This window comes from Amblyomma americanum, chromosome 6, assembly GCF_052857255.1.
Source record: "Amblyomma americanum isolate KBUSLIRL-KWMA chromosome 6, ASM5285725v1, whole genome shotgun sequence".
In the NCBI taxonomy this organism is placed as follows: domain Eukaryota; kingdom Metazoa; phylum Arthropoda; class Arachnida; order Ixodida; family Ixodidae; genus Amblyomma; species Amblyomma americanum.
The window spans coordinates 150,319,521-150,463,699 of record NC_135502.1 but is presented as its reverse complement, the minus strand read 5'-3'; positions in this window follow the sequence as shown (position 1 = coordinate 150,463,699).

Genomic DNA, 144,179 nt, shown 5'->3' with positions numbered 1-144,179 from the left:
TAATGTGTTATGCTTCTCAGGGGGATAATAATACTTAGATTAATAAATCGCCTAACGAAAATTACTTATAAAGCAGCAGAAAAAACAACCATGCCGCCGGTGGGATCCGAACCCATGACCTCCGAATATCGCGTCCGGTGTTCTTACCAACTGAGCTACGGAAACGGCTGTCCAATCTGCTGCTCTCTTGGGTATTTATGTTTACTGGGTGTAAGCGAGCCTTGAGAGTGTTCACCAGCGCCACCCTCGACCAAAGCGGCGGACGTAGCACGTCCTGTAATACCGCGAGCGTGACGTAGAACGTCATCTAACGGCGAGGGCGGAAACTGTGCGAGAGCCCTCTTATGCTACCTATGGCATCAAGACTGCCAGAACCTAGACCCTCGTTAAGCTATTAGCAGACAAGTTAAAGGAAATGAGGGGCCCGTTTGACAAATTTATGAAGGGAGCCAACAGTCACCAAAACCAAGGTGCATAGGGGAACGTTAATTTTTTTTTAATGTGTTATGCTTCTCAGGGGGATAATAATACTTAGATTAATAAATCGCTTAACGAAAATTACTTATAAAGCAGCAGAAAAAACAACCAAGCCGCCGGTGGGATCCGAACCCACGACCTCCGAATATCGCGTCCGGTGCTCTTACCAACTGAGCTACGGCGACGGCTGTCCAATCTGCTGCTCTCTTGGGTATTTATGTTTACTGGGTGTAAGCGAGCCTTGAGAGTGTTCACCAGCGCCACCCTCGACCATAGCGGCGGACGTAGCACGTCCTGTAATACCGCGAGCGTGACGTAGAACGTCATCTAACGGCGAGGGCGGAAACTGTGCGAGAGCCCTCCTATGCTACCTATGGCATCAAGACTGCCAGAACCTAGACCCTCGTTAAGCTATTAGCAGAGAAGTTAAAGGAAATGAGGAGCCCGTTTGACAAATTTATGAAGGGAGCCAACAGTCACCGAAACCAAGGTGCATAGGGGAACGTTAATTTTTTTTAATGTGTTATGCTTCTCAGGGGGATAATATTACTTAGATTAATAAATCGCTTAAAGACAATTACTTATAAAGCAGCAGAAAAAACAACCATGCCGCCGGTGGGATCCGAACCCATGACCTCCGAATATCGCGTCCGGTGCTCTTACCAACTGAGCTACGGAAACGGCTGTCCAATCTGCTGCTCTCTTGGGTATTTATGTTTACTGGGTGTAAGCGAGCCTTGAGAGTATTCACCAGCGCCACCCTCGACCATAGCGGCGGACGTAGCACGTCCTTAATACCACGAGCGTGACGTAGAACGTAATCTAACGGCGAGGGCGGAAACTGTGCGAGAGCCCTCTTATGCTGCCTATGGCATCAAGACTGCCAGAACCTAGACCCTCGTTAAGCTATTAGCAGACAAGTTAAAGGAATTGAGGGGCCCGTTTGACAAATTTATGAAGGGAGCCAACAGTCACCGAAACCAAGGTGCATAGGGGAACGTTAATTTTTTTTTAATGTGTTATGCTTCTCAGGGGGATAATAATACTTAGATTAATAAATCGCTTAAAGAAAGTTACTTATAAAGCAGCAGAAAAAACAACCATGCCGCCGGTGGGATCCGAACCCACGACCTCCGAATATCGCGTCCGGTGCTCTTACCAACTGAGCTACGGCGACGGCTGTCCAATCTGCTGCTCTCTTGGGTATTTATGTTTACTGGGTGTAAGCGAGCCTTGAGAGTGTTCACCAGCGCCACCCTCGACCAAAGCGGCGGACGTAGCACGTCCTGTAATACCGCGAGCGTGACGTAGAACGTCATCTAACCGCGAGGGCGGAAACTGTGCGAGAGCCCTCTTATGCTACCTATGGCATCAAGACTGCCAGAACCTAGACCCTCGTTAAGCTATTAGCAGACAAGTTAAAGGAAATGAGGGGCCCGTTTGACAAATTTATGAAGGGAGCCAACAGTCACCGAAACCAAGGTGCATAGGGGAACGTTAATTTTTTTTCAATGCGTTATGCTTCTCAGGGGGATAATAATACTTAGATTAATAAATCGCTTAAAGAAAATTACTTATAATGCTCAGAAAAAACAACCATGCCGCCGGTGGGATCCGAAACCACGACCTCCGAATATCGCGTCCGGTGCTCTTACCAACTGAGCTACGGCGACGGCTGTCCAATCTGCTGCTCTCTTGGGTATTTATGTTTACTGGGTGTAAGCGAGCCTTGAGAGTGTTCACCAGCGCCACCCTCGACCATAGCGGCGGACGTAGCACGTCCTGTAATACTGCGAGCGTGACGTAGAACGTCATCTAACGGCGAGGGCGGAAACTGTGCGAGAGCCCTCTTATGCTACCTATGGCATCAAGACTGCCAGAACCTAGACCCTCGTTAAGCTATTAGCAGACAAGTTAAAGGAAATGAGGGGCCCGTTTGACAAATTTATGAAGGGAGCCAACAGTCACCGAAACCAAGGTGCATAGGGGAACGTTAATTTTTTTTTAATGTGTTATGCTTCTCAGGGGGATAATAATACTTGGATTAATAAATCGCTTAAAGAAAGTTTCTTATAAAGCAGCAGAAAAAACAACCATGCCGCCGATGGGATCCGAACCCACGACCTCCGAATATCGCGTCCGGTGCTCTTACCAACTGAGCTACGGCGACGGCTGTCCAATCTGCTGCTCTCTTGGGTATTTAGGTTTACTGGGTGTAAGCGAGCCTTGAGAGTGTTCACCAGCGCCACCATCGACCATAGCGGCGGACGTAGCACGTCCTGTAATACCGCGAGCGTGACGTAGAACGTCATCTAACGGCAAGGGCGGAAACTGTGCGAGAGCCCTCTTGTGCTACCTATGCATCAAGACTGCCAGAACCTAGACCCTCGTTAAACTATTAGCAGAGAAGTTAAAGGAAATGAGGGGCCCGTTTGACAAATTTATGAAGGGAGCCAACAGTCACCGAAACCAAGGTGCATAGGGGAACGTTAATTTTTTTTTAATGTGTTATGCTTCTCAGGGGGATAATAATACTTAGATTAATAAATCGCTTAAAGAAAATTGCTTATAAAGCAGCAGAAAAAACAACCATGCCGCCAGTGGGATCCGAACCCACGACCTCCGAATATCGCGTCCGGTGCTCTTACCAACTGAGCTACGGCGACGGCTGTCCAATATGCTGCTCTCTTGGGTATTTGTGTTTACTGGGTGTAAGCGAGCCTTGAGAGTGTTCACCAGCGCCACCCTCGACCATAGCGGCGGACGTAGCACGTCCTGTAATACCGCGAGCGTGACGTAGAACGTCATCTAACGGCGAGGGCGGAAACTTTGCGAGAGCCCTCTTATGCTACCTATGGCATCAAGACTGCCAGAACCTAGACCCTCGTTAGGCTATTAGCAGACAAGTTAAAGAAAATGAGGGGCCCGTTTGACAAATTTATGAAGGGAGCCAACAGTCACCGAAACCAAGGTGCATAGGGGAACGTTAATTTTTTTTTAATGCGTTATGCTTCTCAGGGGGATAATATTACTTAGATTAATAAATCGCTTAAAGAAAATTACTTATAATGCAGCAGAAAAAACAACCATGCCGCCGGTGGGATCCGAAACCACGACCTCCGAATATCGCGTCCGGTGCTCTTACCAACTGAGCTACGGCGACGGCTGTCCAATCTGCTGCTCTCTTGGGTATTTATGTTTACTGGGTGTAAGCGAGCCTTGAGAGTGTTCACCAGCGCCACCCTCGACCATAGCGGCGGACGTAGCACGTCCTGTAATACCGCGAGCGTGACGTAGAACGTCATCTAACGGCGAGGGCGGAAACTGTGCGAGAGCCCTCTTATGCTACCTATGGCATCAAGACTGCCAGAACCTAGACCCTCGTTAAGCTATTAGCAGACAAGTTAAAGGAAATGAGGGGCCCGTTTGACAAATTTATGAAGGGAGCCAACAGTCACCGAAACCAAGGTGCATAGGGGAACGTTAATTTTTTTTTAATGTGTTATGCTTCTCAGGGGGAAAATAATACTTAGATTAATAAATCGCTTAACGAAAATTACTTATAAAGCAGCAGAAAAAACTACCATGCCGCCGGTGGGATCCGAACCCACGACCTCCGAATATCGCATCCGGTGCTCTTACCAACTGAGCTACTGCGACGGCTGTCCAATCTGCTGCTCTCTTGTGTATTTATGTTTACTGGGTGTAAGCGAGACTTGAGAGTTCACCAGCGCCACCCTCGACCATAGCGGCGGACGTAGCACGTCCTGTAATACCGCCAGCGTGACGGAGAACGTCATCTAACGGCGAGGGCGGAAACTGTGCGAGAGCCCTCTTATGCTACCTATGGCATCAAGACTGCCAGAACCTAGACCCTCGTTAAGCTATTAGCAGACAAGTTAAAGGAAATGAGCTGCCCGTTTGACAAATTTATGAAGGGAGCCAACAGTCACCGAAACCAAGGTGCATAGGGGAACGTTAATTTTTTTTAATGTGTTATGCTTCTCAGGGGGATAATAATACTTAGATTAATAAATCGCTTAACGAAAATTACTTATAAAGCAGCAGAAAAAACAACCATGCCGCCGGTGGGATCCGAACCCACGACCTCCGAATATCGCGTCCGGTGCTCTTACCAACTGAGCTACGGCGACGGCTGTCCAATCTGCTGCTCTCTTGGGTATTTATGTTTACTGGGTGTAAGCGAGCCTTGAGAGTGTTCACCAGCGCCACCCTCGACCATAGCGGCGGACGTAGCACGTCCTGTAATACCGCGAGCGTGACGAAGAACGTCATCTAACGGCGAGGGCGGAAACTGTGCGAGAGCCCTCTTATGCTACCTATGGCATCAAGACTGCCAGAACCTAGACCCTCGTTAAGCTATTAGCAGACAAGTTAAAGGAAATGAGGGGCCCGTTTGACAAATTTATGAAGGGAGCCAACAGTCACCGAAACCAAGGTGCATAGGGGAACGTTAATTTTTTTTAATGTGTTATGCTTCTCAGGGGGATAATAATACTTAGATTAATAAATCGCTTAAAGAAAGGTACTTATAAAGCAGCTGAAAAAACAACCATACCGCCGATGGGATCCGAACCCACGACCTCCGAATATCGCGTCAGGTGCTCTTACCAACTGAGCTACGGCGACGGCTGTCCAATCTGCTGCTCTCTTGGGTATTTATGTTTACTGGGTGTAAGCGAGCCTTGAGAGTGTTCACCAGCGCCACCCTCGACCATAGCGGCGGACGTAGCACGTCCTGTAATTCCGCGAGCATGACGTAGAACGTCATCTCACGGCGAGGGCGGAAACTGTGCGAGCGCCCTCTTATGCTACCTATGGCATCAAGACTGCCAGAACCTAGACCGTCGTTAAGCCATTAGCAGACAAGTTAAAGGAAATGAGGGGCCCGTTTGACAAATTTATGAAGGGAGCCGACAGTCACCGAAACCAAGGTGCATAGGGGAACGTTAATTTTTTTTTAATGTGTTATGCTTCTCAGGGGGATAATAATACTTAGGTTAATAAATCGCTTAAAGAAAATTACTTATAAAGCAGCAGAAAAAACAACCATGCCGCCGGTGGTATCCGAACCCACGACCTCCGAATTTCGCGTCCGGTGCTCTTACCAACTCAGCTACGGCGACGGCTGTCCAATCTGCTGCTCTCTTGGGTATTTATGTTTACTGGGTGTAAGCGAGCCTTGAGAGTGTTCACCAGCGCCACCCTCGACCATAGCGGCGGACGTAGCACGTCCTGTATTACCGCGAGCGTGACGTAGAACGTCATCTAACGGCGAGGGCGGAAACTGTGCGAGAGCCCTCTTATGCTACCTATGGCGTCAAGACTGCCAGAACCTAGACCCTCGTTAAGCTATTAGCAGACAAGTTAAAGGAAATGAGGGGCCCGTTTGACAAATTTATGAAGGGAGCCAACAGTCACCGAAACCAAGGTGCATAGGGGAACGTTAATTTTTTTTTAATGTGTTATGCTTCTCAGGGGGAAAATAATACTTAGATTAATAAATCGCTTAACTAAAATTACTTATAAAGCAGCAGAAAAAACTACCATGCCGCCGGTGGGATCCGAACCCACGACTTCCGAATATCGCGTCCGGTGCTCTTACCAACTGAGCTACTGCGACGGCTGTCCAATCTGCTGCTCTCTTGGGTATTTATGTTTACTGGGTGTAAGCGAGCCTTGAGAGTGTTCACCAGCGCCACCCTCGACCATAGCGGCGGACGTAGCACGTCCTGTAATACCGCGAGCGTGACGTAGAACGTCATCTAACGGCGAGGGCGGAAACTGTGCGAGAGCCCTCTTATGCTACCTATGGCATCAAGACTGCCAGAACCTAGACCCTCGTTAAGCTATTAGCAGACAAGTTAAAGGAAATGAGGGGCCCGTTTGACAAATTTATGAAGGGAGCCAACAGTCACCGAAACCAAGGTGCATAGGGGAACGTTAATTTTTTTTTAATGTGTTATGCTTCTCAGGGGGAAAATAATACTTAGATTAATAAATCGCTTAACGAAAATTACTTATAAAGCAGCAGAAAAAACTACCATGCCGCCGGTGGGATCCGAACCCACGACCTCCGAATATCGCATCCGGTGCTCTTACCAACTGAGCTACTGCGACGGCTGTCCAATCTGCTGCTCTCTTGTGTATTTATGTTTACTGGGTGTAAGCGAGACTTGAGAGTTCACCAGCGCCACCCTCGACCATAGCGGCGGACGTAGCACGTCCTGTAATACCGCCAGCGTGACGTAGAACGTCATCTAACGGCGAGGGCGGTAACTGTGCGAGAGCCCTCTTATGCTACCTATGGCATCAAGACTGCCAGAACCTAGACCCTCGTTAAGCTATTAGCAGACAAGTTAAAGGAAATGAGGGGCCCGTTTGACAAATTTATGAAGGGAGCCAACAGTCACCGAAACCAAGGTGCATAGGGGAACGTTAATTTTTTTTAATGTGTTATGCTTCTCAGGGGGATAATAATACTTAGATTAATAAATCGCTTAACGAAAATTACTTATAAAGCAGCAGAAAAAACAACCATGCCGCCGGTGGGATCCGAACCCACGACATCCGAATATCGCGTCCGGTGCTCTTACCAACTGAGCTACGGCGACGGCTGTCCAATCTGCTGCTCTCTTGGGTATTTATGTTTACTGGGTGTAAGCGAGCCTTGAGAGTGTTCACCAGCGCCACCCTCGACCATAGCGGCGGACGTAGCACGTCCTGTAATACCGCGAGCGTGACGAAGAACGTCATCTAACGGCGAGGGCGGAAACTGTGCGAGAGCCCTCTTATGCTACCTATGGCATCAAGACTGCCAGAACCTAGACCCTCGTTAAGCTATTAGCAGGCAACTTAAAGGAAATGAGGGGCCCGTTTGACAAATTTATGAAGGGAGCCAACAGTCACCGAAACCAAGGTGCATAGGGGAACGTTAATTTTTTTTTTAATGTGTTATGCTTCTCAGGGGGATAATAATACTTAGATTAATAAATCGCTTAAAGAAAATTACTTATAAAGCAGCAGAAAAAACAACCATGCCGCCGGTGGTATCCGAACCCACGACCTCCGAATATCGCGTCCAGTGCTCTTACCAACTGAGCTACGGCGACGGCTGTCCAATCTGCTGCTCTCTTGGGTATTTATGTTTACTGGGTGTAAGCGAGCCTTGAGAGTGTTCACCAGCGCCACCCTCGATCATAGCGGCGGACGTAGCACGTCCTGTAATACCGCGAGCGTGACGTAGAACGTCATATAACGGCGAGGGCGGAAACTGTGCGACAGCCCTGTTATGCTACCTATGGCATCAAGACTGCCAGAACCTAGACCCTCGTTAAGCTATTAGCAGACAAGTTAAAGGAAATGAGGGGCCCGTTTGACAAATTTATGAAGGGAGCCAACAGTCACCGAAACCAAGGTGCATAGGGGAACGTTAATTTTTTTTTAATGTGTTATGCTTCTCAGGGGGATAATAATACTTAGATTAATAAATCGCTTAACGAAAATTACTTATAAAGCAGCAGAAAAAACTACCATGCCGCCGGTGGGATCCGAACCCACGACCTCCGAATATCGCGTCCGGTGCTCTTACCAACTGAGCTACTGCGACGGCTGTCCAATCTGCTGCTCTCTTGTGTATTTATGTTTACTGGGTGTAAGCGAGACTTGAGAGTTCACCAGCGCCACCCTCGACCATAGCGGCGGACGTAGCACGTCCTGTAATACCGCCAGCGTGACGTAGAACGTCATCTAACGGCGAGGGCGGAAACTGTGCGAGAGCCCTCTTATGCTACCTATGGCATCAAGACTGCCAGAACCTAGACACTCGTTAAGCTATTAGCAGACAAGTTAAAGGAAATGAGGGGCCCGTTTGACAAATTTATGAAGGGAGCCAACAGTCACCGAAACCAAGGTGCATAGGGGAACGTTAATTTTTTTTAATGTGTTATGCTTCTCAGGGGGATAATAATACTTAGATTAATAAATCGCTTAACGAAAATTACTTATAAAGCAGCAGAAAAAACAACCATGCCGCCGGTGGGATCCGAACCCACGACCTCCGAATATCGCGTCCGGTGCTCTTACCAACTGAACTATGGCGACGGCTGTCCAATCTGCTGCTCTCTTGGGTATTTATGTTTACTGGGTGTAAGCGAGCCTTGAGAGTGTTCACCAGCGCCACCCTCGACCATAGCGGCGGACGTAGCACGTCCTGTAATACCGCGAGCGTGACGAAGAACGTCATCTAACGGCGAGGGCGGAAACTGTGCGAGAGCCCTCTTATGCTACCTATGGCATCAAGACTGCCAGAACCTAGACCCTCGTTAAGCTATTAGCAGACAACTTAAAGGAAATGAGGGGCCCGTTTGACAAATTTATGAAGGGAGCCAACAGTCACCGAAACCAAGGTGCATAGGGGAACGTTAATTTTTTTTTAATGTGTTATGCTTCTCAGGGGGATAATAATACTTAGATTAATAAATCGCTTAAAGAAAGTTACTTATAAAGCAGCAGAAAAAACAACCATGCCGCCGATGGGATCCGAACCCACGACCTCCGAATATCGCGTCCGGTGCTCTTACCAACTGAGCTACGGCGACGGCTGTTCAATCTGCTGCTCTCTTGGGTATTTATGTTTACTGGGTGTAAGTGAGCCTTGAGAGTGTTCACCAGCGCCACCCTCGACCATAGCGGCGGACGTAGCACGTCCTGTAATTCCGCGAGCATGACGTAGAACGTCATCTAACGGCGAGGGCGGAAACTGTGCGAGAGCCCTCTTATGCTACCTATGGCATCAAGACTGCCAGAACCTAGACCGTCGTTAAGCTATTAGCAGACAAGTTAAAGGAAATGAGGGGCCCGTTTGACAAATTTATGAAGGGAGCCAACAGTCACCGAAACCAAGGTGCATAGGGGAACGTTAATTTTTTTTTATTGTGTTATGCTTCTCAGGGGGATAATAATACTTAGGTTAATAAATCGCTTAAAGAAAATTACTTATAAAGCAGCAGAAAAAACAACCATGCCGCCGGTGGTATCCGAACCCACGACCTCCGAATATCGCGTCCGGTGCTCTTACCAACTGAGCTACGGCGACGGCTGTCCAATCTGCTGCTCTCTTGGGTATTTATGTTTACTGGGTGTAAGCGAGCCTTGAGAGTGTTCACCAGCGCCACCCTCGACCAAAGCGGCGGACGTAGCACGTCCTGTAATACCGCGAGCGTGACGTAGAACGTCATCTAACGGCGAGGGCGGAAACTGTGCGAGAGCCATCTTATGCTACCTATGGCATCACGACTGCCAGAACCTAGACCCTCGTTAAGCGATTAGCAGACAAGTTAAAGGAAATGAGGGGCCCGTTTGACAAATTTATGAAGGGAGCCAACAGTCACCGAAACCAAGGTGCATAGGGGAACGTTAATTTTTTTTAATGTGTTATGCTTCTCAGGGGGATAATAATACTTAGATTAATAAATCGCTTAACGAAAATTACTTATAAAGCAGCAGAAAAAACAACCATGCCGCCGGTGGGATCCGAACCCACGACCTCCGAATATCGCGTCCGGTGCTCTTACCAACTGAGCTACGGCGACGGCTGTCCAATCTGCTGCTCTCTTGGGTATTTATGTTTACTGGGTGTAAGCGAGCCTTGAGAGTGTTCACCAGCGCCACCCTCGACCATAGCGGCGGACGTAGCACGTCCTGTAATACCGCGAGCGTGACGAAGAACGTCATCTAACGGCGAGGGCGGAAACTGTGCGAGAGCCCTCTTATGCTACCTATGGCATCAAGACTGCCAGAACCTAGACCCTCGTTAAGCTATTAGCAGGCAACTTAAAGGAAATGAGGGGCCCGTTTGACAAATTTATGAAGGGAGCCAACAGTCACCGAAACCAAGGTGCATAGGGGAACGTTAATTTTTTTTTTAATGTGTTATGCTTCTCAGGGGGATAATAATACTTAGATTAATAAATCGCTTAAAGAAAATTACTTATAAAGCAGCAGAAAAAACAACCATGCCGCCGGTGGTATCCGAACCCACGACCTCCGAATATCGCGTCCAGTGCTCTTACCAACTGAGCTACGGCGACGGCTGTCCAATCTGCTGCTCTCTTGGGTATTTATGTTTACTGGGTGTAAGCGAGCCTTGAGAGTGTTCACCAGCGCCACCCTCGATCATAGCGGCGGACGTAGCACGTCCTGTAATACCGCGAGCGTGACGTAGAACGTCATATAACGGCGAGGGCGGAAACTGTGCGACAGCCCTGTTATGCTACCTATGGCATCAAGACTGCCAGAACCTAGACCCTCGTTAAGCTATTAGCAGACAAGTTAAAGGAAATGAGGGGCCCGTTTGACAAATTTATGAAGGGAGCCAACAGTCACCGAAACCAAGGTGCATAGGGGAACGTTAATTTTTTTTTAATGTGTTATGCTTCTCAGGGGGATAATAATACTTAGATTAATAAATCGCTTAACGAAAATTACTTATAAAGCAGCAGAAAAAACTACCATGCCGCCGGTGGGATCCGAACCCACGACCTCCGAATATCGCGTCCGGTGCTCTTACCAACTGAGCTACTGCGACGGCTGTCCAATCTGCTGCTCTCTTGTGTATTTATGTTTACTGGGTGTAAGCGAGACTTGAGAGTTCACCAGCGCCACCCTCGACCATAGCGGCGGACGTAGCACGTCCTGTAATACCGCCAGCGTGACGTAGAACGTCATCTAACGGCGAGGGCGGAAACTGTGCGAGAGCCCTCTTATGCTACCTATGGCATCAAGACTGCCAGAACCTAGACACTCGTTAAGCTATTAGCAGACAAGTTAAAGGAAATGAGGGGCCCGTTTGACAAATTTATGAAGGGAGCCAACAGTCACCGAAACCAAGGTGCATAGGGGAACGTTAATTTTTTTTAATGTGTTATGCTTCTCAGGGGGATAATAATACTTAGATTAATAAATCGCTTAACGAAAATTACTTATAAAGCAGCAGAAAAAACAACCATGCCGCCGGTGGGATCCGAACCCACGACCTCCGAATATCGCGTCCGGTGCTCTTACCAACTGAACTATGGCGACGGCTGTCCAATCTGCTGCTCTCTTGGGTATTTATGTTTACTGGGTGTAAGCGAGCCTTGAGAGTGTTCACCAGCGCCACCCTCGACCATAGCGGCGGACGTAGCACGTCCTGTAATACCGCGAGCGTGACGAAGAACGTCATCTAACGGCGAGGGCGGAAACTGTGCGAGAGCCCTCTTATGCTACCTATGGCATCAAGACTGCCAGAACCTAGACCCTCGTTAAGCTATTAGCAGACAACTTAAAGGAAATGAGGGGCCCGTTTGACAAATTTATGAAGGGAGCCAACAGTCACCGAAACCAAGGTGCATAGGGGAACGTTAATTTTTTTTTAATGTGTTATGCTTCTCAGGGGGATAATAATACTTAGATTAATAAATCGCTTAAAGAAAGTTACTTATAAAGCAGCAGAAAAAACAACCATGCCGCCGATGGGATCCGAACCCACGACCTCCGAATATCGCGTCCGGTGCTCTTACCAACTGAGCTACGGCGACGGCTGTTCAATCTGCTGCTCTCTTGGGTATTTATGTTTACTGGGTGTAAGTGAGCCTTGAGAGTGTTCACCAGCGCCACCCTCGACCATAGCGGCGGACGTAGCACGTCCTGTAATTCCGCGAGCATGACGTAGAACGTCATCTAACGGCGAGGGCGGAAACTGTGCGAGAGCCCTCTTATGCTACCTATGGCATCAAGACTGCCAGAACCTAGACCGTCGTTAAGCTATTAGCAGACAAGTTAAAGGAAATGAGGGGCCCGTTTGACAAATTTATGAAGGGAGCCAACAGTCACCGAAACCAAGGTGCATAGGGGAACGTTAATTTTTTTTTATTGTGTTATGCTTCTCAGGGGGATAATAATACTTAGGTTAATAAATCGCTTAAAGAAAATTACTTATAAAGCAGCAGAAAAAACAACCATGCCGCCGGTGGTATCCGAACCCACGACCTCCGAATATCGCGTCCGGTGCTCTTACCAACTGAGCTACGGCGACGGCTGTCCAATCTGCTGCTCTCTTGGGTATTTATGTTTACTGGGTGTAAGCGAGCCTTGAGAGTGTTCACCAGCGCCACCCTCGACCAAAGCGGCGGACGTAGCACGTCCTGTAATACCGCGAGCGTGACGTAGAACGTCATCTAACGGCGAGGGCGGAAACTGTGCGAGAGCCATCTTATGCTACCTATGGCATCAAGACTGCCAGAACCTAGACCCTCGTTAAGCGATTAGCAGACAAGTTAAAGGAAATGAGGGGCCCGTTTGACAAATTTATGAAGGGAGCCAACAGTCACCGAAACCAAGGTGCATAGGGGAACGTTAATTTTTTTTTAATGTGTTATGCTTCTCAGGGGGATAATAATACTTAGAATAATAAATCGCTTAACGAAAATTACCTATAAAGCAGCAGAAAAAACAACAATGCCGCCGGTGGGATCCGAACCCACGACCTCCGAATATCGCGTCCGGTGCTCTTACCAACTGAGCTACTGCGACGGCTGTCCAATCTGCTGCTCTCTTGGGTATTTATGTTTACTGGGTGTAAGCGAGCCTTGAGAGTTCACCAGCGCCACCCTCGACCATAGCGGCGGACGTAGCACGTCCTGTAATACCGCGAGCGTGACGTAGAACGTCATCTAACGGCGAGGGCGGAAACTGTGCGAGAGCCCTCTTATGCTACCTATGGCATCAAGACTGCCAGAACCTAGACCCTCGTTAAGCTATTAGCAGACAAGTTAAAGGAATTGAGGGGCCCGTTTGACAAATTTATGTAGGGAGCCAACAGTCACCGAAACCAAGGTGCATAGGGGAACGTTAATTTTTTTTTAATGTGTTATGCTTCTCAGGGGGATAATAATACTTAGATTAATAAATCGCTTAAAGAAAGTTACTTATAAAGCAGCAGAAAAAACAACCATGCCGCCGATGGGATCTGAACCCACTACCTCCGAATATCGCGTCCGGTGCTCTTACCAACTGAGCTACGGCGACGGCTGTCCAATCTGCTGCTCTCTTGGGTATTTATGTTTACTGGGTGTAAGCGAGCCTTGAGAGTGTTCACCAGCGCCACCCTCGACCATAGCGGCGGACGTAGCACGTCCTGTAATTCCGCGAGCATGACGTAAAACGTCATCTCACGGCGAGGGCGGAAACTGTGCGAGAGCCCTCTTATGCTACCTATGGCATCAAGACTGCCAGAACCTAGACCGTCGTTAAGCTATTAGCAGACAAGTTAAAGGAAATGAGGGGCCCGTTTGACAAATTTATGAAGGGAGCCAACAGTCACCGAAACCAAGGTGCATAGGGGAACGTTAATTTTTTTTTAATGTGTTATGCTTCTCAGGGGGATAATAATACTTAGAATAATAAATCGCTTAACGAAAATTACCTATAAAGCAGCAGAAAAAACAACAATGCCGCCGGTGGGATCCGAACCCACGACCTCCGAATATCGCGTCCGGTGCTCTTACCAACTGAGCTACTGCGACGGCTGTCCAATCTGCTGCTCTCTTGGGTATTTATGTTTACTGGGTGTAAGCGAGCCTTGAGAGTTCACCAGCGCCACCCTCGACCATAGCGGCGGACGTAGCACGTCCTGTAATACCGCGAGCGTGACGTAGAACGTCATCTAACGGCGAGGGCGGAAACTGTGCGAGAGCCCTCTTATGCTACCTATGGCATCAAGACTGCCAGAACCTAGACCCTCGTTAAGCTATTAGCAGACAAGTTAAAGGAATTGAGGGGCCCGTTTGACAAATTTATGTAGGGAGCCAACAGTCACCGAAACCAAGGTGCATAGGGGAACGTTATTTTTTTTTAATGTGTTATGCTTCTCAGGGGGATAATAATACTTAGATTAATAAATCGCTTAAAGAAAGTTACTTATAAAGCAGCAGAAAAAACAACCATGCCGCCGATGGGATCTGAACCCACGACCTCCGAATATCGCGTCCGGTGCTCTTACCAACTGAGCTACGGCGACGGCTGTCCAATCTGCTGCTCTCTTGGGTATTTATGTTTACTGGGTGTAAGCGAGCCTTGAGAGTGTTCACCAGCGCCACCCTCGACCATAGCGGCGGACGTAGCACGTCCTGTAATACCGCGAGCGTGACGAAGAACGTCATCTAACGGCGAGGGCGGAAACTGTGCGAGAGCCCTCTTATGCTACCTATGGCATCAAGAATGCCAGAACCTAGACCCTCGTTAAGCTATTAGCAGACAAGTTAAAGGAAATGAGGGGGCCCGTTTGACAAATTTATGAAGGGAGCCAACAGTCACCGAAACCAAGGTGCATAGGGGAACGTTAATTTTTTTTTAATGTGTTATGCTTCTCAGGGGGATAATAATACTTAGATTAATAAATCGCTTAAAGAAAGTTACTTATAAAGCAGCAGAAAAAACAACCATGCCGCCGGTGGGATCCGAACCCACGACCTCCGAATATCGCGTCCGGTGCTCTTACCAACTGAACTATGGCGACGGCTGTCCAATCTGCTGCTCTCTTGGGTATTTATGTTTACTGGGTGTAAGCGAGCCTTGAGAGTGTTCACCAGCGCCACCCTCGACCATAGCGGCGGACGTAGCACGTCCTGTAAACCGCGAGCGTGACGAAGAACGTCATCTAACGGCGAGGGCGGAAACTGTGCGAGAGCCCTCTTATGCTACCTATGGCATCAAGACTGCCAGAACCTAGACCCTCGTTAAGCTATTAGCAGACAACTTAAAGGAAATGAGGGGCCCGTTTGACAAATTTATGAAGGGAGCCAACAGTCACCGAAACCAAGGTGCATAGGGGAACGTTAATTTTTTTTTAATGTGTTATGCTTCTCAGGGGGATAATAATACTTAGATTAATAAATCGCTTAAAGAAAGTTACTTATAAAGCAGCAGAAAAAACAACCATGCCGCCGATGGGATCCGAACCCACGACCTCCGAATATCGCGTCCGGTGCTCTTACCAACTGAGCTACGGCGACGGCTGTTCAATCTGCTGCTCTCTTGGGTATTTATGTTTACTGGGTGTAAGTGAGCCTTGAGAGTGTTCACCAGCGCCACCCTCGACCATAGCGGCGGACGTAGCACGTCCTGTAATTCCGCGAGCATGACGTAGAACGTCATCTAACGGCGAGGGCGGAAACTGTGCGAGAGCCCTCTTATGCTACCTATGGCATCAAGACTGCCAGAACCTAGACCGTCGTTAAGCTATTAGCAGACAAGTTAAAGGAAATGAGGGGCCCGTTTGACAAATTTATGAAGGGAGCCAACAGTCACCGAAACCAAGGTGCATAGGGGAACGTTAATTTTTTTTTATTGTGTTATGCTTCTCAGGGGGATAATAATACTTAGGTTAATAAATCGCTTAAAGAAAATTACTTATAAAGCAGCAGAAAAAACAACCATGCCGCCGGTGGTATCCGAACCCACGACCTCCGAATATCGCGTCCGGTGCTCTTACCAACTGAGCTACGGCGACGGCTGTCCAATCTGCTGCTCTCTTGGGTATTTATGTTTACTGGGTGTAAGCGAGCCTTGAGAGTGTTCACCAGCGCCACCCTCGACCAAAGCGGCGGACGTAGCACGTCCTGTAATACCGCGAGCGTGACGTAGAACGTCATCTAACGGCGAGGGCGGAAACTGTGCGAGAGCCATCTTATGCTACCTATGGCATCAAGACTGCCAGAACCTAGACCCTCGTTAAGCGATTAGCAGACAAGTTAAAGGAAATGAGGGGCCCGTTTGACAAATTTATGAAGGGAGCCAACAGTCACCGAAACCAAGGTGCATAGGGGAACGTTAATTTTTTTTTAATGTGTTATGCTTCTCAGGGGGATAATAATACTTAGAATAATAAATCGCTTAACGAAAATTACCTATAAAGCAGCAGAAAAAACAACAATGCCGCCGGTGGGATGCGAACCCACGACCTCCGAATATCGCGTCCGGTGCTCTTACCAACTGAGCTACTGCGACGGCTGTCCAATCTGCTGCTCTCTTGGGTATTTATGTTTACTGGGTGTAAGCGAGCCTTGAGAGTTCACCAGCGCCACCCTCGACCATAGCGGCGGACGTAGCACGTCCTGTAATACCGCGAGCGTGACGTAGAACGTCATCTAACGGCGAGGGCGGAAACTGTGCGAGAGCCCTCTTATGCTACCTATGGCATCAAGACTGCCAGAACCTAGACCCTCGTTAAGCTATTAGCAGACAAGTTAAAGGAATTGAGGGGCCCGTTTGACAAATTTATGTAGGGAGCCAACAGTCACCGAAACCAAGGTGCATAGGGGAACGTTAATTTTTTTTTAATGTGTTATGCTTCTCAGGGGGATAATAATACTTAGATTAATAAATCGCTTAAAGAAAGTTACTTATAAAGCAGCAGAAAAAACAACCATGCCGCCGATGGGATCTGAACCCACTACCTCCGAATATCGCGTCCGGTGCTCTTACCAACTGAGCTACGGCGACGGCTGTCCAATCTGCTGCTCTCTTGGGTATTTATGTTTACTGGGTGTAAGCGAGCCTTGAGAGTGTTCACCAGCGCCACCCTCGACCATAGCGGCGGACGTAGCACGTCCTGTAATTCCGCGAGCATGACGTAAAACGTCATCTCACGGCGAGGGCGGAAACTGTGCGAGAGCCCTCTTATGCTACCTATGGCATCAAGACTGCCAGAACCTAGACCGTCGTTAAGCTATTAGCAGACAAGTTAAAGGAAATGAGGGGCCCGTTTGACAAATTTATGAAGGGAGCCAACAGTCACCGAAACCAAGGTGCATAGGGGAACGTTAATTTTTTTTTAATGTGTTATGCTTCTCAGGGGGATAATAATACTTAGAATAATAAATCGCTTAACGAAAATTACCTATAAAGCAGCAGAAAAAACAACAATGCCGCCGGTGGGATCCGAACCCACGACCTCCGAATATCGCGTCCGGTGCTCTTACCAACTGAGCTACTGCGACGGCTGTCCAATCTGCTGCTCTCTTGGGTATTTATGTTTACTGGGTGTAAGCGAGCCTTGAGAGTTCACCAGCGCCACCCTCGACCATAGCGGCGGACGTAGCACGTCCTGTAATACCGCGAGCGTGACGTAGAACGTCATCTAACGGCGAGGGCGGAAACTGTGCGAGAGCCCTCTTATGCTACCTATGGCATCAAGACTGCCAGAACCTAGACCCTCGTTAAGCTATTAGCAGACAAGTTAAAGGAATTGAGGGGCCCGTTTGACAAATTTATGTAGGGAGCCAACAGTCACCGAAACCAAGGTGCATAGGGGAACGTTATTTTTTTTTAATGTGTTATGCTTCTCAGGGGGATAATAATACTTAGATTAATAAATCGCTTAAAGAAAGTTACTTATAAAGCAGCAGAAAAAACAACCATGCCGCCGATGGGATCTGAACCCACGACCTCCGAATATCGCGTCCGGTGCTCTTACCAACTGAGCTACGGCGACGGCTGTCCAATCTGCTGCTCTCTTGGGTATTTATGTTTACTGGGTGTAAGCGAGCCTTGAGAGTGTTCACCAGCGCCACCCTCGACCATAGCGGCGGACGTAGCACGTCCTGTAATACCGCGAGCGTGACGAAGAACGTCATCTAACGGCGAGGGCGGAAACTGTGCGAGAGCCCTCTTATGCTACCTATGGCATCAAGAATGCCAGAACCTAGACCCTCGTTAAGCTATTAGCAGACAAGTTAAAGGAAATGAGGGGCCCGTTTGACAAATTTATGAAGGGAGCCAACAGTCACCGAAACCAAGGTGCATAGGGGAACGTTAATTTTTTTTTAATGTGTTATGCTTCTCAGGGGGATAATAATACTTAGATTAATAAATCGCTTAAAGAAAGTTACTTATAAAGCAGCAGAAAAAACAACCATGCCGCCGATGGGATCCGAACCCACGACCTCCGAATATCGCGTCCGGTGCTCTTACCAACTGAGCTACGGCGACGGCTGTCGAATCTGCTGCTCTCTTGGGTATTTATGTTTACTGGGTGTAAGCGAGCCTTGAGAGTGTTCACCAGCGCCACCCTCGACCATAGCGGCGGACGTAGCACGTCCTGTAATTCCGCGAGCATGACGTAGAACGTCATCTAACGGCGAGGGCGGAAACTGTGCGAGAGCCCTCTTATGCTACCTGTGGCATCAAGACTGCCAGAATCTAGACCCTCGTTAAGCTATTAGCAGACAAGTTAAAGGAAATGAGGGGCCCGTTTGACAAATTTATGAAGGGAGCCAACAGTCACCGAAACCAAGGTGCATAGGGGAACGTTAATTTTTTTTAATGTGTTATGCTTCTCAGGGGGATAATAATACTTAGATTAATAAATCGCTTAACAAAAATTACTTATAAAGCAGCTGAAAAAACAACCATGCCGCCGGTGCGATCCGAACCCACGACGTCTGAATATCGCGTCCGGTGCTCTTACCAACTGAGCTACGGCGACGGCTGTCCAATCTGCTGCTCTCTTGGGTATTTATGTTTACTGGGTGTAAGCGAGCCTTGAGAGTTCACCAGCGCCACCCTCGACCATAGCGGCGGACGTAGCACGTCCTGTAATACCACGAGCGTGACGTAGAACGTCATCTAACGGCGAGGGCGGAAACTGTGCGAGAGCCCTCTTATGCTACCTATGGCATCAAGACTGCCAGAACCTAGACCCTCGTTAAGCTATTAGCAGACAAGTTAAAGGAAATGAGCTGCCCGTTTGACAAATTTATGAAGGGAGCCAACAGTCACCGAAACCAAGGTGCATAGGGGAACGTTAATTTTTTTTTAATGTGTTATGCTTCTCAGGGGGATAATAATACTTAGATTAATAAATCGCTTAACGAAAATTACTTATAAAGCAGCAGAAAAAACAACCATGCCGCCGGTGGGATCCGAACCCACGACCTACGAATATCGCGTCCGGTGCTCTTACCAACTGAGCTACGGCGACGGCTGTCCAATCTGCTGCTCTCTTGGGTATTTATGTTTACTGGGTGTAAGCGAGCCTTGAGAGTGTTCATCAGCGCCACCCTCGACCATAGCGGCGGACGTAGCACGTCCTGTAATACCGCGAGCGTGACGTAGAACGTCATCTAACGGCGAGGGCGGAAACTGTGCGAGAGCCCTCCTATGCTACCTATGGCATCAAGACTGCTAGAACCTAGACCCCCGTTAAGCTATTAGCAGACAAGTTAAAGGAAATCAGGAGCCCGTTTGACAAATTTATGAAGGGAGCCAGCAGTCACCGAAACCAAGGTGCATAGGGGAACGTGAATTTTTTTTAATGTGTTATGCTTCTCAGGGGGATAATATTACTTAGATTATTAAATCGCTTAAAGACAATTAATTATAAAGCAGCAGAAAAAACAACCATGCCGCCGGTGGGATCCGAACCCACGACCTCCGAATATCGCGTCCGGTGCTCTTACCAACTGAGCTACGGCGACGGCTGTCCAATCTGCTGCTCTCTTGGGTACTTATGTTTACTGGGTGTAAGCGAGCCTTGAGAGTGTTCACCAGCGCCTCCCTCGACCATAGCGGCGGACGTAGCACGTCCTGTAATACCACGAGCGTGACGTAGAACGACATCTAACGGCGAGGGCGGAAACTGTGCGAGAGCCCTCTTATGCTACCTATGGCATCAAGACTGCCAGAACCTAGACCCTCGTTAAGCTATTAGCAGACAAGTTTAAGGAATTGAGGGGCCCGTATGACAAATTTATGAAGGGAGCCAACAGTCACCGAAGCCAAGGTGCATAGGGGAACGTTAATTTTTTTTATTGTGTTATGCTTCTCAGGGGGATAATAATACTTAGATTAATAAATCGCTTAAAGAAAGTTACTTATAAAGCAGCAGAAAAAACAACCATGCCGCCGATGGGATCCGAACCCACGACCTCTGAATATCGCGTCCGGTGCGCTTACCAACTGAGCTACGGCGACGGCTGTCCAATCTGCTGCTCTCTTGGGTATTTATGTTTACTGGGTGTAAGCGAGCCTTGAGAGTGTTCACCAGCGCCACCCTCGACCATAGCGGCGGACGTAGCACGTCCTGTAATACCGCGAGCGTGACGTAGAACGTCATCTAACGGCGAGGGCGGAAACTGTGCGAGAGCCCTCTTGTGCTACCTATGCATCAAGACTGCCAGAACCTAGACCCTCGTTAAGCTATTAGCAGACAAGTTAAAGGAAATGAGGGGCCCGTTTGACAAATTTATGAAGGGAGCCAACAGTCACCGAAACCAAGGTGCATAGGGGAACGTTAATTTTTTTTAATGTGTTATGCTTCTCAGGGGGATAATAATACTTAGATTAATAAATCGCTTAACGAAAATTACTTATAAAGCAGCAGAAAAAACAACCATGCCGCCGGTGGGATCCGAACCCACGACCTACGATTATCGCGTCCGGTGCTCTTACCAACTGAGCTACGGCGACGGCTGTCCAATCTGCTGCTCTCTTGGGTATTTATATTTACTGGGTGTAAGCGAGCCGTGAGAGTGTTCACCAGCGCCACCCTCGACCATAGCGGCGGACGTAGCACGTCCTGTAGTACCGCGAGCGTGACGTAGAACGTCATCTAACGGCGAGGGCGGAAACTGTGCGAGTGCCCTCTTATGCTACCTATGGCATCAAGACTGCCAGAACCTAGACCCTCGTTAAGCTATTAGCAGACAAGTTAAAGGAAATGAGGGGCCCGTTTGACAAATTCATGAAGGGAGCCAACAGTCACCGAAACCAAGGTGCATAGGGGAACGTTAATTTTTTTAATGTGTTATGCTTCTCAGGGGGATAATAATACTTAGATTAATAAATCGCTTAAAGAAAATTATAAAGCAGCAGAAAAAACAACCATGCCGCCGGTGGGATCTGAACCCACGACTTCCGAATATCGCGTCCGGTGCTCTTACCAACTGAGCTATGGCGACGGCTGTCCAATCTGCTGCTCTCTTGGGTATTTATGTTTACTGGGTGTAAGCTAGCCTTGAGAGTGTTCACCAGCGCCACCCTCGACCATAGCGGCGGACGTAGCACGTCCTGTAATACCGCAAGCGTGACGTAGAACGTCATCTAACGGCGAGGGCGGAAACTGTGCGAGAGCCCTCCTATGCTACCTATGGCATCAAGACCGCTAGAACCTAGACCCTCGTTAAGCTATTAGCAGACAAGTTAAAGGAAATCAGGAGCCCGTTTGACAAATTTATGAAGGGAGCCAGCAGTCACCGAAACCAAGGTGCATAGGGGAACGTTAATTTTTTTAATGTGTTATGCTTCTCAGGGGGATAATAATACTTAGATTAATAAATCGCTTAAAGAAAGTTACTTATAAAGCAGCAGAAAAAACAACCATGCCGCCGATGGGATCTGAACCCACGACCTCCGAATATCGCGTCCGGTGCTCTTACCAACTGAGCTACGGCGACGGCTGTCCAATCTGCTGCTCTCTTGGGTATTTATGTTTACTGGGTGTAAGCGAGCCTTGAGAGTGTTCACCAGCGCCACCCTCGACCATAGCGGCGGACGTAGCACGTCCTGTAATACCGCGAGCGTGACGAAGAACGTCATCTAACGGCGAGGGCGGAAACTGTGCGAGAGCCCTCTTATGCTACCTATGGCATCAAGAATGCCAGAACCTAGACCCTCGTTAAGCTATTAGCAGACAAGTTAAAGGAAATGAGGGGCCCGTTTGACAAATTTATGAAGGGAGCCAACAGTCACCGAAACCAAGGTGCATAGGGGAACGTTAATTTTTTTTTAATGTGTTATGCTTCTCAGGGGGATAATAATACTTAGATTAATAAATCGCTTAAAGAAAGTTACTTATAAAGCAGCAGAAAAAACAACCATGCCGCCGATGGGATCCGAACCCACGACCTCCGAATATCGCGTCCGGTGCTCTGACCAACTGAGCTACGGCGACGGCTGTCCAATCTGCTGCTCTCTTGGGTATTTATGTTTACTGGGTGTAAGCGAGCCTTGAGAGTGTTCACCAGCGCCACCCTCGACCATAGCGGGGGACGTAGCACGTCCTGTAATACCGCGAGCGTGACGTAGAACGTCATCTAACGGCGAGGGCGGAAACTGTGCGAGAGCCCTCTTGTGCTACCTATGCATCAAGACTGCCAGAACCTAGACCCTCGTTAAGCTATTAGCAGACAAGTTAAAGGAAATGAGGGGCCCGTTTGACAAATTTATGAAGGGAGCCAACAGTCACCGAAACCAAGGTGCATAGGGGAACGTTAATTTTTTTTAATGTGTTATGCTTCTCAGGGGGATAATAATACTTACATTAATAAATCGCTTAACGTAAATTACTTATAAAGCAGCAGAAAAAACAACCATGCCGCCGGTGGGATCCGAACCCACGACCTACGATTATCGCGTCCGGTGCTCTTACCAACTGAGCTACGGCGACGGCTGTCCAATCTGCTGCTCTCTTGGGTATTTATGTTTACTGGGTGTAAGCGAGCCTTGAGAGTGTTCACCAGCGCCACCCTCGACCATAGCGGCGGACGTAGCACGTCCTGTAATACCGCGAGCGTGACGTAGAACGTCATCTAACGGCGAGGGCGGAAACTGTGCGAGAGCCCTCTTATGCTACCTATGGCATCAAGACTGCCAGAACCTAGACCCTCGTTAAGCTATTAGCAGACAAGTTAAAGGAAATGAGGGGCCCGTTTGACAAATTCATGAAGGGAGCCAACAGTCACCGAAACCAAGGTGCATAGGGGAACGTTAATTTTTTTTAATGTGTTATGCTTCTCAGGGGGATAATAATACTTAGATTAATAAATCGCTTAACGAAAATTACTTATAAAGCAGCAGAAAAACAACCATGCCGCCGGTGGGATCCGAACCCACGACCTACGATTATCGCGTCCGGTGCTCTTACCAACTGAGCTACGGCGACGGCTGTCCAATCTGCTGCTCTCTTGGGTACTTATGTTTACTGGGTGTAAGCGAGCCTTGAGAGTGTTCACCAGCGCCACCCTCGACCATAGCGGCGGACGTAGCACGTCCTGTAATACCACGAGCGTGACGTAGAACGTCATCTAACGGCGAGGGCGGAAACTGTGCGAGAGCCCTCTTATGCTACCTATGGCATCAAGACTGCCAGAACCTAGACCCTCGTTAAGCTATTAGCAGACAAGTTTAAGGAATTGAGGGGCCCGTATGACAAATTTATGAAGGGAGCCAACAGTCACCGAAGCCAAGGTGCATAGGGGAACGTTAATTTTTTTTATTGTGTTATGCTTCTCAGGGGGATAATAATACTTAGATTAATAAATCGCTTAAAGAAAGTTACTTATAAAGCAGCAGAAAAAACAACCATGCCGCCGATGGGATCCGAACCCGCGACCTCCGAATATCGCGTCCGGTGCGCTTACCAACTGAGCTACGGCGACGGCTGTCCAATCTGCTGCTCTCTTGGGTATTTATGTTTACTGGGTGTAAGCGAGCCTTGAGAGTGTTCACCAGCGCCACCCTCGACCATAGCGGCGGACGTAGCACGTCCTGTAATACCGCGAGCGTGACGTAGAACGTCATCTAACGGCGAGGGCGGAAACTGTGCGAGAGCCCTCTTGTGCTACCTATGCATCAAGACTGCCAGAACCTAGACCCTCGTTAAGCTATTAGCAGACAAGTTAAAGGAAATGAGGGGCCCGTTTGACAAATTTATGAAGGGAGCCAACAGTCACCGAAACCAAGGTGCATAGGGGAACGTTAATTTTTTTTTAATGTGTTATGCTTCTCAGGGGGATAATAATACTTAGATTAATAAATCGCTTAACGAAAATTACTTATAAAGCAGCAGAAAAAACAACCATGCCGCCGGTGGGATCCGAACCCACGACCTACGATTATCGCGTCCGGTGCTCTTACCAACTGAGCTACGGCGACGGCTGTCCAATCTGCTGCTCTCTTGGGTATTTATATTTACTGGGTGTAAGCGAGCCGTGAGAGTGTTCACCAGCGCCACCCTCGACCATAGCGGCGGACGTAGCACGTCCTGTAGTACCGCGAGCGTGACGTAGAACGTCATCTAACGGCGAGGGCGGAAACTGTGCGAGAGCCCTCTTATGCTACCTATGGCATCAAGACTGCCAGAACCTAGACCCTCGTTAAGCTATTAGCAGACAAGTTAAAGGAAATGAGGGGCCCGTTTGACAAATTTATCAAGGGAGCCAACAGTCACCGAAACCAAGGTGCATAGGGGAACGTTAATTTTTTGTAATGTGTTATGCTTCTCAGGGGGATAATAATACTTAGATTAATAAATCGCTTAAAGAAAATTACTTATAAAGCAGCAGAAAAAACAACCATGCCGCCAGTGGGATCCGAACCCACGACCTCCGAATATCGCGTCCGGTGCTCTTACCAACTGAGCTACGGCGACGGCTGTCCAATCTGCTGCTCTCTTGGGTATTTATGTTTACTGGGTGTAAGCGAGCCTTGAGAGTGTTCACCAGCGCCACCCTCGACCATAGCGGCGGACGTAGCACGTCCTGTAATACCACGAGCGTGACGTAGAACGTCATCTAACGGCGAGGGCGGAAACTGTGCGAGAGCCCTCTTATGCTACCTATGGCATCAAGACTGCCAGAACCTAGACCCTCGTTAAGTTATTAGCAGACAAGTTAAAGGAATTGAGGGGCCCGTTTGACAAATTTATGAAGGGAGCCAACAGTCACCGAAACCATGGTGCATAGGGGAACGTTAATATTTTTTTAATGTGTTATGCTTCTCAGGGGGATAATAGTGATTAGAATAATATATCGCTTAAAGAAAGTTACTTATAAAGCAGCAGTTAAAACAACCATGCCGCCGATGGGATCCGAACCCACGACCTCCGAATATCGCGTCCGGTGCTCTGACCAACTGAGCTACGGCGACGGCTGTCCAATCTGCTGCTCTCTTGGGTATTTATGTTTACTGGGTGTAAGCGAGCCATGAGAGTGTTCACCAGCGCCACCCTCGACCATAGCGGCGGACGTAGCACGTCCTGTAATACCGCGAGCGTGACGTAGAACGTCATCTAACGGCGAGGGCGGAAACTGTGCGAGAGCCCTCTTGTGCTACCTATGCATCAAGACTGCCAGAACCTAGACCCTCGTTAAGCTATTAGCAGACAAGTTAAAGGAAATGAGGGGCCCGTTTGACAAATTTATGAAGGGAGCCAACAGTCACCGAAACCAAGGTGCATAGGGGAACGTTAATTTTTTTTTAATGTGTTATGCTTCTCAGGGGGATAATAATACTTAGATTAATAAATCGCTTAACGAAAATTACTTATAAAGCAGCAGAAAAAACTACCATGCCGCCGGTGGGATCCGAACCCACGACCTCCGAATATCGCGTCCGGTGCTCTTACCAACTGAGCTACTGCGACGGCTGTCCAATCTGCTGCTCTCTTGTGTATTTATGTTTACTGGGTGTAAGCGAGACTTGAGAGTTCACCAGCGCCACCCTCGACCATAGCGGCGGACGTAGCACGTCCTGTAATACCGCCAGCGTGACGTAGAACGTCATCTAACGGCGAGGGCGGAAACTGTGCGAGAGCCCTCTTATGCTACCTATGGCATCAAGACTGCCAGAACCTAGACACTCGTTAAGCTATTAGCAGACAAGTTAAAGGAAATGAGGGGCCCGTTTGACAAATTTATGAAGGGAGCCAACAGTCACCGAAACCAAGGTGCATAGGGGAACGTTAATTTTTTTTAATGTGTTATGCTTCTCAGGGGGATAATAATACTTAGATTAATAAATCGCTTAACGAAAATTACTTATAAAGCAGCAGAAAAAACAACCATGCCGCCGGTGGGATCCGAACCCACGACCTCCGAATATCGCGTCCGGTGCTCTTACCAACTGAACTATGGCGACGGCTGTCCAATCTGCTGCTCTCTTGGGTATTTATGTTTACTGGGTGTAAGCGAGCCTTGAGAGTGTTCACCAGCGCCACCCTCGACCATAGCGGCAGACGTAGCACGTCCTGTAATACCGCGAGCGTGACGAAGAACGTCATCTAACGGCGAGGGCGGAAACTGTGCGAGAGCCCTCTTATGCTACCTATGGCATCAAGACTGCCAGAACCTAGACCCTCGTTAAGCTATTAGCAGACAACTTAAAGGAAATGAGGGGCCCGTTTGACAAATTTATGAAGGGAGCCAACAGTCACCGAAACCAAGGTGCATAGGGGAACGTTAATTTTTTTTTAATGTGTTATGCTTCTCAGGGGGATAATAATACTTAGATTAATAAATCGCTTAAAGAAAGTTACTTATAAAGCAGCAGAAAAAACAACCATGCCGCCGATGGGATCCGAACCCACGACCTCCGAATATCGCGTCCGGTGCTCTTACCAACTGAGCTACGGCGACGGCTGTTCAATCTGCTGCTCTCTTGGGTATTTATGTTTACTGGGTGTAAGTGAGCCTTGAGAGTGTTCACCAGCGCCACCCTCGACCATAGCGGCGGACGTAGCACGTCCTGTAATTCCGCGAGCATGACGTAGAACGTCATCTAACGGCGAGGGCGGAAACTGTGCGACAGCCCTCTTATGCTACCTATGGCATCAAGACTGCCAGAACCTAGACCGTCGTTAAGCTATTAGCAGACAAGTTAAAGGAAATGAGGGGCCCGTTTGACAAATTTATGAAGGGAGCCAACAGTCACCGAAACCACGGTGCATAGGGGAACGTTAATTTTTTTTTAATGTGTTATGCTTCTCAGGGGGATAATAATACTTAGAATAATAAATCGCTTAACGAAAATTACCTATAAAGCAGCAGAAAAAACAACAATGCCGCCGGTGGGATCCGAACCCACGACCTCCGAATATCGCGTCCGGTGCTCTTACCAACTGAGCTACTGCGACGGCTGTCCAATCTGCTGCTCTCTTGGGTATTTATGTTTACTGGGTGTAAGCGAGCCTTGAGAGTTCACCAGCGCCACCCTCGACCATAGCGGCGGACGTAGCACGTCCTGTAATACCGCGAGCGTGACGTAGAACGTCATCTAACGGCGAGGGCGGAAACTGTGCGAGAGCCCTCTTATGCTACCTATGGCATCAAGACTGCCAGAACCTAGACCCTCGTTAAGCTATTAGCAGACAAGTTAAAGGAATTGAGGGGCCCGTTTGACAAATTTTTGTAGGGAGCCAACAGTCACCGAAATCAAGGTGCATAGGGGAACGTTAATTTTTTTTTAATGTGTTATGCTTCTCAGGGGGATAATAATACTTAGATTAATAAATCGCTTAAAGAAAGTTACTTATAAAGCAGCAGAAAAAACAACCATGCCGCCGATGGGATCTGAACCCACTACCTCCGAATATCGCGTCCGGTGCTCTTACCAACTGAGCTACGGCGACGGCTGTCCAATCTGCTGCTCTCTTGGGTATTTATGTTTACTGGGTGTAAGCGAGCCTTGAGAGTGTTCACCAGCGCCACCCTCGACCATAGCGGCGGACGTAGCACGTCCTGTAATTCCGCGAGCATGACGTAGAACGTCATCTCACGGCGAGGGCGGAAACTGTGCGAGAGCCCTCTTATGCTACCTATGGCATCAAGACTGCCAGAACCTAGACCGTCGTTAAGCTATTAGCAGACAAGTTAAAGGAAATGAGGGGCCCGTTTGACAAATTTATGAAGGGAGCCAACAGTCACCGAAACCAAGGTGCATAGGGGAACGTTAATTTTTTTTTAATGTGTTATGCTTCTCAGGGGGATAATAATACTTAGAATAATAAATCGCTTAACGAAAATTACCTATAAAGCAGCAAAAAAAACAACAATGCCGCCGGTGGGATCCGAACCCACGACCTCCGAATATCGCGTCCGGTGCTCTTACCAACTGAGCTACTGCGACGGCTGTCCAATCTGCTGCTCTCTTGGGTATTTATGTTTACTGGGTGTAAGCGAGCCTTGAGAGTTCACCAGCGCCACCCTCGACCATAGCGGCGGACGTAGCACGTCCTGTAATACCGCGAGCGTGACGTAGAACGTCATCTAACGGCGAGGGCGGAAACTGTGCGAGAGCCCTCTTATGCTACCTATGGCATCAAGACTGCCAGAACCTAGACCCTCGTTAAGCTATTAGCAGACAAGTTAAAGGAATTGAGGGGCCCGTTTGACAAATTTATGTAGGGAGCCAACAGTCACCGAAACCAAGGTGCATAGGGGAACGTTAATTTTTTTTTAATGTGTTATGCTTCTCAGGGGGATAATAATACTTAGATTAATAAATCGCTTAAAGAAAGTTACTTATAAAGCAGCAGAAAAAACAACCATGCCGCCGATGGGATCTGAACCCACGACCTCCGAATATCGCGTCCGGTGCTCTTACCAACTGAGCTACGGCGACGGCTGTCCAATCTGCTGCTCTCTTGGGTATTTATGTTTACTGGGTGTAAGCGAGCCTTGAGAGTGTTCACCAGCGCCACCCTCGACCATAGCGGCGGACGTAGCACGTCCTGTAATTCCGCGAGCATGACGTAGAACGTCATCTCACGGCGAGGGCGGAAACTGTGCGAGAGCCCTCTTATGCTACCTATGGCATCAAGACTGCCAGAACCTAGACCGTCGTTAAGCTATTAGCAGACAAGTTAAAGGAAATGAGGGGCCCGTTTGACAAATTTATGAAGGGAGCCAACAGTCACCGAAACCAAGGTGCATAGGGGAACGTTAATTTTTTTTTAATGTGTTATGCTTCTCAGGGGGATAATAATACTTAGGTTAATAAATCGCTTAACGAAAATTACTTATAAAGCAGCAGAAAAAACAACCATGCCGCCGGTGGTATCCGAACCCACGACCTCCGAATATCGCGTCCGGTGCTCTTACCAACTGAGCTACGGCGACGGCTGTCCAATCTGCTGCTCTCTTGGGTATTTATGTTTACTGGGTGTAAGCGAGCCTTGAGAGTGTTCACCAGCGCCACCCTCGACCATAGCGGCGGACGTAGCACGTCCTGTAATACCGCGAGCGTGACGTAGAACGTCATCTAACGGCGAGGGCGGAAACTGTGCGAGAGCCCTCTTATGCTACCTATGGCATCAAGACTGCCAGAACCTAGACCCTCGTTAAGCTATTAGCAGACAAGTTAAAGGAAATGAGGGGCCCGTTTGACAAATTTATGAAGGGAGCCAACAGTCACCGAAACCAAGGTGCATAGGGGAACGTTAATTTTTTTTTAATGTGTTATGCTTCTCAGGGGGATAATAATACTTAGATTAATAAATCGCTTAACGAAAATTACTTATAAAGCAGCAGAAAAAACAACCATGCCGCCGGTGGGATCCGAACCCACGACCTCCGAATATCGCGTCCGGTGCTCTTACCAACTGAGCTACTGCGACGGCTGTCCAATCTGCTGCTCTCTTGTGTATTTATGTTTACTGGGTGTAAGCGAGACTTGAGAGTTCACCAGCGCCACCCTCGACCATAGCGGCGGACGTAGCACGTCCTGTAATACCGCGAGCGTGACGTAGAACGTCATCTAACGGCGAGGGCGGAAACTGTGCGAGAGCCCTCTTATGCTACCTATGGCATCAAGACTGCCAGAACCTAGACCCTCGTTAAGCTATTAGCAGACAAGTTAAAGGAAATGAGGGGCCCGTTTGACAAATTTATGAAGGGAGCCAACAGTCACCGAAACCAAGGTGCATAGGGGAACGTTAATTTTTTTTTAATGTGTTATGCTTCTCAGGGGGAGAATAATACTTAGAATAATAAATCGCTTAACGAAAATTACTTATAAAGCAGCAGAAAAAACAACCATGCCGCCGGTGGGATCCGAACCCACGACCTCCGAATATCGCGCCCGGTGCTCTTACCAACTGAGCTACGGCGACGGCTGTCCAATCTGCTGCTCTCTTGGGTATTTATGTTTACTGGGTGTAAACGAGCCATGAGAGTGTTCACCAGCGCCACCCTCGACCATAGCGGCGGACGTAGCACGTCCTGTAATACCGCGAGCGTGACGAAGAACGTCATCTAACGGCGAGGGCGGAAACTGTGCGAGAGCCCTCTTATGCTACCTATGGCATCAAGAATGCCAGAACCTAGACCCTCGTTAAGCTATTAGCAGACAAGTTAAAGGAAATGAGGGGCCCGTTTGACAAATTTATGAAGGGAGCCAACAGTCACCGAAACCAAGGTGCATAGGGGAACGTTAATTTTTTTTTAATGTGTTATGCTTCTCAGGGGGATAATAATACTTAGATTAATAAATCGCTTAAAGAAAGTTACTTATAAAGCAGCAGAAAAAACAACCATGCCGCCGATGGGATCCGAACCCACGACCTCCGAATATCGCGTCCGGTGCTCTTACCAACTGAGCTACGGCGACGGCTGTCGAATCTGCTGCTCTCTTGGGTATTTATGTTTACTGGGTGTAAGCGAGCCTTGAGAGTGTTCACCAGCGCCACCCTCGACCATAGCGGCGGACGTACACGTCCTGTAATTCCGCGAGCATGACGTAGAACGTCATCTAACGGCGAGGGCGGAAACTGTGCGAGAGCCCTCTTATGCTACCTGTGGCATCAAGACTGCCAGAATCTAGACCCTCGTTAAGCTATTAGCAGACAAGTTAAAGGAAATGAGGGGCCCGTTTGACAAATTTATGAAGGGAGCCAACAGTCACCGAAACCAAGGTGCATAGGGGAACGTTAATTTTTTTTATAGTGTTATGCTTCTCAGGGGGATAATAATACTTAGATTAATAAATCGCTTAACAAAAATTACTTATAAAGCAGCTGAAAAAACAACCATGCCGCCGGTGCGATCCGAACCCACGACGTCTGAATATCGCGTCCGGTGCTCTTACCAACTGAGCTACGGCGACGGCTGTCCAATCTGCTGCTCTCTTGGGTATTTATGTTTACTGGGTGTAAGCGAGCCTTGAGAGTTCACCAGCGCCACCCTCGACCATAGCGGCGGACGTAGCACGTCCTGTAATACCACGAGCGTGACGTAGAACGTCATCTAACGGCGAGGGCGGAAACTGTGCGAGAGCCCTCTTATGCTACCTATGGCATCAAGACTGCCAGAACCTAGACCCTCGTTAAGCTATTAGCAGACAAGTTAAAGGAAATGAGCTGCCCGTTTGACAAATTTATGAAGGGAGCCAACAGTCACCGAAACCAAGGTGCATAGGGGAACGTTAATTTTTTTTTTAATGTGTTATGCTTCTCAGGGGGATAATAATACTTAGATTAATAAATCGCTTAACGAAAATTACTTATAAAGCAGCAGAAAAAACAACCATGCCGCCGGTGGGATCCGAACCCACGACCTACGATTATCGCGTCCGGTGCTCTTACCAACTGAGCTACGGCGACGGCTGTCCAATCTGCTGCTCTCTTGGGTATTTATGTTTACTGGGTGTAAGCGAGCCTTGAGAGTGTTCACCAGCGCCACCCTCGACCATAGCGGCGGACGTAGCACGTCCTGTAATACCGCGAGCGTGACGTAGAACGTCATCTAACGGCGAGGGCGGAAACTGTGCGAGAGCCCTCCTATGCTACCTATGGCATCAAGACTGCTAGAACCTAGACCCCCGTTAAGCTATTAGCAGACAAGTTAAAGGAAATCAGGAGCCCGTTTGACAAATTTATGAAGGGAGCCAGCAGTCACCGAAACCAAGGTGCATAGGGGAACGTGAATTTTTTTTAATGTGTTATGCTTCTCAGGGGGATAATATTACTTAGATTATTAAATCGCTTAAAGACAATTAATTATAAAGCAGCAGAAAAAACAACCATGCCGCCGGTGGGATCCGAACCCACGACCTCCGAATATCGCGTCCGGTGCTCTTACCAACTGAGCTACGGCGACGGCTGTCCAATCTGCTGCTCTCTTGGGTACTTATGTTTACTGGGTGTAAGCGAGCCTTGAGAGTGTTCACCAGCGCCACCCTCGACCATAGCGGCGGACGTAGCACGTCCTGTAATACCACGAGCGTGACGTAGAACGTCATCTAACGGCGAGGGCGGAAACTGTGCGAGAGCCCTCTTATGCTACCTATGGCATCAAGACTGCCAGAACCTAGACCCTCGTTAAGCTATTAGCAGACAAGTTTAAGGAATTGAGGGGCCCGTATGACAAATTTATGAAGGGAGCCAACAGTCACCGAAGCCAAGGTGCATAGGGGAACGTTAATTTTTTTTATTGTGTTATGCTTCTCAGGGGGATAATAATACTTAGATTAATAAATCGCTTAAAGAAAGTTACTTATAAAGCAGCAGAAAAAACAACCATGCCGCCGATGGGATCCGAACCCACGACCTCTGAATATCGCGTCCGGTGCGCTTACCAACTGAGCTACGGCGACGGCTGTCCAATCTGCTGCTCTCTTGGGTATTTATGTTTACTGGGTGTAAGCGAGCCTTGAGAGTGTTCACCAGCGCCACCCTCGACCATAGCGGCGGACGTAGCACGTCCTGTAATACCGCGAGCGTGACGTAGAACGTCATCTAACGGCGAGGGCGGAAACTGTGCGAGAGCCCTCTTGTGCTACCTATGCATCAAGACTGCCAGAACCTAGACCCTCGTTAAGCTATTAGCAGACAAGTTAAAGGAAATGAGGGGCCCGTTTGACAAATTTATGAAGGGAGCCAACAGTCACCGAAACCAAGGTGCATAGGGGAACGTTAATATTTTTTTAATGTGTTATGCTTCTCAGGGGGATAATAGTGCTTAGAATAATAAATCGCTTAAAGAAAGTTACTTATAAAGCAGCAGTTAAAACAACCATGCCGCCGATGGGATCCGAACCCACGACCTCCGAATATCGCGTCCGGTGCTCTGACCAACTGAGCTACGGCGACGGCTGTCCAATCTGCTGCTCTCTTGGGTATTTATGTTTACTGGGTGTAAGCGAGCCTTGAGAGTGTTCACCAGCGCCACCCTCGACCATAGCGGCGGACGTAGCACGTCCTGTAATACCGCGAGCGTGACGTAGAACGTCATCTAACGGCGAGGGCGGAAACTGTGCGAGAGCCCTCTTGTGCTACCTATGCATCAAGACTGCCAGAACCTAGACCCTCGTTAAGCTATTAGCAGACAAGTTAAAGGAAATGAGGGGCCCGTTTGACAAATTTATGAAGGGAGCCAACAGTCACCGAAACCAAGGTGCATAGGGGAACGTTAATTTTTTTTAATGTGTTATGCTTCTCAGGGGGATAATAATACTTACATTAATAAATCGCTTAACGTAAATTACTTATAAAGCAGCAGAAAAAACAACCATGCCGCCGGTGGGATCCGAACCCACGACCTACGATTATCGCGTCCGGTGCTCTTACCAACTGAGCTACGGCGACGGCTGTCCAATCTGCTGCTCTCTTGGGTATTTACGTTTACTGGGTGTAAGCGAGCCTTGAGATTGTTCACCAGCGCCACCCTCGACCATAGCGGCGGACGTAGCACGTCCTGTAATACCGCGAGCGTGACGTAGAACGTCATCTAACGGCGAGGGCGGAAACTGTGCGAGAGCCCTCTTATGCTACCTATGGCATCAAGACTGCCAGAACCTAGACCCTCGTTAAGCTATTAGCAGACAAGTTAAAGGAAATGAGGGGCCCGTTTGACAAATTCATGAAGGGAGCCAACAGTCACCGAAACCAAGGTGCATAGGGGAACGTTAATTTTTTTTAATGTGTTATGCTTCTCAGGGGGATAATAATACTTAGATTAATAAATCGCTTAACGAAAATTACTTATAAAGCAGCAGAAAAACAACCATGCCGCCGGTGGGATCCGAACCCACGACCTACGATTATCGCGTCCGGTGCTCTTACCAACTGAGCTACGGCGACGGCTGTCCAATCTGCTGCTCTCTTGGGTACTTATGTTTACTGGGTGTAAGCGAGCCTTGAGAGTGTTCACCAGCGCCACCCTCGACCATAGCGGCGGACGTAGCACGTCCTGTAATACCACGAGCGTGACGTAGAACGTCATCTAACGGCGAGGGCGGAAACTGTGCGAGAGCCCTCTTATGCTACCTATGGCATCAAGACTGCCAGAACCTAGACCCTCGTTAAGCTATTAGCAGACAAGTTTAAGGAATTGAGGGGCCCGTATGACAAATTTATGAAGGGAGCCAACAGTCACCGAAGCCAAGGTGCATAGGGGAACGTTAATTTTTTTTATTGTGTTATGCTTCTCAGGGGGATAATAATACTTAGATTAATAAATCGCTTAAAGAAAGTTACTTATAAAGCAGCAGAAAAAACAACCATGCCGCCGATGGGATCCGAACCCACGACCTCCGAATATCGCGTCCGGTGCGCTTACCAACTGAGCTACGGCGACGGCTGTCCAATCTGCTGCTCTCTTGGGTATTTATGTTTACTGGGTGTAAGCGAGCCTTGAGAGTGTTCACCAGCGCCACCCTCGACCATAGCGGCGGACGTAGCACGTCCTGTAATACCGCGAGCGTGACGTAGAACGTCATCTAACGGCGAGGGCGGAAACTGTGCGAGAGCCCTCTTGTGCTACCTATGCATCAAGACTGCCAGAACCTAGACCCTCGTTAAGCTATTAGCAGACAAGTTAAAGGAAATGAGGGGCCCGTTTGACAAATTTATGAAGGGAGCCAACAGTCACCGAAACCAAGGTGCATAGGGGAACGTTAATTTTTTTTTAATGTGTTATGCTTCTCAGGGGGATAATAATACTTAGATTAATAAATCGCTTAACGAAAATTACTTATAAAGCAGCAGAAAAAACAACCATGCCGCCGGTGGGATCCGAACCCACGACCTACGATTATCGCGTCCGGTGCTCTTACCAACTGAGCTACGGCGACGGCTGTCCAATCTGCTGCTCTCTTGGGTATTTATATTTACTGGGTGTAAGCGAGCCGTGAGAGTGTTCACCAGCGCCACCCTCGACCATAGCGGCGGACGTAGCACGTCCTGTAGTACCGCGAGCGTGACGTAGAACGTCATCTAACGGCGAGGGCGGAAACTGTGCGAGAGCCCTCTTATGCTACCTATGGCATCAAGACTGCCAGAACCTAGACCCTCGTTAAGCTATTAGCAGACAAGTTAAAGGAAATGAGGGGCCCGTTTGACAAATTTATGAAGGGAGCCAACAGTCACCGAAACCAAGGGGCATAGGGGAACGTTAATTTTTTTTAATGTGTTATGCTTCTCAGGGGGATAATAATACTTAGATTAATAAATCGCTTAAAGAAAATTACTTATAAAGCAGCAGAAAAAACAACCATGCCGCCAGTGGGATCCGAACCCACGACCTCCGAATATCGCGTCCGGTGCTCTTACCAACTGAGCTACGGCGACGGCTGTCCAATCTGCTGCTCTCTTGGGTATTTATGTTTACTGGGTGTAAGCGAGCCTTGAGAGTGTTCACCAGCGCCACCCTCGACCATAGCGGCGGACGTAGCACGTCCTGTAGTACCGCGAGCGTGACGTAGAACGTCATCTAACGGCGAGGGCGGAAACTGTGCGAGAGCCCTCTTATGCTACCTATGGCATCAAGACTGCCAGAACCTAGACCCTCGTTAAGTTATTAGCAGACAAGTTAAAGGAATTGAGGGGCCCGTTTGACAAATTTATGAAGGGAGCCAACAGTCACCGAAACCATGGTGCATAGGGGAACGTTAATATTTTTTTAATGTGTTATGCTTCTCAGGGGGATAATAGTGATTAGAATAATAAATCGCTTAAAGAAAGTTGCTTATAAAGCAGCAGTTAAAACAACCATGCCGCCGATGGGATCCGAACCCACGACCTCCGAATATCGCGTCCGGTGCTCTGACCAACTGAGCTACGGCGACGGCTGTCCAATCTGCTGCTCTCTTGGGTATTTATGTTTACTGGGTGTAAGCGAGCCTTGAGAGTGTTCACCAGCGCCACCCTCGACCATAGCGGCGGACGTAGCACGTCCTGTAATACCGCGAGCGTGACGTAGAACGTCATCTAACGGCGAGGGCGGAAACTGTGCGAGAGCCCTCTTGTGCTACCTATGCATCAAGACTGCCAGAACCTAGACCCTCGTTAAGCTATTAGCAGACAAGTTAAAGGAAATGAGGGGCCCGTTTGACAAATTTATGAAGGGAGCCAACAGTCACCGAAACCAAGGTGCATAGGGGAACGTTAATTTTTTTAATTGTGTTATGCTTCTCAGGGGGATAATAATACTTAGATTAATAAATCGCTTAACGAAAATTACTTATAAAGCAGCAGAAAAAACAACCATGCCGCCGGTGGGATCCGAACCCACGACCTACGATTATCGCGTCCGGTGCTCTTACCAACTGAGCTACGGCGACGGCTGTCCAATCTGCTGCTCTCTTGGGTATTTATGTTTACTGGGTGTAAGCGAGCCTTGAGAGTGTTCACCAGCGCCACCCTCGACCATAGCGGCGGACGTAGCACGTCCTGTAATACCGCGAGCGTGACGTAGAACGTCATCTAACGGCGAGGGCGGAAACTGTGCGAGAGCCCTCTTATGCTACCTATGGCATCAAGACTGCCAGAACCTAGACCCTCGTTAAGCTATTAGCAGACAAGTTAAAGGAAATGAGGGGCCCGTTTGACAAATTCATGAAGGGAGCCAACAGTCACCGAAACCAAGGTGCATAGGGGAACGTTAATTTTTTTTAATGTGTTATGCTTCTCAGGGGGATAATAATACTTGGATTAATAAATCGCTTAACGAAAATTACTTATAAAGCAGCAGAAAAACAACCATGCCGCCGGTGGGATCCGAACCCACGACCTACGATTATCGCGTCCGGTGCTCTTACCAACTGAGCTACGGCGACGGCTGTCCAATCTGCTGCTCTCTTGGGTACTTATGTTTACTGGGTGTAAGCGAGCCTTGAGAGTGTTCACCAGCGCCACCCTCGACCATAGCGGCGGACGTAGCACGTCCTGTAATACCACGAGCGTGACGTAGAACGTCATCTAACGGCGAGGGCGGAAACTGTGCGAGAGCCCTCTTATGCTACCTATGGCATCAAGACTGCCAGAACCTAGACCCTCGTTAAGCTATTAGCAGACAAGTTTAAGGAATTGAGGGGCCCGTATGAAAAATTTATGAAGGGAGCCAACAGTCACCGAAGCCAAGGTGCATAGGGGAACGTTAATTTTTTTTATTGTGTTATGCTTCTCAGGGGGATAATAATACTTAGATTAATAAATCGCTTAAAGAAAGTTACTTATAAAGCAGCAGAAAAAACAACCATGCCGCCGATGGGATCCGAACCCACGACCTCCGAATATCGCGTCCGGTGCGCTTACCAACTGAGCTACGGCGACGGCTGTCCAATCTGCTGCTCTCTTGGGTATTTATGTTTACTGGGTGTAAGCGAGCCTTGAGAGTGTTCACCAGCGCCACCCTCGACCATAGCGGCGGACGTAGCACGTCCTGTAATACCGCGAGCGTGACGTAGAACGTCATCTAACGGCGAGGGCGGAAACTGTGCGAGAGCCCTCTTGTGCTACCTATGCATCAAGACTGCCAGAACCTAGACCCTCGTTAAGCTATTAGCAGACAAGTTAAAGGAAATGAGGGGCCCGTTTGACAAATTTATGAAGGGAGCCAACAGTCACCGAAACCAAGGTGCATAGGGGAACGTTAATTTTTTTTTAATGTGTTATGCTTCTCAGGGGGATAATAATACTTAGATTAATAAATCGCTTAACGAAAATTACTTATAAAGCAGCAGAAAAAACAACCATGCCGCCGGTGGGATCCGAACCCACGACCTACGATTATCGCGTCCGGTGCTCTTACCAACTGAGCTACGGCGACGGCTGTCCAATCTGCTGCTCTCTTGGGTATTTATATTTACTGGGTGTAAGCGAGCCGTGAGAGTGTTCACCAGCGCCACCCTCGACCATAGCGGCGGACGTAGCACGTCCTGTAGTACCGCGAGCGTGACGTAGAACGTCATCTAACGGCGAGGGCGGAAACTGTGCGAGAGCCCTCTTATGCTACCTATGGCATCAAGACTGCCAGAACCTAGACCCTCGTTAAGCTATTAGCAGACAAGTTAAAGGAAATGAGGTGCCCGTTTGACAAATTCATGAAGGGAGCCAACAGTCACCGAAACCAAGGTGCATAGGGGAACGTTAATTTTTTTAATGTGTTATGCTTCTCAGGGGGATAATAATACTTAGATTAATAAAGCGCTTAAAGAAAATTATAAAGCAGCAGAAAAAACAACCATGCCGCCGGTGGGATCTGAACCCACGACTTCCGAATATCGCGTCCGGTGCTCTTACCAACTGAGCTATGGCGACGGCTGTCCAATCTGCTGCTCTCTTGGGTATTTATGTTTACTGGGTGTAAGCGAGCCTTGAGAGTGTTCACCAGCGCCACCCTCGACCATAGCGGCGGACGTAGCACGTCCTGTAATACCGCAAGCGTGACGTAGAACGTCATCTAACGGCGAGGGCGGAAACTGTGCGAGAGCCCTCCTATGCTACCTATGGCATCAAGACCGCTAGAACCTAGACCCTCGTTAAGCTATTAGCAGACAAGTTAAAGGAAATCAGGAGCCCGTTTGACAAATTTATGAAGGGAGCCAGCAGTCACCGAAACCAAGGTGCATAGGGGAACGTTAATTTTTTTAATGTGTTATGCTTCTCAGGGGGATAATATTACTTAGATTAATAAATCGCTTAAAGACAATTACTTATAAAGCAGCAGAAAAAACAACCATGCCGCCGGTGGGATCCGAACCCACGACCTCCGAATATCGCGTCCGGTGCTCTTACCAACTGAGCTACGGCGACGGCTGTCCAATCTGCTGCTCTCTTGGGTATTTATGTTTACTGGGCGTAAGCGAGCCTTGAGAGTGTTCACCAGCGCCACCCTCGACCATAGCGGCGGACGTAGCACGTCCTGTAATACCACGAGCGTGACGTAGAACGTCATCTAACGGCGAGGGCGGAAACTGTGCGAGAGCCCTCCTATGCTACCTATGGCATCAAGACTGCCAGAACCTAGACCCTCGTTAAGCTATTAGCAGACAAGTTAAAGGAATTGAGGGGCCCGTTTGACAAATTTATGAAGGGAGCCAACAGTCACCGAAACCAAGGTGCATAGGGGAACGTTAATTTTTTTTAAATGTGTTATGCTTCTCAGGGGGATAATAATACTTAGATTAATAAATCGCTTAAAGAAAGTTACTTATAAAGCAGCGGAAAAAACAACCATGCCGCCGATGGGATCCGAACCCACGACCTCCGAATATCGCGTCCGGTGCTCTTACCAACTGAGCTACGGCGACGGCTGTCCAATCTGCTGCTCTCTTGGGTATTTATGTTTACTGGGTGTAAGCGAGCCTTGAGAGTGTTCACCAGCGCCACCCTCGACCATAGCGGCGGACGTAGCACGTCCTGTAATACCGCGAGCGTGACGTAGAACGTCATATAACGGCGAGGGCGGAAACTGTGCGAGAGCCCTCTTGTGCTACCTATGCATCAAGACTGCCAGAACCTAGACCCTCGTTAAGCTATTAGCAGACAAGTTAAAGGAAATGAGGGGCCCGTTTGACAAATTTATCAAGGGAGCCAACAGTCACCGAAACCAAGGTGCATAGGGGAACGTTAATTTTTTTTAATGTGTTATGCTTCTCAGGGGGATAATAATACTTAGATTAATAAATCGCTTAAAGAAAATTACTTATAAAGCAGCAGAAAAAACAACCATGCCGCCAGTGGGATCCGAACCCACGACCTCCGAATATCGCGTCCGGTGCTCTTACCAACTGAGCTACGGCGACGGCTGTCCAATCTGCTGCTCTCTTGGGTATTTATGTTTACTGGGTGTAAGCGAGCCTTGAGAGTGTTCACCAGCGCCACCCTCGACCATAGCGGCGGACGTAGCACGTCCTGTAATACCACGAGCGTGACGTAGAACGTCATCTAACGGCGAGGGCGGAAACTGTGCGAGAGCCCTCTTATGCTACCTATGGCATCAAGACTGCCAGAACCTAGACCCTCGTTAAGTTATTAGCAGACAAGTTAAAGGAATTGAGGGGCCTGTTTGACAAATTTATGAAGGGAGCCAACAGTCACCGAAACCATGGTGCATAGGGGAACGTTAATATTTTTTTAATGTGTTATGCTTCTCAGGGGGATAATAGTGCTTAGAATAATAAATCGCTTAAAGAAAGTTACTTATAAAGCAGCAGTTAAAACAACCATGCCGCCGATGGGATCCGAACCCACGACCTCCGAATATCGCGTCCGGTGCTCTGACCAACGGAGCTACGGCGACGGCTGTCCAATCTGCTGCTCTCTTGGGTATTTATGTTTACTGGGTGTAAGCGAGCCTTGAGAGTGTTCACCAGCGCCACCCTCGACCATAGCGGCGGACGTAGCACGTCCTGTAATACCGCGAGCGTGACGTAGAACGTCATCTAACGGCGAGGGCGGAAACTGTGCGAGAGCCCTCTTGTGCTACCTATGCATCAAGACTGCCAGAACCTAGACCCTCGTTAAGCTATTAGCAGACAAGTTAAAGGAAATGAGGGGCCCGTTTGACAAATTTATGAAGGGAGCCAACAGTCACCGAAACCAAGGTGCATAGGGGAACGTTAATTTTTTTTAATGTGTTATGCTTCTCAGGGGGATAATAATACTTAGATTAATAAATCGCTTAACGAAAATTACTTATAAAGCAGCAGAAAAAACAACCATGCCGCCGGTGGGATCCGAACCCACGACCTACGATTATCGCGTCCGGTGCTCTTACCAACTGAGCTACGGCGACGGCTGTCCAATCTGCTGCTCTCTTGGGTATTTATGTTTACTGGGTGTAAGCGAGCCTTGAGAGTGTTCACCAGCGCCACCCTCGACCATAGCGGCGGACGTAGCACGTCCTGTAATACCGCGAGCGTGACGTAGAACGTCATCTAACGGCGAGGGCGGAAACTGTGCGAGAGCCCTCTTATGCTACCTATGGCATCAAGACTGCCAGAACCTAGACCCTCGTTAAGCTATTAGCAGACAAGTTAAAGGAAATGAGGGGCCCGTTTGACAAATTCATGAAGGGAGCCAACAGTCACCGAAACCAAGGTGCATAGGGGAACGTTAATTTTTTTAATGTGTTATGCTTCTCAGGGGGATAATAATACTTAGATTAATAAATCGCTTAACGAACATTACTTATAAAGCAGCAGAAAAACAACCATGCCGCCGGTGGGATCCGGACCCACGACCTACGATTATCGCGTCCGGTGCTCTTACCAACTGAGCTACGGCGACGGCTGTCCAATCTGCTGCTCTCTTGGGTATTTATGTTTACTGGGTGTAAGCGAGCCTTGAGAGTGTTCACCAGCGCCACCCTCGACCATAGCGGCGGACGTAGCACGTCCTGTAATACCGCGAGCGTGACGTAGAACGTCATCTAACGGCGAGGGCGGAAACTGTGCGAGAGCCCTCTTATGCTACCTATGGCATCAAGACTGCCAGAACCTAGACCCTCGTTAAGCTATTAGCAGACAAGTTAAAGGAAATGAGGGGCCCGTTTGACAAATTTATGAAGGGAGCCAACAGTCACCGAAACCAAGGTGCATAGGGGAACGTTAATTTTTTTTAATGTGTTATGCTTCTCAGGGGGATAATAATACTTAGATTAATAAATCGCTTAACGAAAATTACTTATAAAGCAGCAGAAAAAACAACCATGCCGCCGTTGGGATCCGAACCCACGACCTACGATTATCGCGTCCGGTGCTCTTACCAACTGAGCTACGGCGACGGCTGTCCAATCTGCTGCTCTCTTGGGTATTTATGTTTACTGGGTGTAAGCGAGCCTTGAGAGTGTTCACCAGCGCCACCCTCGACCATAGCGGCGGACGTAGCACGTCCTGTAATACCGCGAGCGTGACGTAGAACGTCATCTAACGGCGAGGGCGGAAACTGTGCGAGAGCCCTCCTATGCTACCTATGGCATCAAGACTGCTAGAACCTAGACCCTCGTTAAGCTATTAGCAGACAAGTTAAAGGAAATCAGGAGCCCGTTTGACAAATTTATGAAGGGAGCCAGCAGTCACCGAAACCAAGGTGCATAGGGGAACGTTAATTTTTTTTATTGTGTTATGCTTCTCAGGGGGATAATATTACTTAGAATAATAAATCGCTTAAAGACAATTACTTATAAAGCAGCAGAAAAAACAACCATGCCGCCGGTGGGATCCGAACCCACGACCTCCGAATATCGCGTCCGGTGCTCTTACCAACTGAGCTACGGCGACGGCTGTCCAATCTGCTGCTCTCTTGGGTATTTATGTTTACTGGGTGTAAGCGAGCCTTGAGAGTGTTCACCAGCGCCACCCTCGACCATAGCGGCGGACGTAGCACGTCCTGTAATACCGCGAGCGTGACGTAGAACGTCATCTAACGGCGAGGGCGGAAACTTTGCGAGAGCCCTCTTATGCTACCTATGGCATCAAGACTGCCAGAACCTAGACCCTCGTTAAGCTATTAGCAGACAAGTTAAAGGAAATGAGGGGCCCGTTTGACAAATTTATGAAGGGAGCCAACAGTCACCGAAACCAAGGTGCATAGGGGAACGTTAATTTTTTTTCAATGCGTTATGCTTCTCAGGGGGATAATAATACTTAGATTAATAAATCGCTTAAAGAAAATTACTTATAATGCAGCAGAAAAAACAACCATGCCGCCGGTGGGATCCGAAACCACGACCTCCGAATATCTTGTCCGGTGCTCTTACCAACTGAGCTACGGCGACGGCTGTCCAATCTGCTGCTCTCTTGGGTATTTATGTTTACTGGGTGTAAGCGAGCCTTGAGAGTGTTCACCAGCGCCATCCCCGACCATAGCGGCGGACGTAGCACGTCCTGTAATACCGCGAGCGTGACATAGAACGTCATCTAACGGCGAGGGCGGAAACTGTGCGAGAGCCCTCTTATGCTACCTATGGCATCAAGACTGCCAGAACCTAGACCCTCGTTAAGCTATTAGCAGACAAGTTAAAGGAAATGAGGGGCCCGTTTGACAAATTTATGAAGGGAGCCAACAGTAACCGAAACCAAGGTGCATAGGGGAACGTTAATTTTTTTAATGTGTTATGCTTCTCAGGGGGATAATAATACTTAGATTAATAAATCGCTTAAAGAAAGTTACTTATAAAGCAGCAGAAAAAAAAAAACCATGCTGCCGATGGGATCCGAACCAACGACCTCCGAATATCTTGTCCGGTGCTCTTACCAACTGAGCTACGGCGACGGCTGTCCAATCTGCTGCTCTCTTGGGTATTTAGGTTTACTGGGTGTAAGCGAGCCTTGAGAGTGTTCACCAGCGCCACCCTCGACCATAGCGGCGGACGTAGCACGTCCTGTAATACCGCGAGCGTGACGTAGAACGTCATCTAACGGCGAGGGCGGAAACTGTGCGAGAGCCCTCTTGTGCTACCTATGCATCAAGACTGCCAGAACCTAGACCCTCGTTAAGCTATTAGCAGACAAGTTAAAGGAAATGAGGGGCCCGTTTGACAAATTTATGAAGGGAGCCAACAGTCACCGAAACCAAGGTGCATAGGAGAACGTTAATTTTTTTTAATGTGTTATGCTTCTCAGGGGGATAATAAAACTTAGATTAATAAATCGCTTAACGAAAAAACTTATAAAGCAGCAGAAAAAACAACCATGCCGCCGGTGGGATCCGAACCCACGACCTACGATTATCGCGTCCGGTGCTCTTACCAACTGAGCTACGGCGACGGCTGTCCAATCTGCTGCTCTCTTGGGTATTTATGTTTACTGGGTGTAAGCGAGCCTTGAGAGTGTTCACCAGCGCCACCCTCGACCATAGCGGCGGACGTAGCACGTCCTGTAATACCGCGAGCGTGACGTAGAACGTCATCTAACGGCGAGTTCGGAAACTGTGCGAGAGCCCTCCTATGCTACCTATGGCATCAAGACTGCTAGAACCTAGACCCTCGTTAAGCTATTAGCAGACAAGTTAAAGGAAATCAGGAGCCCGTTTGACAAATTTATGAAGGGAGCCAGCAGTCACCGAAACCAAGGTGCATAGGGGAACGTTAATTTTTTTTATTGTGTTATGCTTCTCAGGGGGATAATATTACTTAGATTAATAAATCGCTTAAAGACAATTACTTATAAAGCAGCAGAAAAAACAACCATGCCGCCGGTGGGATCCGAACCCACGACCTCCGAATATCGCGTCCGGTGCTCTGACCAACGGAGCTACGGCGACGGCTGTCCAATCTGCTGCTCTCTTGGGTATTTATGTTTACTGGGTGTAAGCGAGCCTTGAGAGTGTTCACCAGCGCCACCCTCGACCATAGCGGCGGACGTAGCACGTCCTGTAATACCGCGAGCGTGACGTAGAACGTCATCTAACGGCGAGGGCGGAAACTGTGCGAGAGCCCTCTTGTGCTACCTATGCATCAAGACTGCCAGAACCTAGACCCTCGTTAAGCTATTAGCAGACAAGTTAAAGGAAATGAGGGGCCCGTTTGACAAATTTATGAAGGGAGCCAACAGTCACCGAAACCAAGGTGCATAGGGGAACGTTAATTTTTTTTAATGTGTTATGCTTCTCAGGGGGATAATAATACTTAGATTAATAAATCGCTTAACGAAAATTACTTATAAAGCAGCAGAAAAAACAACCATGCCGCCGGTGGGATCCGAACCCACGACCTACGATTATCGCGTCCGGTGCTCTTACCAACTGAGCTACGGCGACGGCTGTCCAATCTGCTGCTCTCTTGGGTATTTATGTTTACTGGGTGTAAGCGAGCCTTGAGAGTGTTCACCAGCGCCACCCTCGACCATAGCGGCGGACGTAGCACGTCCTGTAATACCGCGAGCGTGACGTAGAACGTCATCTAACGGCGAGGGCGGAAACTGTGCGAGAGCCCTCTTATGCTACCTATGGCATCAAGACTGCCAGAACCTAGACCCTCGTTAAGCTATTAGCAGACAAGTTAAAGGAAATGAGGGGCCCGTTTGACAAATTCATGAAGGGAGCCAACAGTCACCGAAACCAAGGTGCATAGGGGAACGTTAATTTTTTTAATGTGTTATGCTTCTCAGGGGGATAATAATACTTAGATTAATAAATCGCTTAACGAACATTACTTATAAAGCAGCAGAAAAACAACCATGCCGCCGGTGGGATCCGGACCCACGACCTACGATTATCGCGTCCGGTGCTCTTACCAACTGAGCTACGGCGACGGCTGTCCAATCTGCTGCTCTCTTGGGTATTTATGTTTACTGGGTGTAAGCGAGCCTTGAGAGTGTTCACCAGCGCCACCCTCGACCATAGCGGCGGACGTAGCACGTCCTGTAATACCGCGAGCGTGACGTAGAACGTCATCTAACGGCGAGGGCGGAAACTGTGCGAGAGCCCTCTTATGCTACCTATGGCATCAAGACTGCCAGAACCTAGACCCTCGTTAAGCTATTAGCAGACAAGTTAAAGGAAATGAGGGGCCCGTTTGACAAATTTATGAAGGGAGCCAACAGTCACCGAAACCAAGGTGCATAGGGGAACGTTAATTTTTTTTAATGTGTTATGCTTCTCAGGGGGATAATAATACTTAGATTAATAAATCGCTTAACGAAAATTACTTATAAAGCAGCAGAAAAAACAACCATGCCGCCGTTGGGATCCGAACCCACGACCTACGATTATCGCGTCCGGTGCTCTTACCAACTGAGCTACGGCGACGGCTGTCCAATCTGCTGCTCTCTTGGGTATTTATGTTTACTGGGTGTAAGCGAGCCTTGAGAGTGTTCACCAGCGCCACCCTCGACCATAGCGGCGGACGTAGCACGTCCTGTAATACCGCGAGCGTGACGTAGAACGTCATCTAACGGCGAGGGCGGAAACTGTGCGAGAGCCCTCCTATGCTACCTATGGCATCAAGACTGCTAGAACCTAGACCCTCGTTAAGCTATTAGCAGACAAGTTAAAGGAAATCAGGAGCCCGTTTGACAAATTTATGAAGGGAGCCAGCAGTCACCGAAACCAAGGTGCATAGGGGAACGTTAATTTTTTTTATTGTGTTATGCTTCTCAGGGGGATAATATTACTTAGAATAATAAATCGCTTAAAGACAATTACTTATAAAGCAGCAGAAAAAACAACCATGCCGCCGGTGGGATCCGAACCCACGACCTCCGAATATCGCGTCCGGTGCTCTTACCAACTGAGCTACGGCGACGGCTGTCCAATCTGCTGCTCTCTTGGGTATTTATGTTTACTGGGTGTAAGCGAGCCTTGAGAGTGTTCACCAGCGCCACCCTCGACCATAGCGGCGGACGTAGCACGTCCTGTAATACCGCGAGCGTGACGTAGAACGTCATCTAACGGCGAGGGCGGAAACTTTGCGAGAGCCCTCTTATGCTACCTATGGCATCAAGACTGCCAGAACCTAGACCCTCGTTAAGCTATTAGCAGACAAGTTAAAGGAAATGAGGGGCCCGTTTGACAAATTTATGAAGGGAGCCAACAGTCACCGAAACCAAGGTGCATAGGGGAACGTTAATTTTTTTTCAATGCGTTATGCTTCTCAGGGGGATAATAATACTTAGATTAATAAATCGCTTAAAGAAAATTACTTATAATGCAGCAGAAAAAACAACCATGCCGCCGGTGGGATCCGAAACCACGACCTCCGAATATCTTGTCCGGTGCTCTTACCAACTGAGCTACGGCGACGGCTGTCCAATCTGCTGCTCTCTTGGGTATTTATGTTTACTGGGTGTAAGCGAGCCTTGAGAGTGTTCACCAGCGCCATCCCCGACCATAGCGGCGGACGTAGCACGTCCTGTAATACCGCGAGCGTGACGTAGAACGTCATCTAACGGCGAGGGCGGAAACTGTGCGAGAGCCCTCTTATGCTACCTATGGCATCAAGACTGCCAGAACCTAGACCCTCGTTAAGCTATTAGCAGACAAGTTAAAGGAAATGAGGGGCCCGTTTGACAAATTTATGAAGGGAGCCAACAGTAACCGAAACCAAGGTGCATAGGGGAACGTTAATTTTTTTAATGTGTTATGCTTCTCAGGGGGATAATAATACTTAGATTAATAAATCGCTTAAAGAAAGTTACTTATAAAGCAGCAGAAAAAAAAAAACCATGCTGCCGATGGGATCCGAACCCACGACCTCCGAATATCTTGTCCGGTGCTCTTACCAACTGAGCTACGGCGACGGCTGTCCAATCTGCTGCTCTCTTGGGTATTTAGGTTTACTGGGTGTAAGCGAGCCTTGAGAGTGTTCACCAGCGCCACCCTCGACCATAGCGGCGGACGTAGCACGTCCTGTAATACCGCGAGCGTGACGTAGAACGTCATCTAACGGCGAGGGCGGAAACTGTGCGAGAGCCCTCTTGTGCTACCTATGCATCAAGACTGCCAGAACCTAGACCCTCGTTAAGCTATTAGCAGACAAGTTAAAGGAAATGAGGGGCCCGTTTGACAAATTTATGAAGGGAGCCAACAGTCACCGAAACCAAGGTGCATAGGGGAACGTTAATTTTTTTTAATGTGTTATGCTTCTCAGGGGGATAATAAAACTTAGATTAATAAATCGCTTAACGAAAAAACTTATAAAGCAGCAGAAAAAACAACCATGCCGCCGGTGGGATCCGAACCCACGACCTACGATTATCGCGTCCGGTGCTCTTACCAACTGAGCTACGGCGACGGCTGTCCAATCTGCTGCTCTCTTGGGTATTTATGTTTACTGGGTGTAAGCGAGCCTTGAGAGTGTTCACCAGCGCCACCCTCGACCATAGCGGCGGACGTAGCACGTCCTGTAATACCGCGAGCGTGACGTAGAACGTCATCTAACGGCGAGTTCGGAAACTGTGCGAGAGCCCTCCTATGCTACCTATGGCATCAAGACTGCTAGAACCTAGACCCTCGTTAAGCTATTAGCAGACAAGTTAAAGGAAATCAGGAGCCCGTTTGACAAATTTATGAAGGGAGCCAGCAGTCACCGAAACCAAGGTGCATAGGGGAACGTTAATTTTTTTTATTGTGTTATGCTTCTCAGGGGGATAATATTACTTAGATTAATAAATCGCTTAAAGACAATTACTTATAAAGCAGCAGAAAAAACAACCATGCCGCCGGTGGGATCCGAACCCACGACCTCCGAATATCGCGTCCGGTGCTCTTACCAACTGAGCTACGGCGACGGCTGTCCAATCTGCTGCTCTCTTGGGTATTTATGTTTACTGGGTGTAAGCGAGCCTTGAGAGTGTTCACCAGCGCCACCCTCGACCATAGCGGCGGACGTAGCACGTCCTGTAATACCGCGAGCGTGACGTAGAACGTCATCTAACAGTGAGGGCGGAAACTTTGCGAGAGCCCTCTTATGCTACCTATGGCATCAAGACTGCCAGAACCTAGACCCTCGTTAAGCTATTAGCAGACAAGTTAAAGGAAATGAGGGGCCCGTTTGACAAATTTATGAAGGGAGCCAACAGTCACCGAAACCAAGGTGCATAGGGGAACGTTAATTTTTTTTCAATGCGTTATGCTTCTCAGGGGGATAATAATACTTAGATTAATAAATCGCTTAAAGAAAATTACTTATAATGCAGCAGAAAAAACAACCATGCCGCCGGTGGGATCCGAAACCACGACCTCCGAATATCTTGTCCGGTGCTCTTACCAACTGAGCTACGGCGACGGCTGTCCAATCTGCTGCTCTCTTGGGTATTTATGTTTACTGGGTGTAAGCGAGCCTTGAGAGTGTTCACCAGCGCCACCCTCGACCATAGCGGCGGACGTAGCACGTCCTGTAATACCGCGAGCGTGACGTAGAACGTCATCTAACGGCGAGGGCGGAAACTGTGCGAGAGCCCTCTTATGCTACCTATGGCATCAAGACTGCCAGAACCTAGACCCTCGTTAAGCTATTAGCAGACAAGTTAAAGGAAATGAGGGGCCCGTTTGACAAATTTATGAAGGGAGCCAACAGTAACCGAAACCAAGGTGCATAGGGGAACGTTAATTTTTTTAATGTGTTATGCTTCTCAGGGGGATAATAATACTTAGATTAAAAAAACGCTTAAAGAAAGTTACTTATAAAGCAGCAGAAAAAAAAAACCATGCTGCCGATGGGATCCGAACCCACGACCTCCGAATATCGCGACCGGTGCTCTTAACAACTGAGCTACGGCGACGGCTGTCCAATCTGCTGCTCTCTTGGGTATTTAGGTTTACTGGGTGTAAGCGAGCCTTGAGAGTGTTCACCAGCGCCACCCTCGACCATAGCGGCGGACGTAGCACGTCCTGTAATACCGCGAGCGTGACGTAGAACGTCATCTAACGGCGAGGGCGGAAACTGTGCGAGAGCCCTCTTGTGCTACCTATGCATCAAGACTGCCAGAACCTAGACCCTCGTTAAGCTATTAGCAGACAAGTTAAAGGAAATGAGGGGCCCGTTTGACAAATTTATGAAGGGAGCCAACAGTCACCGAAACCAAGGTGCATAGGGGAACGTTAATTTTTTTTAATGTGTTATGCTTCTCAGGGGGATAATAAAACTTAGATTAATAAATCGCTTAAAGAAAATTACTTATAAAGCAGCAGAAAAAACAACCATGCCGCCAGTGGGATCCGAACCCACGACCTCCGAATATCGCGTCCGGTGCTCTTACCAACTGAGCTACGGCGACGGCTGTCCAATCTGCTGCTCTCTTGGGTATTTATGTTTACTGGGTGTAAGCGAGCCTTGAGAGTGTTCACCAGCGCCACCCTCGACCATAGCGGCGGACGTAGCACGTCCTGTAATACCGCGAGCGTGACGTAGAACGTCATCTAACGGCGAGGGCGGAAACTGTGCGAGAGCCCTCTTATGCTACCTATGGCATCAAGACTGCCAGAACCTAGACCCTCGTTAAGCTATTAGCAGACAAGTTAAAGGAAATGAGGGGCCCGTTTGACAAATTTATGAAGGGAGCCAACAGTAACCGAAACCAAGGTGCATAGGGGAACGTTAATTTTTTTAATGTGTTATGCTTCTCAGGGGGATAATAATACTTAGATTAATAAATCGCTTAAAGAAAGTTACTTATAAAGCAGCAGAAAAAAAAACCATGCTGCCGATGGGATCCGAACCCACGACCTCCGAATATCTTGTCCGGTGCTCTTACCAACTGAGCTACGGCGACGGCTGTCCAATCTGCTGCTCTCTTGGGTATTTAGGTTTACTGGGTGTAAGCGAGCCTTGAGAGTGTTCACCAGCGCCACCCTCGACCATAGCGGCGGACGTAGCACGTCCTGTAATACCGCGAGCGTGACGTAGAACGTCATCTAACGGCGAGGGCGGAAACTGTGCGAGAGCCCTCTTGTGCTACCTATGCATCAAGACTGCCAGAACCTAGACCCTCGTTAAGCTATTAGCAGACAAGTTAAAGGAAATGAGGGGCCCGTTTGACAAATTTATGAAGGGAGCCAACAGTCACCGAAACCAAGGTGCATAGGGGAACGTTAATTTTTTTTAATGTGTTATGCTTCTCAGGGGGATAATAATACTTAGATTAATAAATCGCTTAACGAAAATTACTTATAAAGCAGCAGAAAAAACAACCATGCCGCCGGTGGGATCCGAACCCACGACCTACGATTATCGCGTCCGGTGCTCTTACCAACTGAGCTACGGCGACGGCTGTCCAATCTGCTGCTCTCTTGGGTATTTATGTTTACTGGGTGTAAGCGAGCCTTGAGAGTGTTCACCAGCGCCACCCTCGACCATAGCGGCGGACGTAGCACGTCCTGTAATACCGCGAGCGTGACGTAGAATGTCATCTAACGGCGAGTTCGGAAACTGTGCGAGAGCCCTCCTATGCTACCTATGGCATCAAGACTGCTAGAACCTAGACCCTCGTTAAGCTATTAGCAGACAAGTTAAAGGAAATCAGGAGCCCGTTTGACAAATTTATGAAGGGAGCCAGCAGTCACCGAAACCAAGGTGCATAGGGGAACGTTAATTTTTTTTATTGTGTTATGCTTCTCAGGGGGATAATATTACTTAGATTAATAAATCGCTTAAAGAAAATTACTTATAAAGCAGCAGAAAAAACAACCATGCCGTCGGTGGGATCCGAACCCACGACCTCCGAATATCGCGTCCGGTGCTCTTACCAACTGAGCTACGGCGACGGCTGTCCAATCTGCTGCTCTCTTGGGTATTTATGTTTACTGGGTGTAAGCGAGCCTTGAGAGTGTTCACCAGCGCCACCCTCGACCATAGCGGCGGACGTAGCACGTCCTGTAATACCGCGAGCGTGACGTAGAACGTCATCTAACGGCGAGGGCGGAAACTTTGCGAGAGCCCTCCTATGCTACCTATGGCATCAAGACTGCCACAACCTAGACCCTCGTTAAGCTATTAGCAGACAAGTTAAAGGAAATGAGGGGCCCGTTTGACAAATTTATGAAGGGAGCCAACAGTCACCGAAACCAAGGTGCATAGGGGAACGTTAATTTTTTTTCAATGCGTTATGCTTCTCAGGGTGATAATAATACTTAGATTAATAAATCGCTTAAAGAAAATTACTTATAATGCAGCAGAAAAACAACCATGCCGCCGGTGGGATCCGAAACCACGACCTCCGAATATCTTGTCCGGTGCTCTTACCAACTGAGCTACGGCGACGGCTGTCCAATCTGCTGCTCTCTTGGGTATTTATGTTTACTGGGTGTAAGCGAGCCTTGAGAGTGTTCACCAGCGCCACCCTCGACCATAGCGGCGGACGTAGCACGTCCTGTAATACCGCGAGCGTGACGTAGAACGTCATCTAACGGCGAGGGCGGAAACTGTGCGAGAGCCCTCTTATGCTACCTATGGCATCAAGACTGCCAGAACCTAGACCCTCGTTAAGCTATTAGCAGACAAGTTAAAGGAAATGAGGGGCCCGTTTGACAAATTTATGAAGGGAGCCAACAGTCACCGAAACCAAGGTGCATAGGGGAACGTTAATTTTTTTTTAATGTAGTATGCTTCTCAGGGGGATAATAATACTTAGATTAATAAATCGCTTAAAGAAAGTTACTTATAAAGCAGCAGAAAAAAAAACCATGCTGCCGATGGGATCCGAACCCACGACCTCCGAATATCGCGACCGGTGCTCTTAACAACTGAGCTACGGCGACGGCTGTCCAATCTGCTGCTCTCTTGGGTATTTAGGTTTACTGGGTGTAAGCGAACCTTGAGAGTGTTCACCAGCGCCACCCTCGACCATAGCGGCGGACGTAGCACGTCCTGTAATACCGCGAGCGTGACGTAGAACGTCATCTAACGGCGAGGGCGGAAACTGTGCGAGAGCCCTCTTGTGCTACCTATGCATCAAGACTGCCAGAACCTAGACCCTCGTTAAGCTATTAGCAGACAAGTTAAAGGAAATGAGGGGCCCGTTTGACAAATTTATGAAGGGAGCCAACAGTCACCGAAACCAAGGTGCATAGGGGAACGTTAATTTTTTTTAATGTGTTATGCTTCTCAGGGGGATAATAATACTTAGATTAATAAATCGCTTAAAGAAAGTTACTTATAAAGCAGCAGAAAAAAAAAACCATGCTGCCGATGGGATCCGAACCCACGACCTCCGAATATCTTGTCCGGTGCTCTTACCAACTGAGCTACGGCGACGGCTGTCCAATCTGCTGCTCTCTTGGGTATTTAGGTTTACTGGGTGTAAGCGAGCCTTGAGAGTGTTCACCAGCGCCACCCTCGACCATAGCGGCGGACGTAGCACGTCCTGTAATACCGCGAGCGTGACGTAGAACGTCATCTAACGGCGAGGGCGGAAACTGTGCGAGAGCCCTCTTGTGCTACCTATGCATCAAGACTGCCAGAACCTAGACCCTCGTTAAGCTATTAGCAGACAAGTTAAAGGAAATGAGGGGCCCGTTTGACAAATTTATGAAGGGAGCCAACAGTCACCGAAACCAAGGTGCATAGGGGAACGTTAATTTTTTTTAATGTGTTATGCTTCTCAGGGGGATAATAATACTTAGATTAATAAATCGCTTAACGAAAATTACTTATAAAGCAGCAGAAAAAACAACCATGCCGCCGGTGGGATCCGAACCCACGACCTACGATTATCGCGTCCGGTGCTCTCACCAACTGAGCTACGGCGACGGCTGTCCAATCTGCTGCTCTCTTGGGTATTTATGTTTACTGGGTGTAAGCGAGCCTTGAGAGTGTTCACCAGCGCCACCCTCGACCATAGCGGCGGACGTAGCACGTCCTGTAATACCGCGAGCGTGACGTAGAACGTCATCTAACGGCGAGGGCGGAAACTGTGCGAGAGCCCTCTTATGCTACCTATGGCATCAAGACTGCCAGAACCTAGACCCTCGTTAAGCTATTAGCAGACAAGTTAAAGGAAATGAGGGGCCCGTTTGACAAATTTATGAAGGGAGCCAACAGTCACCGAAACCAAGGTGCATAGGGGAACGTTAATTTTTTTTTAATGTAGTATGCTTCTCAGGGGGATAATAATACTTAGATTAATAAATCGCTTAAAGAAAGTTACTTATAAAGCAGCAGAAAAAAAAAACCATGCTGCCGATGGGATCCGAACCCACGACCTCCGAATATCGCGACCGGTGCTCTTAACAACTGAGCTACGGCGACGGCTGTCCAATCTGCTGCTCTCTTGGGTATTTAGGTTTACTGGGTGTAAGCGAGCCTTGAGAGTGTTCACCAGCGCCACCCTCGACCATAGCGGCGGACGTAGCACGTCCTGTAATACCGCGAGCGTGACGTAGAACGTCATCTAACGGCGAGGGCGGAAACTGTGCGAGAGCCCTCTTGTGCTACCTATGCATCAAGACTGCCAGAACCTAGACCCTCGTTAAGCTATTAGCAGACAAGTTAAAGGAAATGAGGGGCCCGTTTGACAAATTTATGAAGGGAGCCAACAGTCACCGAAACCAAGGTGCATAGGGGAACGTTAATTTTTTTTAATGTGTTATGCTTCTCAGGGGGATAATAATACTTAGATTAATAAATCGCTTAAAGAAAGTTACTTATAAAGCAGCAGAAAAAAAAAACCATGCTGCCGATGGGATCCGAACCCACGACCTCCGAATATCTTGTCCGGTGCTCTTACCAACTGAGCTACGGCGACGGCTGTCCAATCTGCTGCTCTCTTGGGTATTTAGGTTTACTGGGTGTAAGCGAGCCTTGAGAGTGTTCACCAGCGCCACCCTCGACCATAGCGGCGGACGTAGCACGTCCTGTAATACCGCGAGCGTGACGTAGAACGTCATCTAACGGCGAGGGCGGAAACTGTGCGAGAGCCCTCTTGTGCTACCTATGCATCAAGACTGCCAGAACCTAGACCCTCGTTAAGCTATTAGCAGACAAGTTAAAGGAAATGAGGGGCCCGTTTGACAAATTTATGAAGGGAGCCAACAGTCACCGAAACCAAGGTGCATAGGGGAACGTTAATTTTTTTTAATGTGTTATGCTTCTCAGGGGGATAATAATACTTAGATTAATAAATCGCTTAACGAAAATTACTTATAAAGCAGCAGAAAAAACAACCATGCCGCCAGTGGGATCCGAACCCACGACCTACGATTATCGCGTCCGGTGCTCTTACCAACTGAGCTACGGCGACGGCTGTCCAATCTGCTGCTCTCTTGGGTATTTATGTTTACTGGGTGTAAGCGAGCCTTGAGAGTGTTCACCAGCGCCACCCTCGACCATAGCGGCGGACGTAGCACGTCCTGTAATACCGCGAGCGTGACGTAGAACGTCATCTAACGGCGAGTTCGGAAACTGTGCGAGAGCCCTCCTATGCTACCTATGGCATCAAGACTGCTAGAACCTAGACCCTCGTTAAGCTATTAGCAGACAAGTTAAAGGAAATCAGGAGCCCGTTTGACAAATTTATGAAGGGAGCCAGCAGTCACCGAAACCAAGGTGCATAGGGGAACGTTAATTTTTTTTATTGTGTTATGCTTCTCAGGGGGATAATATTACTTAGATTAATAAATCGCTTAAAGACAATTACTTATAAAGCAGCAGAAAAAACAACCATGCCGCCGGTGGGATCCGAACCCACGACCTCCGAATATCGCGTCCGGTGCTCTTACCAACTGAGCTACGGCGACGGCGGTCCAATCTGCTGCTCTCTTGGGTATTTATGTTTACTGGGTGTAAGCGAGCCTTGAGAGTGTTCACCAGCGCCACCCTCGACCATAGCGGCGGACGTAGCACGTCCTGTAATACCGCGAGCGTGACGTAGAACGTCATCTAACGGCGAGGGCGGAAACTTTGCGAGAGCCCTCTTATGCTACCTATGGCATCAAGACTGCCAGAACCTAGACCCTCGTTAAGCTAATAGCAGACAAGTTAAAGGAAATGAGGGGCCCGTTTGACAAATTTATGAAGGGAGCCAACAGTCACCGAAACCAAGGTGCATAGGGGAACGTTAATTTTTTTTCAATGCGTTATGCTTCTCAGGGGGATAATAATACTTAGATTAATAAATCGCTTAAAGAAAATTACTTATAAAGCAGCAGAAAAAACAACCATGCCGCAAGTGGGATCCGAACCCACGACCTCCGAATATCGCGTCCGGTGCTCTTACCAACTGAGCTACGGCGACGGCTGTCCAATCTGCTGCTCTCTTGGGTATTTATGTTTACTGGGTGTAAGCGAGCCTTGAGAGTGTTCACCAGCGCCACCCTCGACCATAGCGGCGGACGTAGCACGTCCTGTAATACCACGAGCGTGACGTAGAACGTCATCTAACGGCGAGGGCGGAAACTGTGCGAGAGCCCTCTTATGCTACCTATGGCATCAAGACTGCCAGAACCTAGACCCTCGTTAAGTTATTAGCAGACAAGTTAAAGGAATTGAGGGGCCCGTTTGACAAATTTATGAAGGGAGCCAACAGTCACCGAAACCATGGTGCATAGGGGAACGTTAATATTTTTTTAATGTGTTATGCTTCTCAGGGGGATAATAGTGCTTAGAATAATAAATCGCTTAAAGAAAGTTACTTATAAAGCAGCAGTTAAAACAACCATGCCGCCGATGGGATCCGAACCCACGACCTCCGAATATCGCGTCCGGTGCTCTGACCAACTGAGCTACGGCGACGGCTGTCCAATCTGCTGCTCTCTTGGGTATTTATGTTTACTGGGTGTAAGCGAGCCTTGAGAGTGTTCACCAGCGCCACCCCCGACCATAGCGGCGGACGTAGCACGTCCTGTAATACCGCGAGCGTGACGTAGAACGTCATCTAACGGCGAGGGCGGAAACTGTGCGAGAGCCCTCTTGTGCTACCTATGCATCAAGACTGCCAGAACCTAGACCCTCGTTAAGCTATTAGCAGACAAGTTAAAGGAAATGAGGGGCCCGTTTGACAAATTTATGAAGGGAGCCAACAGTCACCGAAACCAAGGTGCATAGGGGAACGTTAATTTTTTTTAATGTGTTATGCTTCTCAGGGGGATAATAATACTTAGATTAATAAATCGCTTAACGAAAATTACTTATAAAGCAGCAGAAAAAACAACCATGCCGCCGGTGGGATCCGAACCCACGACCTACGATTATCGCGTCCGGTGCTCTTACCAACTGAGCTACGGCGACGGCTGTCCAATCTGCTGCTCTCTTGGGTATTTATGTTTACTGGGTGTAAGCGAGCCTTGAGAGTGTTCACCAGCGCCACCCTCGACCATAGCGGCGGACGTAGCACGTCCTGTAATACCGCGAGCGTGACGTAGAACGTCATCTAACGGCGAGGGCGGAAACTGTGCGAGAGCCCTCTTATGCTACCTATGGCATCAAGACTGCCAGAACCTAGACCCTCGTTAAGCTATTAGCAGACAAGTTAAAGGAAATGAGGGGCCCGTTTGACAAATTCATGAAGGGAGCCAACAGTCACCGAAACCAAGGTGCATAGGGGAACGTTAATTTTTTTAATGTGTTATGCTTCTCAGGGGGATAATAATACTTAGATTAATAAATCGCTTAACGAAAATTACTTATAAAGCAGCAGAAAAACAACCATGCCGCCGGTGGGATCCGAACCCACGACCTACGATTATCGCGTCCGGTGCTCTTACCAACTGAGCTACGGCGACGGCTGTCCAATCTGCTGCTCTCTTGGGTATTTATGTTTACTGGGTGTAAGCGAGCCTTGAGAGTGTTCACCAGCGCCACCCTCGACCATAGCGGCGGACGTAGCACGTCCTGTAATACCGCGAGCGTGACGTAGAACGTCATCTAACGGCGAGGGCGGAAACTGTGCGAGAGCCCTCTTATGCTACCTATGGCATCAAGACTGCCAGAACCTAGACCCTCGTTAAGCTATTAGCAGACAAGTTAAAGGAAATGAGGGGCCCGTTTGACAAATTTATGAAGGGAGCCAACAGTCACCGAAACCAAGGTGCATAGGGGAACGTTAATTTTTTTTAATGTGTTATGCTTCTCAGGGGGATAATAATACTTAGATTAATAAATCGCTTAACGAAAATTACTTATAAAGCAGCAGAAAAAACAACCATGCCGCCGTTGGGATCCGAACCCACGACCTACGATTATCGCGTCCGGTGCTCTTACCAACTGAGCTACGGCGACGGCTGTCCAATCTGCTGCTCTCTTGGGTATTTATGTTTACTGGGTGTAAGCGAGCCTTGAGAGTGTTCACCAGCGCCACCCTCGACCATAGCGGCGGACGTAGCACGTCCTGTAATACCGCGAGCGTGACGTAGAACGTCATCTAACGGCGAGGGCGGAAACTGTGCGAGAGCCCTCCTATGCTACCTATGGCATCAAGACTGCTAGAACCTAGACCCTCGTTAAGCTATTAGCAGACAAGTTAAAGGAAATCAGGAGCCCGTTTGACAAATTTATGAAGGGAGCCAGCAGTCACCGAAACCAAGGTGCATAGGGGAACGTTAATTTTTTTTATTGTGTTATGCTTCTCAGGGGGATAATATTACTTAGATTAATAAATCGCTTAAAGACAATTACTTATAAAGCAGCAGAAAAAACAACCATGCCGCCGGTGGGATCCGAACCCACGACCTCCGAATATCGCGTCCGGTGCTCTTACCAACTGAGCTACGGCGACGGCTGTCCAATCTGCTGCTCTCTTGGGTATTTATGTTTACTGGGTGTAAGCGAGCCTTGAGAGTGTTCACCAGCGCCACCCTCGACCATAGCGGCGGACGTAGCACGTCCTGTAATACCGCGAGCGTGACGTAGAACGTCATCTAACGGCGAGGGCGGAAACTTTGCGAGAGCCCTCTTATGCTACCTATGGCATCAAGACTGCCAGAACCTAGACCCTCGTTAAGCTATTAGCAGACAAGTTAAAGGAAATGAGGGGCCCGTTTGACAAATTTATGAAGGGAGCCAACAGTCACCGAAACCAAGGTGCATAGGGGAACGTTAATTTTTTTTCAATGCGTTATGCTTCTCAGGGGGATAATAATACTTAGATTAATAAATCGCTTAAAGAAAATTACTTATAATGCAGCAGAAAAAACAACCATGCCGCCGGTGGGATCCGAAACCACGACCTCCGAATATCTTGTCCGGTGCTCTTACCAACTGAGCTACGGCGACGGCTGTCCAATCTGCTGCTCTCTTGGGTATTTATGTTTACTGGGTGTAAGCGAGCCTTGAGAGTGTTCACCAGCGCCACCCCCGACCATAGCGGCGGACGTAGCACGTCCTGTAATACCGCGAGCGTGACGTAGAACGTCATCTAACGGCGAGGGCGGAAACTGTGCGAGAGCTCTCTTATGCTACCTATGGCATCAAGACTGCCAGAACCTAGACCCTCGTTAAGCTATTAGCAGACAAGTTAAAGGAAATGAGGGGCCCGTTTGACAAATTTATGAAGGGAGCCAACAGTAACCGAAACCAAGGTGCATAGGGGAACGTTAATTTTTTTAATGTGTTATGCTTCTCAGGGGGATAATAATACTTAGATTAATAAATCGCTTAAAGAAAGTTACTTATAAAGCAGCAGAAAAAAAAACCATGCTGCCGATGGGATCCGAACCCACGACCTCCGAATATCTTGTCCGGTGCTCTTACCAACTGAGCTACGGCGACGGCTGTCCAATCTGCTGCTCTCTTGGGTATTTAGGTTTACTGGGTGTAAGCGAGCCTTGAGAGTGTTCACCAGCGCCACCCTCGACCATAGCGGCGGACGTAGCACGTCCTGTAATACCGCGAGCGTGACGTAGAACGTCATCTAACGGCGAGGGCGGAAACTGTGCGAGAGCCCTCTTGTGCTACCTATGCATCAAGACTGCCAGAACCTAGACCCTCGTTAAGCTATTAGCAGACAAGTTAAAGGAAATGAGGGGCCCGTTTGACAAATTTATGAAGGGAGCCAACAGTCACCGAAACCAAGGTGCATAGGGGAACGTTAATTTTTTTTAATGTGTTATGCTTCTCAGGGGGATAATATTACTTAGATTAATAAATCGCTTAAAGACAATTACTTATAAAGCAGCAGAAAAAACAACCATGCCGCCGGTGGGATCCGAACCCACGACCTCCGAATATCGCGACCGGTGCTCTTACCAACTGAGCTACGGCGACGGCTGTCCAATCTGCTGCTCTCTTGGGTATTTATGTTTACTGGGTGTAAGCGAGCCTTGAGAGTGTTCACCAGCGCCACCCTCGACCATAGCGGCGGACGTAGCACGTCCTGTAATACCGCGAGCGTGACGTAGAACGTCATCTAACGGCGAGTTCGGAAACTGTGCGAGAGCCCTCCTATGCTACCTATGGCATCAAGACTGCTAGAACCTAGACCCTCGTTAGGCTATTAGCAGACAAGTTAAAGGAAATCAGGAGCCCGTTTGACAAATTTATGAAGGGAGCCAGCAGTCACCGAAACCAAGGTGCATAGGGGAACGTTAATTTTTTTTATTGTGTTATGCTTCTCAGGGGGATAATATTACTTAGATTAATAAATCGCTTAAAGACAATTACTTATAAAGCAGCAGAAAAAACAACCATGCCGCCGGTGGGATCCGAACCCACGACCTCCGAATATCGCGTCCGGTGCTCTTACCAACTGAGCTACGGCGACGGCTGTCCAATCTGCTGCTCTCTTGGGTATTTATGTTTACTGGGTGTAAGCGAGCCTTGAGAGTGTTCACCAGCGCCACCCTCGACCATAGCGGCGGACGTAGCACGTCCTGTAATACCGCGAGCGTGACGTAGAACGTCATCTAACAGCGAGGGCGGAAACTTTGCGAGAGCCCTCTTATGCTACCTATGGCATCAAGACTGCCAGAACCTAGACCCTCGTTAAGCTATTAGCAGACAAGTTAAAGGAAATGAGGGGCCCGTTTGACAAATTTATGAAGGGAGCCAACAGTCACCGAAACCAAGGTGCATAGGGGAACGTTAATTTTTTTTCAATGCGTTATGCTTCTCAGGGGGATAATAATACTTAGATTAATAAATCGCTTAAAGAAAATTACTTATAATGCAGCAGAAAAAACAACCATGCCGCCGGTGGGATCCGAAACCACGACCTCCGAATATCTTGTCCGGTGCTCTTACCAACTGAGCTACGGCGACGGCTGTCCAATCTGCTGCTCTCTTGGGTATTTATGTTTACTGGGTGTAAGCGAGCCTTGAGAGTGTTCACCAGCGCCACCCTCGACCATAGCGGCGGACGTAGCACGTCCTGTAATACCGCGAGCGTGACGTAGAACGTCATCTAACGGCGAGGGCGGAAACTGTGCGAGAGCCCTCTTATGCTACCTATGGCATCAAGACTGCCAGAACCTAGACCCTCGTTAAGCTATTAGCAGACAAGTTAAAGGAAATGAGGGGCCCGTTTGACAAATTTATGAAGGGAGCCAACAGTAACCGAAACCAAGGTGCATAGGGGAACGTTAATTTTTTTAATGTGTTATGCTTCTCAGGGGGATAATAATACTTAGATTAATAAATCGCTTAAAGAAAGTTACTTATAAAGCAGCAGAAAAACAAACCATGCTGCCGATGGGATCCGAACCCACGACCTCCGAATATCGCGACCGGTGCTCTTAACAACTGAGCTACGGCGACGGCTGTCCAATCTGCTGCTCTCTTGGGTATTTAGGTTTACTGGGTGTAAGCGAGCCTTGAGAGTGTTCACCAGCGCCACCCTCGACCATAGCGGCGGACGTAGCACGTCCTGTAATACCGCGAGCGTGACGTAGAACGTCATCTAACGGCGAGGGCGGAAACTGTGCGAGAGCCCTCTTGTGCTACCTATGCATCAAGACTGCCAGAACCTAGACCCTCGTTAAGCTATTAGCAGACAAGTTAAAGGAAATGAGGGGCCCGTTTGACAAATTTATGAAGGGAGCCAACAGTCACCGAAACCAAGGTGCATAGGGGAACGTTAATTTTTTTTAATGTGTTATGCTTCTCAGGGGGATAATAAAACTTAGATTAATAAATCGCTTAAAGAAAATTACTTATAAAGCAGCAGAAAAAACAACCATGCCGCCAGTGGGATCCGAACCCACGACCTCCGAATATCGCGTCCGGTGCTCTTACCAACTGAGCTACGGCGACGGCTGTCCAATCTGCTGCTCTCTTGGGTATTTATGTTTACTGGGTGTAAGCGAGCCTTGAGAGTGTTCACCAGCGCCACCCTCGACCATAGCGGCGGACGTAGCACGTCCTGTAATACCGCGAGCGTGACGTAGAACGTCATCTAACGGCGAGGGCGGAAACTGTGCGAGAGCCCTCTTATGCTACCTATGGCATCAAGACTGCCAGAACCTAGACCCTCGTTAAGCTATTAGCAGACAAGTTAAAGGAAATGAGGGGCCCGTTTGACAAATTTATGAAGGGAGCCAACAGTAACCGAAACCAAGGTGCATAGGGGAACATTAATTTTTTTAATGTGTCATGCTTCTCAGGGGGATAATAATACTTAGATTAATAAATCGCTTAAAGAAAGTTACTTATAAAGCAGCAGAAAAAAAAACCATGCTGCCGATGGGATCCGAACCCACGACCTCCGAATATCTTGTCCGGTGCTCTTACCAACTGAGCTACGGCGACGGCTGTCCAATCTGCTGCTCTCTTGGGTATTTAGGTTTACTGGGTGTAAGCGAGCCTTGAGAGTGTTCACCAGCGCCACCCTCGACCATAGCGGCGGACGTAGCACATCCTGTAATACCGCGAGCGTGACGTAGAACGTCATCTAACGGCGAGGGCGGAAACTGTGCGAGAGCCCTCTTGTGCTACCTATGCATCAAGACTGCCAGAACCTAGACCCTCGTTAAGCTATTAGCAGACAAGTTAAAGGAAATGAGGGGCCCGTTTGACAAATTTATGAAGGGAGCCAACAGTCACCGAAACCAAGGTGCATAGGGGAACGTTAATTTTTTTTAATGTGTTATGCTTCTCAGGGGGATAATAATACTTAGATTAATAAATCGCTTAACGAAAATTACTTATAAAGCAGCAGAAAAAACAACCATGCCGCCGGTGGGATCCGAACCCACGACCTACGATTATCGCGTCCGGTGCTCTTACCAACTGAGCTACGGCGACGGCTGTCCAATCTGCTGCTCTCTTGGGTATTTATGTTTACTGGGTGTAAGCGAGCCTTGAGAGTGTTCACCAGCGCCACCCTCGACCATAGCGGCGGACGTAGCACGTCCTGTAATACCGCGAGCGTGACGTAGAACGTCATCTAACGGCGAGTTCGGAAACTGTGCGAGAGCCCTCCTATGCTACCTATGGCATCAAGACTGCTAGAACCTAGACCCTCGTTAAGCTATTAGCAGACAAGTTAAAGGAAATCAGGAGCCCGTTTGACAAATTTATGAAGGGAGCCAGCAGTCACCGAAACCAAGGTGCATAGGGGAACGTTAATTTTTTTTATTGTGTTATGCTTCTCAGGGGGATAATATTACTTAGATTAATAAATCGCTTAAAGACAATTACTTATAAAGCAGCAGAAAAAACAACCATGCCGCCGGTGGGATCCGAACCCACGACCTCCGAATATCGCGTCCGGTGCTCTTACCAACTGAGCTACGGCGACGGCTGTCCAATCTGCTGCTCTCTTGGGTATTTATGTTTACTGGGTGTAAGCGAGCCTTGAGAGTGTTCACCAGCGCCACCCTCGACCATAGCGGCGGACGTAGCACGTCCTGTAATACCGCGAGCGTGACGTAGAACGTCATCTAACGGCGAGGGCGGAAACTTTGCGAGAGCCCTCCTATGCTACCTATGGCATCAAGACTGCCACAACCTAGACCCTCGTTAAGCTATTAGCAGACAAGTTAAAGGAAATGAGGGGCCCGTTTGACAAATTTATGAAGGGAGCCAACAGTCACCGAAACCAAGGTGCATAGGGGAACGTTAATTTTTTTTCAATGCGTTATGCTTCTCAGGGTGATAATAATACTTAGATTAATAAATCGCTTAAAGAAAATTACTTATAATGCAGCAGAAAAAACAACCATGCCGCCGGTGGGATCCGAAACCACGACCTCCGAATATCTTGTCCGGTGCTCTTACAAACTGAGCTACGGCGACGGCTGTCCAATCTGCTGCTCTCTTGGGTATTTATGTTTACTGGGTGTAAGCGAGCCTTGAGAGTGTTCACCAGCGCCACCCTCGACCATAGCGGCGGACGTAGCACGTCCTGTAATACCGCGAGCGTGACGTAGAACGTCATCTAACGGCGAGGGCGGAAACTGTGCGAGAGCCCTCTTATGCTACCTATGGCATCAAGACTGCCAGAACCTAGACCCTCGTTAAGCTATTAGCAGACAAGTTAAAGGAAATGAGGGGCCCGTTTGACAAATTTATGAAGGGAGCCAACAGTCACCGAAACCAAGGTGCATAGGGGAACGTTAATTTTTTTTTAATGTAGTATGCTTCTCAGGGGGATAATAATACTTAGATTAATAAATCGCTTAAAGAAAGTTACTTATAAAGCAGCAGAAAAAAAAAACCATGCTGCCGATGGGATCCGAACCCACGACCTCCGAATATCGCGACCGGTGCTCTTAACAACTGAGCTACGGCGACGGCTGTCCAATCTGCTGCTCTCTTGGGTATTTAGGTTTACTGGGTGTAAGCGAGCCTTGAGAGTGTTCACCAGCGCCACCCTCGACCATAGCGGTGGACGTAGCACGTCCTGTAATACCGCGAGCGTGACGTAGAACGTCATCTAACGGCGAGGGCGGAAACTGTGCGAGAGCCCTCTTGTGCTACCTATGCATCAAGACTGCCAGAACCTAGACCCTCGTTAAGCTATTAGCAGACAAGTTAAAGGAAATGAGGGGCCCGTTTGACAAATTTATGAAGGGAGCCAACAGTCACCGAAACCAAGGTGCATAGGGGAACGTTAATTTTTTTTAATGTGTTATGCTTCTCAGGGGGATAATATTACTTAGATTAATAAATCGCTTAAAGAAAGTTACTTATAAAGCAGCAGAAAAAAAAAACCATGCTGCCGATGGGATCCGAACCCACGACCTCCGAATATCTTGTCCGGTGCTCTTACCAACTGAGCTACGGCGACGGCTGTCCAATCTGCTGCTCTCTTGGGTATTTAGGTTTACTGGGTGTAAGCGAGCCTTGAGAGTGTTCACCAGCGCCACCCTCGACCATAGCGGCGGACGTAGCACGTCCTGTAATACCGCGAGCGTGACGTAGAACGTCATCTAACGGCGAGGGCGGAAACTGTGCGAGAGCCCTCTTGTGCTACCTATGGCATCAAGACTGCCAGAACCTAGACCCTCGTTAAGCTATTAGCAGACAAGTTAAAGGAAATGAGGGGCCCGTTTGACAAATTTATGAAGGGAGCCAACAGTCACCGCAACCAAGGTGCATAGGGGAACGTTAATTTTTTTTAATGTGTTATGCTTCTCAGGGGGATAATAATACTTAGATTAATAAATCGCTTAACGAAAATTACTTATAAAGCAGCAGAAAAAACAACCATGCCGCCGGTGGGATCCGAACCCACGACCTACGATTATCGCGTCCGGTGCTCTTACCAACTGAGCTACGGCGACGGCTGTCCAATCTGCTGCTCTCTTGGGTATTTATGTTTACTGGGTGTAAGCGAGCCTTGAGAGTGTTCACCAGCGCCACCCTCGACCATAGCGGCGGACGTAGCACGTCCTGTAATACCGCGAGCGTGACGTAGAACGTCATCTAACGGCGAGTTCGGAAACTGTGCGAGAGCCCTCCTATGCTACCTATGGCATCAAGACTGCTAGAACCTAGACCCTCGTTAAGCTATTAGCAGACAAGTTAAAGGAAATCAGGAGCCCGTTTGACAAATTTATGAAGGGAGCCAGCAGTCACCGAAACCAAGGTGCATAGGGGAACGTTAATTTTTTTTATTGTGTTATGCTTCTCAGGGGGATAATATTACTTAGATTAATAAATCGCTTAAAGACAATTACTTATAAAGCAGCAGAAAAAACAACCATGCCGCCGGTGGGATCCGAAACCACGACCTCCGAATATCGCGTCCGGTGCTCTTACCAACTGAGCTACGGCGACGGCGGTCCAATCTGCTGCTCTCTTGGGTATTTATGTTTACTGGGTGTAAGCGAGCCTTGAGAGTGTTCACCAGCGCCACCCTCGACCATAGCGGCGGACGTAGCACGTCCTGTAATACCGCGAGCGTGACGTAGAACGTCATCTAACGGCGAGGGCGGAAACTTTGCGAGAGCCCTCTTATGCTACCTATGGCATCAAGACTGCCAGAACCTAGACCCTCGTTAAGCTATTAGCAGACAAGGTAAAGGAAATGAGGGGCCCGTTTGACAAATTTATGAAGGGAGCCAACAGTCACCGAAACCAAGGTGCATAGGGGAACGTTAATTTTTTTTCAATGCGTTATGCTTCTCAGGGGGATAATAATACTTAGATTAATAAATCGCTTAAAGAAAATTACTTATAATGCAGCAGAAAAAACAACCATGCCGCCGGTGGGATCCGAAACCACGACCTCCGAATATCTTGTCCGGTGCTCTTACCAACTGAGCTACGGCGACGGCTGTCCAATCTGCTGCTCTCTTGGGTATTTATGTTTACTGGGTGTAAGCGAGCCTTGAGAGTGTTCACCAGCGCCACCCTCGACCATAGCGGCGGACGTAGCACGTCCTGTAATACCGCGAGCGTGACGTAGAACGTCATCTAACGGCGAGGGCGGAAACTGTGCGAGAGCCCTCTTATGCTACCTATGGCATCAAGACTGCCAGAACCTAGACCCTCGTTAAGCTATTAGCAGACAAGTTAAAGGAAATGAGGGGCCCGTTTGACAAATTTATGAAGGGAGCCAACAGTAACCGAAACCAAGGTGCATAGGGGAACGTTAATTTTTTTAATGTGTTATGCTTCTCAGGGGGATAATAATACTTAGATTAATAAATCGCTTAAAGAAAGTTACTTATAAAGCAGCAGAAAAAAAAAACCATGCTGCCGATGGGATCCGAACCCATGACCTCCGAATATCGCGACCGGTGCTCTTAACAACTGAGCTACGGCGACGGCTGTCCAATCTGCTGCTCTCTTGGGTATTTAGGTTTACTGGGTGTAAGCGAGCCTTGAGAGTGTTCACCAGCGCCACCCTCGACCATAGCGGCGGACGTAGCACGTCCTGTAATACCGCGAGCGTGACGTAGAACGTCATCTAACGGCGAGGGCGGAAACTGTGCGAGAGCCCTCTTGTGCTACCTATGCATCAAGGCTGCCAGAACCTAGACCCTCGTTAAGCTATTAGCAGACAAGTTAAAGGAAATGAGGGGCCCGTTTGACAAATTTATGAAGGGAGCCAACAGTCACCGAAACCAAGGTGCATAGGGGAACGTTAATTTTTTTTAATGTGTTATGCTTCTCAGGGGGATAATAAAACTTAGATTAATAAATCGCTTAAAGAAAATTACTTATAAAGCAGCAGAAAAAACAACCATGCCGCCAGTGGGATCCGAACCCACGACCTCCGAATATCGCGTCCGGTGCTCTTACCAACTGAGCTACGGCGACGGCTGTCCAATCTGCTGCTCTCTTGGGTATTTATGTTTACTGGGTGTAAGCGAGCCTTGAGAGTGTTCACCAGCGCCACCCTCGACCATAGCGGCGGACGTAGCACGTCCTGTAATACCGCGAGCGTGACGTAGAACGTCATTTAACGGCGAGGGCGGAAACTGTGCGAGAGCCCTCTTATGCTACCTATGGCATCAAGACTGCCAGAACCTAGACCCTCGTTAAGCTATTAGCAGACAAGTTAAAGGAAATGAGGTTCCCGTTTGACAAATTCATGAAGGGAGCCAACAGTCACCGAAACCAAGGTGCATAGGGGAACGTTAATTTTTTTTTATTGTGTTATGCTTCTCAGGGGGATAATAATACTTAGATTAATAAATCGCTTAAAGAAAATTATAAAGCAGCAGAAAAAACAACCATGCCGCCGGTGGGATCCGAACCCACGACTTCCGAATATCGCGTCCGGTGCTCTTACCAACTGAGCTACGGCGACGGCTGTCCAATCTGCTGCTCTCTTGGGTATTTATGTTTACTGGGTGTAAGCGAGCCTTGAGAGTGTTCACCAGCGCCACCCTCGACCATAGCGGCGGACGTAGCACGTCCTGTAATACCGCGAGCGTGACGTAGAACGTCATCTAACGTCGAGGGCGGAAACTGTGCGAGAGCCCTCTTGTGCTACCTATGCATCAAGACTGCCAGAACCTAGACCCTCGTTAAGCTATTAGCAGACAAGTTAAAGGAAATGAGGGGCCCGTTTGACAAATTTATGAAGGGAGCCAACAGTCACCGAAACCAAGGTGCATAGGGGAACGTTAATTTTTTTTAATGTGTTATGCTTCTCAGGGGGATAATAATACTTCGATTAATAAATCGCTTAACGAAAATTACTTATAAAGCAGCAGAAAAAACAACCATGCCGCCGGTGGGATCCGAACCCACGACCTACGATTATCGCGTCCGGTGCTCTTACCAACTGAGCTACGGCGACGGCTGTCCAATCTGCTGCTCTCTTGGGTATTTATGTTTACTGGGTGTAAGCGAGCATTGAGAGTGTTCACCAGCGCCACCCTCGACCATAGCGGCGGACGTAGCACGTCCTGTAATACCGAGAGCGTGACGTAGAACGTCATCTAACGGCGAGGGCGGAAACTGTGCGAGAGCCCTCCTATGCTACCTATGGCATCAAGACTGCCAGAACCTAGACCCTCGTTAAGCTATTAGCAGACAAGTTAAAGGAAATGAGGTTCCCGTTTGACAAATTCATGAAGGGAGCCAACAGTCACCGAAACCAAGGTGCATAGGGGAACGTTAATTTTTTTTTATTGTGTTATGCTTCTCAGGGGGATAATAATACTTAGATTAATAAATCGCTTAAAGAAAATTATAAAGCAGCAGAAAAAACAACCATGCCGCCGGTGGGATCCGAACCCACAACTTCCGAATATCGCGTCCGGTGCTCTTACCAACTGAGCTACGGCGACGGCTGTCCAATCTGCTGCTCTCTTGGGTATTTATGTTTACTGGGTGTAAGCGAGCCTTGAGAGTGTTCACCAGCGCCACCCTCGACCATAGCGGCGGACGTAGCACGTCCTGTAATACCGCGAGCGTGACGTAGAACGTCATCTAACGGCGAGGGCGGAAACTGTGCGAGAGCCCTCTTATGCTACCTATGGCATCAAGACTGCCAGAACCTAGACCCTCGTTAAGCTATTAGCAGACAAGTTAAAGGAATTGAGGGGCCCGTTTGACAAATTTATGAAGGGAGCCAACAGTCACCGAAACCAAGGTGCATAGGGGAACGATAATTTTTTTTAATGTGTTATGCTTCTCAGGGGGATAATAATACTTAGATTAATAAATCGCTTAAAGAAAGTTACTTATAAAGCAGCAGAAAAAACAACCATGCCGCCGATGGGATCCGAACCCACGACCTCCGAATATCGCGCCCGGTGCTCTTACCAACTGAGCTACGGCGACGGCTGTCCAATCTGCTGCTCTCTTGGGTATTTATGTTTACTGGGTGTAAGCGAGCCTTGAGCGTGTTCACCAGCGCCACCCTCGACCATAGCGGCGGACGTAGCACGTCCTGTAATACCGCGAGCGTGACGTAGAACGTCATCTAACGGCGAGGGCGGAAACTGTGCGAGAGCCCTCTTGTGCTACCTATGCATCAAGACTGCCAGAACCTAGACCCTCGCTAAGCTATTAGCAGACAAGTTAAAGGAAATGAGGGGCCCGTTTGACAAATTTATGAAGGGAGCCAACACTCACCGAAACCAAGGTGCATAGGTGAACGTTAATTTTTTTTTAATGTGTTATGCTTCTCAGGGGGATAATAATACTTAGATTAATAAATCGCTTAAAGAAAATTACTTATAAAGCAGCAGAAAAAACAACCATGCCGCCTGTGGGATCCGAACCCACGACCTCCGAATATCGCGTCCGGTGCTCTTACCAACTGAGCTCCGGCGACGGCTGTCCAATCTGCTGCTCTCTTGGGTATTTATGTTTACTGGGTGTAAGCGAGCCTTGAGAGTGTTCACCAGCGCCACCTTCGACCATAGCGGCGGACGTAGCACGTCCTGTAATACCGCGAGCGTGACGTAGAACGTCATCTAACGGCGAGGGCGGAAACTTTGCGAGAGCCCTCTTATGCTACCTATGGCATCAAGACTGCCAGAACCTAGACCCTCGTAAAGCTATTAGCAGACAAGTTAAAGGAAATGAGGGGCCCGTTTGACAAATTTATGAAGGGAGCCAACAGTCACCGAAACCAAGGTGCATAGGGGAACGTTAATTTTTTTTTCAATGCGTTATGCTTCTCAGGGGGATAATAATACTTACATTAATAAATCGCTTAAAGAAAATTACTTATAATGCAGCAGAAAAAACAACCATGCAGCCGGTGGGATCCGAAACCACGACCTCCGAATATCACGTCCGGTGCTCTTACCAACTGAGCTACGGCGACGGCTGTCCAATCTGCTGCTCTCTTGGGTATTTATGTTTACTGGGTGTAAGCGAGCCTTGAGAGTGTTCACCAGCGCCACCCTCGACCATAGCGGCGGACGTAGCACGTCCTGTAATACCGCGAACGTGACGTAGAACGTCATCTAACGGCGAGGGCGGAAACTGTGCGAGAGCCCTCTTATGCTACCTATGGCATCAAGACTGCCAGAACCTAGACCCTCGTTAAGCTATTAGCAGACAAGTTAAAGGAAATGAGGGGCCCGTTTGACAAATTTATGAAGGGAGCCAACAGTAACCGAAACCAAGGTGCATAGGGGAACGTTAATTTTTTTAATGTGTTTTTCTTCTCAGGGGGATAATAATACTTAGATTATTAAATCGCTTAAAGAAAGTTACTTATAAAGCAGCAGAAAAAACAACCATGCCGCCAGTGGGATCCGAACCCACGACCTCCGAATATCGCGTCCGGTGCTCTTACCATCTGAGCTACGGCGACGGCTGTCCAATCTGCTGCTCTCCTGGGTATTTATGTTTACTGGGTGTAAGCGAGCCTTGAGAGTGTTCACCAGCGCCACCCTCGACCATAGCGGCGGACGTAGCACGTCCTGTAATACCGCGAGCGTGACGTAGAACGTCATCTAACGGCGAGGGCGGAAACTTTGCGAGAGCCCTCTTATGCTACCTATGGCATCAAGACTGCCAGAACCTAGACCCTCGTTAAGCTATTAGCAGACAAGTTAAAGGAAATGAGGGGCCCGTTTGACAAATTTATGAAGGGAGCCAACAGTCACCGAAACCAAGGTGCATAGGGGAACGTTAATTTTTTTAATGCGTTATGCTTCTCAGGGGGATAATAATACTTAGATTAATAAATCGCTTAAAGAAAATTACTTATAATGCAGCAGAAAAAACAACCATGCCGCCGGTGGGATCCGAAACCACGACCTCCGAATATCGCGTCCGGTGCTCATACCAACTGAGCTACGGCGACGGCTGTCCAATCTGCTGCTCTCTTGGGTATTTATGTTTACTGGGTGTAAGCGAGCCTTGAGAGTGTTCACCAGCGCCACCCTCGACCATAGCGGCGGACGTAGCACGTCCTGTAATACCGCGAGCGTGACGTAGAACGTCATCTAACGGCGAGGGAGGAAACTGTGCGAGAGCCCTCTTATGCTACCTATGGCATCATGACTGCCAGAACCTAGACCCTCGTTAAGCTATTAGCAGACAAGTTAAAGGAATTGAGGGGCCCGTTTGACAAATTTATGAAGGGAGCCAACAGTCACCGAAACCAAGGTGCATAGGGGAACGTTAATTTTTTTTTAATGTGTTATGCTTCTCAGGGGGATAATAATACTTAGAAATAATAAATCGCATAAAGAAAGTTACTTTTAAAGCAGCAGAAAAAACAACCATGCCGCCGATGGGATCCGAACCCACGACCTCCGAATATCGCGTCCGGTGCTCTTACCAACTGAGCTACGGCGACGGCTGTCCAATCTGCTGCTCTCTTGGGTATTTATGTTTACTGGGTGTAAGCGAGCCTTGAGAGTGTTCACCAGCGCCACCCTCGACCATAGCGGCGGACGTAGCACGTCCTGTAATTCCACGAGCATGACGTAGAACGTCATCTAACGGCGAGGGCGGAAACTGTGCGAGAGCCCTCTTATGCTACCTATGGCATCAAGACTGCCAGAACCTAGACCCTCGTTAAGCTATTAGCAGACAAGTTAAAGGAAATGAGGGGCCCGTTTGACAAATTTATGAAGAGAGCCAACAGTCACCGAAACCAAGGTGCATAGGGGAACGTTAATTTTTTTCTAATGTGTTACGCTTCTCAGGGGGATAATATTACTTAGATTAATAAATCGCTTAAAGAAAATTACTTATAAAGCAGCAGAAAAAACAACCATGCCGCCGGTGGGATCCGAACCCACGACCTCCGAATATCGCGTCCGGTGCTCTTACCAACTTAGCTACGGCGACGGCTGTCCAATCTGCTGCTCTCTTGAGTAGTTATGTTTATTGGGTGTAAGCGAGCCTTGAGAGTGTTCACCAGCGCCACCCTCGACCATAGCGGCGGACGTATCACGTCCTGTAATACCGCGAGCGTGACGTAGAACGTCATCTAATGGCGAGGGCGGAAACTGTGCGAGAGCCCTCTTATGCTACCTATGGCATCAAGACTGCCAGAACCTAGACCGTCGTTAAGCTATTAGCAGAGAAGTTAAAGGAAATGAGGGGCCCGTTTGACAAATTTATGAAGGGAGCCAACAGTCACCGAAACCAAGGTGCATAGGGGAACGTTAATTTTTTTTTAATGTGTTATGCTTCTCAGGGGGATAATAATACTTAGATTAATAAATCGCTTAAAGAAAATTACTTATAAAGCAGCAGAAAAAACAACCATGCCGCCGGTGGTATCCGAACCCACGACCTCCGAATATGGCGTCCGGTGCTCTTACCAACTGAGCTACGGCGACGACTGTCCAATCTGCTGCTCTCTTGGGTATTTATGTTTACTGGGTGTAAGCGAGCCTTGAGAGTGTTCACCAGCGCCACCCTCGACCATAGCGGCGGACGTAGCACCTCCTGTAATACCACGAGCGTGACGTAGAACGTCATCTAACGGCGAGGGCGGAAACTGTGCGAGAGCCCTCTTATGCTACCTATGGCATCAAGACTGCCAGAACCTAGACCCTCGTTAAGCTATTAGCAGACAAGTTAAAGGAATTGAGGGGCCCGTTTGACAAATTTATGAAGGGAGCCAACAGTCACCGAAACCAAGGTGCATAGGGGAACGATAATTTTTTTTAATGTGTTATGCTTCTCAGGGGGATAATAATACTTAGATTAATAAATCGCTTAAAGAAAGTTACTTATAAAGCAGCAGAAAAAACAACCATGCCGCCGATGGGATCCGAACCCACGACCTCCGAATATCGCGCCCGGTGCTCTTACCAACTGAGCTACGGCGACGGCTGTCCAATCTGCTGCTCTCTTGGGTATTTATGTTTACTGGGTGTAAGCGAGCCTTGAGCGTGTTCACCAGCGCCACCCTCGACCATAGCGGCGGACGTAGCACGTCCTGTAATACCGCGAGCGTGACGTAGAACGTCATCTAACGGCGAGGGCGGAAACTGTGCGAGAGCCCTCTTGTGCTACCTATGCATCAAGACTGCCAGAACCTAGACCCTCGCTAAGCTATTAGCAGACAAGTTAAAGGAAATGAGGGGCCCGTTTGACAAATTTATGAAGGGAGCCAACACTCACCGAAACCAAGGTGCATAGGTGAACGTTAATTTTTTTTTAATGTGTTATGGTTCTCAGGGGGATAATAATACTTAGATTAATAAATCGCTTAAAGAAAATTACTTATAAAGCAGCAGAAAAAACAACCATGCCGCCTGTGGGATCCGAACCCACGACCTCCGAATATCGCGTCCGGTGCTCTTACCAACTGAGCTCCGGCGACGGCTGTCCAATCTGCTGCTCTCTTGGGTATTTATGTTTACTGGGTGTAAGCGAGCCTTGAGAGTGTTCACCAGCGCCACCTTCGACCATAGCGGCGGACGTAACACGTCCTGTAATACCGCGAGCGTGACGTAGAACGTCATCTAACGGTGAGGGCGGAAACTTTGCGAGAGCCCTCTTATGCTACCTATGGCATCAAGACTGCCAGAACCTAGACCCTCGTAAAGCTATTAGCAGACAAGTTAAAGGAAATGAGGGGCCCGTTTGACAAATTTATGAAGGGAGCCAACAGTCACCGAAACCAAGGTGCATAGGGGAACGTTAATTTTTTTTTTAATGTGTTACGCTTCTCAGGGGATAATATTACTTAGATTAATAAATCGCTTAAAGAAAATTACTTATAAAGCAGCAGAAAAAACAACCATGCCGCCGGTGGGATCCGAACCCACGACCTCCGAATATCGCGTCCGGTGCTCTTACGAACTGAGCTACGGCGACGGCTGTCCAATCTGCTGCTCTCTTGGGTAGTTATGTTTATTGGGTGTAAGCGAGCCTTGAGAGTGTTCACCAGCGCCACCCTCGACCATAGCGGCGGACGTATCACGTCCTGTAATACCACGAGCGTGACGTAGAACGTCATCTAATGGCGAGGGCGGAAACTGTGCGAGAGCCCTCTTATGCTACCTATGGCATCAAGACTGCCAGAACCTAGACCGTCGTTAAGCTATTAGCAGACAAGTTAAAGGAAATGAGGGGCCCGTTTGACAAATTTATGAAGGGAGCCAACAGTCACCGAAACCAAGGTGCATAGGGGAACGTTAATTTGTTTTTAATGTGTTATGCTTCTCAGGGGGATAATAATACTTAGATTAATAAATCGCTTAAAGAAAATTACTTATAAAGCAGCAGAAAAAACAACCATGCCGCAGGTGGTATCCGAACCCACGACCTCCGAATATCGCGTCCGGTGCTCTTACCAACTGAGCTACGGCGACGGCTGTCCAATCTGCTGCTCTCTTGGGTATTTATGTTTACTGGGTGTAAGCGAGCCTTGAGAGTGTTCACCAGCGCCACCCTCGACCATAGCGGCGGACGTTGCACGTCCTGTAATACCGCGAGCGTGACGTAGAACGTCATCTAACGGCGAGGGCGGAAACTGTGCGAGAGCCCTCTTATGCTACCTATGGCATCAAGACTGCCAGAACCTAGACCCTCGTTAAGCTATTAGCAGACAGGTTAAAGGAAATGAGGGGCCCGTTTGACAAATTTATGAAGGGAGCCAACAGTAACCGAAACCAAGGTGCATAGGGGAACGTTAATTTTTTTTAATGTGTTTTTCTTCTCAGGGGGATAATAATACTTAGATTATTAAATCGCTTAAAGAAAGTTACTTATAAAGCAGTAGAAAAAACAACCATGCCGCCGATGGGATCCGAACCCACGACCTCCGAATATCGCGTCCGGTGCTCTTACCAACTGAGCTACGGCGACGGCTGTCCAATCTGCTGCTCTCTTGGGTATTTAGGTTTATTGGGTGTAAGCGAGCCTTGAGAGTGTTCACCAGCGCCACCCTCGACCATAGCGGCGGACGTAGCACGTCCTGTAATACCGCGAGCGTGACGTAGAACGTCATCTAACGGCGAGGGCGGAAACTGTGCGAGAGCCCTCTTGTGCTACCTATGCATCAAGACTGCCAGAACCTAGACCCTCGTTAAGCTATTAGCAGACAAGTTAAAGGAAATGAGGGGCCCGTTTGACAAATTTATGAAGGGAGCCAACAGTCACCGAAACCAAGGTGCATAGGGGAACGTTAATTTTTTTTTAATGTGTTATGCTTTTCAGGGGGATAATAATACTTAGAATAATAAATCGCTTAAAGAAAATTACTTATAAAGCAGCAGAAAAAACAACCATGCCGCCAGTGGGATCCGAACCCACGACCTCCGAATATCGCGTCCGGTGCTCTTACCATTTGAGCTACGGCGACGGCTGTCCAATCTGCTGCTCTCCTGGGTATTTATGTTTACTGGGTGTAAGCGAGCCTTGAGAGTGTTCACCAGCGCCACCCTCGACCATAGCGGCGGACGTAGCACGTCCTGTAATACCGCGAGCCTGACGTAGAACGTCATCTAACGGCGAGGGCGGAAACTTTGCGAGAGCCCTCTTATGCTACCTATGGCATCAAGACTGCCAGAACCTAGACCCTCGTTAAGCTATTAGCAGACAAGTTAAAGGAAATGAGGGGCCCGTTTGACAAATTTATGAAGGGAGCCAACAGTCACCGAAACCAAGGTGCATAAGGGAACGTTAATTTTTTTAATGCGTTATGCTTCTCAGGGGGATAATAATACTTAGATTAATAAATCGCTTAAAGAAAATTACTTATAATGCAGCAGAAAAAACAACCATGCCGCCGGTGGGATCCGAAACCACGACCTCCGAATATCGCGTCCGGTGCTCATACCAACTGAGCTACGGCGACGGCTGTCCAATCTGCTGCTCTCTTGGGTATTTATGTTTACTTGGTGTAAGCGAGCCTTGAGAGTGTTCACCAGCGCCACCCTCGACCATAGCGGCGGACGTAGCACGTCCTGTAATACCGCGAGCGTGACGTAGAACGTCATCTAACGGCGAGGGCGGAAACTGTGCGAGAGCCCTCTTATGCTACCTATGGCATCATGACTGCCAGAACCTAGACCCTCGTTAAGCTATTAGCAGACAAGTTAAAGGAATTGAGGGGCCCGTTTGACAAATTTATGAAGGGAGCCAACAGTCACCGAAACCAAGGTGCATAGGGGAACGTTAATTTTTTTTTAATGTGTTATGCTTCTCAGGGGGATAATAATACTTAGAAAAAATAAATCGCATAAAGAAAGTTACTTTTAAAGCAGCAGAAAAAACAACCATGCCGCCGATGGGATCCGAACCCACGACCTCCGAATATCGCGTCCGGTGCTCTTACCAACTGAGCTACGGCGACGGCTGTCCAATCTGCTGCTCTCTTGGGTATTTATGTTTACTGGGTGTAAGCGAGCCTTGAGAGTGTTCACCAGCGCCACCCTCGACCATAGCGGCGGACGTAGCACGTCCTGTAATTCCGCGAGCATGACGTAGAACGTCATCTAACGGCGAGGGCGGAAACTGTGCGAGAGCCCTCTTATGCTACCTATGGCATCAAGACTGCCAGAACCTAGACCCTCGTTAAGCTATTAGCAGACAAGTTAAAGGAAATGAGGGGCCCGTTTGACAAATTTATGAAGAGAGCCAACAGTCACCGAAACCAAGCTGAATAGGGGAACGTTAATTTTTTTCTAATGTGTTACGCTTCTCAGGGGGATAATATTACTTAGATTAATAAATCGCTTAAAGAAAATTACTTATAAAGCAGCAGAAAAAACAACCATGCCGCCGGTGGGATCCGAACCCACGACCTCCGAATATCGCGTCCGGTGCTCTTACCAACTGAGCTACGGCGACGGCTGTCCAATCTGCTGCTCTCTTGGGTAGTTATGTTTATTGGGTGTAAGCGAGCCTTGAGAGTGTTCACCAGCGCCACCCTCGACCATAGCGGCGGACGTATCACGTCCTGTAATACCGCGAGCGTGACGTAGAACGTCATCTAATGGCGAGGGCGGAAACTGTGCGAGAGCCCTCTTATGCTACCTATGGCATCAAGACTGCCAGAACCTAGACCCTCGTTAAGCTATTAGCAGACAAGTTAAAGGAATTGAGGGGCCCGTTTGACAAATTTATGAAGGGAGCCAACAGTCACCGAAACCAAGGTGCATAGGGGAACGATAATTTTTTTTAATGTGTTATGCTTCTCAGGGGGATAATAATACTTAGATTAATAAATCGCTTAAAGAAAGTTACTTATAAAGCAGCAGAAAAAACAACCATGCCGCCGATGGGATCCGAACCCACGACCTCCGAATATCGCGCCCGGTGCTCTTACCAACTGAGCTACGGCGACGGCTGTCCAATCTGCTGCTCTCTTGGGTATTTATGTTTACTGGGTGTAAGCGAGCCTTGAGCGTGTTCACCAGCGCCACCCTCGACCATAGCGGCGGACGTAGCACGTCCTGTAATACCGCGAGCGTGACGTAGAACGTCATCTAACGGCGAGGGCGGAAAATGTGCGAGAGCCCTCTTGTGCTACCTATGCATCAAGACTGCCAGAACCTAGACCCTCGCTAAGCTATTAGCAGACAAGTTAAAGGAAATGAGGGGCCCGTTTGACAGATTTATGAAGGGAGCCAACACTCACCGAAACCAAGGTGCATAGGTGAACGTTAATTTTTTTTTAATGTGTTATGGTTCTCAGGGGGATAATAATACTTAGATTAATAAATCGCTTAAAGAAAATTACTTATAAAGCAGCAGAAAAAACAACCATGCCGCCTGTGGGATCCGAACCCACGACCTCCGAATATCGCGTCCGGTGCTCTTACCAACTGAGCTCCGGCGACGGCTGTCCAATCTGCTGCTCTCTTGGGTATTTATGTTTACTGGGTGTAAGCGAGCCTTGAGAGTGTTCACCAGCGCCACCTTCGACCATAGCGGCGGACGTAACACGTCCTGTAATACCGCGAGCGTGACGTAGAACGTCATCTAACGGTGAGGGCGGAAACTTTGCGAGAGCCCTCTTATGCTACCTATGGCATCAAGACTGCCAGAACCTAGACCCTCGTAAAGCTATTAGCAGACAAGTTAAAGGAAATGAGGGGCCCGTTTGACAAATTTATGAAGGGAGCCAACAGTCACCGAAACCAAGGTGCATAGGGGAACGTTAATTTTTTTTTTAATGTGTTACGCTTCTCAGGGGATAATATTACTTAGATTAATAAATCGCTTAAAGAAAATTACTTATAATGCAGCAGAAAAAACAACCATGCCGCCGGTGGGATCCGAAACCACGACCTCCGATTATCGCGTCCGGTGCTCATACCAACTGAGCTACGGCGACGGCTGTCCAATCTGCTGCTCTCTTGGGTATTTATGTTTACTGGGTGTAAGCGAGCCTTGAGAGTGTTCACCAGCGCCACCCTCGACCATAGCGGCGGACGTAGCACGTCCTCTAATACCGCGAGTGTGACGTAGAACGTCATCTAACGGCGAGGGCGGAAACTGTGCGAGAGCCCTCTTATGCTACCTATGGCATCAAGACTGCCAGAACCTAGACCCTCGTTAAGCTATTAGCAGACAAGTTAAAGGAATTGAGGGGCCCGTTTGACAAATTTATGAAGGGAGCCAACAGTCACCGAAACCAAGGTGCATAGGGGAACGTTAATTTTTTTTTAATGTGTTATGCTTCTCAGGGGGATAATAATACTTAGATTAATAAATCGCATAAAGAAAGTTACTTATAAAGCAGCAGAAAAAACAACCATGCCGCCAGTGGGATCCGAACCCGCGACCTCCGAATATCGCGTCCAGTGCTCTTACCAACTGAGCTACGGCGACGGCTGTCCAATCTGCTGCTCTCTTGGGTATTTATGTTTACTGGGTGTAAGCGAGCCTTGAGAGTGTTCACCAGCGCCACCCTCGACCATAGCGGCGGACGTAGCACGTCCTGTAATTCCGCGAGCATGACGTAGAACCTCATCTAACGGCGAGGGCGGAAACTGTGCGAGAGCCCTCTTATGCTACCTATGGCATCAAGACTGCCAGAACCTAGACCCTCGTTAAGCTATTAGCAGACAAGTTAAAGGAAATGAGGGGCCCGTTTGACAAATTTATGAAGAGAGCCAACAGTCACCGAAACCAAGGTGCATAGGGGAACGTTAATTTTTTTTTAATGTGTTACGCTTCTCAGGGGGATAATATTACTTAGATTAATAAATCGCTTAAAGAAAATTACTTATAAAGCAGCAGAAAAAACAACCATGCCGCCGGTGGGATCCGAACCCACGACCTCCGAATATCGCGTCCGGTGCTCTTACCAACTGAGCTACGGCGACGGCTGTCCAATCTGCTGCTCTCTTGGGTAGTTATGTTTATTGGGTGTAAGCGAGCCTTGAGAGTGTTCACCAGCGCCACCCTCGACCATAGCGGCGGACGTATCACGTCCTGTAATACCGCGAGCGTGACGTAGAACGTCATCTAATGGCGAGGGCGGAAACTGTGCGAGAGCCCTCTTATGCTACCTATGGCATCAAGACTGCCAGAACCTAGACCCTCGTTAAGCTATTAGCAGACAAGTTAAAGGAATTGAGGGGCCCGTTTGACAAATTTATGAAGGGAGCCAACAGTCACCGAAACCAAGGTGCATAGGGGAACGATAATTTTTTTTAATGTGTTATGCTTCTCAGGGGGATAATAATACTTAGATTAATAAATCGCTTAAAGAAAGTTACTTATAAAGCAGCAGAAAAAACAACCATGCCGCCGATGGGATCCGAACCCACGACCTCCGAATATCGCGCCCGGTGCTCTTACCAACTGAGCTACGGCGACGGCTGTCCAATCTGCTGCTCTCTTGGGTATTTATGTTTACTGGGTGTAAGCGAGCCTTGAGCGTGTTCACCAGCGCCACCCTCGACCATAGCGGCGGACGTAGCACGTCCTGTAATACCGCGAGCGTGACGTAGAACGTCATCTAACGGCGAGGGCGGAAACTGTGCGAGAGCCCTCTTGTGCTACCTATGCATCAAGACTGCCAGAACCTAGACCCTCGCTAAGCTATTAGCAGACAAGTTAAAGGAAATGAGGGGCCCGTTTGACAAATTTATGAAGGGAGCCAACACTCACCGAAACCAAGGTGCATAGGTGAACGTTAATTTTTTTTTAATGTGTTATGGTTCTCAGGGGGATAATAATACTTAGATTAATAAATCGCTTAAAGAAAATTACTTATAAAGCAGCAGAAAAAACAACCATGCCGCCTGTGGGATCCGAACCCACGACCTCCGAATATCGCGTCCGGTGCTCTTACCAACTGAGCTCCGGCGACGGCTGTCCAATCTGCTGCTCTCTTGGGTATTTATGTTTACTGGGTGTAAGCGAGCCTTGAGAGTGTTCACCAGCGCCACCTTCGACCATAGCGGCGGACGTAACACGTCCTGTAATACCGCGAGCGTGACGTAGAACGTCATCTAACGGTGAGGGCGGAAACTTTGCGAGAGCCCTCTTATGCTACCTATGGCATCAAGACTGCCAGAACCTAGACCCTCGTAAAGCTATTAGCAGACAAGTTAAAGGAAATGAGGGGCCCGTTTGACAAATTTATGAAGGGAGCCAACAGTCACCGAAACCAAGGTGCATAGCGGAACGTTAATTTTTTTTTAATGTGTTACGCTTCTCAGGGGATAATATTACTTAGATTAATAAATCGCTTAAAGAAAATTACTTATAAAGCAGCAGAAAAAACAACCATGCCGCCGGTGGGATCCGAACCCACGACCTCCGAATATCGCGTCCGGTGCTCTTACGAACTGAGCTACGGCGACGGCTGTCCAATCTGCTGCTCTCTTGGGTAGTTATGTTTATTGGGTGTAAGCGAGCCTTGAGAGTGTTCACCAGCGCCACCCTCGACCATAGCGGCGGACGTATCACGTCCTGTAATACCACGAGCGTGACGTAGAACGTCATCTAATGGCGAGGGCGGAAACTGTGCGAGAGCCCTCTTATGCTACCTATGGCATCAAGACTGCCAGAACCTAGACCGTCGTTAAGCTATTAGCAGACAAGTTAAAGGAAATGAGGGGCCCGTTTGACAAATTTATGAAGGGAGCCAACAGTCACCGAAACCAAGGTGCATAGGGGAACGTTAATTTGTTTTTAATGTGTTATGCTTCTCAGGGGGATAATAATACTTAGATTAATAAATCGCTTAAAGAAAATTACTTATAAAGCAGCAGAAAAAACAACCATGCCGCAGGTGGTATCCGAACCCACGACCTCCGAATATCGCGTCCGGTGCTCTTACCAACTGAGCTACGGCGACGGCTGTCCAATCTGCTGCTCTCTTGGGTATTTATGTTTACTGGGTGTAAGCGAGCCTTGAGAGTGTTCACCAGCGCCACCCTCGACCATAGCGGCGGACGTTGCACGTCCTGTAATACCGCGAGCGTGACGTAGAACGTCATCTAACGGCGAGGGCGGAAACTGTGCGAGAGCCCTCTTATGCTACCTATGGCATCAAGACTGCCAGAACCTAGACCCTCGTTAAGCTATTAGCAGACAGGTTAAAGGAAATGAGGGGCCCGTTTGACAAATTTATGAAGGGAGCCAACAGTAACCGAAACCAAGGTGCATAGGGGAACGTTAATTTTTTTTAATGTGTTTTTCTTCTCAGGGGGATAATAATACTTAGATTATTAAATCGCTTAAAGAAAGTTACTTATAAAGCAGTAGAAAAAACAACCATGCCGCCGATGGGATCCGAACCCACGACCTCCGAATATCGCGTCCGGTGCTCTTACCAACTGAGCTACGGCGACGGCTGTCCAATCTGCTGCTCTCTTGGGTATTTAGGTTTACTGGGTGTAAGCGAGCCTTGAGAGTGTTCACCAGCGCCACCCTCGACCATAGCGGCGGACGTAGCACGTCCTGTAATACCGCGAGCGTGACGTAGAACGTCATCTAACGGCGAGGGCGGAAACTGTGCGAGAGCCCTCTTGTGCTACCTATGCATCAAGACTGCCAGAACCTAGACCCTCGTTAAGCTATTAGCAGACAAGTTAAAGGAAATGAGGGGCCCGTTTGACAAATTTATGAAGGGAGCCAACAGTCACCGAAACCAAGGTGCATAGGGGAACGTTAATTTTTTTTTTAATGTGTTATGCTTTTCAGGGGGATAATAATACTTAGAATAATAAATCGCTTAAAGAAAATTACTTATAAAGCAGCAGAAAAAACAACCATGCCGCCAGTGGGATCCGAACCCACGACCTCCGAATATCGCGTCCGGTGCTCTTACCATTTGAGCTACGGCGACGGCTGTCCAATCTGCTGCTCTCCTGGGTATTTATGTTTACTGGGTGTAAGCGAGCCTTGAGAGTGTTCACCAGCGCCACCCTCGACCATAGCGGCGGACGTAGCACGTCCTGTAATACCGCGAGCGTGACGTAGAACGTCATCTAACGGCGAGGGCGGAAACTTTGCGAGAGCCCTCTTATGCTACCTATGGCATCAAGACTGCCAGAACCTAGACCCTCGTTAAGCTATTAGCAGACAAGTTAAAGGAAATGAGGGGCCCGTTTGACAAATTTATGAAGGGAGCCAACAGTCACCGAAACCAAGGTGCATAAGGGAACGTTAATTTTTTTAATGCGTTATGCTTCTCAGGGGGATAATAATACTTAGATTAATAAATCGCTTAAAGAAAATTACTTATAATGCAGCAGAAAAAACAACCATGCCGCCGGTGGGATCCGAAACCACGACCTCCGAATATCGCGTCCGGTGCTCATACCAACTGAGCTACGGCGACGGCTGTCCAATCTGCTGCTCTCTTGGGTATTTATGTTTACTGGGTGTAAGCGAGCCTTGAGAGTGTTCACCAGCGCCACCCTCGACCATAGCGGCGGACGTAGCACGTCCTGTAATACCGCGAGCGTGACGTAGAACGTCATCTAACGGCGAGGGCGGAAACTGTGCGAGAGCCCTCTTATGCTACCTATGGCATCATGACTGCCAGAACCTAGACCCTCGTTAAGCTATTAGCAGACAAGTTAAAGGAATTGAGGGGCCCGTTTGACAAATTTATGAAGGGAGCCAACAGTCACCGAAACCAAGGTGCATAGGGGAACGTTAATTTTTTTTTAATGTGTTATGCTTCTCAGGGGGATAATAATACTTAGAAAAAATAAATCGCATAAAGAAAGTTACTTTTAAAGCAGCAGAAAAAACAACCATGCCGCCGATGGGATCCGAACCCACGACCTCCGAATATCGCGTCCGGTGCTCTTACCAACTGAGCTACGGCGACGGCTGTCCAATCTGCTGCTCTCTTGGGTATTTATGTTTACTGGGTGTAAGCGAGCCTTGAGAGTGTTCACCAGCGCCACCCTCGACCATAGCGGCGGACGTAGCACGTCCTGTAATTCCGCGAGCATGACGTAGAACGTCATCTAACGGCGAGGGCGGAAACTGTGCGAGAGCCCTCTTATGCTACCTATGGCATCAAGACTGCCAGAACCTAGAACCTCGTTAAGCTATTAGCAGACAAGTTAAAGGAAATGAGGGGCCCGTTTGACAAATTTATGAAGAGAGCCAACAGTCACCGAAACCAAGCTGAATAGGGGAACGTTAATTTTTTTCTAATGTGTTACGCTTCTCAGGGGGATAATATTACTTAGATTAATAAATCGCTTAAAGAAAATTACTTATAAAGCAGCAGAAAAAACAACCATGCCGCCGGTGGGATCCGAACCCACGACCTCCGAATATCGCGTCCGGTGCTCTTACCAACTGAGCTACGGCGACGGCTGTCCAATCTGCTGCTCTCTTGGGTATTTATGTTTACTGGGTGTAAGCGAGCCTTGAGAGTGTTCACCAGCGCCACCCTCGACCATAGCGGCGGACGTAGCACGTCCTGTAATACCGCGAGCGTGACGTAGAACGTCATCTAACGGCGAGGGCGGAAACTTTGCGAGAGCCCTCTTATGCTACCTATGGCATCAAGACTGCCAGAACCTAGACCCTCGTTAAGCTATTAGCAGACAAGTTAAAGGAAATGAGGGGCCCGTTTGACAAATTTATGAAGGGAGCCAACAGTCACCGAAACCAAGGTGCATAGGGGAACGTTAATTTTTTTTAATGCGTTATGCTTCTCAGGGGGATAATAATACTTAGATTAATAAATCGCTTAAAGAAAATTACTTATAATGCAGCAGAAAAAACAACCATGCCGCCGGTGGGATCCGAAACCACGACCTCCGATTATCGCGTCCGGTGCTCATACCAACTGAGCTACGGCGACGGCTGTCCAATCTGCTGCTCTCTTGGGTATTTATGTTTACTGGGTGTAAGCGAGCCTTGAGAGTGTTCACCAGCGCCACCCTCGACCATAGCGGCGGACGTAGCACGTCCTCTAATACCGCGAGTGTGACGTAGAACGTCATCTAACGGCGAGGGCGGAAACTGTGCGAGAGCCCTCTTATGCTACCTATGGCATCAAGACTGCCAGAACCTAGACCCTCGTTAAGCTATTAGCAGACAAGTTAAAGGAATTGAGGGGCCCGTTTGACAAATTTATGAAGGGAGCCAACAGTCACCGAAACCAAGGTGCATAGGGGAACGTTAATTTTTTTTTAATGTGTTATGCTTCTCAGGGGGATAATAATACTTAGATTAATAAATCGCATAAAGAAAGTTACTTATAAAGCAGCAGAAAAAACAACCATGCCGCCAGTGGGATCCGAACCCGCGACCTCCGAATATCGCGTCCAGTGCTCTTACCAACTGAGCTACGGCGACGGCTGTCCAATCTGCTGCTCTCTTGGGTATTTATGTTTACTGGGTGTAAGCGAGCCTTGAGAGTGTTCACCAGCGCCACCCTCGACCATAGCGGCGGACGTAGCACGTCCTGTAATTCCGCGAGCATGACGTAGAACCTCATCTAACGGCGAGGGCGGAAACTGTGCGAGAGCCCTCTTATGCTACCTATGGCATCAAGACTGCCAGAACCTAGACCCTCGTTAAGCTATTAGCAGACAAGTTAAAGGAAATGAGGGGCCCGTTTGACAAATTTATGAAGAGAGCCAACAGTCACCGAAACCAAGGTGCATAGGGGAACGTTAATTTTTTTTTAATGTGTTACGCTTCTCAGGGGGATAATATTACTTAGATTAATAAATCGCTTAAAGAAAATTACTTATAAAGCAGCAGAAAAAACAACCATGCCGCCGGTGGGATCCGAACCCACGACCTCCGAATATCGCGTCCGGTGCTCTTACCAACTGAGCTACGGCGACGGCTGTCCAATCTGCTGCTCTCTTGGGTAGTTATGTTTATTGGGTGTAAGCGAGCCTTGAGAGTGTTCACCAGCGCCACCCTCGACCATAGCGGCGGACGTATCACGTCCTGTAATACCGCGAGCGTGACGTAGAACGTCATCTAATGGCGAGGGCGGAAACTGTGCGAGAGCCCTCTTATGCTACCTATGGCATCAAGACTCCCAGAACCTAGACCGTCGTTAAGCTATTAGCAGACAAGTAAAGGAAATGAGGGGCCCGTTTGACAAATTTATGAAGGGAGGCAACAGTCACCGAAACCAAGGTGCATAGGGGAACGTTATTTTTTTTTAATGTGTTATGCTTCTCAGGGGGATAATAATACTTAGATTAATAAATCGCTTAAAGAAAATTACTTATAAAGCAGCAGAAAAAACAACCATGCCGCCGGTGGTATCCGAACCCACGACCTCCGAATATCGCGTCCGGTGCTCTTACCAACTGAGCTACGGCGACGGCTGTCCAATCTGCTGCTCTCTTGGGTGTTTATGTTTACTGGGTGTAAGCGAGCCTTGAGAGTGTTCACCAGCGCCACCCTCGACCATAGCGGCGGACGTTGCACGTCCTGTAATACCGCGAGCGTGACGTAGAACGTCATCTAACGGCGAGGGCGGAAACTGTGCGAGAGCCCTCTTATGCTACCTATGGCATCAAGACTGCCAGAACCTAGACCCTCGTTAAGCTATTAGCAGAGAAGTTAAAGGAAATGAGGGGCCCGTTTGACAAATTTATGAAGGGAGCCAACAGTCACCGAAACCAAGGTGCATAGGGGAACGTTAATTTTTTTTAATGTGTTATGCTTCTCAGGGGCATAATAATACTTAGATTATAAATCGCTTAAAGAAAATTACTTATAAAGCAGCAGAAAAAACAACCATGCCGCCGGTGGGATCCGAACCCACGACCTTCGAATATCGCGTCCGGTGCTCTTACCAAATGAGCTACGGCGACGGCTGTCCAATCTGCTGCTCTCTTGGGTATTTATGTTTACTGGGTGTAAGCGAGCCTTGAGAGTGTTCACCAGCGCTACCCTGGACCATAGCGGCGGACGTAGCACGTCCTGTAATTCCGCGAGCGTGACGTACAACGTCATCTAACGGCGAGGGCGGAAACTGCGAGAGCCCTCTTATGCTACCTATGGCATCAAGACTGCCAGAACCTAGACCCTCGTTAAGCTATTAGCAGACAAGTTAAAGTAAATGAGGGGCCCGTTTGACAAATTTATGAAGGGAGCCAACAGTCACCGAAACCAAGGTGCATAGGGGAACGTTAATTTTTTTTTAATGTGTTATGCTTCTCAGGGGGATAATAATACTTAGATTAATAAATCGCTTAAAGAAAATTACTTATAAAGCAGGAGAAAAAACAACCATGCCGCCGGTGGGATCCGAACCCACGACCTCCGAATATCGCGTCCGGTGCTCTTACCAACTGAGCTACGGCGACGGCTGTCCAATCTGCTGCTCTCTTGGGTAGTTATGTTTATTGGGTGTAAGCGAGCCCTGAGAGTGTTCACCAGCGCCACCCTCGACCATAGCGGCGGACGTAGCACGTCCTGTAATACCATGAGCGTGGCGTAGAACGTCATCTAATGGCGAGGGCGGAAACTGTGCGAGAGCCCTCTTATGCTACCTATGGCATCAAGACTGCCAGAACCTAGACCGTCGTTAAGCTATTAGCAGACAAGTTAAAGGAAATGAGGGGCCCGTTTGACAAATTTATGAAGGGAGCCAACAGTCACCGAAACCAAGGTGCATAGGGGAACGTTAATTTTTTTTTAATGTGTTATGCTTCTCAGGGGGATAATAATACTAAGATTAATAAATCGCTTAAAGAAAATTACTTATAAAGCAGCAGAAAAAACAACAATGCCGCCGGTGGTATCCGAACCCACGACCTCCGAATATCGCGTCCGGTGCTCTTACCAACTGAGCTACGGCGACGGCTGTCCAATCTGCTGCTCTCTTGGGTATTTATGTTTACTGGGTGTAAGCGAGCCTTGAGAGTGTTCACCAGCGCCACCCTCGACCATAGCGGCGGACGTTGCACGTCCTGTAATACCGCGAGCGTGACGTAGAACGTCATCTAACGGCGAGGGCGGAAACTGCGAGAGCCCTCTTATGCTACCTATGGCATCAAGACTGCCAGAACCTAGACCCTCGTTAAGCTATTAGCAGACAAGTTAAAGGAAATGAGGGGCCCGTTTGACAAATTTATGAAGGGAGCCAACAGTCACCGAAACCAAGGTGCATAGGGGAACGTTAATTTTTTTTAATGTGTTATGCTTCTCAGGGGGATAATAATACTTAGATTAATAAATCGCTTAAAGAAAATTACTTATAATGCAGCAGAAAAAACAACCATGCCGCCGGTGGGATCCGAAACCACGACCTCCGAATATCGCGTCCGGTGCTCATACCAACTGAGCTACGGCGACGGCTGTCCAATCTGCTGCTCTCTTGGGTATTTATGTTTACTGGGTGTAAGCGAGCCTTGAGAGTGTTCACCAGCGCCACCCTCGACCATAGCGGCGGACGTAGCACGTCCTGTAATACCGCGAGCGTGATGTAGAACGTCATCTAACGGCGAGGGCGGAAACTGTGCGAGAGCCCTCTTATGCTACCTATGGCATCAGGACTGCCAGAACCTAGACCCTCGTTAAGCTATTAGCAGACAAGTTAAAGGAATTGAGGGGCCCGTTTGACAAATTTATGAAGGGAGCCAACAGTCACCGAAAGCAAGGTGCATAGGGGAACGTTAATTTTTTTTTAATGTGTTATGCTTCTCAGGGGGATAATAATACTTAGGTTAATAAATCGCATAAAGAAAGTTACTTATAAAGCAGCAGAAAAAACAACCATGCCTCCGATGGGATCCGAACCCACGACCTCCGAATATCGCGTCCGGTGCTCTTACCAACTGAGCTACGGCGACGGCTGTCCAATCTGCTGCTCTCTTGGGTATTTATGTTTACTGGGTGTAAGCGAGCCTTGAGAGTGTTTACCAGCGCCACCCTCGACCATAGCGGCGGACGTAGCACGTTCCTGTAATTCCGCGAGCATGACGTAGAACGTCATCTAACGGCGAGGGCGGAAACTGTGCGAGAGCCCTCTTATGCTACCTATGGCATCAAGACTGCCAGAACCTAGACCCTCGTTAAGCTATTAGCAGACAAGTTAAAGGAAATGAGGGGCCCGTTTGACAAATTTATGAAGAGAGCCAACAGTCACCGAAACCAAGGTGCATAGGGGAACGTTAATTTTTTTTTTAATGTGTTACGCTTCTCAGGGGATAATATTACTTAGATTAATAAATCGCTTAAAGAAAATTACTTATAAAGCAGCAGAAAAAACAACCATGCCGCCGGTGGGATCCGAACCCACGACCTCCGAATATCGCGTCCGGTGCTCTTACCAACTGAGCTACGGCGACGGCTGTCCAATCTGCTGCTCTCTTGGGTAGTTATGTTTATTGGGTGTAAGCGAGCCTTGAGAGTGTTCACCAGCGCCACCCTCGACCATAGCGGCGGACGTATCACGTCCTGTAATAGCGCGAGCGTGACGTAGAACGTCATCTAATGGCGAGGGCGGAAACTGTGCGAGAGCCCTCTTATGCTACTATGGCATCAAGACTGCCAGAACCTAGACCGTCGTTAAGCTATTAGCAGACAAGTTAAAGGAAATGAGGGGCCCGTTTGACAAATTTATGAAGGGAGCCAACAGTCACCGAAACCAAGGTGCATAGGGGAACGTTAATTTGTTTTTAATGTGTTATGCTTCTCAGGGGGATAATAATACTTAGATTAATAAATCGCCTAAAGAAAATTACTTATAAAGCAGCAGAAAAAACAACCATGCCGCCAGTGGGATCCGAACCCACGACCTCCGAATATCGCGTCCGGTGCTCTTACCAACTGAGCTACGGCGACGGCTGTCCAATCTGCTGCTCTCTTGGGTATTTATGTTTACTGGGTGTAAGCGAGCCTTGAGAGTGTTCACCAGCGCCACCCTCGACCATAGCGGCGGACGTTGCACGTCCTGTAATACCGCGAGCGTGACGTAGAACGTCATCTAACGGCGAGGGCGGAAACTGTGCGAGAGCCCTCTTATGCTACCTATGGCATCAAGACTGCCAGAACCTAGACCCTCGTTAAGCTATTAGCAGACAAGTTAAAGGAAATGAGGGGCCCGTTTGACAAATTTATGAAGGGAGCCAACAGTCACCGAAACCAAGGTGCATAGGGGAACGTTAATTTTTTTTAATGTCTTATGCTTTTCAGGGGGATAATAATACTTAGATTAATAAATCGCTTAAAGAAAATTACTTATAAAGCAGCAGAAAAAACAACCATGCCGCCAGTGGGATCCGAACCCACGACCTCCGAATATCGCGTCCGGTGCTCTTACCAACTGAGCTACGGCGACGGCTGTCCAATCTGCTGCTCTCTTGGGTATTTATGTTTACTGGGTGTAAGCGAGCCTTGAGAGTGTTCACCAGCGCCACCCTCGACCATAGCGGCGGACGTAGCACGTCCTGTAATACCGCGAGCGTGACGTAGAACGTCATCTAACGGCGAGGGCGGAAACTTTGCGAGAGCCCTCTTATGCTACCTATGGCATCAAGACTGCCAGAACCTAGACCCTCGTTAAGCTATTAGCAGACAAGGTAAAGGAAATGAGGGGCCCGTTTGACAAATTTATGAAGGGAGCCAACAGTCACCGAAACCAAGGTGCATAGGGGAACGTTAATTTTTTTAATGCGTTATGCTTCTCAGGGGGATAATAATACTTAGATTAATAAATCGCTTAAAGAAAATTACTTATAATGCAGCAGAAAAAACAACCATGCCGCCGGTGGGATCCGAAACCACGACCTCCGATTATCGCGTCCGGTGCTCATACCAACTGAGCTACGGCGACGGCTGTCCAATCTGCTGCTCTCTTGGGTATTTATGTTTACTGGGTGTAAGCGAGCCTTGAGAGTGTTCACCAGCGCCACCCTCGACCATAGCGGCGGACGTAGCACGTCCTCTAATACCGCGAGTGTGACGTAGAACGTCATCTAACGGCGAGGGCGGAAACTGCGAGAGCCCTCTTATGCTACCTATGGCATCAAGACTGCCAGAACCTAGACCCTCGTTAAGCTATTAGCAGACAAGTTAAAGGAAATGAGGGGCCCGTTTGACAAATTTATGAAGGGAGCCAACAGTCACCGAAACCAAGGTGCATAGGGGAACGTTAATTTTTTTTAATGTGTTATGCTTCTCAGGGGGATAATAATACTTAGATTAATAAATCGCTTAAAGAAAATTACTTATAATGCAGCAGAAAAAACAACCATGCCGCCGGTGGGATCCGAAACCACGACCTCCGAATATCGCGTCCGGTGCTCATACCAACTGAGCTACGGCGACGGCTGTCCAATCTGCTGCTCTCTAGGGTATTTATGTTTACTGGGTGTAAGCGAGCCTTGAGAGTGTTCACCAGCGCCACCCTCGACCATAGCGGCGGACGTAGCACGTCCTGTAATACCGCGAGCGTGATGTAGAACGTCATCTAACGGCGAGGGCGGAAACTGTGCGAGAGCCCTCTTATGCTACCTATGGCATCAGGACTGCCAGAACCTAGACCCTCGTTAAGCTATTAGCAGACAAGTTAAAGGAATTGAGGGGCCCGTTTGACAAATTTATGAAGGGAGCCAACAGTCACCGAAAGCAAGGTGCATAGGGGAACGTTAATTTTTTTTTAATGTGTTATGCTTCTCAGGGGGATAATAATACTTAGAATAATAAATCGCTTAAAGAAAATTACTTATAAAGCAGCAGAAAAAACAACCATGCCGCCGGTGGTATCCGAACCCACGACCTCCGAATATCGCGTCCGGTGCTCTTACCAACTGAGCTACGGCGACGGCTGTCCAATCTGCTGCTCTCTTGGGTATTTATGTTTACTGGGTGTAAGCGAGCCTTGAGAGTGTTCACCAGCGCCACCCTCGACCATAGCGGCGGACGTTGCACGTCCTGTAATACCGCGAGCGTGACGTAGAACGTCATCTAACGGCGAGGGCGGAAACTGCGAGAGCCCTCTTATGCTACCTATGGCATCAAGACTGCCAGAACCTAGACCCTCGTTAAGCTATTAGCAGACAAGTTAAAGGAAATGAGGGGCCCGTTTGACAAATTTATGAAGGGAGCCAACAGTCACCGAAACCAAGGTGCATAGGGGAACGTTAATTTTTTTTTAATGTGTTATGCTTCTCAGGGGGATAATAATACTTAGGTTAATAAATCGCATAAAGAAAGTTACTTATAAAGCAGCAGAAAAAACAACCATGCCTCCGATGGGATCCGAACCCACGACCTCCGAATATCGCGTCCGGTGCTCTTACCAACTGAGCTACGGCGACGGCTGTCCAATCTGCTGCTCTCTTGGGTATTTATGTTTACTGGGTGTAAGCGAGCCTTGAGAGTGTTTACCAGCGCCACCCTCGACCATAGCGGCGGACGTAGCACGTCCTGTAATTCCGCGAGCATGACGTAGAACGTCATCTAACGGCGAGGGCGGAAACTGTGCGAGAGCCCTCTTATGCTACCTATGGCATCAAGACTGCCAGAACCTAGACCCTCGTTAAGCTATTAGCAGACAAGTTAAAGGAAATGAGGGGCCCGTTTGACAAATTTATGAAGAGAGCCAACAGTCACCGAAACCAAGGTGCATAGGGGAACGTTAATTTTTTTTTTAATGTGTTACGCTTCTCAGGGGATAATATTACTTAGATTAATAAATCGCTTAAAGAAAATTACTTTTAAAGCAGCAGAAAAAACAGCCATGCCGCCGGTGGGATCCGAACCCACGACCTCCGAATATCGCGTCCGGTGCTCTTACCAACTGAGCTACGGCGACGGCTGTCCAATCTGCTGCTCTCTTGGGTAGTTATGTTTATTGGGTGTAAGCGAGCCTTGAGAGTGTTCACCAGCGCCACCCTCGACCATAGCGGCGGACGTATCACGTCCTGTAATAGCGCGAGCGTGACGTAGAACGTCATCTAATGGCGAGGGCGGAAACTGTGCGAGAGCCCTCTTATGCTACTATGGCATCAAGACTGCCAGAACCTAGACCGTCGTTAAGCTATTAGCAGACAAGTTAAAGGAAATGAGGGGCCCGTTTGACAAATTTATGAAGGGAGCCAACAGTCACCGAAACCAAGGTGCATAGGGGAACGTTAATTTGTTTTTAATGTGTTATGCTTCTCAGGGGGATAATAATACTTAGATTAATAAATCGCCTAAAGAAAATTACTTATAAAGCAGCAGAAAAAACAACCATGCCGCAGGTGGTATCCGAACCCACGACCTCCGAATATCGCGTCCGGTGCTCTTACCAACTGAGCTACGGCGACGGCTGTCCAATCTGCTGCTCTCTTGGGTATTTATGTTTACTGGGTGTAAGCGAGCCTTGAGAGTGTTCACCAGCGCCACCCTCGACCATAGCGGCGGACGTTGCACGTCCTGTAATACCGCGAGCGTGACGTAGAACGTCATCTAACGGCGAGGGCGGAAACTGTGCGAGAGCCCTCTTATGCTACCTATGGCATCAAGACTGCCAGAACCTAGACCCTCGTTAAGCTATTAGCAGACAAGTTAAAGGAAATGAGGGGCCCGTTTGACAAATTTATGAAGGGAGCCAACAGTCACCGAAACCAAGGTGCATAGGGGAACGTTAATTTTTTTTATAGTCTTATGCTTTTCAGGGGGATAATAATACTTAGATTAATAAATCGCTTAAAGAAAATTACTTATAAAGCAGCAGAAAAAACAACCATGCCGCCAGTGGGATCCGAACCCACGACCTCCGAATATCGCGTCCGGTGCTCTTACCAACTGAGCTACGGCGACGGCTGTACAATCTGCTGCTCTCTTGGGTATTTATGTTTACTGGGTGTAAGCGAGCCTTGAGAGTGTTCACCAGCGCCACCCTCGACCATAGCGGCGGACGTAGCACGTCCTGTAATACCGCGAGCGTGACGTAGAACGTCATCTAACGGCGAGGGCGGAAACTTTGCGAGAGCCCTCTTATGCTACCTATGGCATCAAGACTGCCAGAACCTAGACCCTCGTTAAGCTATTAGCAGACAAGTTAAAGGAAATGAGGGGCCCGTTTGACAAATTTATGAAGGGAGCCAACAGTCACCGAAACCAAGGTGCATAGGGTAACGTTAATTTTTTTAATGCGTTATGCTTCTCAGGGGGATAATAATACTTAGATTAATAAATCGCTTAAAGAAAATTACTTATAATGCAGCAGAAAAAACAACCATGCCGCCGGTGGGATCCGAAACCACGACCTCCGATTATCGCGTCCGGTGCTCATACCAACTGAGCTACGGCGACGGCTGTCCAATCTGCTGCTCTCTTGGGTATTTATGTTTACTGGGTGTAAGCGAGCCTTGAGAGTGTTCACCAGCGCCACCCTCGACCATAGCGGCGGACGTAGCACGTCCTCTAATACCGCGAGTGTGACGTAGAACGTCATCTAACGGCGAGGGCGGAAACTGCGAGAGCCCTCTTATGCTACCTATGGCATCAAGACTGCCAGAACCTAGACCCTCGTTAAGCTATTAGCAGACAAGTTAAAGGAAATGAGGGGCCCGTTTGACAAATTTATGAAGGGAGCCAACAGTCACCGAAACCAAGGTGCATAGGGGAACGTTAATTTTTTTTAATGTGTTATGCTTCTCAGGGGGATAATAATACTTAGATTAATAAATCGCTTAAAGAAAATTACTTATAATGCAGCAGAAAAAACAACCATGCCGCCGGTGGGATCCGAAACCACGACCTCCGAATATCGCGTCCGGTGCTCATACCAACTGAGCTACGGCGACGGCTGTCCAATCTGCTGCTCTCTTGGGTATTTATGTTTACTGGGTGTAAGCGAGCCTTGAGAGTGTTCACCAGCGCCACCCTCGACCATAGCGGCGGACGTAGCACGTCCTGTAATACCGCGAGCGTGATGTAGAACGTCATCTAACGGCGAGGGCGGAAACTGTGCGAGAGCCCTCTTATGCTACCTATGGCATCAGGACTGCCAGAACCTAGACCCTCGTTAAGCTATTAGCAGACAAGTTAAAGGAATTGAGGGGCCCGTTTGACAAATTTATGAAGGGAGCCAACAGTCACCGAAAGCAAGGTGCATAGGGGAACGTTAATTTTTTTTTAATGTGTTATGCTTCTCAGGGGGATAATAATACTTAGGTTAATAAATCGCATAAAGAAAGTTACTTATAAAGCAGCAGAAAAAACAACCATGCCTCCGATGGGATCCGAACCCACGACCTCCGAATATCGCGTCCGGTGCTCTTACCAACTGAGCTACGGCGACGGCTGTCCAATCTGCTGCTCTCTTGGGTATTTATGTTTACTGGGTGTACGCGAGCCTTGAGAGTGTTTACCAGCGCCACCCTCGACCATAGCGGCGGACGTAGCACGTCCTGTAATTCCGCGAGCATGACGTAGAACGTCATCTAACGGCGAGGGCGGAAACTGTGCGAGAGCCCTCTTATGCTACCTATGGCATCAAGACTGCCAGAACCTAGACCCTCGTTAAGCTATTAGCAGACAAGTTAAAGGAAATGAGGGGCCCGTTTGACAAATTTATGAAGAGAGCCAACAGTCACCGAAACCAAGGTGCATAGGGGAACGTTAATTTTTTTTTTAATGTGTTACGCTTCTCAGGAGATAATATTACTTAGATTAATAAATCGCTTAAAGAAAATTACTTATAAAGCAGCAGAAAAAACAACCATGCCGCCGGTGGGATCCGAACCCACGACCTCCGAATATCGCGTCCGGTGCTCTTACCAACTGAGCTACGGCGACGGCTGTCCAATCTGCTGCTCTCTTGGGTAGTTATGTTTATTGGGTGTAAGCGAGCCTTGAGAGTGTTCACCAGCGCCACCCTCGACCATAGCGGCGGACGTATCACGTCCTGTAATAGCGCGAGCGTGACGTAGAACGTCATCTAATGGCGAGGGCGGAAACTGTGCGAGAGCCCTCTTATGCTACTATGGCATCAAGACTGCCAGAACCTAGACCGTCGTTAAGCTATTAGCAGACAAGTTAAAGGAAATGAGGGGCCCGTTTGACAAATTTATGAAGGGAGCCAACAGTCACCGAAACCAAGGTGCATAGGGGAACGTTAATTTGTTTTTAATGTGTTATGCTTCTCAGGGGGATAATAATACTTAGAATAATAAATCGCCTAAAGAAAATTACTTATAAAGCAGCAGAAAAAACAACCATGCCGCAGGTGGTATCCGAACCCACGACCTCCGAATATCGCGTCCGGTGCTCTTACCAACTGAGCTACGGCGACGGCTGTCCAATCTGCTGCTCTCTTGGGTATTTATGTTTACTGGGTGTAAGCGAGCCTTGAGAGTGTTCACCAGCGCCACCCTCGACCATAGCGGCGGACGTTGCACGTCCTGTAATACCGCGAGCGTGACGTAGAACGTCATCTAACGGCGAGGGCGGAAACTGTGCGAGAGCCCTCTTATGCTACCTATGGCATCAAGACTGCCAGAACCTAGACCCTCGTTAAGCTATTAGCAGACAAGTTAAAGGAAATGAGGGGCCCGTTTGACAAATTTATGAAGGGAGCCAACAGTCACCGAAACCAAGGTGCATAGGGGAACGTTAATTTTTTTAATGCGTTATGCTTCTCAGGGGGATAATAATACTTAGATTAATAAATCGCTTAAAGAAAATTACTTATAATGCAGCAGAAAAAACAACCATGCCGCCGGTGGGATCCGAAACCACGACCTCCGATTATCGCGTCCGGTGCTCATACCAACTGAGCTACGGCGACGGCTGTCCAATCTGCTGCTCTCTTGGGTATTTATGTTTACTGGGTGTAAGCGATCCTTGAGAGTGTTCACCAGCGCCACCCTCGACCATAGCGGCGGACGTAGCACGTCCTCTAATACCGCGAGTGTGACGTAGAACGTCATCTAACGGCGAGGGCGGAAACTGTGCGAGAGCCCTCTTATGCTACCTATGGCATCAAGACTGCCAGAACCTAGACCCTCGTTAAGCTATTAGCAGACAAGTTAAAGGAATTGAGGGGCCCGTTTGACAAATTTATGAAGGGAGCCAACAGTCACCGAAACCAAGGTGCATAGGGGAACGTTAATTTTTTTTTAATGTGTTATGCTTCTCAGGGGGATAATAATACTTAGATTAATAAATCGCATAAAGAAAGTTACTTATAAAGCAGCAGAAAAAACAACCATGCCGCCAGTGGGATCCGAACCCGCGACCTCCGAATATCGAGTCCGGTGCTCTTACCAACTGAGCTACGGCGACGGCTGTCCAATCTGCTGCTCTCTTGGGTATTTATGTTTACTGGGTGTAAGCGAGCCTTGAGAGTGTTCACCAGCGCCACCCTCGACCATAGCGGCGGACGTAGCACGTCCTGTAGTTCCGCGAGCATGACGTAGAACGTCATCTAACGGCGAGGGCGGAAACTGTGCGAGAGCCCTCTTATGCTACCTATGGCATCAAGACTGCCAGAACCTAGACCCTCGTTAAGCTATTAGCAGACAAGTTAAAGGAAATGAGGGACCCGTTTGACAAATTTATGAAGAGAGCCAACAGTCACCGAAACCAAGGTGCATAGGGGAACGTTAATTTTTTTTTTAATGTGTTACGCTTCTCAGGGGGATAATATTACTTAGATTAATAAATCGCTTAAAGAAAATTACTTATAAAGCAGCAGAAAAAACAACCATGCCGCCGGTGGGATCCGAACCCACGACCTCCGAATATCGCGTCCGGTGCTCTTACCAACTGAGCTACGGCGACGGCTGTCCAATCTGCTGCTCTCTTGGGTAGTTATGTTTATTGGTGTAAGCGAGCCTTGAGAGTGTTCACCAGCGCCACCCTCGACCATAGCGGCGGACGTATCACGTCCTGTAATACCGCGAGCGTGACGTAGAACGTCATCTAATGGCGAGGGCGGAAACTGTGCGAGAGCCCTCTTATGCTACCTATGGCATCAAGACTGCCAGAACCTAGACCGTCGTTAAGCTATTAGCAGACAAGTTAAAGGAAATGAGGGGCCCGTTTGACAAATTTATGAAGGGAGCCAACAGTCACCGAAACCAAGGTGCATAGGGGAACGTTATTTTTTTTTAATGTGTTATGCTTCTCAGGGGGATAATAATACTTAGATTAATAAATCGCTTAAAGAAAATTACTTATAAAGCAGCAGAAAAAACAACCATGCCGCCGGTGGTATCCGAACCCACGACCTCCGAATATCGCGTCCGGTGCTATTACCAACTGAGCTACGGCGACGGCTGTCCAATCTGCTGCTCTCTTGGGTGTTTATGTTTACTGGGTGTAAGCGAGCCTTGAGAGTGTTCACCAGCGCCACCCTCGACCATAGCGGCGGACGTTGCACGTCCTGTAATACCGCGAGCGTGACGTAGAACGTCATCTAACGGCGAGGGCGGAAACTGTGCGAGAGCCCTCTTATGCTACCTATGGCTTCAAGACTGCCAGAACCTAGACCCTCGTTAAGCTATTAGCAGACAAGTTAAAGGAAATGAGAGGCCCGTTTGACAAATTTATGAAGGGAGCCAACAGTCACCGAAACCAAGGTGCATAGGGGAACGTTAATTTTTTTTAATGTGTTATGCTTCTCAGGGGGATAATAATACTTAGATTAATAAATCGCTTAAAGAAAATTACTTATAAAGCAGCAGAAAAAACAACCATGCCGCCGGTGGGATCCGAACCCACGACCTCCGAATATCGCGTCCGGTGCTCTTACCAACTGAGCTACGGCGACGGCTGTCCAATCTGCTGCTCTCTTGGGTAGTTATGTTTATTGGGTGTAAGCGAGCCCTGAGAGTGTTCACCAGCGCCACCCTCGACCATAGCGGCGGACGTAGCACGTCCTGTAATACCGTGAGCGTGGCGTAGAACGTCATCTAATGGCGAGGGCGGAAACTGTGCGAGAGCCCTCTTATGCTACATATGGCATCAAGACTGCCAGAACCTAGACCCTCGCTAAGCTATTAGCAGACAAGTTAAAGGAAATGAGGGGGCCGTTTGACAAATTTATGAAGGGAGCCAACAGTCACCGAAAGCAAGGTGCATAGGGGAGCGTTAATTTTTTTATTAATGTGTTATGCTTCTCAGGGGGATAATAATACTTAGATAAAAAAATCGCTTAAAGAAAATTACTTATAAAGCAGCAGAAAAAACAACCATGCCGCCGGTGGGATCCGAACCCACGACCTCCGAATATCGCGTCCGGTGCTCTTACCAATTGAGCTACGGCGACGGCTGTCCAATATGCTGCTCTCTTGGGTAGTTATGTTTACTGGGTGTAAGCGAGCCTTGAGAGTGTTCACCAGCGCCACCCTCGACCATAGCGGCGGACGTAGCACGTCCTGTAATTCCGCGAGCGTGACGTAGAACGTCATCTAACGGCGAGGGCGGAAACTGTGCGAGAGCCCTCTTATGCTACCTATGGCATCAAGACTGCCAGAACCTAGACCCTCGTTAAGCTATTAGCAGACAAGTTAAAGGAAATGAGGGGCCCGTTTGACAAATTTATGAAGGGAGCCAACAGTCACCGAAACCAAGGTGCATAGGGGAACGTTAATTTTTTTTTAATGTAGTATGCTTCTCAGGGGGATAATAATACTTAGATTAATAAATCCCTTAAAGAAAATTATTTATAAAGCAGCAGAAAAAACAACCATGCCGCCGGTGGGATCCGAACCCACGACCTCCGAATATCGCGTCCGGTGCTCTTACCAACTGAGCTACGGCGACGGCTGTCCAATCTGCTGCTCTCTTCGGTAGTTATGTTTACTGGGTGTAAGCGAGCCTTGAGATTGTTCACCAGCGCCACCCTCGACCATAGCGGCGGACGTAGCACGTCCTGTAATACCGAGAGCGTGACGTAGAACGTCATCTAACGGCGAGGGCGGAAACTGTGCGAGAGCCCTCTTATGCTACCTATGGCATCAAGACTGCCAGAACCTAGACCCTCGTTAAGCTATTAGCAGACAAGTTAAAGGAAATGAGGGGCCCGTTTGACTAATTTATGAAGGGAGCCAACAGTCACCGAAACCACGGTGCATAGGGGAACGTTAATTTTTTTTTAATGTGTTATGCTTCTCAGGGGGATAATAATACTTAGATTAATAAATCGCTTAAAGAAAATACTTATAAAGCAGCAGAAAAAACAACCATGCCGCCGGTGGGATCCGAACCCACGACCTCCGATAATCGCGTCCGGTGCTCTTACCAACTGAGCTACGGCGACGGCTGTCCAATCTGCTGCTCTCTTGGGTAGTTAAGTTTACTGGGTGTAAGCGAGCCCTGAGAGTGTTCACCAGCGCCACCCTCGACCATAGCGGCGGACGTAGCACGTCCTGTCATACCGCGAGCGTGACGTAGAACGTCATCTAATGGCGAGGGCGGAAACTGTGCGAGAGCCCTCTTATGCTACCTATGGCATCAAGACTGCCAGAGCCTAGACCCTCGCTAAGCTATTAGCAGACAAGTTAAAGGAAATGAGGGGCCCGTTTGACAAATTTATGAAGGGAGCCAACAGTCACCGAAACCAAGGTGCATAGGGGAACGTTAATTTTTTTTAATGTGTTATGCTTCTCAGGGGGATAATAATACTTAGATTAATAAATCGCTTAAAGAAAATTACTTATAAAGCAGCAGAAAAAACAACCATGCCGCCGGTGGGATCCGAAACCACGACCTCCGAATATCGCGTCCGGTGCTCTTACCAAATGAGCTACGGCGACGGCTGTCCAATCTGCTGCTCTCTTGGGTAGTTATGTTTACTGGGTGTAAGCGAGCCTTGAGAGTGTTCACCAGCGCCACCCTCGACCATAGCGGCGGACGTAGCACGTCCTGTAATTCCGCGAGCGTGACGTAGAACGTCATCTAACGGCGAGGGCGGAAACTGTGCGAGAGCCCTCTTCTGCTACCTATGGCATCAAGACTGCCAGAACCTAGACCCTCGTTAAGCTATTAGCAGACAAGTTAAAGGAAATGAGGGGCCCGTTTGACAAATTTATGAAGGGAGCCAACAGTCACCGACACCAAGGTGCATAGGGGAACGTTAATTTTTTTTTAATGTGTTATGCTTCTCAGGGGGATAATAATACTTAGATTAATAAATTCCTTAAAAAAAATTACTTATAAAGCAGCAGAAAAAACAACCATGCCGCCGGTGGGATCCGAACCCACGACCTCCGAATATCGCGTCCGGTGCTCTTACCAACTGAGCTACGGCGACGGCTGTCCAATCTGCTGCTCTCTTCGGTAGTTATGTTTACTGGGTGTAAGCGAGCCTTGAGATTGTTCACCAGCGCTACCCTGGACCATAGCGGCGGACGTAGCACGTCCTGTAATTCCGCGAGCGTGACGTAGAACGTCATCTAACGGCGAGGGCGGAAACTGTGCGAGAGCCCTCTTATGCTACCTATGGCATCAAGACTGCCAGAACCTAGACCCTCGTTAAGCTATTAGCAGACAAGTTAAAGGAAATGAGGGGCCCGTTTGACAAATTTATGAAGGGAGCCAACAGTCACCGAAACCAGGGTGCATAGGGGAACGTTTATTTTTTTTTAATGTGTTATGATTCTCAGGGGGATAATAATACTTAGATAAAAAAATCGCTTAAAGAAAATTACTTATAAAGCAGCAGAAAAAACAACCATGCCGCCGGTGGGATCCGAACCCACGACCTCCGAATATCGCGTCCGGTGCTCTTACCAATTGAGCTACGGCGACGGCTGTCCAATATGCTGCTCTCTTGGGTAGTTATGTTTACTGGGTGTAAGCGAGCCTTGAGAGTGTTCACCAGCGCCACCCTCGACCATAGCGGCGGACGTAGCACGTCCTGTAATTCCGCGAGCGTGACGTAGAACGTCATCTAACGGCGAGGGCGGAAACTGTGCGAGAGCCCTCTTATGCTACCTATGGCATCAAGACTGCCAGAACCTAGACCCTCGTTAAGCTATTAGCAGACATGTTAAAGGAAATGAGGGGCCCGTTTGACAAATTTATGAAGGGAGCCAACAGTCACCGAAACCAAGGTGCATAGGGGAACGTTAATTTTTTTTTAATGTAGTATGCTTCTCAGGGGGATAATAATACTTAGATTAATAAATCCCTTAAAGAAAATTATTTATAAAGCAGCAGAAAAAACAACCATGCCGCCGGTGGGATCCGAACCCACGACCTCCGAATATCGCGTCCGGTGCTCTTACCAACTGAGCTACGGCGACGGCTGTCCAATCTGCTGCTCTCTTCGGTAGTTATGTTTACTGGGTGTAAGCGAGCCTTGAGATTGTTCACCAGCGCCACCCTCGACCATAGCGGCGGACGTAGCACGTCCTGTAATACCGAGAGCGTGACGTAGAACGTCATCTAACGGCGAGGGCGGAAACTGTGCGAGAGCCCTCTTATGCTACCTATGGCATCAAGACTGCCAGAACCTAGACCCTCGTTAAGCTATTAGCAGACAAGTTAAAGGAAATGAGGGGCCCGTTTGACTAATTTATGAAGGGAGCCAACAGTCACCGAAACCACGGTGCATAGGGGAACGTTAATTTTTTTTTAATGTGTTATGCTTCTCAGGGGGATAATAATACTTAGATTAATAAATCGCTTAAAGAAAATACTTATAAAGCAGCAGAAAAAACAACCATGCCGCCGGTGGGATCCGAACCCACGACCTCCGATAATCGCGTCCGGTGCTCTTGCCAACTGAGCTACGGCGACGGCTGTCCAATCTGCTGCTCTCTTGGGTAGTTAAGTTTACTGGGTGTAAGCGAGCCCTGAGAGTGTTCACCAGCGCCACCCTCGACCATAGCGGCGGACGTAGCACGTCCTGTCATACCGCGAGCGTGACGTAGAACGTCATCTAATGGCGAGGGCGGAAACTGTGCGAGAGCCCTCTTATGCTACCTATGGCATCAAGACTGCCAGAGCCTGGACCCTCGCTAAGCTATTAGCAGACAAGTTAAAGGAAATGAGGGGCCCGTTTGACAAATTTATGAAGGGAGCCAACAGTCACCGAAACCAAGGTGCATAGGGGAACGTTAATTTTTTTTAATGTGTTATGCTTCTCAGGGGGATAATAATACTTAGATTAATAAATCGCTTAAAGAAAATTACTTATAAAGCAGCAGAAAAAACAACCATGCCGCCGGTGGGATCCGAAACCACGACCTCCGAATATCGCGTCCGGTGCTCTTACCAAATGAGCTACGGCGACGGCTGTCCAATCTGCTGCTCTCTTGGGTAGTTATGTTTACTGGGTGTAAGCGAGCCTTGAGAGTGTTCACCAGCGCCACCCTCGACCATAGCGGCGGACGTAGCACGTCCTGTAATTCCGCGAGCGTGACGTAGAACGTCATCTAACGGCGAGGGCGGAAACTGTGCGAGAGCCCTCTTCTGCTACCTATGGCATCAAGACTGCCAGAACCTAGACCCTCGTTAAGCTATTAGCAGACAAGTTAAAGGAAATGAGGGGCCCGTTTGACAAATTTATGAAGGGAGCCAACAGTCACCGACACCAAGGTGCATAGGGGAACGTTAATTTTTTTTTAATGTGTTATGCTTCTCAGGGGGATAATAATACTTAGATTAATAAATTCCTTAAAGAAAATTACTTATAAAGCAGCAGAAAAAACAACCATGCCGCCGGTGGGATCCGAACCCACGACCTCCGAATATCGCGTCCGGTGCTCTTACCAACTGAGCTACGGCGACGGCTGTCCAATCTGCTGCTCTCTTCGGTAGTTATGTTTACTGGGTGTAAGCGAGCCTTGAGATTGTTCACCAGCGCTACCCTGGACCATAGCGGCGGACGTAGCACGTCCTGTAATTCCGCGAGCGTGACGTAGAACGTCATCTAACGGCGAGGGCGGAAACTGTGCGAGAGCCCTCTTATGCTACCTATGGCATCAAGACTGCCAGAACCTAGACCCTCGTTAAGCTATTAGCAGACAAGTTAAAGGAAATGAGGGGCCCGTTTGACAAATTTATGAAGGGAGCCAACAGTCACCGAAACCAGGGTGCATAGGGGAACGTTTATTTTTTTTTAATGTGTTATGATTCTCAGGGGGATAATAATACTTAGATTAATAAATCGCTTAAAGAAAATTTCTTATAAAGCAGCAGAAAAAACAACCATGCCGCCGGTGGGATCCGAACCCACGACCTCCGAATATCGCGTCCGGTGCTCTTACCAAATGAGCTACGGCGACGGCTGTCCAATCTGCTGCTCTCTTGGGTATTTATGTTTACTGGGTGTAAGCGAGCCTTGAGAGTGTTCACCAGCGCTACCCTGGACCATAGCGGCGGGCGTAGCACGTCCTGTAATTCCGCGAGCGTGACGTAGAACGTCATCTAACGGCGAGGGCGAAAACTGTGAGAGCCCTCTTATGCTACCTATGGCATCAAGACTGCCAGAACCTAGGCCCTCGTTAAGCTATTAGCAGACAAGTTAAAGGAAATGAGGGGCCCGTTTGACAAATTTATGAAGGGAGCCAACAGTCACCGAAACCAAGGTGCATAGGGGAACGTTAATTTTTTTTTTAATGTAGTATGCTTCTCAGGGGGATAATAATACTTAGATTAATAAATCGCTTAAAGAAAATTACTTATAAAGCAGCAGAAAAAACAACCATGCCGCCGGTGGGATCCGAACCCACGACCTCCGATAATCGCGTCCGGTGCTCTTACCAACTGAGCTACGGCGACGGCTGTCCAATCTGCTGCTCTCTTGGGTAGTTAAGTTTACTGGGTGTAAGCGAGCCCTGAGAGTGTTCACCAGCGCCACCCTCGACCATAGCGGCGGACGTAGCACGTCCTGTCATACCGCGAGCGTGACGTAGAACGTCATCTAATGGCGAGGGCGGAAACTGTGCGAGAGCCCTCTTATGCTACCTATGGCATCAAGACTGCCAGAGCCTAGACCCTCGCTAAGCTATTAGCAGACAAGTTAAAGGAAATGAGGGGCCCGTTTGACAAATTTATGAAGGGAGCCAACAGTCACCGAAACCAAGGTGCATAGGGGAACGTTAATTTTTTTTAATGTGTTAAGCTTCTCAGGGGATAATAATACTTAGATTAATACATCGCTTAAAGAAAATTACTTATAAAGCAGCAGAAAAAACAACCATGCCGCCGGTGGGATCCGAACCCACGACCTCCGAATATCGCGTCCGGTGCTCTTACCAACTGAGCTACGGCGACGGCTGTCCAATCTGCTGCTCTCTTCGGTAGTTATGTTTACTGGGTGTAAGCGAGCCTTGAGATTGTTCACCAGCGCCACCCTCGACCATAGCGGCGGACGTAGCACGTCCTGTAATACCGCGAGCGTGACGTAGAACGTCATCTAACGGCGAGGGCGGAAACTGTGCGAGAGCCCTCTTATGCTACCTATGGCATCAAGACTGCCAGAACCTAGACCCTCGTTAAGCTATTAGCAGACAAGTTAAAGGAAATGAGGGGCCCGTTTGACAAATTTATGAAGGGAGCCAACAGTCACCGAAACCAAGGTGCATAGGGGAACGTTAATTTTTTTTTAATGTGTTATGCTTCTCAGGGGGATAATAATACTTAGATTAATAAATCGCTTAAAGAAAATTACTTATAAAGCAGCAGAAAAAACAACCATGCCGCCGGTGGGATCCGAACCCACGACCTCCGAATATCGCGTCCGGTGCTCTTACCAACTGAGCTACGGCGACGGCTGTCCAATCTGCTGCTCTCTTCGGTAGTTATGTTTACTGGGTGTAAGCGAGCCTTGAGATTGTTCACCAGCGCTACCCTGGACCATAGCGGCGGACGTAGCACGTCCTGTAATTCCGCGAGCGTGACGTAGAACGTCATCTAACGGCGAGGGCGGAAACTGTGCGAGAGCCCTCTTATGCTACCTATGGCATCAAGACTGCCAGAACCTAGACCCTCGTTAAGCTATTAGCAGACAAGTTAAAGGAAATGAGGGGCCCGTTTGACGAATTTATGAAGGGAGCCAACAGTCACCGAAACCAGGGTGCATAGGGGAACGTTAATTTTTTTTTTAATGTGTTATGATTCTCAGGGGGATAATAATACTTAGATTAATAAATCGCTTAAAGAAAATTACTTATAAAGCAGCAGAAAAAACAACCATGCCGCCGGTGGGATCCGAACCCACGACCTCCGAATATCGCGTCTGGTGCTCTTACCAAATGAGCTACGGCGACGGCTGTCCAATCTGCTGCTCTCTTGGGTATTTATGTTTACTGGGTGTAAGCGAGCCTTGAGAGTGTTCACCAGAGCTACCCTGGACCATAGCGGCGGACGTAGCACGTCCTGTAATTCCGCGAGCGTGACGTAGAACGTCATCTAACGGCGAGGGCGAAAACTGCGAGAGCCCTCTTATGCTACCTATGGCATCAAGACTGCCAAAACCTAGACCCTCGTTAAGCTATTAGCAGACAAGTTAAAGGAAATGAGGGGCCCGTTTCACAAATTTATGAAGGGAGCCAACAGTCACCGAAACCAAGGTGCATAGGGGGAACGTTAATTTTTTTTTAATGTAGTATGCTTCTCAGGGGGATAATAATACTTAGATTAATAAATCGCTTAAAGAAAATTACTTTTAAAGCAGCAGAAAAAACAACCATGCCGCCGGTGGGATCCGAACCCACGACCTCCGATAATCGCGTCCGGTGCTCTTACCAACTGAGCTACGGCGACGGCTGTCCAATCTGCTGCTCTCTTGGGTAGTTAAGTTTACTGGGTGTAAGCGAGCCCTGAGAGTGTTCACCAGCGCCACCCTCGACCATAGCGGCGGACGTAGCACGTCCTGTCATACCGCGAGCGTGACGTAGAACGTCATCTAATGGCGAGGGCGGAAACTGTGCGAGAGCCCTCTTATGCTACCTATGGCATCAAGACTGCCAGAGCCTAGACCCTCGCTAAGCTATTAGCAGACAAGTTAAGGGAAATGAGGGGCCCGTTTGACAAATTTATGAAGGGAGCCAACAGTCACCGAACCCAAGGTGCATAGGGGAACGTTAATTTTTTTTTAATGTGTTATGCTTCTCAGGGGGATAATAATACTTAGATTAATACATCGCTTAAAGAAAATTACTTATAAAGCAGCAGAAAAAACAACCATGCCGCCGGTGGGATCCGAACCCACGACCTCCGAATATCGCGTCCGGTGCTCTTACCAACTGAGCTACGGCGACGGCTGTCCAATCTGCTGCTCTCTTGGGTAGTTATGTTTACTGGGTGTAAGCGAGCCTTGAGAGTGTTCACCAGCGCCACCCTCGACCATAGCGGCGGACGTAGCACGTCCTGTAATTCCGCGAGCGTGACGTAGAACGTCATCTAACGGCGAGGGCGGAAACTGTGCGAGAGCCCTCTTCTGCTACCTATGGCATCAAGACTGCCAGAACCTAGACCCTCGTTAAGCTATTAGCAGACAAGTTAAAGGAAATGAGGGGCCCGTTTGACAAATTTATGAAGGGAGCCAACAGTCACCGACACCAAGGTGCATAGGGGAACGTTAATTTTTTTTTTAATGTGTTATGCTTCTCAGGGGGATAATAATACTTAGATTAATAAATCCCTTAAAGAAAATTACTTATAAAGCCGCAGAAAAAACAACCATGCCGCCGGTGGGATCCGAGCCCACGACCTCCGAATATCGCGTCCGGTGCTCTTACCAACTGAGCTACGGCGACGGCTGTCCAATCTGCTGCTCTCTTCGGTAGTTATGTTTACTGGGTGTAAGCGAGCCTTGAGATTGTTCACCAGCGCCACCCTCGACCATAGCGGCGGACGTAGGACGTCCTGCAATACCGCGAGCGTGACGTAGAACGTCATCTAACGGCGAGGGCGGAAACTGTGCGAGAGCCCTCTTATGCTACCTATGGCATCAAGACTGCCAGAACCTAGACCCTCGTAAAGCTATTAGCAGACAAGTTAAAGGAAATCAGGGGCCCGTTTGACAAATTTATGAAGGGAGCCAACAGTCACCGAAACCAAGGTGCATAGGGGAACGTTAATTTTTTTTAAATGTGTTATGCTTCTCAGGGGGATAATAATACTTAGATTAATAAATCGCTTAACGAAAATTACTTATAAAGCAGCAGAAAAAACAACCATGCCGCCGGTGGGATCCGAACCCACGACCTCCGAATATCGCGTCCGGTGCTCTTACCAACTGAGCTACAACGACGGCTGTCCAATCTGCTGCTCTCTTGGGTATTTATGTTTACTCGGTGTAAGCGAGCCTTGAGAGTGTTCACCAGCGCCACCCTCGACCATAGCGGCGGACGTGGCACGTCCTGTAATACCGCGAGCGTGACGTAGAACGTCATCTAACGGCGAGGGCGGAAACTGTGCGAGAGCCCTCTTATGCTACCTATGGCATCAAGACTGTCAGAACCTAGACCCTCGTTAGGCTATTAGCAGACAAGTTAAAGGAAATGAGGGGCCCGTTTGACAAATTTATGAAGGGAGCCAACAGTCACCGAAACCAAGGTGCATAGGGGAACGTTAATTTTTTTTAATGTGTTATGCTTCTCAGGGGGATAATAATACTTAGATTAATAAATCGCTTAAAGAAAATTACTTATAAAGCTGCAGAAAAAACAACCATGCCGCCGGTGGGATCCGAACCCACGACCTCCGAATATCGCGTCCGGTGTTCTTACCAACTGAGCTATGGCGACGGCTGTCCAATCTGCTGCTCTCTTGGGTATTTATGTTTACTGGGTGTAAGCGAGCCTTGAGATTGTTCACCAGCGCCACCCTCGACCATAGCGGCGGACGTAGCACGTCCTGTAATACCGCGAGCGTGACGTAGAACGTCATCTAACGGCGAGGGCGGAAACTGTGCGAGAGCCCTCTTATGCTACCTATGGCATCAAGACTGCCAGAACCTAGACCCTCGTTAAGCTATTAGCAGACAAGTTAAAGGAAATGAGGGGCCCGTTTGACAAATTTATGAAGGGAGCCAACAGTCACCGAAACCAAGGTGCATAGGGGAACGTTAATTTTTTTTTTAATGTAGTATGCTTCTCAGGGGGATAATAATACTTAGATTAATAAATCGCTTAAAGAAAATTACTTATAAAGCAGCAGAAAAAACAACCATGCCGCCGGTGGGATCCGAACCCACGACCTCCGATAATCGCGTCCGGTGCTCTTACCAACTCAGCTACGGCGACGGCTGTCCAATCTGCTGCTCTCTTGGGTAGTTAAGTTTACTGGGTGTAAGCGAGCCCTGAGAGTGTTCACCAGCGCCACCCTCGACCATAGCGGCGGACGTAGCACGTCCTGTCATACCGCGAGCGTGACGTAGAACGTCATCTAATGGCGAGGGCGGAAACTGTGCGAGAGCCCTCTTATGCTACCTATGGCATCAAGACTGCCAGAGCCTAGACCCTCGCTAAGCTATTAGCAGACAAGTTAAAGGAAATGAGGGGCCCGTTTGACAAATTTATGAAGGGAGCCAACAGTCACCGAAACCAAGGTGCATAGGGGAACGTTAATTTTTTTTTTTAATGTAGTATGCTTCTCAGGGGGATAATAATACTTAGATTAATAAATCGCTTAAAGAAAATTACTTATAAAGCAGCAGAAAAAACAACCATGCCGCCGGTGGGATCCGAACCCACGACCTCCGATAATCGCGTCCGGTGCTCTTACCAACTCAGCTACGGCGACGGCTGTCCAATCTGCTGCTCTCTTGGGTAGTTAAGTTTACTGGGTGTAAGCGAGCCCTGAGAGTGTTCACAAGCGCCACCCTCGACCATAGCGGCGGACGTAGCACGTCCTGTCATACCGCGAGCGTGACGTAGAACGTCATCTAATGGCGAGGGCGGAAACTGTGCGAGAGCTTTCTTATGCTACCTATGGCATCAAGACTGCCAGAGCCTAGACCCTCGCTAAGCTATTAGCAGACAAGTTAAAGGAAATGAGGGGCCCGTTTGACAAATTTATGAAGGGAGCCAACAGTCACCGAAACCAAGGTGCATAGGGGAACGTTAATTTTTTTTAATGTGTTATGCTTCTCAGGGGGATAATAATACTTAGATTAATAAATCGCTTAAAGAAAATTACTTATAAAGCAGCAGAAAAAACAACCATGCCGCCGGTGGGATCCGAACCCACGACCTCCGAATATCGCGTCCGGTGCTCTTACCAACTGAGCTACGGCGACGGCTGTCCAATCTGCTGCTCTCTTGGGTAGTTAAGTTTACTGGGTGTAAGCGAGCCCTGAGAGTGTTCACCAGCGCCACCCTCGACCATAGCGGCGGACGTAGCACGTCCTGTCATACCGCGAGCGTGACGTAGAACGTCATCTAATGGCGAGGGCGGAAACTGTGCGAGAGCCCTCTTATGCTACCTATGGCATCAAGACTGCCAGAGCCTAGACCCTCGCTAAGCTATTAGCAGACAAGTTAAAGGAAATAAGGGGCCCGTTTGACAAATTTATGAAGGGAGCCAACAGTCACCGACACCAAGGTGCATAGGGGAACGTTAATTTTTTTTTTAATGTGTTATGCTTCTCAGGGGGATAATAATACTTAGATTAATAAATCCCTTAAAGAAAATTACTTATAAAGCCGCAGAAAAAACAACCATGCCGCCGGTGGGATCCGAACCCACGACCTCCGAATATCGCGTCCGGTGCTCTTACCAACTGAGCTACGGCGACGGCTGTCCAATCTGCTGCTCTCTTCGGTAGTTATGTTTACTGGGTGTAAGCGAGCCTTGAGATTGTTCACCAGCGCCACCCTCGACCATAGCGGCGGACGTAGGACGTCCTGTAATACCGCGAGCGTGACGTAGAACGTCATCTAACGGCGAGGGCGGAAACTGTGCGAGAGCCCTCTTATGCTACCTATGGCATCAAGACTGCCAGAACCTAGACCCTCGTAAAGCTATTAGCAGACAAGTTAAAGGAAATCAGGGGCCCGTTTGACAAATTTATGAAGGGAGCCAACAGTCACCGAAACCAAGGTGCATAGGGGAACGTTAATTTTTTTTTAATGTGTTATGCTTCTCAGGGGGATAATAATACTTAGATTAATAAATCGCTTAACGAAAATTACTTATAAAGCAGCAGAAAAAACAACCATGCCGCCGGTGGGATCCGAACCCACGACCTCCGAATATCGCGTCCGGTGCTCTTACCAACTGAGCTACAGCGACGGCTGTCCAATCTGCTGCTCTCTTGGGTATTTATGTTTACTCGGTGTAAGCGAGCCTTGAGAGTGTTCACCAGCGCCACCCTCGACCATAGCGGCGGACGTGGCACGTCCTGTAATACCGCGAGCGTGACGTAGAACGTCATCTAACGGCGAGGGCGGAAACTGCGCGAGAGCCCTCTTATGCTACCTATGGCATCAAGACTGTCAGAACCTAGACCCTCGTTAGGCTATTAGCAGACAAGTTAAAGGAAATGAGGGGCCCGTTTGACAAATTTATGAAGGGAGCCAACAGTCACCGAAACCAAGGTGCATAGGGGAACGTTAATTTTTTTTAATGTGTTATGCTTCTCAGGGGGATAATAATACTTAGATTAATAAATCGCTTAAAGAAAATTACTTATAAAGCTGCAGAAAAAACAACCATGCCGCCGGTGGGATCCGAACCCACGACCTCCGAATATCGCGTCCGGTGCTCTTACCAACTGAGCTATGGCGACGGCTGTCCAATATGCTGCTCTCTTGGGTATTTATGTTTACTGGGTGTAAGCGAGCCTTGAGATTGTTCACCAGCGCCACCCTCGACCATAGCGGCGGACGTAGCACGTCCTGTAATACCGCGAGCGTGACGTAGAACGTCATCTAACGGCGAGGGCGGAAACTGCGAGAGCCCTCTTATGCTACCTATGGCATCAAGACTGCCAGAACCTAGACCCTCGTTAAGCTATTAGCAGACAAGTTAAAGGAAATGAGGGGCCCGTTTGACAAATTTATGAAGGGAGCCAACAGTCACCGAAACCAAGGTGCATAGGGGAACGTTAATTTTTTTTTTTAATGTAGTATGCTTCTCAGGGGGATAATAATACTTAGATTAATAAATCGCTTAAAGAAAATTACTTATAAAGCAGCAGAAAAAACAACCATGCCGCCGGTGGGATCCGAACCCACGACCTCCGATAATCGCGTCCGGTGCTCTTACCAACTGAGCTACGGCGACGGCTGTCCAATCTGCTGCTCTCTTGGGTAGTTAAGTTTACTGGGTGTAAGCGAGCCCTGAGAGTGTTCACCAGCGCCACCCTCGACCATAGCGGCGGACGTAGCACGTCCTGTCATACCGCGAGCGTGACGTAGAACGTCATCTAATGGCGAGGGCGGAAACTGTGCGAGAGCCCTCTTATGCTACCTATGGCATCAAGACTGCCAGAGCCTAGACCCTCGCTAAGCTATTAGCAGACAAGTTAAAGGAAATGAGGGGCCCGTTTGACAAATTTATGAAGGGAGCCAACAGTCACCGAAACCAAGGTGCATAGGGGAACGTTAATTTTTTTTAATGTGTTATGCTTCTCAGGGGGATAATAATACTTAGATTAATACATCGCTTAAAGAAAATTACTTATAAAGCAGCAGAAAAAACAACCATGCCGCCGGTGGGATCCGAACCCACGACCTCCGAATATCGCGTCCGGTGCTCTTACCAACTGAGCTACGGCGACGGCTGTCCAATCTGCTGCTCTCTTGGGTAGTTATGTTTACTGGGTGTAAGCGAGCCTTGAGAGTGTTCACCAGCGCCACCCTCGACCATAGCGGCGGACGTAGCACGTCCTGTAATTCCGCGAGCGTGACGTAGAACGTCATCTAACGGCGAGGGCGGAAACTGTGCGAGTGCCCTCTTCTGCTACCTATGGCATCAAGACTGCCAGAACCTAGACCCTCGTTAAGCTATTAGCAGACAAGTTAAAGGAAATGAGGGGCCCGTTTGACAAATTTATGAAGGGAGCCAACAGTCACCGACACCAAGGTGCATAGGGGAACGTTAATTTTTTTAATGTGTTATGCTTCTCAGGGGGATGATAATACTTAGATTAATAAATCCCTTAAAGAAAATTACTTATAAAGCAGCAGAAAAAACAACCATGCCGCCGGTGGGATCCGAACCCACGACCTCCGAATATCGCGTCCGGTGCTCTTACCAACTGAGCTACGGCGACGGCTGTCCAATCTGCTGCTCTCTTCGGTAGTTATGTTTACTGGGTGTAAGCGAGCCTTGAGATTGTTCACCAGCGCTACCCTGGACCATAGCGGCGGACGTAGCACGTCCTGTAATTCCGCGAGCGTGACGTAGAACGTCATTTAACGGCGAGGGCGGAAACTGTGCGAGAGCCCTCCTATGCTACCTATGGCATCAAGACTGCCAGAACCTAGACCCTCGTTAAGCTATTAGCAGACAAGTTAAAGGAAATGAGGGGCCCGTTTGACAAATTTATGAAGGGAGCCAACAGTCACCGAAACCAGGGTGCATAGTTGAACGTTAATTTTTTTTTAATGTGTTATGATTCTCAGGGGGATAATAATACTTAGATTAATAAATCGCTTAAAGAAAATTACTTATAAAGCAGCAGAAAAAACAACCATGCCGCCGATGGGATCCGAACCCACGACCTCCGAATATCGCGTCCGGTGCTCTTACCAACTGAGCTACAGCGACGGCTGTCCAATCTGCTGCTCTCTTGGGTATTTATGTTTACTCGGTGTAAGCGAGCCTTGAGAGTGTTCACCAGCGCCACCCTCGACCATAGCGGCGGACGTAGCACGTCCTGTAATTCCGCGAGCGTGACGTAGAACGTCATCTAACGGCGAGGGCGGAAACTGTGCGAGAGCCCTTTTATGCTACCTATGGCATCAAGACTGCCAGAACCTAGACCCTCGTTAAGCTATTAGCAGACAAGTTAAAGGAAATGAGGGGCCCGTTTGACAAATTTATGAAGGGAGCCAACAGTCACCGAAACCAAGGTGCATAGGGGAACGTTAATTTTTTTTTAATGTGTTATGCTTCTCAGGGGGATAATAATACTTAGATTAATAAATCGCTTAAAGAAAATACTTATAAAGCAGCAGAAAAAACAACCATGCCGCCGGTGGGATCCGAACCCACGACCTCCGAATATCGCGTCCGGTGCTCTTACCAACTGAGCTACGGCGACGGCTGTCCAATCTGCTGCTCTCTTCGGTAGTTATGTTTACTGGGTGTAAGCGAGCCTTGAGATTGTTCACCAGCGCTACCCTGGACCATAGCGGCGGACGTAGCACGTCCTGTAATTTTGCGAGCGTGACGTAGAACGTCATCTAACGGCGAGGGCGGAAACTGTGCGAGAGCCCTCTTATGCTACCTATGGCATCAAGACTGCCAGAACCTAGACCCTCGTTAAGCTATTAGCAGACAAGTTAAAGGAAATGAGGGGCCCGTTTGACAAATTTATGAAGGGAGCCAACAGTCACCGAAACCAGGGTGCATAGTTGAACGTTAATTTTTTTTTAATGTGTTATGATTCTCAGGGGGATAATAATACTTAGATTAATAAATCGCTTAAAGAAAATTACTTATAAAGCAGCAGAAAAAACAACCATGCCGCCGATGGGATCCGAACCCACGACCTCCGAATATCGCGTCCGGTGCTCTTACCAACTGAGCTACAGCGACGGCTGTCCAATCTGCTGCTCTCTTGGGTATTTATGTTTACTCGGTGTAAGCGAGCCTTGAGAGTGTTCACCAGCGCCACCCTCGACCATAGCGGCGGACGTAGCACGTCCTGTAATTCCGCGAGCGTGACGTAGAACGTCATCTAACGGCGAGGGCGGAAACTGTGCGAGAGCCCTTTTATGCTACCTATGGCATCAAGACTGCCAGAACCTAGACCCTCGTTAAGCTATTAGCAGACAAGTTAAAGGAAATGAGGGGCCCGTTTGACAAATTTATGAAGGGAGCCAACAGTCACCGAAACCAAGGTGCATAGGGGAACGTTAATTTTTTTTTAATGTGTTATGCTTCTCAGGGGGATAATAATACTTAGATTAATAAATCGCTTAAAGAAAATACTTATAAAGCAGCAGAAAAAACAACCATGCCGCCGGTGGGATCCGAACCCACGACCTCCGAATATCGCGTCCGGTGCTCTTACCAACTGAGCTACGGCGACGGCTGTCCAATCTGCTGCTCTCTTCGGTAGTTATGTTTACTGGGTGTAAGCGAGCCTTGAGATTGTTCACCAGCGCTACCCTGGACCATAGCGGCGGACGTAGCACGTCCTGTAATTCCGCGAGCGTGACGTAGAACGTCATCTAACGGCGAGGGCGGAAACTGTGCGAGAGCCCTCTTATGCTACCTATGGCATCAAGACTGCCAGAACCTAGACCCTCGTTAAGCTATTAGCAGACAAGTTAAAGGAAATGAGGGGCCCGTTTGACAAATTTATGAAGGGAGCCAACAGTCACCGAAACCACGGTGCATAGGGGAACGTTAATTTTTTTTTAATGTGTTATGCTTCTCAGGGGGATAATAATACTTAGATTAATAAATCGCTTAAAGAAAATTACTTATAAAGCAGCACAAAAAACAACCATGCCGCCGGTGGGATCCGAACCCACGACCTCCGAATATCGCGTCCGGTGCTCTTACCAACTGAGCTACGGCGACGGCTGTCCAATCTGCTGCTCTCTTGGGTAGTTATGTTTATTGGGTGTAAGCGAGCCTTGAGAGTGTTCACCAGCGCCACCCTCGACCATAGCGGCGGACGTATCACGTCCTGTAATACCGCGAGCGTGACGTAGAACGTCATCTAATGGCGAGGGCGGAAACAGTGCAAGAGCCCTCTTATGCTACCTATGGCATCAAGAGTGCCAGAACCTAGACCGTCGTTAAGCTATTAGCAGACAAGTTAAAGGAAATGAGGGGCCCGTTTGACAAATTTATGAAGAGAGCCAACAGTCACCGAAACCAGGTGCATAGGGGAACGTTAATTTTTTTTTAATGTGTTATGCTTCTCAGGGGGATAATAATACTTAGAATAATAAATCGCTTAAAGAAAATTACTTATAAAGCAGCAGAAAAAACAACCATGCCGCCGGTGGTATCCGAACCCACGACCTCCGAATATCGCGTCCGGTGCTCTTACCAACTGAGCTACGGCGACGGCTGTCCAATCTGCTGCTCTCTTGGGTATTTATGTTTACTGGGTGTAAGCGAGCCTTGAGAGTGTTCACCAGCGCCACCCTCGACCATAGCGGCGGACGTAGCACGTCCTGTAATACCGCGAGCGTGACGTAGAACGTCATCTAACGGCGAGGGCGGAAACTGTGCGAGAGCCCTCTTATGCTACCTATGGCATCAAGACTGCCAGAACCTAGACCCTCGTTAAGCTATTAGCAGACAAGTTAAAGGAAATGAGGGGCCCGTTTGACAAATTTATGAAGGGAGCCAACAGTCACCGAATTCAGGGTGCATAGGGGAACGTTAATTTTTTTTAATGTGTTATTCTTCTCAGGGGGATAATAATACTTAGATTAATAAATCGCTTAAAGAAAATTACTTATAAAGCAGCAGAAAAAACAACCATGCCGCCGGTGGGATCCGAACCCACGACCTCCGAATATCGCGTCCGGTGCTCTTACCAAATGAGCTACGGCGACGGCTGTCCAATCTGCTGCTCTCTTGGGTATTTATGTTTACTGGGTGTAAGCGAGCCTTGAGAGTGTTCACCAGCGCTACCCTGGACCATAGCGGCGGACGTAGCACGTCCTGTAATTCCGCGAGCGTGACGTAGAACGTCATCTAACGGCGAGGGCGGAAACTGCGAGAGCCCTCTTATGCTACCTATGGCATCAAGACTGCCAGAACCTAGACCCTCGTTAAGCTATTAGCAGACAAGTTAAAGGAAATGAGGGGCCCGTTTGACAAATTTATGAAGGGAGCCAACAGTCACCGAAACCAAGGTGCATAGGGGAACGTTAATTTTTTTTTTAATGTAGTATGCTTCTCAGGGGGATAATAATACTTAGATTAATAAATCGCTTAAAGAAAATTACTTATAAAGCAGCAGAAAAAACAACCATGCCGCCGGTGGGATCCGAACCCACGACCTCCGATAATCGCGTCCGGTGCTCTTACCAACTGAGCTACGGCGACGGCTGTCCAATCTGCTGCTCTCTTGGGTAGTTAAGTTTACTGGGTGTAAGCGAGCCCTGAGAGTGTTCACCAGCGCCACCCTCGACCATAGCGGCGGACGTAGCACGTCCTGTCATACCGCGAGCGTGACGTAGAACGTCATCTAATGGCGAGGGCGGAAACTGTGCGAGAGCCCTCTTATGCTACCTATGGCATCAAGACTGCCAGAGCCTAGACCCTCGCTAAGCTATTAGCAGACAAGTTAAAGGAAATGAGGGGCCCGTTTGACAAATTTATGAAGGGAGCCAACAGTCACCGAAACCAAGGTGCATAGGGGAACGTTAATTTTTTTAAATGTGTTATGCTTCTCAGGGGGATAATAATACTTAGATTAATACATCGCTTAAAGAAAATTACTTATAAAGCAGCAGAAAAAACAACCATGCCGCCGGTGGGATCCGAACCCACGACCTCCGAATATCGCGTCCGGTGCTCTTACCAACTGAGCTACGGCGACGGCTGTCCAATCTGCTGCTCTCTTGGGTAGTTATGTTTACTGGGTGTAAGCGAGCCTTGAGAGTGTTCACCAGCGCCACCCTCGACCATAGCGGCGGACGTAGCACGTCCTGTAATTCCGCGAGCGTGACGTAGAACGTCATCTAACGGCGAGGGCGAAAACTGTGCGAGTGCCCTCTTCTGCTACCTATGGCATCAAGACTGCCAGAACCTAGACCCTCGTTAAGCTATTAGCAGACAAGTTAAAGGAAATGAGGGGCCCGTTTGACAAATTTATGAAGGGAGCCAACAGTCACCGACACCAAGGTGCATAGGGGAACGTTAATTTTTTTAATGTGTTATGCTTCTCAGGGGGATAATAATACTTAGATTAATAAATCCCTTAAAGAAAATTACTTATAAAGCAGCAGAAAAAACAACCATGCCGCCGGTGGGATCCGAACCCACGACCTCCGAATATCGCGTCCGGTGCTCTTACCAACTGAGCTACGGCGACGGCTGTCCAATCTGCTGCTCTCTTCGGTAGTTATGTTTACTGGGTGTAAGCGAGCCTTGAGATTGTTCACCAGCTTTACCCTGGACCATAGCGGCGGACGTAGCACGTCCTGTAATTCCGCGAGCGTGACGTAGAACGTCATTTAACGGCGAGGGCGGAAACTGTGCGAGAGCCCTCCTATGCTACCTATGGCATCAAGACTGCCAGAACCTAGACCCTCGTTAAGCTATTAGCAGACAAGTTAAAGGAAATGAGGGGCCCGTTTGACAAATTTATGAAGGGAGCCAACAGTCACCGAAACCAGGGTGCATAGTTGAACGTTAATTTTTTTTTAATGTGTTATGATTCTCAGGGGGATAATAATACTTAGATTAATAAATCGCTTAAAGAAAATTACTTATAAAGCAGCAGAAAAAACAACCATGCCGCCGATGGGATCCGAACCCACGACCTCCGAATATCGCGTCCGGTGCTCTTACCAACTGAGCTACAGCGACGGCTGTCCAATCTGCTGCTCTCTTGGGTATTTATGTTTACTCGGTGTAAGCGAGCCTTGAGAGTGTTCACCAGCGCCACCCTCGACCATAGCGGCGGACGTAGCACGTCCTGTAATTCCGCGAGCGTGACGTAGAACGTCATCTAACGGCGAGGGCGGAAACTGTGCGAGAGCCCTTTTATGCTACCTATGGCATCAAGACTGCCAGAACCTAGACCCTCGTTAAGCTATTAGCAGACAAGTTAAAGGAAATGAGGGGCCCGTTTGACAAATTTATGAAGGGAGCCAACAGTCACCGAAACCAAGGTGCATAGGGGAACGTTAATTTTTTTTTAATGTGTTATGCTTCTCAGGGGGATAATAATACTTAGATTAATAAATCGCTTAAAGAAAATTACTTATAAAGCAGCAGAAAAAACAACCATGCCGCCGGTGGGATCCGAACCCACGACCTCCGAATATCGCGTCCGGTGCTCTTACCAACTGAGCTACGGCGACGGCTGTCCAATCTGCTGCTCTCTTCGGTAGTTATGTTTACTGGGTGTAAGCGAGCCTTGAGATTGTTCACCAGCGCTACCCTGGACCATAGCGGCGGACGTAGCACGTCCTGTAATTCCGCGAGCGTGACGTAGAACGTCATCTAACGGCGAGGGCGGAAACTGTGCGAGAGCCCTCTTATGCTACCTATGGCATCAAGACTGCCAGAACCTAGACCCTCGTTAAGCTATTAGCAGACAAGTTAAAGGAAATGAGGGGCCCGTTTGACAAATTTATGAAGGGAGCCAACAGTCACCGAAACCACGGTGCATAGGGGAACGTTAATTTTTTTTTAATGTGTTATGCTTCTCAGGGGGATAATAATACTTAGATTAATAAATCGCTTAAAGAAAATTACTTATAAAGCAGCAGAAAAAACAACTATGCCGCCGGTGGGATCCGAACCCACGACCTCCGAATATCGCGTCCGGTGCTCTTACCAAATGAGCTACGGCGACGGCTGTCCAATCTGCTGCTCTCTTGGGTATTTATGTTTACTGGGTGTAAGCGAGCCTTGAGAGTGTTCACCAGCGCTACCCTGGACCATAGCGGCGGACGTAGCACGTCCTGTAATACCGCGAGCGTGACGTAGAACGTCATCTAATGGCGAGGGCGGAAACAGTGCAAGAGCCCTCTTATGCTACCTATGGCATCAAGACTGCCAGAACCTAGACCGTCGTTAAGCTATTAGCAGACAAGTTAAAGGAAATGAGGGGCCCGTTTGACAAATTTATGAAGAGAGCCAACAGTCACCGAAACCAGGTGCATAGGGGAACGTTAATTTTTTTTTAATGTGTTATGCTTCTCAGGGGGATAATAATACTTAGAATAATAAATCGCTTAAAGAAAATTACTTATAAAGCAGCAGAAAAAACAACCATGCCGCCGGTGGTATCCGAACCCACGACCTCCGAATATCGCGTCCGGTGCTCTTACCAACTGAGCTACGGCGACGGCTGTCCAATCTGCTGCTCTCTTGGGTATTTATGTTTACTGGGTGTAAGCGAGCCTTGAGAGTGTTCACCAGCGCCACCCTCGACCATAGCGGCGGACGTAGCACGTCCTGTAATACCGCGAGCGTGACGTAGAACGTCATCTAACGGCGAGGGCGGAATCTGTGCGAGAGCCCTCTTATGCTACCTATGGCATCAAGACTGCCAGAACCTAGACCCTCGTTAAGCTATTAGCAGACAAGTTAAAGGAAATGAGGGGCCCGTTTGACAAATTTATGAAGGGAGCCAACAGTCACCGAATTCAGGGTGCATAGGGGAACGTTAATTTTTTTTAATGTGTTATTCTTCTCAGGGGGATAATAATACTTAGATTAATAAATCGCTTAAAGAAAATTACTTATAAAGCAGCAGAAAAAACAACCATGCCGCCGGTGGGATCCGAACCCACGACCTCCGAATATCGCGTCCGGTGCTCTTACCAAATGAGCTACGGCGACGCTGTCCAATCTGCTGCTCTCTTGGGTATTTATGTTTACTGGGTGTAAGCGAGCCTTGAGAGTGTTCACCAGCGCTACCCTGGACCATAGCGGCGGACGTAGCACGTCCTGTAATTCCGCGAGCGTGACGTAGAACGTCATCTAACGGCGAGGGCGGAAACTGCGAGAGCCCTCTTATGCTACCTATGGCATCAAGACTGCCAGAACCTAGACCCTCGTTAAGCTATTAGCAGACAAGTTAAAGGAAATGAGGGGCCCGTTTGACAAATTTATGAAGGGAGCCAACAGTCACCGAAACCAAGGTGCATAGGGGAACGTTAATTTTTTTTTTAATGTAGTATGCTTCTCAGGGGGATAATAATACTTAGATTAATAAATCGCTTAAAGAAAATTACTTATAAAGCAGCAGAAAAAACAACCATGCCGCCGGTGGGATCCGAACCCACGACCTCCGATAATCGCGTCCGGTGCTCTTACCAACTGAGCTACGGCGACGGCTGTCCAATCTGCTGCTCTCTTGGGTAGTTAAGTTTACTGGGTGTAAGCGAGCCCTGAGAGTGTTCACCAGCGCCACCCTCGACCATAGCGGCGGACGTAGCACGTCCTGTCATACCGCGAGCGTGACGTAGAACGTCATCTAATGGCGAGGGCGGAAACTGTGCGAGAGCCCTCTTATGCTACCTATGGCATCAAGACTGCCAGAGCCTAGACCCTCGCTAAGCTATTAGCAGACAAGTTAAAGGAAATGAGGGGCCCGTTTGACAAATTTATGAAGGGAGCCAACAGTCACCGAAACCAAGGTGCTTAGGGGAACGTTAATTTTTTTTAATGTGTTATTCTTCTCAGGGGGATAATAATACTTAGAATAATAAATCGCTTAAAGAAAATTACTTATAAAGCAGCAGAAAAAACAACCATGCCGCCGGTGGGATCCGAACCCACGACCTCCGAATATCGCGTCCGGTGCTCTTACCAACTGAGCTACGGCGACGGCTGTCCAATCTGCTGCTCTCTTGGGTAGTTATGTTTACTGGGTGTAAGCGAGCCTTGAGAGTGTTCACCAGCGCCACCCTCGACCATAGCGGCGGACGTAGCACGTCCTGTAATTCCGCGAGCGTGACGTAGAACGTCATCTAACGGCGAGGGCGGAAACTGTGCGAGAGCCCTCTTATGCTACCTATGGCATCAAGACTGCCAGAACCTAGACCCTCGTTAAGCTATTAGCAGACAAGTTAAAGGAAATGAGGGGCCCGTTTGACAAATTTATGAAGGGAGCCAACAGTCACCGAAACCAAGGTGCATAGGGGAACGTTAATTTTTTTTTTAATGTGTTATGCTTCTCAGGGGGATAATAATACTTAGATTAATAAATCGCTTAAAGAAAATTACTTATAAAGCAGCAGAAAAAACAACCATGCCGCCGGTGGGATCCGAACCCACGACCTCCGATAATCGCGTCCGGTGCTCTTACCAACTGAGCTACGGCGACGGCTGTCCAATCTGCTGCTCTCTTGGGTAGTTAAGTTTACTGGGTGTAAGCGAGCCCTGAGAGTGTTCACCAGCGCCACCCTCGACCATAGCGGCGGACGTAGCACGTCCTGTCATACCGCGAGCGTGACGTAGAACGTCATCTAACGGCGAGGGCGGAAACTGTGCGAGAGCCCTCTTATGCTACCTATGGCATCAAGACTGCCAGAACCTAGACCCTCGTTAAGCTATTAGCAGACAAGTTAAAGGAAATGAGGGGCCCGTTTGACAAATTTATGAAGGGAGCCAACAGTCACCGAAACCAAGGTGCATAGGGGAACGTTATTTTTTTTTAATGTGTTATGCTTCTCAGGGGGATAATAATACTTAGATTAATAAATCGCTTAAAGAAAATTACTTATAAAGCAGCAGAAAAAACAACCATGCCGCCGGTGGGATCCGAACCCACGACCTCCGAATATCGCGTCCGGTGCTCTTACCAAATGAGCTACGGTGACGGCTGTCCAATCTGCTGCTCTCTTGGGTATTTATGTTTACTGTGTGTAAGCGAGCCTTGAGAGTGTTCACCAGCGCTACCCTGGACCATAGCGGCGGACGTAGCACGTCCTGTAATTCCGCGAGCGTGACGTAGAACGTCATCTAACGGCGAGGGCGAAAACTGCGAGAGCCCTCTTATGCTACCTATGGCATCAAGACTGCCAGAACCTAGACCCTCGTTAAGCTATTAGCAGACAAGTTAAAGGAAATGAGGGGCCCGTTTGACAAATTTATGAAGGGAGCCAACAGTCACCGAAACCAAGGTGCATAGGGGAACGTTAATTTTTTTTTAATGTAGTATGCTTCTCAGGGGATAATAATACTTAGATTAATAAATCGCTTAAAGAAAATTACTTATAAAGCAGCAGAAAAAACAACCATGCCGCCGGTGGGATCCGAACCCACGACCTCCGATAATCGCGTCCGGTGCTCTTACCAACTGAGCTACGGCGACGGCTGTCCAATCTGCTGCTCTCTTGGGTAGTTAAGTTTACTGGGTGTAAGCGAGCCCTGAGAGTGTTCACCAGCGCCACCCTCGACCATAGCGGCGGACGTAGCACGTCCTGTCATACCGCGAGCGTGACGTAGAACGTCATCTAATGGCGAGGGCGGAAACTGTGCGAGAGCCCTCTTATGCTACCTATGGCATCAAGACTGCCAGAGCCTAGACCCTCGCTAAGCTATTAGCAGACAAGTTAAAGGAAATGAGGGGCCCGTTTGACAAATTTATGAAGGGAGCCAACAGTCACCGAAACCAAGGTGCATAGGGGAACGTTAATTTTTTTTAATGTGTTATGCTTCTCAGGGGGATAATAATACTTAGATTAATACATCGCTTAAAGAAAATTACTTATAAAGCAGCAGAAAAAACAACCATGCCGCCTGTGGGATCCGAACCCACGACCTCCGAATATCGCGTCCGGTGCTCTTACCAACTGAGCTACGGCGACGGCTGTCCAATCTGCTGCTCTCTTGGGTAGTTATGTTTACTGGGTGTAAGCGAGCCTTGAGAGTGTTCACCAGCGCCACCCTCGACCATAGCGGCGGACGTAGCACGTCCTGTAATTCCGCGAGCGTGACGTAGAACGTCATCTAACGGCGAGGGCGGAAACTGTGCGAGAGCCCTCTTCTGCTACCTATGGCATCAAGACTGCCAGAACCTAGACCCTCGTTAAGCTATTAGCAGACAAGTTAAAAGAAATGAGGGGCCCGTTTGACAAATTTATGAAGGGAGCCAACAGTCACCGACACCAAGGTGCATAGGGGAACGTTATTTTTTTTTAATGTGTTATACTTCTCAGGGGGATAATAATACTTAGAATAATAAATCCCTTAAAGAAAATTACTTATAAAGCAGCAGAAAAAACAACCATGCCGCCGGTGGGATCCGAACCCACGACCTCCGAATATCGCGTCCGGTGCTCTTACCAACTGAGCTACGGCGACGGCTGTCCAATCTGCTGCTCTCTTCGGTAGTTATGTTTACTGGGTGTAAGCGAGCCTTGAGATTGTTCACCAGCGCCACCCTCGACCATAGCGGCGGACGTAGCACGTCCTGTAATACCGCGAGCGTGACGTAGAACGTCATCTAACGGCGAGGGCGGAAACTGTGCGAGAGCCCTCTTATGCTACCTATGGCATCAAGACTGCCAGAACCTAGACCCTCGTTAAGCTATTAGCAGACAAGTTAAAGGAAATGAGGGGCCCGTTTGACAAATTTATGAAGGGAGCCAACAGTCACCGAAACCAGGGTGCATAGGGGAACGTTAATTTTTTTTTAATGTGTTATGATTCTCAGGGGGATAATAATACTTAGATTAATAAATCGCTTAAAGAAAATTACTTATAAAGCAGCAGAAAAAACAACCATGCCGCCGGTGGGATCCGAACCCACGACCTCCGAATATCGCGTCCGGTGCTCTTACCAAATGAGCTGCGGCGACGGCTGTCCAATCTGCTGCTCTTTTGGGTATTTATGTTTACTGGGTGTAAGCGAGCCTTGAGAGTGTTCACCAGCGCTACCCTGGACCATAGCGGCGGACGTAGCACGTCCTGTAATTCCGCGAGCGTGACGTAGAACGTCATCTAACGGCGAGGGCGAAAACTGCGAGAGCCCTCTTATGCTACCTATGGCATCAAGACTGCCAGAACCTAGACCCTCGTTAAGCTATTAGCAGACAAGTTAAAGGAAATGAGGGGCCCGTTTGACAAATTTATGAAGGGAGCCAACAGTCACCGAAACCAAGGTGCATAGGGGAACGTTAATTTTTTTTTAATGTAGTATGCTTCTCAGGGGGATAATAATACTTAGATTAATAAATCGCTTAAAGAAAATTACTTATAAAGCAGCAGAAAAAACAACCATGCCGCCGGTGGTATCCGAACCCACGACCTCCGAATATCGCGTCCGGTGCTCTTACCAACTGAGCTACGGCGACGGCTGTCCAATCTGCTGCTCTCTTGGGTAGTTATGTTTACTGGGTGTAAGCGAGCCTTGAGAGTGTTCACCAGCGCCACCCTCGACCATAGCGGCGGACGTAGCACGTCCTGTAATTCCGCGAGCGTGACGTAGAACGTCATCTAACGGCGAGGGCGGAAACTGTGCGAGAGCCCTCTTATGCTACCTATGGCATCAAGACTGCCAGAACCTAGACCCTCGTTAAGCTATTAGCAGACAAGTTAAAGGAAATGAGGGGCCCGTTTGACAAATTTATGAAGGGAGCCAACAGTCACCGAAACCAAGGTGCATAGGGGAACGTTAATTTTTTTTTTAATGTGTTATGCTTCTCAGGGGGATAATAATACTTAGATTAATAAATCGCTTAAAGAAAATTACTTATAAAGCAGCAGAAAAAACAACCATGCCGCCGGTGGGATCCGAACCCACGACCTCCGATAATCGCGTCCGGTGCTCTTACCAACTGAGCTACGGCGACGGCTGTCCAATCTGCTGCTCTCTTGGGTAGTTAAGTTTACTGGGTGTAAGCGAGCCCTGAGAGTGTTCACCAGCGCCACCCTCGACCATAGCGGCGGACGTAGCACGTCCTGTCATACCGCGAGCGTGACGTAGAACGTCATCTAACGGCGAGGGCGGAAACTGTGCGAGAGCCCTCTTATGCTACCTATGGCATCAAGACTGCCAGAACCTAGACCCTAGTTAAGCTATTAGCAGACAAGTTAAAGGAAATGAGGGGCCCGTTTGACAAATTTATGAAGGGAGCCAACAGTCACCGAAACCAAGGTGCATAGGGGAACGTTAATTTTTTTTTAATGTGTTATGCTTCTCAGGGGGATAATAATACTTAGATTAATAAATCGCTTAAAGAAAATTACTTATAAAGCAGCAGAAAAAACAACCATGCCGCCGGTGGGATCCGAACCCACGACCTCCGAATATCGCGTCCGGTGCTCTTACCAAATGAGCTACGGTGACGGCTGTCCAATCTGCTGCTCTCTTGGGTATTTATGTTTACTGTGTGTAAGCGAGCCTTGAGAGTGTTCACCAGCGCTACCCTGGACCATAGCGGCGGACGTAGCACGTCCTGTAATTCCGCGAGCGTGACGTAGAACGTCATCTAACGGCGAGGGCGAAAACTGCGAGAGCCCTCTTATGCTACCTATGGCATCAAGACTGCCAGAACCTAGACCCTCGTTAAGCTATTAGCAGACAAGTTAAAGGAAATGAGGGGCCCGTTTGACAAATTTATGAAGGGAGCCAACAGTCACCGAAACCAAGGTGCATAGGGGAACGTTAATTTTTTTTAATGTAGTATGCTTCTCAGGGGATAATAATACTTAGATTAATAAATCGCTTAAAGAAAATTACTTATAAAGCAGCAGAAAAAACAACCATGCCGCCGGTGGGATCCGAACCCACGACCTCCGATAATCGCGTCCGGTGCTCTTACCAACTGAGCTACGGCGACGGCTGTCCAATCTGCTGCTCTCTTGGGTAGTTAAGTTTACTGGGTGTAAGCGAGCCCTGAGAGTGTTCACCAGCGCCACCCTCGACCATAGCGGCGGACGTAGCACGTCCTGTCATACCGCGAGCGTGACGTAGAACGTCATCTAATGGCGAGGGCGGAAACTGTGCGAGAGCCCTCTTATGCTACCTATGGCATCAAGACTGCCAGAGCCTAGACCCTCGCTAAGCTATTAGCAGACAAGTTAAAGGAAATGAGGGGCCCGTTTGACAAATTTATGAAGGGAGCCAACAGTCACCGAAACCAAGGTGCATAGGGGAACGTTAATTTTTTTTAATGTGTTATGCTTCTCAGGGGGATAATAATACTTAGATTAATACATCGCTTAAAGAAAATTACTTATAAAGCAGCAGAAAAAACAACCATGCCGCCTGTGGGATCCGAACCCACGACCTCCGAATATCGCGTCCGGTGCTCTTACCAACTGAGCTACGGCGACGGCTGTCCAATCTGCTGCTCTCTTGGGTAGTTATGTTTACTGGGTGTAAGCGAGCCTTGAGAGTGTTCACCAGCGCCACCCTCGACCATAGCGGCGGACGTAGCACGTCCTGTAATTCCGCGAGCGTGACGTAGAACGTCATCTAACGGCGAGGGCGGAAACTGTGCGAGAGCCCTCTTCTGCTACCTATGGCATCAAGACTGCCAGAACCTAGACCCTCGTTAAGCTATTAGCAGACAAGTTAAAAGAAATGAGGGGCCCGTTTGACAAATTTATGAAGGGAGCCAACAGTCACCGACACCAAGGTGCATAGGGGAACGTTATTTTTTTTTAATGTGTTATACTTCTCAGGGGGATAATAATACTTAGAATAATAAATCCCTTAAAGAAAATTACTTATAAAGCAGCAGAAAAAACAACCATGCCGCCGGTGGGATCCGAACCCACGACCTCCGAATATCGCGTCCGGTGCTCTTACCAACTGAGCTACGGCGACGGCTGTCCAATCTGCTGCTCTCTTCGGTAGTTATGTTTACTGGGTGTAAGCGAGCCTTGAGATTGTTCACCAGCGCCACCCTCGACCATAGCGGCGGACGTAGCACGTCCTGTAATACCGCGAGCGTGACGTAGAACGTCATCTAACGGCGAGGGCGGAAACTGTGCGAGAGCCCTCTTATGCTACCTATGGCATCAAGACTGCCAGAACCTAGACCCTCGTTAAGCTATTAGCAGACAAGTTAAAGGAAATGAGGGGCCCGTTTGACAAATTTATGAAGGGAGCCAACAGTCACCGAAACCAGGGTGCATAGGGGAACGTTAATTTTTTTTTAATGTGTTATGATTCTCAGGGGGATAATAATACTTAGATTAATAAATCGCTTAAAGAAAATTACTTATAAAGCAGCAGAAAAAACAACCATGCCGCCGGTGGGATCCGAACCCACGACCTCCGAATATCGCGTCCGGTGCTCTTACCAAATGAGCTACGGCGACGGCTGTCCAATCTGCTGCTCTCTTGGGTATTTATGTTTACTGGGTGTAAGCGAGCCTTGAGAGTGTTCACCAGCGCTACCCTGGACCATAGCGGCGGACGTAGCACGTCCTGTAATTCCGCGAGCGTGACGTAGAACGTCATCTAACGGCGAGGGCGAAAACTGCGAGAGCCCTCTTATGCTACCTATGGCATCAAGACTGCCAGAACCTAGACCCTCGTTAAGCTATTAGCAGACAAGTTAAAGGAAATGAGGGGCCCGTTTGACAAATTTATGAAGGGAGCCAACAGTCACCGAAACCAAGGTGCATAGGGGAACGTTAATTTTTTTTTAATGTAGTATGCTTCTCAGGGGGATAATAATACTTAGATTAATAAATCGCTTAAAGAAAATTACTTATAAAGCAGCAGAAAAAACAACCATGCCGCCGGTGGGATCCGAACCCACGACCTCCGATAATCGCGTCCGGTGCTCTTACCAACTGAGCTACGGCGACGGCTGTCCAATCTGCTGCTCTCTTGGGTAGTTAAGTTTACTGGGTGTAAGCGAGCCCTGAGAGTGTTCACCAGCGCCACCCTCGACCATAGCGGCGGACGTAGCACGTCCTGTCATACCGCGAGCGTGACGTAGAACGTCATCTAATGGCGAGGGCGGAAACTGTGCGAGAGCCCTCTTATGCTACCTATGGCATCAAGACTGCCAGAGCCTAGACCCTCGCTAAGCTATTAGCAGACAAGTTAAAGGAAATGAGGGGCCCGTTTGACAAATTTATGAAGGGAGCCAACAGTCACCGAACCCAAGGTGCATAGGGGAACGTTAATTTTTTTTAATGTGTTATGCTTCTCAGGGGGATAATAATACTTAGATTAATACATCGCTTAAAGAAAATTACTTATAAAGCAGCAGAAAAAACAACCATGCCGCCGGTGGGATCCGAACCCACGACCTCCGAATATCGCGTCCGGTGCTCTTACCAACTGAGCTACGGCGACGGCTGTCCAATCTGCTGCTCTCTTGGGTAGTTATGTTTACTGGGTGTAAGCGAGCCTTGAGATTGTTCACCAGCGCCACCCTCGACCATAGCGGCGGACGTAGCACGTCCTGTAATACCGCGAGCGTGACGTAGAACGTCATCTAACGGCGAGGGCGGAAACTGTTCGAGAGCCCTCTTATGCTACCTATGGCATCAAGACTGCCAGAACCTAGACCCTCGTTAAGCTATTAGCAGACAAGTTAAAGGAAATGAGGGGCCCGTTTGACAAATTTATGAAGGGAGCCAACAGTCACCGAAACCAAGGTGCATAGGGGAACGTTAATTTTTTTTTTAATGTAGTATGCTTCTCAGGGGGATAATAATACTTAGATTAATAAATCGCTTAAAGAAAATTACTTATAAAGCAGCAGAAAAAACAACCATGCCGCCGGTGGGATCCGAACCCACGACCTCCGATAATCGCGTCCGGTGCTCTTACCAACTGAGCTACGGCGACGGCTGTCCAATCTGCTGCTCTCTTGGGTAGTTAAGTTTACTGGGTGTAAGCGAGCCCTGAGAGTGTTCACCAGCGCCACCCTCGACCATAGCGGCGGACGTAGCACGTCCTGTCATACCGCGAGCGTGACGTAGAACGTCATCTAATGGCGAGGGCGGAAACTGTGCGAGAGCCCTCTTATGCTACCTATGGCATCAAGACTGCCAGAGCCTAGACCCTCGCTAAGCTATTAGCAGACAAGTTAAAGGAAATGAGGGGCCCGTTTGACAAATTTATGAAAGGAGCCAACAGTCACCGAAACCAAGGTGCATAGGGGAACGTTAATTTTTTTTAATGTGTTATGCTTCTCAGGGGGATAATAATACTTAGATTAATAAATCGCTTACAGAAAATTACTTATAAAGCAGCAGAAAAAACAACCATGCCGCCGGTGGGATCCGAACCCACGACCTCCGAATATCGCGTCCGGTGCTCTTACCAACTGAGCTACGGCGACGGCTGTCCAATCTGCTGCTCTCTTGGGTAGTTATGTTTACTGGGTGTAAGCGAGCCTTGAGAGTGTTCACCAGCGCCACCCTCGACCATAGCGGCGGACGTAGCACGTCCTGTAATTCCGCGAGCGTGACGTAGAACGTCATCTAACGGCGAGGGCGGAAACTGTGCGAGAGCCCTCTTCTGCTACCTATGGCATCAAGACTGCCAGAACCTAGACCCTCGTTAAGCTATTAGCAGACAAGTTAAAGCAAATGAATGGCCCGTTTGACAAATTTATGAAGGGAGCCAACAGTCACCGACACCAAGGTGCATAGGGGAACGTTAATTTTTTTTTAATGTGTTATGCTTCTCAGGGGGATAATAATACTTAGATTAATAAATCCCTTAAAGAAAATTACTTATAAAGCCGCAGAAAAAACAACCATGCCGCCGGTGGGATCCGAACCCACGACCTCCGATAATCGCGTCCGGTGCTCTTACCAACTGAGCTACGGCGACGGCTGTCCAATCTGCTGCTCTCTTGGGTAGTTAAGTTTACTGGGTGTAAGCGAGCCCTGAGAGTGTTCACCAGCGCCACCCTCGACCATAGCGGCGGACGTAGCACGTCCTGTCATACCGCGAGCGTGACGTAGAACGTCATCTAATGGCGAGGGCGGAAACTGTGCGAGAGCCCTCTTATGCTACCTATGGCATCAAGACTGCCAGAGCCTAGACCCTCGCTAAGCTATTAGCAGACAAGTTAAAGGAAATGAGGGGCCCGATTGACAAATTTATGAAGGGAGCCAACAGTCACCGAAACCAAGGTGCATAGGGGAACGTTAATTTTTTTTAATGTGTTATGCTTCTCAGGGGGATAATAATACTTAGATTAATAAATCGCTTAAAGAAAATTACTTATAAAGCAGCAGAAAAAACAACCATGCCGCCGGTGGGATCCGAACCCACGACCTCCGAATATCGCGTCCGGTGCTCTTACCAACTGAGCTACGGCGACGGCTGTCCAATCTGCTGCTCTCTTGGGTAGTTATGTTTACTGGGTGTAAGCGAGCCTTGAGAGTGTTCACCAGCGCCACCCTCGACCATAGCGGCGGACGTAGCACGTCCTGTAATTCCGCGAGCGTGACGTAGAACGTCATCTAACGGCGAGGGCGGAAACTGTGCGAGAGCCCTCTTCTGCTACCTATGGCATCAAGACTGCCAGAACCTAGACCCTCGTTAAGCTATTAGCAGACAAGTTAAAGGAAATGAGGGGCCCGTTTGACAAATTTATGAAGGGAGCCAACAGTCACCGACACCAAGGTGCATAGGGGAACGTTAATTTTTTTTTTAATGTGTTATGCTTCTCAGGGGGATAATAATACTTAGATTAATAAATCCCTTAAAGAAAATTACTTATAAAGCCGCAGAAAAAACAACCATGCCGCCGGTGGGATCCGAACCCACGACCTCCGAATATCGCGTCCGGTGCTCTTACCAACTGAGCTATGGCGACGGCTGTCCAATCTGCTGCTCTCTTGGGTATTTATATTTACTGGGTGTAAGCGAGCCTTGAGATTGTTCACCAGCGCCACCCTCGACCATAGCGGCGGATGTAGCACGTCCTGTAATACCGCGAGCGTGACGTAGAACGTCATCTAACGGCGAGGGCGGAAACTGTGCGAGAGCCCCTCTTATGCTACCTATGGCATCAAGACTGCCAGAACCTAGACCCTCGTTAAGCTGTTAGCAGACAAGTTAAAGGAAATGAGGGGCCCGTTTGACAAATTTATGAAGGGAGCCAACAGTCACCGAAACCAAGGTGCATAGGGGAACGTTAATTTTTTTTTAATGTAGTATGCTTCTCAGGGGGATAATAATACTTAGATTAATAAATCGCTTAAAGAAAATTACTTATAAAGCAGCAGAAAAAACAACCATGCCGCCGGTGGGATCCGAACCCACGACCTCCGATAATCGCGTCCGGTGCTCTTACCAACTGAGCTACGGCGACGGCTGTCCAATCTGCTGCTCTCTTGGGTAGTTAAGTTTACTGGGTGTAAGCGAGCCCTGAGAGTGTTCACCAGCGCCACCCTCGACCATAGCGGCGGACGTAGCACGTCCTGTCATACCGCGAGCGTGACGTAGAACGTCATCTAATGGCGAGGGCGGAAACTGTGCGAGAGCTCTCTTATGCTACCTATGGCATCAAGACTGCCAGAGCCTAGACCCTCGCTAAGCTATTAGCAGACAAGTTAAAGGAAATGAGGGGCCCGTTTGACAAATTTATGAAGGGAGCCAACAGTCACCGAAACCAAGGTGCATAGGGGAACGTTAATTTTTTTTAATGTGTTATGCTTCTCAGGGGGATAATAATACTTAGATTAATAAATCGCTTAAAGAAAATTACTTATAAAGCAGCAGAAAAAACAACCATGCCGCCGGTGGGATCCGAACCCACGACCTCCGAATATCGCGTCCGGTGCTCTTACCAACTGAGCTACGGCGACGGCTGTCCAATCTGCTGCTCTCTTGGGTAGTTATGTTTACTGGGTGTAAGCGAGCCTTGAGAGTGTTCACCAGCGCCACCCTCGACCATAGCGGCGGACGTAGCACGTCCTGTAATTCCGCGAGCGTGACGTAGAACGTCATCTAACGGCGAGGGCGGAAACTGTGCGAGAGCCCTCTTCTGCTACCTATGGCATCAAGACTGCCAGAACCTAGACCCTCGTTAAGCTATTAGCAGACAAGTTAAAGGAAATGAGGGGCCCGTTTGACAAATTTATGAAGGGAGCCAACAGTCACCGACACCAAGGTGCATAGGGGAACGTTAATTTTTTTTTAATGTGTTATGCTTCTCAGGGGGATAATAATACTTAGATTAATAAATCCCTTAAAGAAAATTACTTATAAGGCCGCAGAAAAAACAACCATGCCGCCGGTGGGATCCGAACCCACGACCTCCGAATATCGCGTCCGGTGCTCTTACCAACTGAGCTACGGCGACGGCTGTCCAATCTGCTGCTCTCTTCGGTAGTTATGTTTACTGGGTGTAAGCGAGCCTTGAGATTGTTCACCAGCGCCACCCTCGACCATAGCGGCGGACGTAGGACGTCCTGTAATACCGCGAGCGTGACGTAGAACGTCATCTAACGGCGAGGGCGGAAACTGTGCGAGAGCCCTCTTATGCTACCTATGGCATCAAGACTGCCAGATCCTAGACCCTCGTAAAGCTATTAGCAGACAAGTTAAAGGAAATCAGGGGCCCGTTTGACAAATTTATGAAGGGAGCCAACAGTCACCGAAACCAAGGTGCATAGGGGAACGTTAATTTTTTTTTAATGTGTTATGCTTCTCAGGGGGATAATAATACTTAGATTAATAAATCGCTTAACGAAAATTACTTATAAAGCAGCAGAAAAAACAACCATGCCGCCGGTGGGATCCGAACCCACGACCTCCGAATATCGCGTCCGGTGCTCTTATCAACTGAGCTACAGCGACGGCTGTCCAATCTGCTGCTCTCTTGGGTATTTATGTTTACTCGGTGTAAGCGAGCCTTGAGAGTGTTCACCAGCGCCACCCTCGACCATAGCGGCGGACGTGGCACGTCCTGTAATCCCGCGAGCGTGACGTAGAACGTCATCTAACGGCGAGGGCGGAAACTGTGCGAGAGCCCTCTTATGCTACCTATGGCATCAAGACTGTCAGAACCTAGACCCTCGTTAGGCTATTAGCAGACAAGTTAAAGGAAATGAGGGGCCCGTTTGACAAATTTATGAAGGGAGCCAACAGTCACCGAAACCAAGGTGCATAGGGGAACGTTAATTTTTTTTAATGTGTTATGCTTCTCAGGGGGATAATAATACTTAGATTAATAAATCGCTTAAAGAAAATTACTTATAAAGCTGCAGAAAAAACAACCATGCCGCCGGTGGGATCCGAACCCACGACCTCCGAATATCGCGTCCGGTGCTCTTACCAACTGAGCTATGGCGACGGCTGTCCAATCTGCTGCTCTCTTGGGTATTTATGTTTACTGGGTGTAAGCGAGCCTTGAGATTGTTCACCAGCGCCACCCTCGACCATAGCGGCGGACGTAACACGTCCTGTAATACCGCGAGCGTGACGTAGAACGTCATCTAACGGCGAGGGCGGAAACTGTGCGACAGCCCTCTTATGCTACCTATGGCATCAAGACTGCCAGAACCTAGACCCTCGTTAAGCTATTAGCAGACAAGTTAAAGGAAATGAGGGGCCCGTTTGACAAATTTATGAAGGGAGCCAACAGTCACCGAATTCAGGGTGCATAGGGGAACGTTAATTTTTTTTTAATGTGTTATTCTTCTCAGGGGGATAATAATACTTAGTTTAATAAATCGCTTAAAGAAAATTACTTATAAAGCAGCAGAAAAAACAACCATGCCGCCGGTGGGATCCGAACCCACGACCTCCGAATATCGCGTCCGGTGCTCTTACCAAATGAGCTACGGCGACGGCTGTCCAATCTGCTGCTCTCTTGGGTATTTATGTTTACTGGGTGTAAGCGAGCCTTGAGAGTGTTCACCAGCGCTACCCTGGACCATAGCGGCGGACGTAGCACGTCCTGTAATTCCGCGAGCGTGACGTAGAACGTCATCTAACGGCGAGGGCGTAAACTGCGAGAGCCCTCTTATGCTACCTATGGCATCAAGACTGCCAGAACCTAGACCCTCGTTAAGCTATTAGCAGACAAGTTAAAGGAAATGAGGGGCCCGTTTGACAAATTTATGAAGGGAGCCAACAGTCACCGAAACCAAGGTGCATAGGGGAACGTTAATTTTTTTTTTAATGTAGTATGCTTCTCAGGGGGATAATAATACTTAGATTAATAAATCGCTTAAAGAAAATTACTTATAAAGCAGCAGAAAAAACAACCATGCCGCCGGTGGGATCCGAACCCACGACCTCCGATAATCGCGTCCGGTGCTCTTACCAACTGAGCTACGGCGACGGCTGTCCAATCTGCTGCTCTCTTGGGTAGTTAAGTTTACTGGGTGTAAGCGAGCCCTGAGAGTGTTCACCAGCGCCACCCTCGACCATAGCGGCGGACGTAGCACGTCCTGTCATACCGCGAGCGTGACGTAGAACGTCATCTAATGGCGAGGGCGGAAACTGTGCGAGAGCCCTCTTATGCTACCTATGGCATCAAGACTGCCAGAGCCTAGACCCTCGCTAAGCTATTAGCAGACAAGTTAAAGGAAATGAGGGGCCCGTTTGACAAATTTATGAAGGGAGCCAACAGTCACCGAAACCAAGGTGCATAGGGGAACGTTAATTTTTTTTAATGTGTTATGCTTCTCAGGGGGATAATAATACTTAGATTAATAAATCGCTTAAAGAAAATTACTTATAAAGCAGCAGAAAAAACAACCATGCCGCCGGTGGGATCCGAACCCACGACCTCCGAATATCGCGTCCGGTGCTCTTACCAACTGAGCTACGGCGACGGCTGTCCAATCTGCTGCTCTCTTGGGTAGTTATGTTTACTGGGTGTAAGCGAGCCTTGAGAGTGTTCACCAGCGCCACCCTCGACCATAGCGGCGGACGTAGCACGTCCTGTAATTCCGCGAGCGTGACGTAGAACGTCATCTAACGGCGAGGGCGGAAACTGTGCGAGAGCCCTCTTCTGCTACCTATGGCATCAAGACTGCCAGAACCTAGACCCTCGTTAAGCTATTAGCAGACAAGTTAAAGGAAATGAGGGGCCCGTTTGACAAATTTATGAAGGGAGCCAACAGTCACCGACACCAAGGTGCATAGGGGAACGTTAATTTTTTTTTAATGTGTTATGCTTCTCAGGGGGATAATGATACTTAGATTAATAAATCCCTTAATGAAAATTACTTATAAAGCAGCAGAAAAAACAACCATGCCGCCGGTGGGATCCGAACCCACGACCTCCGAATATCGCGTCCGGTGCTCTTACCAACTGAGCTACGGCGACGGCTGTCCAATCTGCTGCTCTCTTCGGTAGTTATGTTTACTGGGTGTAAGCGAGCCTTGAGATTGTTCACCAGCGCTACCCTGGACCATAGCGGCGGACGTAGCACGTCCTGTAATTCCGCGAGCGTGACGTAGAACGTCATTTAACGGCGAGGGCGGAAACTGTGCGAGAGCCCTCTTATGCTACCTATGGCATCAAGACTGCCAGAACCTAGACCCTCGTTAAGCTATTAGCAGACAAGTTAAAGGAAATGAGGGGCCCGTTTGACAAATTTATGAAGGGAGCCAACAGTCACCGAAACCAAGGTGCATAGGGGAACGTTAATTTTTTTTTAATGTGTTATGCTTCTCAGGGGGATAATAATACTTAGATTAATAAATCGCTTAAAGAAAATTACTTATAAACCAGCAGAAAAAACAACCATGCCGCCGGTGGGATCCGAACCCACGACCTCCGAATATCGCGTCCGGTGCTCTTACCAACTGAGCTACGGCGACGGCTGTCCAATCTGCTGCTCTCTTCGGTAGTTATGTTTACTGGGTGTAAGCGAGCCTTGAGATTGTTCACCAGCGCTACCCTGGACCATAGCGGCGGACGTAGCACGTCCTGTAATTCCGCGAGCGTGACGTAGAACGTCATCTAACGGCGAGGGCGGAAACTGTGCGAGAGCCCTCTTATGCTACCTATGGCATCAAGACTGCCAGAACCTAGACCCTCGTTAAGCTATTAGCAGACAAGTTAAAGGAAATGAGGGGCCCGTTTGACAAATTTATGAAGGGAGCCAACAGTCACCGAAACTACGGTGCATAGGGGAACGTTAATTTTTTTTTAATGTGTTATGCTTCTCAGGGGGATAATAATACTTAGATTAATAAATCGCTTAAAGAAAATTACTTATAAAGCAGCAGAAAAAACAACCATGCCGCCGGTGGGATCCGAACCCACGACCTCCGAATATCGCGTCCGGTGCTCTTACCAACTGAGCTACGGCGACGGCTGTCCAATCTGCTGCTCTCTTGGGTAGTTATGTTTATTGGGTGTAAGCGAGCCTTGAGAGTGTTCACCAGCGCCACCCTCGACCATAGCGGCGGACGTATCACGTCCTGTAATACCGCGAGCGTGACGTAGAACGTCATCTAATGGCGAGGGCGGAAACAGTGCAAGAGCCCTCTTATGCTACCTATGGCATCAAGACTGCCAGAACCTAGACCGTCGTTAAGCTATTAGCAGACAAGTTAAAGGAAATGAGGGGCCCGTTTGACAAATTTATGAAGAGAGCCAACAGTCACCGAAACCAGGTGCATAGGGGAACGTTAATTTTTTTTTAATGTGTTATGCTTCTCAGGGGGATAATAATACTTAGAATAATAAATCGCTTAAAGAAAATTACTTATAAAGCAGCAGAAAAAACAACCATGCCGCCGGTGGTATCCGAACCCACGACCTCCGAATATCGCGTCCGGTGCTCTTACCAACTGAGCTACGGCGACGGCTGTCCAATCTGCTGCTCTCTTGGGTATTTATGTTTACTGGGTGTAAGCGAGCCTTGAGAGTGTTCACCAGCGCCACCCTCGACCATAGCGGCGGACGTAGCACGTCCTGTAATACCGCGAGCGTGACGTAGAACGTCATCTAACGGCGAGGGCGGAAACTGTGCGAGAGCCCTCTTATGCTACCTATGGCATCAAGACTGCCAGAACCTAGACCCTCGTTAAGCTATTAGCAGACAAGTTAAAGGAAATGAGGGGCCCGTTTCACAAATTTATGAAGGGAGCCAACAGTCACCGAAACCAAGGTGCATAGGGGAACGTTAATTTTTTTTTTAATGTAGTATGCTTCTCAGGGGGATAATAATACTTAGATTAATAAATCGCTTAAAGAAAATTACTTATAAAGCAGCAGAAAAAACAACCATGCCGCCGGTGGGATCCGAACCCACGACCTCCGATAATCGCGTCCGGTGCTCTTACCAACTGAGCTACGGCGACGGCTGTCCAATCTGCTGCTCTCTTGGGTAGTTAAGTTTACTGGGTGTAAGCGAGCCCTGAGAGTGTTCACCAGCGCCACCCTCGACCATAGCGGCGGACGTAGCACGTCCTGTCATACCGCGAGCGTGACGTAGAACGTCATCTAATGGCGAGGGCGGAAACTGTGCGAGAGCCCTCTTATGCTACCTATGGCATCAAGACTGCCAGAGCCTAGACCCTCGCTAAGCTATTAGCAGACAAGTTAAAGGAAATGAGGGGCCCGTTTGACAAATTTATGAAGGGAGCCAACAGTCACCGAAACCAAGGTGCTTAGGGGAACGTTAATTTTTTTTAATGTGTTATGCTTCTCAGGGGGATAATAATACTTAGATTAATAAATCGCTTAAAGAAAATTACTTATAAAGCAGCAGAAAAAACAACCATGCCGCCGGTGGGATCCGAACCTACGACCTCCGAATATCGCGTCCGGTGCTCTTACCAACTGAGCTACGGCGACGGCTGTCCAATCTGCTGCTCTCTTGGGTAGTTATGTTTACTGGGTGTAAGCGAGCCTTGAGAGTGTTCACCAGCGCCACCCTCGACCATAGCGGCGGACGTAGCACGTCCTGTAATTCCGCGAGCGTGACGTAGAACGTCATCTAACGGCGAGGGCGGAAGCTGTGCGAGAGCCCTCTTCTGCTACCTATGGCATCAAGACTGCCAGAACCAAGACCCTCGTTAAGCTATTAGCAGACAAGTTAAAGGAAATGAGGGGCCCGTTTGACAAATTTATGAAGGGAGCCAACAGTCACCGACACCAAGGTGCATAGGGGAACGTTAATTTTTTTTTAATGTGTTATGCTTCTCAGGGGGATAATAATACTTAGATTAATAAATCCCTTAAAGAAAATTACTTATAAAGCAGCAGAAAAAACAACCATGCCGCCGGTGGGATCCGAACCCACGACCTCCGAATATCGCGTCCGGTGCTCTTACCAACTGAGCTACGGCGACGGCTGTCCAATCTGCTGCTCTCTTCGGTAGTTATGTTTACTGGGTGTAAGCGAGCCTTGAGATTGTTCACCAGCGCTACCCTGGACCATAGTGGCGGACGTAGCACGTCCTGTAATTCCGCGAGCGTGACGTAGAACGTCATCTAACGGCGAGGGCGGAAACTGTGCGAGAGCCCTCTTATGCTACCTATGGCATCAAGACTGCCAGAACCTAGACCCTCGTTAAGCTATTAGCAGACAAGTTAAAGGAAATGAGGGGCCCGTTTGACAAATTTATGAAGGGAGCCAACAGTCACCGAAACCAGGGTGCATAGTTGAACGTTAATTTTTTTTTAATGTGTTATGATTCTCAGGGGGATAATAATACTTAGATTGATAAATCGCTTAAAGAAAATTACTTATAAAGCAGCAGAAAAAACAACCATGCCGCCGGTGGGATCCGAACCCACGACCTCCGAATATCGCGTCCGGTGCTCTTACCAAATGAGCTACGGTGACGGCTGTCCAATCTGCTGCTCTCTTGGGTATTTATGTTTACTGTGTGTAAGCGAGCCTTGAGAGTGTTCACCAGCGCTACCCTGGACCATAGCGGCGGACGTAGCACGTCCTGTAATTCCGCGAGCGTGACGTAGAACGTCATCTAACGGCGAGGGCGAAAACTGCGAGAGCCCTCTTATGTTACCTATGGCATCAAGACTGCCAGAACCTAGACCCTCGTTAAGCTATTAGCAGACAAGTTAAAGGAAATGAGGGGCCCGTTTGACAAATTTATGAAGGGAGCCAACAGTCACCGAAACCAAGGTGCATAGGGGAACGTTAATTTCTTTTTTAATGTAGTATGCTTCTCAGGGGGATAATAATACTTAGATTAATAAATCGCTTAAAGAAAATTACTTATAAAGCAGCAGAAAAAACAACCATGCCGCCGGTGGGATCCGAACCCACGACCTCCGATAATCGCGTCCGGTGCTCTTACCAACTGAGCTACGGCGACGGCTGTCCAATCTGCTGCTCTCTTGGGTAGTTAAGTTTACTGGGTGTAAGCGAGCCCTGAGAGTGTTCACCAGCGCCACCCTCGACCATAGCGGCGGACGTAGCACGTCCTGTCATACCGCGAGCGTGACGTAGAACGTCATCTAATGGCGAGGGCGGAAACTGTGCGAGAGCCCTCTTATGCTACCTATGGCATCAAGACTGCCAGAGCCTAGACCCTCGCTAAGCTATTAGCAGACAAGTTAAAGGAAATGAGGGGCCCGTTTGACAAATTTATGAAGGGAGCCAACAGTCACCGAAACCAAGGTGCATAGGGGAACGTTAATTTTTTTTAATGTGTTATGCTTCTCAGGGGGATAATAATACTTAGATTAATACATCGCTTAAAGAAAATTACTTATAAAGCAGCAGAAAAAACAACCATGCCGCCGGTGGGATCCGAACCCACGACCTCCGAATATCGCGTCCGGTGCTCTTACCAACTGAGCTACGGCGACGGCTGTCCAATCTGCTGCTCTCTTGGGTAGTTATGTTTACTGGGTGTAAGCGAGCCTTGAGAGTGTTCACCAGCGCCACCCTCGACCATAGCGGCGGACGTAGCACGTCCTGTAATTCCGCGAGCGTGACGTAGAACGTCATCTAACGGCGAGGGCGGAAACTGTGCGAGAGCCCTCTTCTGCTACCTATGGCATCAAGACTGCCAGAACCTAGACCCTCGTTAAGCTATTAGCAGACAAGTTAAAAGAAATGAGGGGCCCGTTTGACAAATTTATGAAGTGAGCCAACAGTCACCGACACCAAGGTGCATAGGGGAACGTTATTTTTTTTTAATGTGTTATACTTCTCAGGGGGATAATAATACTTAGAATAAAAATCCCTTAAAGAAAATTACTTATAAAGCAGCAGAAAAAACAACCATGCCGCCGGTGGGATCCGAACCCACGACCTCCGAATATCGCGTCCGGTGCTCTTACCAACTGAGCTACGGCGACGGCTGTCCAATCTGCTGCTCTCTTCGGTAGTTATGTTTACTGGGTGTAAGCGAGCCTTGAGATTGTTCACCAGCGCCACCCTCGACCATAGCGGCGGACGTAGCACGTCCTGGAATACCGCGAGCGTGACGTAGAACGTCATCTAACGGCGAGGGCGGAAACTGTGCGAGAGCCCTCTTATGCTACCTATGGCATCAAGACTGCCAGAACCTAGACCCTCGTTAAGCTATTAGCAGACAAGTTAAAGGAAATGAGGGGCCCGTTTGACAAATTTATGAAGGGAGCCAACAGTCACCGAAACCAAGGTGCATAGGGGAACGTTATTTTTTTTTTAATGTAGTATGCTTCTCAGGGGGATAATAATACTTAGATTAATAAATCGCTTAAAGAAAATTACTTATAAAGCAGCAGAAAAAACAACCATGCCGCCGGTGGGATCCGAACCCACGAACTCCGATAATCGCGTCCGGTGCTCTTACCAACTGAGCTACGGCGACGGCTGTCCAATCTGCTGCTCTCTTGGGTAGTTAAGTTTACTGGGTGTAAGCGAGCCCTGAGAGTGTTCACCAGCGCCACCCTCGACCATAGCGGCGGACGTGGCACGTCCTGCCATACCGCGAGCGTGACGTAGAACGTCATCTAATGGCGAGGGCGGAAACTCTGCGAGAGCCCTCTTATGCTACCTATGGCATCAAGACTGCCAGAGCCTAGACCCTCGCTAAGCTATTAGCAGACAAGTTAAAGGAAATGAGGGGCCCGTTTGACAAATTTATGAAGGGAGCCAACAGTCACCGAACCCAAGGTGCATAGGGGAACGTTAGTTTTTTTTAATGTGTTATGCTTCTCAGGGGGATAATAATACTTAGATTAATACATCGCTTAAAGAAAATTACTTATAAAGCAGCAGAAAAAACAACCATGCCGCCGGTGGGATCCGAACCCACGACCTCCGAATATCGCGTCCGGTGCTCTTACCAACTGAGCTATGGCGACGGCTGTCCAATCTGCTGCTCTCTTGGGTATTTATGTTTACTGGGTGTAAGCGAGCCTTGAGATTGTTCACCAGCGCCACCCTCGACCATAGCGGCGGACGTAGCACGTCCTGTAATACCGCGAGCGTGACGTAGAACGTCATCTAACGGCGAGGGCGGAAACTGTGCGAGAGCCCTCTTATGCTACCTATGGCATCAAGACTGCCAGAACCTAGACCCTCGCTAAGCTATTAGCAGACAAGTTAAAGGAAATGAGGGGCCCGTTTGACAAATTTATGAAGGGAGCCAACAGTCACCGAAACCAAGGTGCATAGGGGAACGTTAATTTTTTTTTTAATGTAGTATGCTTCTCAGGGGGATAATAATACTTAGATTAATAAATCGCTTAAAGAAAATTACTTATAAAGCAGCAGAAAAAACAACCATGCCGCCGGTGGGATCCGAACCCACGACCTCCGATAATCGCGTCCGGTGCTCTTACCAACTGAGCTACGGCGACGGCTGTCCAATCTGCTGCTCTCTTGGGTAGTTAAGTTTACTGGGTGTAAGCGAGCCCTGAGAGTGTTCACCAGCGCCACCCTCGACCATAGCGGCGGACGTAGCACGTCCTGTCATACCGCGAGCGTGACGTAGAACGTCATCTAATGGCGAGGGCGGAAACTGTGCGAGAGCCCTCTTATGCTACCTATGGCATCAAGACTGCCAGAGCCTAGACCCTCGCTAAGCTATTAGCAGACAAGTTAAAGGAAATGAGGGGCCCGTTTGACAAATTTATGAAGGGAGCCAACAGTCACCGAAACCAAGGTGCATAGGGGAACGTTAATTTTTTTTAATGTGTTATGCTTCTCAGGGGGATAATAATACTTAGATTAATAAATCGCTTAAAGAAAATTACTTATAAAGAAGCAGAAAAAACAACCATGCCGCCGGTGGGATCCGAACCCACGACCTCCGAATATCGCGTCCGGTGCTCTTACCAACTGAGCTACGGCGACGGCTGTCCAATCTGCTGCTCTCTTGGGTAGTTATGTTTACTGGGTGTAAGCGAGCCTTGAGAGTGTTCACCAGCGCCACCCTCGACCATAGCGGCGGACGTAGCACGTCCTGTAATTCCGCGAGCGTGACGTAGAACGTCATCTAACGGCGAGGGCGGAAACTGTGCGAGAGCCCTCTTCTGCTACCTATGGCATCAAGACTGCCAGAACCTAGACCCTCGTTAAGCTATTAGCAGACAAGTTAAAGGAAATGAGGGGCCCGTTTGACAAATTTATGAAGGGAGCCAACAGTCACCGACACCAAGGTGCATAGGGGAACGTTAATTTTTTTTTTAATGTGTTATGCTTCTCAGGGGGATAATAATACTTAGATTAATAAATCCCTTAAAGAAAATTACTTATAAAGCCGCAGAAAAAACAACCATGCCGCCGGTGGGATCCGAACCCACGACCTCCGAATATCGCGTCCGGTGCTCTTACCAACTGAGCTACGGCGACGGCTGTCCAATCTGCTGCTCTCTTCGGTAGTTATGTTTACTGGGTGTAAGCGAGCCTTGAGATTGTTCACCAGCGCCACCCTCGACCATAGCGGCGGACGTAGGACGTCGTGTAATACCGCGAGCGTGACGTAGAACGTCATCTAACGGCGAGGGCGGAAACTGTGCGAGAGCCCTCTTATGCTACCTATGGCATCAAGACTGCCAGAACCTAGACCCTCGTAAAGCTATTAGCAGACAAGTTAAAGGAAATCAGGGGCCCGTTTGACAAATTTATGAAGGGAGCCAACAGTCACCGAAACCAAGGTGCATAGGGGAACGTTAATTTTTTTTTAATGTGTTATGCTTCTCAGGGGGATAATAATACTTAGATTAATAAATCGCTTAACGAAAAAACTTATAAAGCAGCAGAAAAAACAACCATGCCGCCGGTGGGATCCGAACCCACGACCTCCGAATATCGCGTCCGGTGCTCTTACCAACTGAGCTACAGCGACGGCTGTCCAATCTGCTGCTCTCTTGGGTATTTATGTTTACTCGGTGTAAGCGAGCCTTGAGAGTGTTCACCAGCGCCACCCTCGACCATAGCGGCGGACGTGGCACGTCCTGTAATACCGCGAGCGTGACGTAG